General features: G+C 44.7%; 1 protein-coding gene across 3 annotated transcripts; it reads left to right on the top strand.

The window, feature by feature from the left end:
* The first annotated feature begins 65910 nt into the window (after nt 1-65910).
* Nucleotides 65911-118508, top strand: sema3b (sema domain, immunoglobulin domain (Ig), short basic domain, secreted, (semaphorin) 3B). Of its 3 annotated transcripts, none has more exons than XM_010895850.5 (18): nt 65911-66690; nt 99497-99830; nt 101174-101331; nt 101993-102055; nt 106001-106120; nt 106308-106401; nt 107254-107373; nt 107777-107919; nt 108284-108398; nt 108486-108555; nt 109356-109500; nt 109698-109917; nt 110231-110322; nt 111852-111893; nt 112093-112250; nt 112759-112814; nt 114998-115137; nt 115270-118508. In XM_010895850.5, the coding sequence occupies exons 2-18, from the start codon at nt 99653-99655 to the stop codon at nt 115762-115764; spliced, it is 2409 nt and encodes an 802-aa protein (XP_010894152.1). In that variant the 5' UTR covers nt 65911-66690; nt 99497-99652; the 3' UTR covers nt 115765-118508. The 3 variants fall into 3 exon arrangements, with proteins under 3 accessions (XP_010894152.1, XP_034151871.1, XP_010894153.1); XM_034295980.1 differs by lacking the exon at nt 65911-66690 and adding an exon at nt 82569-82588; XM_010895851.4 differs by lacking the exon at nt 65911-66690 and adding an exon at nt 94445-95059.
* The last annotated feature ends 25671 nt before the right edge of the window (nt 118509-144179 follow it).

Here is a 144179-nt window from a genome sequence, read left to right as displayed (position 1 = left end):
CAGGAAATGAGCTGCACTTTATTGACGGTAACAATATAACTTTGTATTTGTATATAGCTCTTGTTTGGAATGCTCACATTTCGGATGAGACCAAACGGGTGGTTTGCTGCATGGATATATCACACCAACCAACAAAAACTGAATAATGCCTTTGCGTCGTCAGGAAGCGTTCCTGTGAAACATTTTTGAAAACCTTTTAGAATCCATTACCAGATGAACCCCCAGGAAGGGGGTTCTACTAGATACCAGTACTAGATACCAGCTCCCTAACAAATTGACCATTTATGCCACGTTTCCACATGCTTTACCCCGGCACTAGGGTCAGACCGGTGATTTATGTTAATGTTGGCTCCATCCTGTTACCACTATACATTTGGTACCAAGGACTTAAGGAGGGGCTCAGGTGGGGGGAGTAAATTATGAACGCGATTTAGTTTTCCGGTTACGTAAAATAAAAGGTGATATTTTTCAGGAAAAATAAACAATAACGCCATGCTCAGTATGTTTACAATACGGCGTTTGAACCTGAGTAATAAAACTAATTTCTTCTTCAAACTCCTGCGACCGGCTCCTTCTCCATCTACACAAGTAACTAAGCCAGTTTATTCATTATTTAGTTTGATACGTATTTTGTCAAAACTATCTACCTTTAATAGAAGGATTTGGGAGAATTCTGAGGTATTTTTATTTTGTAAAAGGGTTTGCAGCCAACGTCTCGGTCTCAGCGCTCCGTTTTTATATTGAGTCAGTGGTATAGTACCACATTCGGTCGTTCCAACTCTTTCCGTTCTGAGTCTTTGGTTCCCTGTACTGTTGCTCATTTTATTTACTTTATCCGGGATCTGTTTGTTAGATCGGACGAAAACCATTACAAGAAGTTTAAAGAATAAGCAAACAATACACAATGCTATTCAAAAAGCACAACATGCAGCGTTTTTTATTGAGGCAATGGCATCGTACCACCTTCGGTCGTTCCAACTCTTTCCGTTCTGAGTATTTGCTTCCCTGTACTATTGCAGTATATTAACTTTACTTTATCAAGGATCTATTTGTTAGATCAGATGAAAACCATTACGAGAAGCCTACAGCAAACGATGCACATCGCCATTCGAAGAGAACAACATGCCACGTTTTCAACCCACGTCACGCTTCAATCCTAAAGTCCGGGCCTTGGCAAGTGAGCCGGGCTAGTGGAAGTCTGGACTTCAGGGTAAAACACCAGTGTTTGGCACCAGTGGAAACGCGGCATTAGTGTCTGAAAGTTTTAGATAGCCTAGCTGCCAACATTTTACTCTAATTATTTTATTTCAGTTTACTCAAAAGTATACATTTTTGTTGCAGTTTTATCCTAACCTTGTTGTGTCATAGATGAGGGAGCATGATTATACTGGATGTTCTCAGTCTCCATGTTTATTCATGAGCTCTTAAGACTGCACCGTTTTACTGTGCTCTTAGATCTCTACATCACTCAGAGGTGTTGAGCAACGGAAAGCCCTCTGCTCAACCAACCTCTGCCTTTAGTAGCATCCTCATTTAATCTGCATTGTGCCACACTCTTCCTCTTCTTTCCTCGGGCTCCTGTTTTAGGGGATAGTTTCTCTCTCGTTTCCAGCCGAGCCATGGGTGCACACTGCTGGCTCCACCAGGAAGCCCCTGAACTGCTCAGTCCTGCTACGACTCTGTCCCAGTGTAACAGCCATCCTCTCAGTGCTCAGCCAATCACGTCCCCAACCTGACCATGAATGCTTTTCATGTTCCTAAATGTCCACGAGCCATACTAGTGCTGTTAGCATCCTATACCTTCATCTATAATCCATCTCTCCCCTCTCCTAATCAGTACCCTGCGTGTGTTGTCTTTAGTTGGGATGCATCTCCTCCCTGATCCCCGGAGACCTGGAGGGAGCTGCAGTGAGCATGGTGCTCTGAGATCCAGGCAGGCTGTCCGCCCAGCCCATACATTTCTGCACTCACAGCATCCTCCAAGCTGCTGTCCTCAGCTAATGGGGTATGTTCTGAATTCATAAAACATTTCTGCGCCAATGTGTGTGTGTGTGTTGTGTTGTGTGCGCATGTAAGCAGCAGAGCTCCGTTCTGAAGCTGGCTCCTTTACTGAACATTCTTGCTTCCAGTAAGTAGAGGGACAGACAGACCTGTAGTCCAACAATACAACTTTTCCAGGCTCGCTAACCACAACTTAACACAACTTAACATACCTACTATAGAGATAGGAGCTCTCTATGGGCCACCTCCAAACTGGAAACTGCTAATAAACAGCAGCACTATACTACTCTCAAACATCTGCCAGTCTCCCCACATCTAGACAGATGAATACTACCTAGACTGCAACTGTCTGATGGTGTATTTCTCTAATAGTATCTACTCTTACAGATCTCCTGCTCTTATGCTCACCACCTTGAGTATTGTAAATGTAGCCTACTGTATGTTGACACAATAAGTTGATTTAGTGTATTACAAATGTAAAGTAGGTTGACACATTAAATGGACATTTAGTCAAAAAATCATATTTATCAAAAAATTCACTAACCAAAAGTTAGTCCAGAATGGACATAGTCTTTTTCCAAAAATGATTGAGCTCTGTCCACGGCTATAATTAGCGTTCTTGGCATCGTTCAAATTCATGAATGGAAACTGTTTGTCCCACTACAGCAAAGCTGCATTGCAAGCAGAAAACTACTCCAAAACACTTCAAACTACATTTATAGGGTGACCAGATGTCCCGGTTTGCCTGGGATTGTCCCGGTTTCAAGCTGGGTGCCTGGGTCCCGACAAATATCTGTAAAACACTAAAATGTCCCGGTTTCCGACATTCACTACCAAATTGTCCCGGGTTTTCACCAGAATTAAAATAATAATACTTTAATGTTTCTACATATGACTGCGTAGAACCGTGTAGCAAAGCAACAATTCTCATCAAATCTCAAAGCGCTCCCCGCTCCACCAACCACAAGCATGCAACGCACAATGACCAACATGCTTGCATAAGTGGATACATGTGCGCATGCATTAACACAAGGGTTACACAAGGGTCCCGGTTTGGGGGGACCAGCACGAGCGAATTAGTTCCTACAGCCACTCACCCAGCTTGTGTGCTTCGGCGATGACATCATTGGGGTGGGAGTGAACTTTAACCTCCAGAAGCTACGCGAGGTGAGAGTTTCTCTAGCTGGCCTTATTGTGAATATCGTCAGTGGACTTCACTTCAATTTTAGTTCTATCATTGTAGAAAATGCCGCAATTGTGTTTTGTTTGCAAAGAAACATTACAAGGGTTCTGGGAGGGGAGACTTGGTGTTTCACTCGTTGCCATACCTTAATCCAGACATGTAACACTTCATTCTACCATTGTCATACGATTAAGTTAGATATACAGGTATACTAACTCTTGTAAAAGCGTATACATATACATTATATATACATATGCATATACATTTGTTGTCTACCATTGTCTGATTAGCTTTGTTGACATCAGTTGAATAGAAAAGTTTAGCTTTGAGCTAAAGCCTCTGAGTCAACGTTTGTGCACCAAAAACAATAGACCAGAGGGTAGGTTTACATTCAAAGTGTTTAGCAGATTAGCTCAGTTCAGATACACATGATTGAATGAATAGAAATGCTCATCATACTATAGATCAGGAATGGGCAACTGGTGGCCCGTGGGCCGCATATGGCCTCCACCACCTTTTTTGTGCAGCCCTCAGATGAATTTAGAAAAAAGTAAAATAATTAATACACAAAAACGATTATTAAAAAGACAGATATATTCATGTTTGACCTTAAATTTGTTGTAAAGTTAGTATTGGAACCAAAATCTTTGCTGGCAAAAAAACATGAAATAGACTTGAAACAATTTTTTGCATATTTACACTTCATGGTCTCAGAAAGATGTTGTGATGTCTTTCTAAGTGTAGCTGAGAGTGTGCTGATGTTTGAGCCACAAAACACTTGATGAGACCTATTACAGAAGTCTCTGTGCAAGACAAAATATCAAAGTAGTGAAAACAGCCAGAAAAAAATATAGCGTTCAAAGGGATCACACGTTTAACAACACCGCAGCGAAAGGCCTGAATCCCGGGAGAGATGAGCAGAGCGGGATATAAGTTAACTAGCATCAGACATAGAGTACATTTAAGAGATTTGTTAATAATTACATACAATACATGGACGTGTGTGTGTTCCAAGTTAATCCCCCTGATGACCAGTACATAAATTCTGTGTCCCCCAACACCATCCAAGTTGCCCATCCCTGCAATAGATGCAAAAGCAGTGCATTTTGGGTATACAATCATGTTATGAAACTTAGAAACATAGCTGGCCAAAATACGTTAATCTGATAAATGCCTGCCTGATCGGCTATGTCCAGCAAAGTATACAGTGGGGCAAACAAGTATTTGATACACTGCCGATTTTGCAGGTTTTCCTACTTAGAAAGCATGTAGAGGTCTGAAATTTTTATCATAGGTACACTTCAACTGTGAGAGACGGAATTTAAAAAAAATCCAGAAAATCACATTGTATGATTTAAAATAATTAATTTGCATTTTATTGCATGACATAAGTATATGATCAACTACCAACCAGTAAGAATTCCGGCTCTCACAGACCTGTTAGTTTTTCTTTAAGAAGCCCTCCTGTTCTCCACTCATTACCTGTATTAACTGCACCTGTTTGAACTCGTTGCCTGTATTAAAGACACCTGTCCACACACTCAATCAAACAGACTGCAACCTCTCCAAAATGGCCAAGACCAGAGAGCTGTGTAAGGACATCAGGGATAAAATTGTAGACCTGCACAAGGCTGGGATGGGCTACAGGACAATAGGCAAGCAGCTTGGTGAGAAGGCAACAACTGTTGGCGCAATTATTAGAAAATGGAACAAGTTCAAGATGACGGTCAATCTCCCTCGGTCTGGGAGGGATGGATGGATGGGGCCATGTATCGCGAGATCCTTCCCTCAGTAAGAGCATTGAAGATGGGTCATGGCCGGGTCATGACAACGACCCGAAACACACAGCCAGGGCAACTAAGGAGTGGCTCTGTAAGAAGCATCTCAAGGTCCTGGAGTGGCCTAGCCAGTCTCCAGACCTGAACCCAATAGAAAATCTTTGGAGGGAGCTGAAAGTCCGTTTAAGCCCAGCAACAACCCTGAAACCTGAAGGATCTGGAGAAGGTCTGTGTGGAGGAGTGGACCAAAATCCCTGCTGCAGTGTGTGCACACCTGGTCAAGAACTACAGGAAACATATGATCTCTGTAATTGCAAACAAAGGTTACTGTACCAAATTTTAAGTTCTGCTTTTCTGATGTATCAAATAATTATGTCATGCAATAAAATGCAAATTAATTACTTAAAAATCATACAATGTAATTTTCTGGATTTTTGTTTTAGATTCCGTCACTCACAGTTGAAGAGTACCTATGATAAAGATTACTTCTACATGCTTTGTAAGTGGGAAAACCTGCAAAATCTGCAAAATACTTTTTCTCCCCACTTTAGCAACCTAGATTACTGCTTGAGTCAAAACAGAAAGGTAGCACTTTTGCCTATAAACTGATCTTCTGATCAAAAGTCATTGGGTATGGAGACGACAACTACAGTTGACAAGAGACATTCTAAAACATCCTCAGCAAATTAATTACAAATTAACAACTAGGCGTTTGTCTTGCTAGGTTGGACATATACTTCGATGCTAAATGTAGTTTTTAGTGTGCCAAATGGTTTTTTCTTTTTAAGCATAAGAATATAAAGCACTTTTAATTGCCCTGTGTATAGAATATGCTTTCCAAATAAATAGCTGTGCCTTATAAACTTGTTTGCTAATGGTAGTGACTTACTATTTTGAGAGCTATTGTGCTGGGGTACATGAGGGATGTACTACTAACTTTTCTCAGTTTCCTCCAATTTTAAATTTTAGAAGGAGATGAGGTCCTGGTCCACACCGGCGGATTACCTGGTTTGGGGGGACCGTTGCTGTTCCTGTCCTTGTCCACCTGGTCATACTTCTGACCTAGTCTAAAATCGAATATACTCTGGATTTAGCCAAGAGAAATTTATTTATTATTCCAATTGGACTCTTAATATCTCACCCGGCACAGCCAGAAGAGGACTGGTCACCCCTCTGAGCCTGGGTCCTCTCTAGGTTTCTTCCTAAAATTCGACCTTCTTAGGGAGTTTTTCCTAGCCACTGAAATTCAACACTGCTGTTGTTTGCTCCTTGGGGTTTAAGGCCGGGTGTCTCTGTAAAGCACTTTGTGACAACTGCTGTTGTAAAAAGTGCTTTATAAATAAATTTTGATTGATTGAGAGCTGGCCATTGTGTCCCTCTGGCCTACAACATCTTCTCCAGTCCATTTTTGGAATGTAAAAATAAAATTCTCCAGCACCCTAGGAGTTAACTGGTTCACCATCTCCCCCATCGTCAGCTGCTGTTCTAGACTATAGTTGGTCAATTCATCCTCTGTGTATTCTAGTTCGAACAAGTATGGTTCTGTCCTCCGGAAAAAGTCTTCTTCCAGGTCGTATTTATGTATTTTCCTTTGTCTCTCAAACAAGTAAACATTGACGTATTGAATAATGGATGGTAGGAAGAAATTAATATGTCTATTCTGGACTAACTTTTGGTAAGTGAATTTTTAGATAAATAGGATTTTTATATGAACCATCCCTTTAAGTAGATTTTGTGTGTTAAATGTAAATTATGTTGTCACACTAAAAAGATTTAGTGTATTATAAATGCACAGTATGTTGACACATTAAGTTGATTTAGTGTATTTTAATGTACAGCATGTTGGCACATTACCTTTATTTAGTGGATTATAAATGTACAGTAGGTTGACACATTGATTTAATATATTCTATATATATATATATATATATATATATATATATATATATATATATATGTTGACCTCTAATACATCACACCAAATATCATTTTGAGCATGTGTTAATGAACTAATTGAATAAAGGTGATTGATTTTGAACAATGGGAGACTGGGCCATCAGGTTACATCCAACTCATTTGCGCCGCGCATATGCCTGGCCTAAAACTGTCCACAAGTCAGTCAAGAACCTTCACTTCATCTGACACACTGATACACTCTGGGCCGGTTCTAGGCATAAGCGAACCTAAGTGGTCGCTTAGGGGCCCCCAACCGCTAGAGGCCACTAGTGGAGGGGCCCCCAAATAAAATTTTACAATGAGTCCCCAAAAGGCTAGAGCCCTGGATGCACGAGTCATCCAGCATCCTCTGGGGGCGGCATGCTGCCTGAACATCTGTCTGCAGCGTGGTCCTAACAGATTTGACCTCAGAGTTGTTGTGTGTTAATGGACACAGTCCTGATGGGTGTGTGTTTGTGTGGGCAGGGTTTTGGGGGGCACTTCATTAAAAAGCTGACAATGTGCTGGATTGATTGATAGGACGGTTTGGGTGCATTGGGCCCCTGAGCTAATTGGTTTGGCTGATTGAGCTCTTGATGAAATGCAAGTGATGGGGACGGAGGGGGATGGTGAGCAGATCAACAGGACTCAACCTGAACCCAACCTGTCTGTGGACCCCACCTCCCCCATCCCTGCTCTGAACTTGCAAGACCCCTGTGGATCTTGGGTTCTCTTTCTGTGTTTGTTTTCCATCGCTTTATGACATTTGATTGGTTTGTTGACAGGAGTGGGGGATGTCTGTGGGGTACGGGGTAGCAGCGGGAGTACTGAGACCCCCCACTCATGGCTTCTGTTTCAGACAAACTCTGGCTTCTGTTTCTGGCCAAATCTGGCTTCTTTCAGACCAACCCTGGCTTTCGTTTCAGACAAACTCTGGCTTCATTTTCTGCGTCTGTAGCAACTGTCTTGGACACACTTATGTTGTTAAGAGAGCTGGATATGTGTGTGTGTGTGTGTGTGTGTGTTTGTCAGTTATGCTGAAAGTGTTTGAAATAATGATCTCCCTTTTCATAAGCCTCTACTCCACATGGCCAGATCCTGAATGAAAACAAACCAGGTGAACAGTGTTTATTTGCCTTTGCTACTTATTTGCTTCTGGTTGGCAAGGCCAATTCTCTGCCAAGCTGCTCCACTTCCTTCATTATTTAGTTCAGAAGTAAGGTGGAGGATCCTGAGTGTTCATTATTTTCACATTAGGAAAAAGCAACATGTTGTAATTTTCTGACATTCTGAGAAAGTCACGGAGAAGGGGAAGCAAAAGAATGGCAGCGAGTAGGCCTAGAGCTGGACAGAATGACAAAAGGATATCCATATTATGATTAATTGCCTAAACTAATGCGTACCAATTATTAGGACAACCTGTTTCTAACATTATTGGCAGATTACCTGTTGAAACTACTCGTTTGATTGTTGTAGCCGTCAATGAATTGACTTATTACCAGTAAACCATATTAGCATGTTTCAAACATAACATTTGTCCTTTATAGGTTTACCTACTTATCTTGCAAAATCTGCCAAAATCCTTGGTCCTGGTCTAGTGAGAAGGTTTACCATGGATTGCTGGGTATTTACCTTCTGTCTATCCTTCCCTTTTCCCCTCACATTTCACTTCCGTTTCCTCTTCCCTTCCACTTCTCCTTGCCCTTCACCTCCTCCTCCCCTTGCCTTCCTTGCTTTGTCCTTCTTTTAGGTAGGTGCCGGTGGTTGCAGTTCTGACAGATGGCCCATGAAGTGCTATGAGGGAGCAGGCCACCCTGCCAGCTGGGGAAGGAGGTCCTGTAACACCAGTCTGGAGGCATTTCAGAAAGGAGGTCGTTTATCATCAGTCAGGTGTCAAAAACACCTATCATAGAGTTGTATGAGTAGACACACACATTTGGACGGACACACCTCTACACCCCACATCATTACCCTTCACTCCGACGTCAGGAAAACCGTCATTGCTGCAGTCCACATATGGTCTGATTTTACGATGATTCAATTTCCAGATGCAGGCTCCTATTTCCTGCTTCCACTGCAAGACGTTAGATGTTTAGATGTTTCCAATTATAATAGAGCAAGAATATTTTTACTAGATTTATACAAAATACAGAACTAGCCATAATCTACATCATTCTTCATTTAGACAGACTTTTTAATCCAGTCTGTTATTTCAACTTCTGTTATCGCTCATGGTACTTCTCTGTTCTTTCTTCAGTTCACCAAATGACCCCCCCAAACCCTTGCAGTGTCCTTTAGTCTCCCATCCCTCTGTGTCCTTAGGCTCTTTGTCCTGTGGACCCTTGGTCTGGAAATAATAGAATTCCTAATGGTTCACCCACAACCCACCATTAACCTTCTACTAATTCTATTTTTTCCCCGCCACTGGTTGACCAAATGTTTCACTCCGTCATTTACCCACAGAGCCCAGGACTGGTGAGCAGTGTTCCTTCCTGTACTCAGAGGAATTTCTGTGATAGAATGAGAGATGATGAGTTCTATGTCCTAACATATCAGGAGCGGTGGCCCATCTCCCAGAACATTCCTCAGGTTCAGAGCTGTCCCTGCTGGCAGGCTGGCTGCACACTCCTGACGCTTATTTATTTACATTCCAATTTTAGTCATTTAGCAGACGCTCTTAACCAGAGAGAATTACAGTTAGACATTTATCTTAACACAGCTAGGTGGGACAACAACACAGCCCAGTAATAGTAACTAATACACTTTACTCAAGGAAGCACCTATCAGAAAAGTTAGTGCTAGAATATTTGCCTCCTAGCACTGAATTTCACAGTCAATACAAAGAATAGTACGGCATCCATATTAGGAAGTCAGTTCTAATACAAAACCCCATTGGAGGTCAGAGAAAACGTCTTCAATTGTCAGTTGTCACTCTAACGAAAAGGCCTCAGACAAACTCAAACCCGGACATCCTAATATGGAAGCTATAGCCTGGCTTATGTCCTTCTGACTCAGCTCTGGGTCAACCTGTGGATGTTCCAGTCTCCTATCTAATCTGTCTCCAATGTGAGACTTGAGTCTTTCCTCAGTTACGCTGTGTGTTAAAAACACACTAGTATTGTTCAGGCGGTGACACACCCTTACGCAGATGGTTTTTAAACTGAGGAGACACAGACACGCTAATACGCTAAAATAGAGCGAAGGCCAATATAGTAATGCAGGCTCATGTGCCACGCATACCACACTCCACTCTGCTGCCATGCACTGGGAGTAATGATGCAAATGGGAAATTGCACAGCGGCCTTGGAGTACAACATCACAGGGAAGTGTTTTGAATTATCTTTGCCAGACTAGGGTGCTTTGTTGTGGTTTCAGGGTCATAAGGACCGTGTGTGTGTGTGTGTCTCTTTCAGATCTGTCTGAGTTTGTGTGTGTGTTTAATAGGTTTGTCTAAGTTGATGTGTGTAAGTGTATAGGATGGCCCTGAGTAGCTAAATGATAGAGTGTGTGTGCATGCGTGCATGAAGGGACATTCCAGTAGCGATGGCCAGCCAACACAATCAACCCTCTGGACTGATAACAGTCAAAAGAACCACAATAACTGGAGGTGGTCAAACCCCAGCAGTTAATGGGAAATTACTGACCGTCTTTCCTCTCGCCCCTCCCCAGAATGAGCAAGAGAGTAGATGGGCTGTGGAGGATTGCGTGTCTGCCGTGGATTTCTGCTTCTGCAAGTGCACAGTCAGCGCTGATGATGTGCTAAGGTGTCTCGAGAATGTATAGACTTTCCACACACATGCACGCATGCACACACACACACACACACACACACAAGCACATACACACACACACACACAACTGCATAATGCAGGCTATGTGAAGCACATCTAAACTCATTTACTCCAACCCATAGTGCTTGGGATTCTGAACTTCAAGAACTTAACGTCCTCACAGACTCTACATACCAAACAACTAATAAGCAATCCCAAACCATATTGAGCAATCCTTCGAATTCCAGATGTTTTTCAAAACGCCTGTCTTTTCCTGGAAATGAAGTCTCAGGAATCCCATGTTTTTCCATGCCTGCCGTCAGCAGTTTTCCCCGGTGTTTCACCTCCTTCGGTCTCACTGTCCGCACTACTCATGTCCCTCCCCGTGGAAGAGTCGAGACGTTTCTACTTCTCAGACACGGAGCTGTCTGAAAACACATCGCGGCCCCGTCAGTCACATGCACACCGCTCTGTCACGGTTGACTCTGAAGCCATTAATTACTGTGACGGGTTCAGACGACGGGGCGTGTCTCCAAAGGAGACGGTCTCATCTGAGATCTAAGACCAATAGCGATTATACGCGACACAGCTGTTGTGCAGCGGAGCGCCAGACTGTCATTACATGGCAGAGTGGGTGTGGATGGTTGTCTTTGGTTGGTGTCATTGTGCACTGCCGTCGAGTGTGGAGGAAGCCTGGCGCGCGCATTTGTAAGGCAAAGAGTTGAGCTGTGGTCGAGAGGCCTGTGTGCCCAGATGTGTCTCTCGGTTTCCCTCTGGAGTGATCTGAAGAGGGAGGGAGGAGCAGGGACATGGAGGGGTCTTCAGAAAGAGGGAGGCGCAGGGACATGGAGAGGTTTTCTGAAGCTTTTCAGGAAAGACAACTGACCGAAGTGTTCGAGAGAGAGTGAGAAGGTAGAGATCAGAAGAGAAGTAACCCATTCTATGTGAGGACAGATTGTATGAGGGGTTGCCTACATTTTCATTCTCTCTTCCTCGCCTCTCTAGCTCATTTTTATCTCTCTCTCCCTGTGGCCTTGCAACGACCGCAGACAGAATAACACTGAGATATGATCCAGTAGACAGCACCAGAATAACACTGAGATATGATCCAGTAGACAGCACCAGAATAACACTGAGATATGATCCAGTAGACAGCACCAGAATAACAGAGATATGATCCAGTAGACAGCACCAGAATAACACTGAGATATGATCCAGTAGACAGCACCAGAATAACACTGAGATATGATCCAGTAGACAGCACCAGAATAACAGAGATATGATCCAGTAGACAGCACCAGAATAACACTGAGATATGATCCAGTAGACAGCACCAGAATAACAGAGATATGATCCAGTAGACAGCACCAGAATAACACTGAGATATGATCCAGTAGACAACACCAGAATAACAATGAGATATGATCCAGTAGACAGCACCAGAATAACAGAGATATGATCCAGTAGACAGCACCAGAATAACAGAGATACGATCCAGTAGACAACACCAGAATAACAATGAGATATGATCCAGTAGACAGCACCAGAATAACACTGAGAGATGATCCAGTATACAGCACCAGAATAACACTGAGAGATGATCCAGTATACAGCACCAGAATAACACTGAGATATGATCCAGTAGACAGCACCAGAATAACACTGAGATATGATCCAGTATACAGCACCAGAATAACACTGAGATATGATCCAGTAGACAGCACCAGAATAACACTGAGATACGATCCAGTAGACAGCACCATAATAACAATGAGATATGATCCAGTAGACTGTGTCATGGTGCGGTGAGCAGCAGCGCCACCGTGCCATAATTTCTCAAGTTCCCATATCTCACGAACACATCCCGGACTGTCACATGTTTCCAATCTTCCACACCAGGTCCCGATCTAGCTAATTTGTATGTGTATGTATGTTTCCCCTCTGCTCCCCACATTGTGGCTCATTGTTCTTGTCGTGTGTGTTGCCGTTGTTGTAAGTGCTTGTGCCATTTCATATTGTTGTTTTTTGCTGCTTTAGTCAGCCCTTTGCTTAGTGTGTTTTGTGCTTGGTGTTTGTTTATTTCTTGTCAATTAAAGAATCCACACGGACTACCCCTGCCTGCACCTGGTTCCTTGTCCAAGCAACACATCACTACACCACCTGTTGTGACAGAATGAGCCACCGGAACTGGAACCAGCAGGCAGCCCCTCCAGAGAGGATGTATACCTGGAGGGGCGATTGGGGGTCTGACTCCCTCTCATCGGACGATGATGAAGCGGTCTATGAGAGAGTGGAGGAGGATCCCCTTGGGGAGCAGTGCTGGGGGTTGCCCCAAGACGGGTTCGGGGTGCCGCTGTGGGGCATGGACCAGTACGGAGTGGTCAAGCCCCTCACCAAAGAACAAGGGGAGCTGGTGAAGGGTCTCCTGCAGGATTTGCAGGAGGCAGGAAGGACAGGACGCAGGCGAGGCCGGAGGAAGAAGAGGGCGAGGTGCCCAACGCTCGGTCCGAGGTCCCCCCAGGAACATTTTAGGGGGGGGCTGAGTGGGTGCCCGAGGGAAGTCCCGACGGCGCCCCCTCTATGTCTGGTGCCTCCTCGACCACATGCAGGCTGGCCAGGCTGTAGGCTGGCCATTAGGCACGCACCGCTTCCTGCTCCATGGCCTTCCGCTGCCCCTGTCCCTGCGCCACGGCGCCGATCGCCACCTGCTGCATTGGAGCAGCAGCCAGCACCTCCTACCTGCCAGCAGCGGCAGTCAGCGCCCCCTGCTCTCTTGGAGCGGCAGCCAGCGCCCCCTACCTGCCAGCAGCGGCAGTCAGCACAACCCTGCTACCTTGGAGCGGCATCCCGTGCCTCCTATTTGCCAGGAGCGGCATCCCGTGCCTCCCGAGTTTGAGGAGGAGTGGCCTCTGCCGCCTGAGCAGGCCGAGGAGGAGTGGCCTCTGCCGCCTGAGCAGGCCGAGGAGGAGTGGCCTCTGCCGCCTGAGCAGGCCGAGGAGGAGTGGCCTCTGCCGCCTGAGCTTGCCGAGGAGGAGTGGCCTCTGCCGCCTGAGCTTGCCGAGGAGGAGTGGCCTCTGCCGCCTGAGCTTGCCGAGGAGGAGTGGCCTCTGCCGCCTGAGCTTGCCGAGGAGGAGTGGCCTCTGCCGCCTGAGCTTGCCGAGGAGGAGTGGCCTCTGCCGCCTGAGCTTGCCGAGGAGGAGTGGCCTCTGCCGCCTGAGCTTGCCGAGGAGGAGTGGCCTCTGCCGCCTGAGCTTGCCGAGGAGGAGTGGCCGCCGCCGCCTGAGCTTGCCGAGGAGGAGTGGCCGCCGCCGCCTGAGCTTGCCGAGGAGGAGTGGCCGCCGCCGCCTGAGCTTGCCGAGGAGGAGTGGCCGCCGCTGCCTGAGCTTGCCGAGGAGGAGTGGCCGCCGCCGCCTGAGCTTGCCGAGGAGGAGTGGCCGCCGCCGCCTGAGCTTGCCGAGGAGGAGTGGCCGCCGCCGCCTGAGCTTGCCGAGGAGGAGTGGCCGCCGCCGCCTGAGCTTGCCGAGGAGGAGTGGCCGCCGCCGCCTGAGCTTGCCGAGGAGGAGTGGCCGCCGCCGCCTGAGCTTGCCGAGGAGGAGTGGCCGCCACCGCCCTCTCCTGTCCCGGCCGCCCCGGCGCCCTCTCCTGTCCCGGCCCCTCCTTTGGCTCTTCCGGCTACCGACCCACCGTCGGCTCTTCCGGCTACCGACCCACCGTCGGCTCTTCCGGCTACCGACCCACCGTCGGCTCTTCCGGGCTACCGACCCACCGTCGGCTCTTCCGGGCTACCGACCCACCGTCGGCTCTTCCGGGCTACCGACCCACCGTCGGCTCTTCCGGGCTACCGACCCACCGTCGGCTCTCCCGGGCTCTGACCCTCCTCCGGCTACCGACCCTCCGCCGGCTCTCCCGGCCTCTGACCCTCCGCCGGCTACCGACCCTCCGTCGGCTCTCCCGGCTCCTGACCCTCCGCCGGCTCTCCCGGCCTCTGACCCTCCACCGGCTACCGACCCTCCGTCGGCTCTCCCGGCTCCTGACCCTCCGCCGGCTCCTGATCTTCCGCCGGTTCTGCCTCCCCAGCCTGTCCCGACGGCTCCGCCGCCCTGGTTAGTCTCGGCTGTTCCGCCCCCTCGGCGGGTTTGTGCCGAGGGGGGTTCTGCGCTACCCCGCCCCCCCTCGGGCTGGGGTTCGTCTTGGCCCGTCCGGTGGCCGGCCCTTTGGGGGGGGGGGGGTACTGTCATGGTGCGGTGAGCAGCAGCGCCACCGTGCCATAATTTCTCAAGTTCCCATATCTCACGAACACATCCCGGACTGCTCGGTGTTTGTTTATTTCTTGTCAATTAAAGAATCCACACCGACTACCCCTGCCTGCACCTGGTTCCTTGTTCAAGCATCACATCACTACACCACCTATTGTGACAGACTGCACCAGAATAACACTGAGCTATGATCCAGTAGACAGCACCAGAATAACATTGAGATACGATCCAGTAGACAGCACCAGAATAACACTGAGATACGATCCAGTAGACAGCACCAGAATAACACTGAGATATGATCCAGTAGACTGCACCAGAATAACACTGAGATATGATCCAGTAGACTGCACCAGAATAACACTGAGATATGATCCAGTAGACTGCACCAGAATAACAGAGATTTGACGTGCTGTTTGTGCTGTGTACTATTTTGAATCACTTCTATTTTTTTTTCATTGTTCCCCTTCATTTAGGGCCTGAGTTGGGGTCACCAGGAGGGTGCAATTAATTATCAGGTAATAACTATCCATGTTTTTCTCAGCATTTACATTTGTCATTTAGCCTTCCTCTAGAGAGACTTATGTGGGATTCAAATGCATGACCCTGGCATTGTGTGCACGATGCTCTACCAACTGACTTAAACCGGACTAAGAATCACTCTGTCACTCTATGATTCTCTATGTGTCTGGATCTCTGTGGTTGTGTGTGTGTGTGTGTGTGTGTGTGTGTGTGTGTGAGTTAAGACTCCCTGGCTTACTCTAATGCAGTGGGAATGTAAGTAGGGAGAGTTGAGAGGTGCTACAGCAACATGCTGATAGGGATCTGTTACAGGTAATGCAGGTAATCCTCTATCACACATCTAACATCGATAAACCCCACATCATCAGCTACCACACAAAAACACACTTTTCTTTCGCACAGTGACAAGCCCACACACACCAACTTAAACACACAACAACAAATACACCTTGAGCTAGCTAGCTCATGTAATCTCAGGGTAACAGAGAGCTTTCTTGGACAAACATCAAGAATTTGACCCAGTTGTGATGAGAAATGACAAAGAAAGCTGGTCTTCATCATAGCAGCTTCTCCTTTAACCTGTTCTTCTCCGCCTCCTTCTCTCTCTGCTATCCATCTTATTTCTCTGCTCAGAACTAGCTAAGTAATCTTCAAAATAACACAACAAGACAGGTGGATGTACTTTATCTTCCAATTGCTGTGTACAAGTTTTCATAATATTTAGTTTTGGATTTGCATCAAAGCAGGTGGTTAGAATGTCTGTTTGTCAAATAAATCTGTGATTTTGTGTCTTCAGAAAGTATCCTATTCAGACCCCTTCACTTGTGTTATATACTTATTTTGTAATTGGTTAAATATATATTATAGAAAGTTTGGAAAACACCCATTTACTTAAGTGTATATTTGCCATCTAACCCAAATCTACACAGAATACCCCATCATTAAAAAGCAAAAACAGGGTGTCTTTCTGGCATTTTATTTTGGAAATTTCTGCCAATTTATTGAAAATGAAAAACGTAAATATCTCATACAACGATAAGACCCGTCGAGGCATGGACTCCACTAGACCTCTTAAGGTGTAATGTGGTATATGGCACCAAGACAGCAGATCCTTTAAGTCCTGTAAATTGTGAGGTGGGGCCTCCATGGATTAGACTTGTTTGTCCAGCACATCCCACAGATGCTTGATTGGATTGAGACCTGGGGAATTTGGCCAAGTTAACACCTTTAACATGTTTTTTTGTTCCTCAAACACTTCCAGAACCTATTTTGCTTTCTGCTGAAAGGTGTCATCTGAGAATTCCTTGCCATGAAAGTGTGCACATGGTGTGCAACAATGCTCAGGTAGGTGGTGCGTGTCAAAATGACATGTAGCACTTACGAGTAGTAGATAAGGTAGGACCAGAATCTAGGTTCAGAGGAGCAGTTTGTAGATAAATAATAATACCCCAGACAGAAAAGTATGTTTAAATGCCGGCTTGTTTATATAAAAAAATTGAAAATTTAGAAGCAGATAGAAATGGTAAATGGTAAATAAAACAATTTACATACACAATTCACAACATGGACACTATTTACACTTAAATGCAATATATTTGAACCCTTCTTTTGAATGGAAAAGAAATTAAATACTATATTTCTTGTCTTCAGTTTGATTCAACCTATTTGGTTTCAAGAATGACTTTCAACTTTTAAGTTCCTCTTTAATTTGCCATTCCATCCATCCATCTTCTTCCGCTTATCCGGGGCCGGGTCGCGGGGGCAGCAGTCTAAGCAGGGATGCCCAGACCTCCCTCTCCCCAGACACTTCCTCTAGCTCTTCCGGGGGGACACCGAGGCGTTCCCAGGCCAGCCGGGAGACATAGTCCCTCCAGCGTGTCCTAGGTCTTCCCCGGGGTCTCTTCCCGGTGGGACGGGACCGGAACACCTTCCCAGGAAGGCGTTCCGGAGGCATCCGAAACAGATGCCCAAGCCACCTCAGCTGACCCCTCTCGATGTGGAGGAGCAGCGGCTCTACTCTGAGCTCCTCCCGGGTGACCGAGCTTCTCACCCTATCTCTAAGGGATCGCCCAGCCACCCTGCGGAGAAAGCTCATTTCGGCCGCCTGTATCCGGGATCTTGTCCTTTCGGTCATGACCCAAAGCTCATGACCATAGGTGAGAGTAGGAACGTAGATTGACTGGTAAATCGAGAGCTTCGCCTTGCGGCTCAGCTCTTTCTTCACCACGACAGACCGATACATCGACTGCATTACTGCAGAAGCTGCACCGATCCGTCTGTCAATCTCCCGTTCCATCCTTCCCTCACTCGTGAACAAGACCCCTAGATACTTAAACTCCTCCACTTGAGGCAGGCACTCTCCACCAACCTGAAGTGGGCAAGCCACCCTTTTCCGACTGAGGACCATGGCCTCGGATTTGGAGGTGCTGATTCTCATCCCCACCGCTTCACACTCGGCTGCAAACCGTCCCAGTGCATGCTGAAGGTCCTGGTTAGAAGGGGCCAACAAGACAACATCATCCGCAAAGAGCAGAGATGAAATTGTGTGGTCCCCAAACCTGACACCCCCCGGCCCCTGGCTGCGCCTAGAAATTCTGTCCATAAAAATTACGAACAGAACCGGCGACAAAGGGCAGCCCTGCCGGAGTCCAACATGCACTGGGAACAAGTCTGACTTACTGCCGGCAATGCGGACCAAGCTCCTGCTTCGGTCGTACAGGGACCTGACAGCCCTTAGCAAAGGACCCAGGACCCCATATTCCCGAAGCACCCTCCACAAGATGCCGCGAGGGACACAGTCGAATGCCTTCTCCAAATCCACAAAACACATGTGGATTGGTTGGGCAAACTCCCATGAACCCTCCAACACCCCGTAGAGGGTATAGAGCTGGTCCAGTGTTCCACGGCCCGGACGAAAACCACACTGTTCCTCCTGAATCCGAGGTTCTACTATCGGCCGTATTCTCCTCTCCAGAACCCTGGCATAGACTTTCCCGGGGAGGCTGAGAAGTGTGATCCCCCTATAGTTGGAACACACCCTCCGGTCCCCCATCTTAAAAAGAGGGACCACCACCCCGGTCTGCCATCCCAGAGGCACTGTCCCCGACCGCCACGCGATGTTGCACAGGCGTGTCAACCAAGACAGCCCCACAACATCCAGAGACTTGAGGTACTCAGGGCGGATCTCATCCACCCCCGGTGCCTTGCCACCGAGGAGTTTCTTGACCACCTCTGTGACTTCAGCCCGGGTGATGGACGAGTCCACCTCTGAGCCCTCATCCTCTGCTTCCTCAATGGAAGACGTGACAGCGGGATTGAGGAGATCCTCGAAGTACTCCTTCCACCGCCCGACGACATCCTCAGTTGAGGTCAACAGCTGCCCACCTCTACTGTAAACAGCGTTGGTAGGGCACTGTTTCCCTCTCCTGAGTCGCCGGATGGTTTGCCAGAATCTCTTCGAGGCCAGCCGATAGTCCTTCTCCATGGACTCACCGAACTCCTCCCAGGCCCGGGTTTTTGCCGCTGCAACCACCCGGGCTGCAGCCCGCTTGGCCTGCCGGTACCCGTCAGCTGCCTCAGGAGTCCCACAAGCCAACCAGGCCTGATAGGACTCCTTCTTCAGCTTGACGGCATCCCTTACTTCCGGTGTCCACCACCGGGTTCGGGGATTGCCGCCTCGACAGGCACCGGAGACCTTACGGCCACAGCTCCGAGCGGCCGCTTCGACAATGGCGGTGGAGAACATGGTCCACTCTGACTCAATATCTCCAGCCTCCCTCGGTATCCAGTCGAAGCTCTGCCGGAGGTGGGAGTTAAAGATCTCTCTGACAGGAGACTCGGCCAGACGTTCCCAGCAGACCCTTACAGTACGCTTGGGCCTGCCGAGTCTGTCCAGCTTCCTCCCCCGCCATCGGATCCAACTCACCACCAGGTGGTGATCAGTTGACAGCTCCGCCCCTCTCTTCACCCGAGTGTCCAAGACATGTGGCCGCAGGTCAGATGAGACGACAACAAAGTCGATCATCGACCTGCGGCCTAGGGTGTCCTGGTGCCACGTGCACTGATGGACACCCTTATGCATGAACATGGTGTTCGTTATGGACAAACTGTGACTAGCACAGAAGTCCAATAACTGAACACCACTCGGGTTCAGATCAGGGGGGCCGTTCCTCCCAATCACGCCCCTCCAGGTGTCACTGTCGTTGCCCACGTGGGCGTTGAAGTCCCCCAGTAGAACGATAGAGTCCCCAGTCGGAGCACTTTCCAGCACCCCTCCCAGAGACTCCAAGAAGGTCGGGTACTCTGCACTGCCGTTCGGCCCATAGGCACAAACAACAGTGAGAGACCTATCCCCGACCCGTAGGCGCAGGGAAACGACCCTCTCGTTCACCGGGGTAAACTCCAACACATGGCGGCAGAGCTGGGGAGCTATAAGCAAACCCACACCAGCCCGCCGCCTCTCACCATGGGCAACTCCAGAGTGGTGAAGAGTCCATCCTCTCTCAAGGAGTGTGGTTCCAGAGCCCAAGCCGTGCGTAGAGGTGATCCCGACTACCTCTAATCGGAACCTCTCAACCTCACGCACTAACTCAGGCTCCTTCCCCGCCAGCGAGGTGACATTCCACGTCCCTAGAGCTAGTTTCCGTGTCCAGAGATCGGGTTGTCTAGGCCCCTGCCTTCGACTGCCGCCCGATCCACTTCGCACCGGCCCCTTATGGTCCCTCCCGTGGGTGGTGAGCCCACGGGAAGGCGGCCCCACGTCGCCCGTTCGGGCTGAGCCCGGCCGGGCCCCATGGGGAAAGGCCCGGCCACCAGGCGCTCGCTTACGAGCCCCAACCCCGGGCCTGGCTCCAGGGTGGGGCCCCGGCTGCGCCATACCGGGCGACGTCACGGAACTCAAAGTCTTTATCATCATTAAGGGGGTTTTGAACCGCTAAATTTGCCATTTAGTTTCTATTATTTTGAGTTAACTCGATTTTCAGTACTCATTTTAGTCTCTGTTAGCCATAAATTCTTATTTCAACTTAGGCTATTTTTTCAACTTCTGTTATTTCCCTATTAACATGCTACGCCAGAGAGCTACTGAAGCTAAGCTCTTGCAATATCAACCCAATTTGCCAGTTTGGCACAACATAGGCTACATGGAAAATAAGACAAGTCATGTACAACCAAATAACATTTACAGTTGAAACAGAATGAAAAAACGATAGTGAATTATATTTAACACACACAGTTAAACCTTAATCAGTGTCTTTTCAATAAGTTCAAGATCTTGCTAGCGATCACGTTTTGCAGTCCACACAAATTCAGCGTGACGCAGAAGAAAAACCGTGGTCGGTTTACGGTGATTCCACTCTTACAGAGATTAAGTCCAACGATTCCACTAGCATCGAAGAATTGCTGCAGAACTAGAATTACCACAACCGGGGTGAATTAGTTGGTGTCCTTGCAAAGCACGCAGGTGAAACACACGGATGCAAAGTCATCGTCAATCGTGGATCTTCTAATAGGAGGCTCGCCATCTTTACCATCTGCTTGCAGCACAGCTTGGCTTCAAGCATTCGAACGTTCACAGTCTTTCGGTCAACTTTCGGTCAACTTGTTAAATGACAGCAAAATAAACAACAATCTACCTGTGTAAACAGAATGTGAGCAAAATATGAGCACTTAAAACCCTTGTTTTCTGGTACTCTTCTCTCGCTCACTCTAGCTAACGTCTTTCTCCAAGCGTTTTGCTTATGCACCCCGTTCTTCCCGCCACAGGAAGAGATACAGCCATTGTGATTGGCTGATACAACGGCAGTCTCTTAAAGCACCAGGACACTTTTTTTTAACATGACTAACTAATAGGATGCATTGCTACTAAACCTTGGATATAAATTTGTATCTTATTTAACCTGGTTGAATCATGAACTTTATAAACCAATATTATGAAAATTGTCTGCATATATTTATTTAATTATTAAATTTAATATTAACTTAAGCTATTTTAACCTGGGTTACATCCTCCCCCCTTAAATCTATGCAAGTCCCTTTGCATATAGTAATGGGTTACACTATTTCATGTTCCGGTAGAGGTGTTAAACTAGGCTCTACAAAAGATGTTGTGATAGCTGTACTCAAACTTTGAAATAAAGCTTGGACAGTCACTAGGGGGTTCCTTAACTCAGGATATGTCAGTTTTCTTGTCGGTTCTCTTTGTCTGGAAGATCTTCATACTTCTATCTCTGTCAATACTCTCTTCATTGTGCTCTGTTCGACTTCCCATAGGTTCAGATTCACTTTCTGCACAATCTCCATTGGGAACTCCAGGCTCATTTTCAGTTTCAGTTGTTTCAGGTTCCATTCCTTCTACAGGTCCACCTGCTCTTTGTTCAGGTAACCTCTCCTTTTCAGGTGGGTCACTTATGGTTATGGGTTCCACTTCAGGCAAGTGTTCTTCCTCCTGTAAGGATGAACTTCCAGATGAGACTTCACCAGATTCCTCCGGGAACACTGTTGGAAATTGCTGCAGTATCCGTACAGGTAGGCTCAACAGATGAATTGGATTGCCCTCTGGGAGGCATAGTCAAGTTGTATTCCTGAGTCGAGCTTGTGGATCCAGAGACTGGTTCACTAAAATAATATGACATAAATTCCCCTTCTTCATCAGATTCTGGTTCTCGCTCGTCAGGATCAGGTTGTGGATGTTGACGTGTACTTGGCCTTTGAGGTCTACTTGAAACCGCTGCAGGTTCTTCTTCAGGGGCTGGTAAGAACCCACATGGTAGCAGGAGGTCTCTGTGCAGTGTTCTGAGGGGACAGTCTTTGTTCTCTGGCTTAACAGTATAAACTGGAAGGTCTCCTTTCCGGTTAACAACGTCATGCACAGTTCCTTCCCACTTGTCAGCCAGCTTGTGTTTTCCTCTTAGGCACACATTTCTGACTAATTCATGATCACCCGCACCTAAGGTGGATTCGGTGACACGTCTGTCAAACCTGACTTTGTTCCTTTCTGCCGTTTTTTTTTACTGGCAAGTTGGTAACTCTCTTGAAGATGGGTTTTCAGAGCTCGTACATACTGGGAATGAGACTTCTGATTGCCATTGTTCATTGGGACATTGAAGGCAAGATCAATAGGCAACCAAGGCTGCCGCCCGAACATCAGTTCATACTGCGTGAACCCGGTTGTCTCATGTTTAGTGCAGTTATACGCATGCACTAATGGCTTCACAAAGTCTTGCCAGTGAGTTTTGTCTTTAGCTTCAAGTGTACCTAGCATGCTTAGAAGCGTCCTATTAAATCTCTCCACAGGGTTTCCCCTTGGATGATATGGTGTTGTTCTGATTTTTGTAATGCCTGCAAGATCACAGAGTTCTTTGATCATCTTAGACTCGAAGTCTGGTCCTTGATCGTTGTGTAAATTTTCAGGGAAACCATAATGTGTTATGAAGTTTTCCCACAGGCATTTGGCTACTGTCCGAGCCTTCTGATTAGGAGTAGGAATTGCCAATGCATACTTTGTGAAGAAATCATTGATCACAAGAACATCTTTTGTATTGTTTCAGTCTGACTCTATTGACAGAAAGTCCATGCAGACTAACTCAAGTGGTCTTGTCACTTGAATGTTAACTAGAGGCGCAGCCTTCTCAGGTTGTGTCTTCCGACAGACACAGCGGCTGCAACTCCTTATCTTCCTCTCAACATCAGTAGCCATTCTTGGCCAAAAGAATCTGGATCATGTGAGGTCAGGGGTACGAGCAAAACCGAAATGACCCATGTCATCGTGAAGACTCCTATTACCATATCTCTGAATTTTGCTGGTAAAACTATCTGATATTGAGTTTCTTCACTGACCTGCCTTTTCCTGTAGAGAATACCATCCTTCATCTCCAGCTTGCTCATCTCTCGCAGGAAGATGGGAAGGTCTGGCAGCTCTTTCCTAACGGCCGAAGGAGGGGTTTCCCCAGTTTCCATCAAACGGATGATTTCATAGATAGTAGGATCAGCTCTTTGATGTTGTTTCAAATCTCCCTCTGATATACTGGATATGACGGGAAAACCATCACAGTACTCAAAGCTGTCTGGGATAGCTTTAGCTGACATGGCAAGAGATGCAACCAAAGGGCTGATGGGACCATTCCCTTTTGTGCATACAGGAGGGCGGACTATATTTCTCGCAGACTGCAACAGTTTTGCAGGAGATGTGCGTGAATTCGTCAGACTCAGGTAGGTGGTGATGTATGAACAGGTTCAGCATGTGGACGTCGCGAGAGGCCATCTACATCGAGATTGCGTTTCCCTGCTCGGTACTGAAGCTGGAACCTGAAGGTGGAGAGGGCAGCAAACCAACGATAGCTTGTTGCATCCAACTTAGCGGTGGTAACCAGGTAAGTTAATGGGTTGCTGTCCGTGACCACTGTAAAAGGGACTCTGTATAGGTAATCAGCAAGCTTTTCCGTTACAGCCCATTTGAGTGCCAGGAATTCAAGTATGTGAGCTGGATAACGAGTTTCACTCTTTGATAATCCACGGCTGGCGTAAACTATAACTCGCATCGCTCCCTCCTGCTCCTGATACAGTGCTGCTCCTAATCCAGTTGTGCTTGCATCCGTGTGTAACACATGAGCTTGTCAATTATGGTCTCAAAAGTTTGTTGACAGCTGTCTGTCCATCGCCTTCCAAAAGGCTCTTTTGGCTTGAAGTACTGACCCCAATCCTCTTTTGATCTTTCACTCTTTCTAAGTGGCGGGTACCCGGCAGTGAGATCATTCAATGACTTGACAATCTTAGAGTAGCTCTGGATAAATCGCAGATAATACCCAACAAACCCTAAAAATTTGCGTAGTTCTTTAAGATTTCTTGGAGTAGGCCAGGTCTTTAGGGCCTCAATCATCTCTGGGTCGGTTTCAACACCATGCTGCGACACAATGTGTCCTAAGTACCCCAAAGACAGTTTTAACCCGTACTCCTTCAGACGATTAAAGACATGGAGAAGACGGGTTTCATGTTCTTCAAGAGTTTCTGAGAAGACTATGAAATGTGCTGGGGGCATTAGTTACGCCCTGGGGTATCCTGTTGAACTCCCAGAACCCCAAAGGACACGCAAAGGCTGTTTTTGACTTGTCAGCTTCCTCGACATCGATCTGATAGTAGCCTGACTTGAGGTCTAGGACAGAAAACCACTTTGAGCCTGTGAGTGCAGAGAAGGTCTCCTCCAGATTAGGCAGAGCATAGGCGTCTTTGATAGTCCACAGGTTTAACTTCCTGTAGTCGATACAGAGTCTTATATCTCCATTTTTCTTCCTAACCACAACTATAGGTGAAGCGAACAGTGACTCTGACTCCCGGATTATCCCTGCCTCACTCAGCTCTTGTAGGTGTCTCCGCACTGCCTCAAGATCTTGGGGACGTATGGGTCGAGGTCTATGCTTAAAGGGGGTCTCATCACTCAACTTGATTTGGTGCTTAACTTTGTCTGTTTGACCAAAATCCGAGTCGTGTAGAGCAAACACTTCTGGCATAGCACATAGCTTATCCTCTATCCTCTCTCTCAATTCAGCTCGAATTGGAGAGCCATCAAAGTTTAAGTTCAGCTTTACACTTTCAGAAGACTTTGGGAAACTACTTTGATGTGCAGCATCTGTTGGGTTTCGCTTATCCTGGATAACTTCCTGCAAGGCGTGTATTTCAGCAATAATACTCTTTGCTGGGACGATTATGTCATGCTTGCATTCATTGCACAACACTACTGGTAGTTTATTGGATGGATTGTCAGGTAGACTAAGTAAACAGCTTGTAACTAACATGCCTCCAGGCAAGGAAGACAATGAAGGGGAGTCAATTACAACCCATTGATCGGCAGTTTGGTTGTTAACATGAGCTTAACCTTCTATTACACGACTTTGACCAGCTGGGACAACTGTAGGATCTTTCCCTGATAGCCTCACTAGTCCTAAGCTACTGTTCTCTTTGTGCTTGTTTCTTTGCTGCATTATTTTCAGAACAACTCTGGAACCATATGGGAGTGATTGGAGATCTGTGTTTGTACTAGAGTAATCTTCATACACTAAGTCCAAGGTGTTAGTGCCAATCAAGAGTGTGGGCTGTGCATTAGACCGTGTGTTTGGGACAACTAATGCAGGCACAGTAATCTCAGAACCAAAACAGTTCTTGGGAAAGGTGATATCCACTTCTATGACCGTTTGCAGCCTCCACTTCCAACAGCTCCTCCAAGGGGTGAATTTCAAAGTTGGACAGGTTGTTCTTATAGAATGATTGTGACACTGTGGTCACTTGAGATCCTGAGTCAAGAAGGCAGTTACAGGTTTGCCCATCAATGCGTACACAAGCAGTGTATTTAGCTCTAATCAACCCCTTGGGTAGTTCCACATTATTGGATTTTGTGAGTGAAAACTTTTCTTTCCTATTGTGTTCAGTAACAGAGTTGGGACCATTGTCACTGTGTTTAGCTCTCATTTGTCCCACAATGAGAGCTGAGTTCATTTTAAAGATTGGGAAGAGGCTGAGTCATCTTGACTGTCCTACAAGGACTGTTTCTCTTTCAGTTGTGTCTTCTTTGCAGCTACTAATGATGGCTTTGGCTCATTAGAACATACAGATGCAATATGGCCATCCTCTCCGCATTGAACACAATACCAAGGTTTTGGTCTGTTACTAGGATGTTCAAATGCTTTGCTGTTTGTTGCACGCTTTACACTGAATTTTGTCACGTTGGTCTTTGTGTTTGGTGGTTTCTTTATTCTCATACTTGTTAGCTGGCTTTGAAGCTCCGTGACCTGTTTCTTCAAGTCAGCGACAACACCATGTGATGAAGATGCATGTGACTCTGCTTTCTGTGTCTTTAGTTGAGTCAATTGTCTCTGCAGCAGAGTGACTTGCTTCCTCAACTCAGTGATATCATTCCTCAATAATGGGTCAGTTTCAGGAGAGTTTACTGCCAAGAGATGTGCATTGGCTTTTTGCTTTGATGCACCAAGGTGCTTTTTCATTCGGTTTTCTTTTGCACTCTGTTTATCTTCCTCTACACAAAGCTGCAGTAGCAACTCAGGGAATGGAGGTTGGCTGTCTCTCTTACGTTCAAGCCGAAGGTCAGCTATCAGCACATTATCCCAGGACCCCCGACAAAACTGCCGCAGGAGATGCTTGTCAGCTTCATTCGCAGATGACCCACCTCTTCTTAGTGCTTTGGTGAGCACTGTCTGTAGCCTGTGTAAGTACTGGGAGGGTTTCTCTTTCCAAGTTTTGGAATGTGTTGAGGAACACGGCGAAAGGCTCATCTCCATCTTCTATTATTCCGAATGCTGAGTCTAATAGTTCAAGATAAGCTGTAGGCAATGCTTGTGGGCCTAAAGGTTTGACAACATTGGGGGCTGGTGACACTAAGCTGTCAAGAATCTTTCTTGAGCGGTGAAGGTCAGACAGAGCTTGGTCTTTAAGAATGAGCTCAACACTAGTTCGCCATGTTTCAAAGTCTACTTCATGACTGGGGCAAGGGAATCTGCCAGAAAACGCTCTAACGCTCTGAATAGCGCATTAATCGGTGACATTGGGGCGTCCCTTCTCACTATGTGTTCTACGATCATTCGCTGCACTTCTGGAGGGTTAGCATAACTCACAGCAGTAATAGGGGCTTCATTTACATTAATCTGGCTGAATGCTCTGGTCCCAGCAGCACGTTGGGGAATTTCTCCATGCTCCCTTGTCTTAACAGGAGAGGCTGCTTGTGGCCGCATCACTGGGGTTTGGGCTTGCTCATTCTGAATTTCTGCGTTGGATCTCCGGCTCATTATTGGGCTCCGCACTAGCAGCTACTGATTTACTGCATTCAGATAGTTGTTCTTGCAGGATCTTTTCAAAGGGTCTACCACTCAGTTTAGCGATACTTTGCAGTTCAGTTAAGAAGCTCTGGACTGCGCTACCAGTCACATTGGGAAAATATTCAGCTGCCAGGGATCTGATCTGGTAAGTCACTTCACTAGGACTCTCATAGCAATGTGGAAGCAAAGGCTCAAAGGCTTCCACTGCAGCTCCACCCTCATACTCCACAATAGCATGTCTGTGGTATGGAGATTTAGGGTCATCTACTCTGATTGTTCTCCGAACACACCCATCTGATCTGATTCTGTCTCAGTAAGTCCACTAACAATGACTGAGTTAGGCACTTTTACATTTTCTCTAGCTACAACTTCCATATTTTTTTCTATTTTACGTCTGGGTGGTCAAATTACCTTATTTCACTCGTTCAAGCTATTTTAACCTGGGTTACAGACATCCACATGAATGGCAGGACCCAAGGTTTCTCAGCAGAACATTGCCCAGAGCATGACACTACCTCTGCCCCTTCACACCCACCCGGCCATCCACGTGATGTAAAAGAAAATGTGATTCATCAGACCAGGCCACATTCCTCCATTGCTCCACGGTCCAGTTTTCAAATGAATCTTGTGTCCTTTTATCATCCTTGAGATGAATCTAGAACTGATTCAATCCACCTGTAGCAAATTCAATCCATTCATGTTTGATCAAGCTGTCTATAAAGTCCCGACTTTAAGGTCCCACTCTTCACAGTGCATGTCAGAATAAAAATCCAGCCATGGAACTATTCTTACACATCAGAGATTGTGTCGATACATATTTCTTGGGAAAGTTATACAAAGATTGCTTAAGCAATTAAACTTCCCAGGAGCCCAGTGGGCTACATCATCGTCAAATGGAAGAAATTTGTAACCACCAAGACTATTCCTAGAGTTGACCGTCTGGCCAAACTAAGGACGTAACCAAGAATCCAATGGACACAGGAGCTTTAGAAATTTTATGTAGAGATGTGAGAACATGTCAAAAGGACAACCACCTCTGCAGCACTCCATCAATCAGGCCTTTATGGTAGAGTGATTAGAGTAAAAGGCATATGACAAATGCCGCCTGAAGGAATCTGAGGGCATGAGGACATTTATTCTCTGGACATCTGAAGAATGCAGTTTACTGATGCTTCCCATCCAAATGGATCGAGCACAAGGAAGAATGGGAGAAAATGGGCATGAGAAAATGCCCAATTCCAGGTGTCCAAAGCTGTTATCGCTGCCAAAGTGAGCAAATGAGTCTGAATAGTTTCCGAAGGCGCTATATATGCTGTTCCTTGACGTTCGCAAGTAAAAACAGATCAAAATGCCAGTTTTCAGTTTAAGCATGTATCTACATATTTATGTATGTAGAATATACAGAGAGGTAGCACATTGACATCCACCACCACTGGTCAGTAGTGACACATTTGAGGATGTATATTATTCACAATAATACTAGGGAAGTACTAGAAAAAATTAATCAGATTTATAAAAAAAATTAAAAGGACTAACAGAATGTATACTATTTCAAGTCATAATTGTACTATCTTATTTAAATAGAATTATATATCGAAGTGCAATACAAATGCTACATTGGACCTGGCTGAGACTGTGCATTGCATACTTCTACATACGACCATACACATTATAACTGCAGGTATAGTGTATGAGACTCTCTTGAATTTTGGCCACCTTGTAGTTCAGCCTCTCGTCAGGCAGGTGCTGCTGTGCGTCAATTAGTTAAAGAGCATTGCTAAAAGGTTCCACTTTATTTGTTCCATCTGCATGATTGATAGCGGTTCTGTTTGGTCATGTTCACAGACCGCCATAGAGGCCTCTCTGTTTGGGAAGCATTGTGTTCACAGCACTGTCGACAGATGCACTAGGCATGATTGAAGACGAATGTTTCACTTTAGAGTCTGCGCGTGTGTTTGGAGTGTGTATGGTGTCTGTCTGTGTGTCTGTGTGTGTGTGTGCGTGTGGTAAAAGTTGCCACAGTACCAGAAGTCATTGTAATGTTTTTCCTATATAGAATAAAAGATGAGATTAGCTTTGTTGAATGGCAGTGTAACAGCAGTAGATGGAAAGTATTTGCTGTCATCAGTTTCTCTTATGTTTGGTATTTGTTGCATATCATGGACTGTGTTCATGTTGTGCTCGGTTTTTCTTTGTGTGTGTGCATGTGTGTGCGTGTATACAAGTTAGCCAAGGCATTCTGTGAAACAAGCAGCCAAGAAATAATAAAACACTTGATCTGAGTTGCAATGACACGTGGACAGATGGAGAGAGTGAGTGAACATCTGTTTAAATACGTGGTTACCTGCCCTGAATCTGTTTCTTTGGCCACGACAGATTGATTTGGAAACCAATCAGTAGACAAATGGATTATGCAGGTTGTTAAGGGGTGAAGGTGAATGGAGCTGACTGGGACTGTTAGTATCTCATTTTCCTCCTAAATGACTGAATGTCCTTGAGAAGCATCTCAGTGCTCTTGTCGTGTTTACCAGTCAGAGCTCTGGCTTGGTTAGGCCTCACTGTCTTCAGTCCTGCTGTGGATAATGAGACTTCTGCATTGGTTTTATGTTTTCTTAATGGCCCTTGATCTTTTATCTGATGGAATGTGACTGTCATTTTGAATCCGTTTCAATACAGCATGTATGAAATTGAGTGTTAGTGCTTCCTATCTGTGTGCAGTTGGGGGCTCTGTGTGTGTGTGTGTGTGTGTGTGTGTGGTTTGGGGACTTTGTTCCCACACTATGCTACTCCAAGCCATGCTACTATAAGCTATGGTACACTGAAAAATGCTGGTCTTAACTATGCTACTCCAAATCCACCATACTACTGCTAACGATACTAGTGTAAACTACGCTACTTTAAATCCACTATGCTACTCTAAACTATGCTAGTGTAAAGTATGCTACTGTAATTCCACTATGCTACTCTAAACTATGCTACTGTAAAGTATGCTACTGTAATTCCACTATGCTACTCTAAACTATGCTACTGTAAAGTATGCTACTGTAAATCCACTATGCTACTCTAAACTATGCTAGTGTAAATTGTGCTACTCTAAATCCACTGCTACTGAGAACATTTGAACCCCCCCCCCCCCCCCCGGCATTAACTTAAAACCATTAGTCACTCAAAATGCCAAAGAAAGTGTTAAGACTAAATTATCTGCATCAGTGTTTTGTCAACAAAAACCCTAGTGAAAACAAGCAGCTCCAAGAACATAAAAGAGCATCAGGATGCGTCGCTATCCAACCCTCATTCTTGGCTCCAAAAAGAGAAAACCTAAATAGAAATATACTGAAATTAACAGCTTTTCCGTTTTTAGAGCTCGAGAATAGTTTGAATGTAGTGTTTGATCTCCCTTATAAAAACAGGAGCTGGCCCCAGTGTATACTGTAGACAACCCCACACCTACCAAACCATCTCCACCAGACTACCTGGACACCTGGTTTCAAACTAGTGACCAATGAAGTGGGTATGTGGTACATTGTGAAAAGTACGATCAATTGTGTGCGACCCATGAGGCCTTGTTGAAAAGCTTTTGACTTTGTTGCATTTCTGCCAAATTTGTTGAATGACACCTGTCATTTATCTCCTCTGATGGTGTGGCAATTTTTCTTCTAAACTGTTACTAGTGTAACTAAATTAGATACTAGTAACAATAGAACTATTGAAGTACTAGATTACTAGTAGATACTGCAATGGATTACTAGTAACTAAAGAACAAGTACTTCTTACTTTAAAATAGTTATTAGTATGTCTTCAGGAATCCGTTATCCTGGCTTGCCATCATCGGTGTGTTTCGGTGATACAGGCTCATTTTGATCAGGCATCCTTCATGGCACCCTAAACCCTATAGAGAGCATTTTGTCTAGACCTGAATCACCCTACTCATTACATAGTACACTACTTCTGATGCAAGCCTTAGGATCCCTTGTGAAAAGTAGCTCACTGAAGGGGACCATTTTTGACTTAGCCAATAGCTTCCCTGTAGGGCTGAAGTGGTGGCATAGAAAAGGCCATTTAACCTAAATTACCCTGGAGAACTTTCCTTCGCTACGAAGAGTGTGGACTAGTCCCTGTAATTCACCCAGGATTAGGGCATCTGCTAAACAAAGACACTGTAATACTATAATAACACAATTTCGCAGAGCAAATTCCCTTAAGCTCCTCAAAATCCGCTTACTTCCCCGTCATACAGTTTGTGGAGCTTGTGATGGCCCCGTCCTCACCTTCCTTTACTCTACCATCCAGTGTTTCATTGGATCAGCCCATACTCAACAATCCTGCCCCTTCCGTGTGGACGAGAGGTGGGCATTCACAGAAAAAGGTCATGACCTTACATCCCATTGGTCAGCTCCAGCAAGGTAGAAAGCTACTGGCCTTCTGTTGAGTGGTGTGGTGTAGAAGCCATTCCTCTCATTCCTGCAGTCTTTTGGAAGGATTAGCACGATTGAAACACTAAGGATTAGTAAAACGTGACAGATTTTAACCAACAAATAATCTTTTATTTTCTGTGGACATGAATCTTTCCCTCTGCAGAAAGAAAGAATTGTAGTTAGAAAGAGGATGAGATAGACAGAGACAGAATGAGGAGTGTCAGACATGCATTGATTTGATGTGCCAGGTAACTTTTGGCAGTAACACTGGGGTGATGTGAATGGGCCAGGTTTTAGCTTGTGTGTTTTTGGGGTGGGCTTTACCAAGGAGAGGGACTTGTGATTTCAGACACAGAAAAACAGCTTTGCCTTTGTAACCATATGCGAGCACTAAAACACACACACACACACAAAGACAAAGACAGATGTAATATGTCAGAGAAACCAGTGCCAGGTTGTGTAGGGGTTCACTGGAAGTCTCTGACCTACAAGTGCACTGGCGATATGGCAGTTGGGTTTATTTATGCAGTAAAATAGTCACTCAGGTAAATAGCATTGGGGGCCTGATGTGATAGCGGAATGCCAGCTACCTGCGACTCTATTCATGATACAGCACAAACTTGCGTGTCTTCCTGCTTCCATCATTCCATCATTGCTGACTAAAAAAGGATTTACATATTTTCATTACAAATGTTTCTTTGATAAATTAAAATAATCAATTTAGAATATAAGTTTATAATTTTTGGCATATTTTCTTCATCAAAGGACCTATTGCCAGTAAAATCAAACTTGTTTGCCAGGCAGCAAGCAATTTCAGGTAACTTTAAAATAAATACTGGGATGAGTAGTTGCCATTTTGTATGCCTTCGTTTTTTGTTGAACAGGCATTTACTTGGATATATCCATGATAATAATACAGTTGATATGTAGAAATTGTCTTGTCTGCTCAGTGCACCATTCACACTGTTTGTTGGATATTGTGAAGCTGTGTTTGAAAAGTGAAATAATCTTCAGATGTCAGGCGGGCACACTGCTAGCTAACGGAAGCAGTACCAAACCAAATGCTGGCTGAGAAACAAGATCTAATGCGTTAGCGATTAAAGGAACAGTAACTGCACTTTGGACAGCAACATTAAAATTATGAAATTATTATGGAGACGCCTTCATTGTCAGGCATAGATATTCTCAGTGAGGTGTGGCTTAACATGAATATGCCTTACGAGTAAATTACATGCCATTAGATACGTTTCTTTCCAAAAACAATGTATGTTTAGAATAAAAGTGTTTTCCGATTAGTTTGTTAATTGCAACGGCAGGGAAGTAATTCTTTAAATGACCCAACCAAGCATATCCAAAAGGTTTGTGGGATTGTACACAATAAAATAAAGCAATTGTTAGGTTATGAGTGAAGCCAATTTGAACTTGGAGCAACAGAACGACATGGCTGCTTGCACCCCACAGGGGGTGCGGTCACGTTAAGTCATCGTGTGTTTCAAAGGGCGTGTCTGTGACAGTCAGCATAGCATGGGTTTGAAACGCATGGCTCAGAATTGGCCAACGTTGCCCAGGTTTGGGGGGTTAGAAGTCCAATATGGTTACCTTGCCTCACTCTAGTTTAGTGACACCATGTGGGGGCTTTGGGCACCTGTGAGCTTATTCAACATAGAAGGCCGGAGTGCACATAACTTCAGGCACATGACGATCCCAGTCTAGTCTTCCTGGTTGTGCAAGCAGTGTGATGGGAACCAGGGCAGCATTGGACATTCTTTGGAAGACGTGTCTCGACATCAAATGTCCTGCATCTGCCTGGAGTTGCTTCAGTGAAGCAGGGTCTTACTAACAATTTGGATGTCAAAAAGGTGGGGAGAAATTTGGCATGAAAGCTGATAGAAAAGTCTTGAATCTGACTCTGTTGATCATGTTAATCTCCCCTATCTGCTGTCTCCATGGTTCAGCACGTTAACACATTCCTAATTGTGTGTCTGTCATTCGCCTGTCAGTTTCCAGGATGACTTTTTCACTCATCTGTCACTCAGCTCAGTTTGTTTAGTTCTGAGGATCTCGTAAGTGTTTCAGACCATGCACTCCTATAGGCACAAGGCCAACTGCCTCTCACACCTTCTATTCTGTCTAGCCAAGGAAATTATAGATATATAAAAATGACATTTACTGCTACTCTGATAGTGATATGCACTATTGTTCAAAAGTTTGGGGTCATAATCATGACATTTTTTTGTCCTCTATAATGAAATTTTTATCAGGAATACAGTATTGTTCATGCTTATTGTAGCTGGAAACGGCTGATTTTTAAGGGAATATCTACACAGATGTACAGAGGTCTATTATCAGCAACCATCAATCCTGTGTTCCAATGGCAAGTTATGTTTGCTAATCTAGGTTTCACATTTTAAAAGTCTAATTGATCATTAGAAAAACATTTTGCAATTATGTTAGCTGATTGTGCTGATTAAAGAAGAAATACAACTGGCCTTCTTTTGACTAGAGGATCTGGGGCATCAGCAATTGTGGGTTCTATTACAGGCAGAATGGCCAGAAACAAAGAACTTCCTTCTGAAGCATGTTTGTATATTTTTGTTCTGAGAAATGAAGGCTATTCCATATAAGAAATTGCCAAGAAACTGAATATCTCTGAAAACACTGTGTACTACTCCCTTCACAGAACAGCACAAACTGGCTCTAACCAGAATAGAAAGAGGAGTGGGAGGCCCTGGTGCCCAACTAAGCAAGAGGACAAATACATTAGTGTTTAGATTGGGAAACAGATTCAGATTTCCTCCTACAGCCGGACAGTGACCCAAAGCGCAACAAACTATGCAATAATTATTTAGGGAAGAAGCAGTCAGCTAGTATTCTGTCTATAATGGAGTCAGTACAGTCACTTGATTTCAACCCTACTGAGCTGTTGATTTCAACCCTACTGAGCTGTGGTGGGAGCAGCTTGACTCTATGGTACGTAAGAAGTGCCCATCAAGCCAATCCAACTTGTGGGAGGGGCTTCAGGAAGCATGGGGTGAAATCTCTTCAGATTACCTCAACAAATTGACACCTAGAATGCCAAAGGTCTGCAAGGCTTTAATTGCTGCAAATGGAGGATTCTTTGACGACAGCAAAGGACACAATTTGAAAGACACAATTATTTAAATTAGAAATACATTATGTCTTGTAAATTATTTCCTGATCATTTTGCTTTATTTCTTGATGAAATTCATTTCCTGTATGCTTTCATGGAAAATATTTCCAAGTGACCCCAATCTTTGGAATGGTTGTGTATAGAATGTATTGCCATTCAACACTGTGGATTGTATTGCGATTCTATGTTCCAAACATATTGCTCACCATGTCTGATGTAGAGGGACAAGACAGGGCCAAGAGAAAACAAGTCAATTTGTTCCATAGCCTAACTGAAAGGAAAGCATGATGGCAACTTCCAGGGACAGCCTCGTAGCATCAACATTACAGAAATGTTGACAAAATGATACAATAAGATTCAATGAAACATAATCCTGATCCTTCATCACTAGTTTCTAACAGTTTAACATGTCTCCATGTTGAGAGACAATGCATCCCTGACCTCCTGAAGTGATCTGAACACAATCAGATCTGTAGACAATCACAGACCACAATGCAACATTTGTTGCGTCCTGACTTTTTCAATGCCATCTTCATATATTATAATGACAGAAATTGCATTTTAGTGTCCGGTGTAGACATGACCTTTGTCACTCAGATGAACAGTGTTTAGACATTTAAATGAAATGGAAATATTTACTCTTAGGTGCCTGGGGCTTCATGTTGTTAGGGACTGCATTCCATTTAAAATCTCTCTCCCAGAGTTGAGTCATAAAACCAAGGTGGTTTGAAAGAAAGAGGGAAATGAAGAGAAAAGGATGAAGAAGCCAGGGAGCAGAAGAGGGAACAAGGCATGAGAAGGATGAAAGAGTGAAAGAGAGATGGAGAATTGTCCTCAATGGTGGAATTTTGATGAATGTGTCAGAGAGTGTACACTAGTCAGAGCTGGGCTGTTAGTGTGTTTGTTCAGAGAACAGATACTCTGAACACACTTGAGGGCTACAGGCCTGTCTGGATACGTCCATGTTTAGTACCAGCTCAGCACAATGACCTCTCACCCATGACCCCTCACCTCTCAGGCTATGTCCCCTGGATAGGTTCAACTCTGTCTAAAACTCTATTTCCAAAATATGTCAACCCCCATTTTGTTGACACGTGCGGTAAGTGCATATTCCTTTCTGAACGTGATCTCTTGACGCATTACAATCATGTTGGCCCAGTGTCATGCATTGGTGGAGTTGGACAGTAAGCACACCCATTGATACCAAGCTCGCTCTAAAACCCTTCCACAGAAACTCTTGGCCTACTAAGTCTCTCCACCTGCTTCATCTCCCCCATCCCCCTTCTCCGGGTTCATAGGAAAAAGGTGCAGCCGGTCGCCCCCGGCGAGGTGAGCTCACGTAAACACCACCCTCCCCACCTCCTGTCCGTCACACGGCAAGCCCCCACCTGCCCGGGCGAACCTCCCGCTCCTTCCCCAGCGGACGCCTCGAGGACAACAAGGAGAAGGGAGGGGGCGGAGGCTACACATCAGTCTTCTCCTCCACGCTGAGATTGATAACCCTGACAGCAACAATCAATAAAGCCATGTGGGACTTGTGGTAATGGTGGACAGGTTGGTGTCCTCTTCCCCCTGATAAAATGACCCAGTCACAGGTGCCGTTTGATATCCATATTGCCCTAAGTGTACCATAGGGCAGATTGGCCGGGCCTCTGGAAATGAATCTACTGAGACTGTGTTTATGGACTACATCCTTAAATACGGTAACGTGATTCTAAAACCTTGAGGATTGGGAGGGTTAAGGCTGTGTGTGTTGGTGTGTTAGGCGGATGTTGATGTGGAAAGAATGGGACAGGAGCGGAGCAAGAACCAGGTCGGAAGATTGTTGTTGGCTCTGTGAGTGTGTCATCCATCCATCCTGGCAGCCTGCATTGGTATTGGAGAGGCCTGACAATCCATTCATGTCAGAACTGGCATGCAGCACTGCCAGGGTGAATAAACATCATGGAGAAATAGGAACATTCTGGCACACACTGTTGGAAGTTGCTGTGGATAAGAACGCCTGCTACATGACTGGAACATGTTAAATGTTGATAAGGAACCGTGTAACTGTTGTTAAAGCCCAACTTAAACAGATAAACCAATATGACCCTGCGTTCTTCCCTCTATCGCACTCTAGCATCCCTCATTCTTTCTTTCTCTGGCCCTTTTCACCATTTCTCACCCTGTTTGTCAGCTTTCTCGCCTCCTTTCACCTTGCCTTACCCTGTTTCTCCTCTCTATCGCCACCTTTCACCCTCTCCAACTCTTTTCCTCCTCTTTGGCGCCTCCTTTCACCCTCTCTTACCCTGTTTCTCCTCTCTCTCATCTCTTTTCACCCTCCATTATCCTGTTTCCCAATCCTATTTCTCCATCCCCCTCCGTATCTATGCCTCTCTCCCTCCCTCGTTCTTCCTGCTCGTCTCTCTCTGTCTCATTAAGTGGTATGGGCTGCTAGCCCGGGGGCAGAAGAGACAGGGAATACTCTACATTTCTGAGCCTGCGGAAGCTGCCAAGCCTGCCTGTAATCTGCCCCAGGCCGCAGGGAGGGAGGGAGGGAGGGAGAGAAGGAGTGAGGGAGGCCCAGGATTTACTAACAGGAGGGAGTGGAGCCAGTCAGATAACCCAAACTCCAATTCTTTGGGACTTATACCCCCTATCTTTCCCTGTCTTTCTTTCTCTGTCTCTCCTCCTTCTTGGCTTGTCCATCTCTCTCCCCACTTCGTCCTCTATTTCATTCTAGTCTTCCCAGTACAACTCACCTTTCTTCTCTCCCCCTGCTAAGAAACACAAGGGCACACTCATTCTAATATCATTGGACCTTCATACGCACGCACAGATGCACGGTGGCATGCACACATCACTGGTGTCGATGTCTTCTTGGTTTCACGTGCTGACCTGAGATGCCCTTAGTCTGCAACGGCAGTTTGTTGTCTCCGCTGCCAGCATGACAGTTTCCATGCCTGCTGTGCCCACTTACAGAGCTGATTACAGTACCACTGATGTGGTCATATCCACACAGAGCCAGAGCTTTCTGCAGCTTCTGCATTCTATTATGGGTGAGAGTGAGAGGAGAGACAAGCAGAGAGAGTGACAAAGGGAGAGTGGGACAGAGACAGAAAGAGACACTCACAATCTTGAATGTTATCAAATTCTGAATAGAGATATCAAAAGAGCAAAACACTTAATAAGGATCAATTCATTTAAAGGATATTAAAACAAATTCATTGTTTGGGAGGGGCTCATACAAGGGCTCATGAGAATAATGCCTTCAGTGCAACTGTAGCTAGCTAAGTGAAGATCTCAGAAAAATCACCAAATAAGATCAAAATCTTTACTGTACATCAGGAATGGGCAACTTGGATGGTGTTGGGGGCTACAGGGGGCCGCAAATTAACTTGGAACACACACACATCCATGTATTGTATGTAATTATTAACAAGTGTATTAAAAGTAAACTGGGTCTGATGGTAGTTAACGTATATATTTGTAAATATTGATCAATGTGCCGTTTTCCCGCTCTGCTCATCTCTCCTGGGATTCAGCACTTTCCCTGCCATGTTGTTAAACGCGTGAACCCTTTGAATGCTTTAGGTTTTTTTTGTCTGTTTTCATTACTTTGATATTTTGTCTTGAACAGAGACTTCTGTAATAGGTCTCATCAAGTGTTTTGTGGCTCAAACATCAGCACACTCTCAGCTACACTTAGAAAGACATCACAACATCTTTCTGAGACCATGAAATTACTGTTTTATATGTAAACATGCATAAAATGTGTCTATTTCATGTTTTGTTTCCAGCATAGATTTTGGTTCCAATACTAAATTTACAACAAATTTAAGGTCAAACACAAATATATATTTCTTTCTATAATAATTTTTGTGTATTTATCCTTTTACTTTTTTCATCTGGGGGCGCACAAAAAAAGTGGTGGAGGCCACATGCAGTTGCTGTACATTGTGTAATTCGACAAATCAACGGTCAGTGGAAACCAAAATCACCAACCGATTGAGGGCTGGATTCAAAATCACTCTGAAAGTAAACAATTGAAATCACAGGCTGTTCCAACTTGAGTGATTTTCATCACAGCAACTTATAATGTGACTCAGTAGTGTGTTTGGCCCCCATGTGCCTGTATGCACTCCTGACAACGTGTGGGCATGCTCCTAATGAGATGGCGGATGGTGTCCTGGGGGAACTCCTCCCAGACCTGGATCAGGGCATCAGTGAGCTCCTGGAAAGTCTGTGGTGCTATTTGGCGGCTGCGGATGCACTGATACATAACATCCCAGAGGTTCTCAATTGGATTCACGTCTGGGGAATGTGGCATTCAATGGCATTAATGCCTTCATCATCCAGGAACAGCATACACACTCTGGCCACATGAGGCCGGGCATTGTCCTGCACCAGGAGGAACCCAGGGCCCACTGCACCAGCATGAGGTCTGACGATGGGTCTGAGTATTTAATTCCGGTACCTAACAGCAGTCAGGGTACCGTTGGCAAGCACATGGAGGTCTGTGCAACTTTACAAGGACATGCCTCCCCAGATCATCACAGACCTACCACCAAACTGGTCATGCTGGATGATGTCACAGGCAGCATAATGTTCACCACAGCGTCTCCAGACTCTTTCATGTCTGTCACATGTGCGCAGTGTGAACCTGCTCTCATCTATGAAGAGGTGTTCTCTGGCCAGTGCCAATCAAGCTGCACTGTGCTGGGCTGTGAGTTCAGGTCACACTACAGGATGTCAGGCCCTCATGCCACCCTCATGGAGTCTGTTTCTGACAGTTTTGTCACAAACATGCACACCAGAAGCCTGCTGGAGGTTGTTTTGTAGGGCTCTGGCAGTGCTTCTCCTGTTCCTCCTCACACAAAAGAGTAGATACCAGTCCTGCTGCTGGGTTGATGCCCTTCTACTGTCCTGTCCAGCTCTCATCGTGTAACAGCCCGTCTCCTGGTATCTCTTCCATGCTCTTGAGGCTGTGCTGGGAGACACAGCAAACCTTTTTGAAATTCAACACTACTGTTGTTTGCTCCTTGGGGTTTAAAGCCGGGTGTCTCTGTTAAGCACTTTGTGACAACTGCTATTGTAAAAAGGGCTTTATAAATACATTTGATTGATTGATTGTGAAGACATGTATGGATGTGCCTAACATTTTCCTAGATAAATTCTCTTTATTGCGACCGAACTGCAAACTCGCTTTAAAAGATATAATGGGACTGGTAATGCTGAAAGATTTTTGTAAAGCGGTATGTAGCTCCTGCAATCTTCTGCTATAATATAAAAGAAGTGTGGTTGAGGTATAAAGAATTAAAGGTTGTGTGAGGGGAAAATCTAATTCTATACTCCAAACGTAAAGCGGTGGCACAGCACACTCAACCCCCTGATGTACCAAAAGATTTGCGCCTAACGAAATTCCTCGTCCTCCTTCTCGTTTTGACCTGAATATGCTACTGCGATAACTTTTGCATTTAGAACACAAATCTGATCCCCGATAACTGAAATCAGAGGAGAAACCACTAGTATCATGACCATTTTCACTTTCAATAAATTGCAGACTGTCAGCCATGCTTGATAAATTAATCTTTTACCATAGCCTGTAGGAAGGCACACCAAAACATAGATTTAAGCAGAGAGGTTCTAATGGCTTTATTGACTCAATGTTATTAACAGAAAACAGTTCTTCCAAAACAGAATAAAAATGCTCCTCCATCTTTTCTTTTCTGATATGTTGCAAACTAAAAACTTTCTAACTGATCTATCCAGTTCGAAGAAATAGTGAAACCACGCTAAGCCCACATACAAACTAGCCTGTGAGTGGAGGTTTTTGGAAAACTAACATCCAATAAAAATCTTGCCACTGAGAGTCAGTGGGGACTTTTTCACAGTCACGTTTCCAGACCTCCAAGGAGGCGTGACAGGATTAGAGGTGTGGCCTCACATGACTAGACTCAAGCCAAACATAGCTCTCAGTGCTGAGGCCTAAAGGCTCTAATTTTGTGTAATCTGACCATAGGTCTGATCTTCCAATTGGTTTCCATCTCCCAACATACGTTGATGTGAGTTTTATTCAACATTGTCTTTTTGCCACTCCCCCATAAAGACCACTGTTATGAAGCACCAGGCCTATTTGTTATGTACAACATGCACAGTGTCTCCCAGCTTTGCTGTGGAAGAATGTAAATCATATATAGTTGCCATGAAGTCACATGAAGTTATTAGTGCCCATTATCACCCGGATACTCAGTTTTTGAAGACAGCCTGTTCAAGACAGGTCCTCTGTAATACCCTAATTCTCTCCATTTCTTAATAATGGGTATACTGTTTTCCTGGGGACGGGGACTGGAAATATTATTATATCCTTCCCCTGGTTGGTGCTTTTGAAGAACCTTATTCTGGGATTTGCTTTGAACATTCCATTGTCTTCATGATTTAGTTTTTGTTAGGAATTGTACTACCCAACTGTGGGACCTCCCAGATTTGGGTGTACTGACCATAAAATCATGTGAAACACACAGGTATACTTGATTCAACCAATTATGTGACTTCTAAAGGCAAAGGGTTGCACAACATTCAGGTGTGTCATTGTGAGATCCAAACCCAGTTCCCTATCAATGCACCGGACACACACTCAGCATTCCACCCCTGAACGTAACTCCAGCGGCAGATCACAATCACCGGAATACCAAACACCTGTTTCCATTTACCCTCCTCTGTTGAGTTCCCCACCTGTTGTCTGTCCGTTGTGAGGTATTGATTGTTTTCTTTTGTACTGAACCAATTATTGTTATTTCTGATCACTCGTTGTTTTTGTCTAACTGTGTACCGACCCCTGGACCGTGTTCTCTTGACCTGAACGTTGTTAACCCTTGTTTTGTATTTTGTCTGCTACCAGCCGTTTGGCCATCCTGCCTGCCACCCTATACCTTTGCCTTTCTGCCTGCTCCTTTGCACCTCTGTTTGATTGAAGTGTGCGCTCTGCACTTTTGGATCGCAAACCTTTCTGCCTTTGCTTTGTCAATACAGTCATAGCAAAGGGGGTGAAAAGGTATGCAGTCAGTATTTATCTGTTTTATATTTTTAAGAAATGTAGAAAACAATGTGAAAATATTTTTTTTTAATGTTATGGATTGTTTTTGTGTTGATCGATGGCAAATACACCTGGCTAAATCCATTTCATTTTGTAACACAATAAAATGTGGAAAAGTGGTGAATAGTTTAGAGTCACTGTATTTCTGAAAATTTAAAGATGGTCTTGACAGATTTCTTGAACTTCGTGTTCCCTGGAGAAGGATTTTATTAAGAGATACATAGAATTGATTTTGCAACTAAATTTGTCCTGGCCTGTCACTAAAAAGAGACAGATTTGTTGATCATTGTTGTGTACAATTTTCATGGTATGTTGATTTTTTTTTGTGCATGTTTTATACTGGCTATTATCTTACAAACCTTTGCTTTGGCAATGCCAGCCATTCAACCCACTATTGAATTTTACTGACACAGAAAAAGGCAGATAGACAGAGAAACACACAGAGGCAGAAAGAAAAAGAATCAGTGACAGAGAGATGAAACTAGACCAAACAGAGAGAGACAGTGACACCGAGCTAGAGGGAGTGAGAGACAGTGACACCGAGCTAGAGGGAGTGAGAGACAGTGACACAGAGCTAGAGGGAGTGAGAGACAGTGACACCGAGCTAGAGGGAGTGAGAGACAGTGACACCGAGCTAGAGGGAGTGAGAGACAGTGACACAGAGCTAGAGGGAGTGAGAGACAGTGACACCGAGCTAGAGGGAGTGAGAGACAGTGACACCGAGCTAGAGGGAGTGAGAGACAGTGACACAGAGCCAGAGGGAGTGAGAGACAGTGACACAGAGCTAGAGGGTGTGAGAGACAGTGACACCGAGCTAGAGGGAGTGAGAGACAGTGACACCGAGCTAGAGGGAGTGAGAGACAGTGACACCGAGCTAGAGGGAGTGAGAGACAGTGACACAGAGCTAGAGGGAGTGAGAGACAGTGACACAGAGCTAGAGGGAGTGAGAGACAGTGACACCGAGCTAGAGGGAGTGAGAGACAGTGACACTGAGCTAGAGGGAGTGAGAGACAGTGACACAGAGCTAGAGGGAGTGAGAGACAGTGACACAGAGCCAGAGGGAGTGAGAGACAATGACACAGAGCCAGAGGGAGTGAGAGACAGTGACACAGAGCTAGAGGGTGTGAGAGACAGTGACACCGAGCTAGAGGGAGTGAGAGACAGTGACACCGAGCTAGAGGGAGTGAGAGACAGTGACACCGAGCTAGAGGGAGTGAGAGACAGTGACACAGAGCTAGAGGGAGTGAGAGACAGTGACACAGAGCTAGAGGGAGTGAGAGACAGTGACACAGAGCTAGAGGGAGTGAGAGACAGTGACACCGAGCTAGAGGGAGTGAGAGACAGTGACACAGAGCTAGAGGGAGTGAGAGACAGTGACACCGAGCTAGAGGGAGTGAGAGACAGTGACACAGAGCTAGAGGGAGTGAAAGACAGTGACACCGAGCTAGAGGGAGTGAGAGACAGTGACACCGAGCTAGAGGGAGTGAGAGACAGTGACACCGAGCTAGAGGGAGTGAGAGACAGTGACACAGAGCTAGAGGGAGTGAGAGACAGTGACACCGAGCTAGAGGGAGTGAGGCAAAAAACAGACAGAGAGAGAGAGAGACAGTGAAAGAGACAGAGAAACAAACACTGACAGACCCCACAGAGCCATGGATAGCAGAAACACATCTTATATCATGAGAAAGCAGAATACATTCGGATGCTAACTTGCCCTAAACATAGAGCATGCAGTGGCACAATACCTGACCTAAAATTAAGAAGAAAAAAAGGACAATATTTAATTTGAGAAAAGCCACAAGAGAATATAAGGCCATGTGCACTGGTAACGGAGATGCACGTACAACAAATGAGTGATCACATTAGATGTTAAATGTTTTCTCCCAGATCAAACTGAAACACTGAGGAACTCCCAAATCTGTTTGACTGAAAACATCTTTGTGCCATCACAGAAGCAAGATTTGATGAGACAAGGACAACCAGTATGGACAACATTGTCGGTATGTTCCAAAATGTACCAAAATGTTGCTAGGTATACCTGTCGTTGTGCAAGACACTATACCATAATCACTTCTGGGTTGCTCATCCCCTCGCATTTGCCCAACTCCCCAAGAATCTGCCAGGGGATATGCGTCTAACTCCACACATGCATGTCATATACCTTGGAAATGTGGGAAACAGGATAAGTAGCAGCACCCTCCCAATTATTATGTTATTGTCATTGCATTGTAAAAACTATTAATTCATTTGTTTTCCGTTGTCATTAATACTAGACTACCGTTTGAAATGCCCTTTCAAACATTGTAATGTTCACAATAGAATTTCAGTGTCACTGTCGTTGCCCACGTGGGCGTTGAAGTCCCCCAGTAGAACGATACCCCCAGTAGTCGGAGCACTTTCCAGCACCCCTCCCAGAGACTCCAAGAAGGTCGGGTACTCTGCACTGCCGTTCGGCCCATAGGCACAAACAACAGTGAGAGACCTATCCCCGACCTGTAGGCGCAGGGAAACGACTCTCTCGTTCACCGGGGTAAACTCCAACACATGGCGGCAGAGCTGGGGAGCTATAAGCAAACCCACACCAGCCCGCCGCCTCTCACCATGGGCAACTCCAGAGTGGTGAAGAGTCCATCCTCTCTCAAGGAGTGTGGTTCCAGAGCCCAAGCCGTGCGTAGAGGTGATCCCGACTACCTCTAATCGGAACCTCTCAACCTCATGCACGATCTCAGGCTCCTTCCCCGCCAGCGAGGTGACATTCCACGTCCCTAGAGCTAGTTTCCGTGTCCAGAGATCGGGTTGTCTAGGCCCCTGCCTTCGACTGCCGCCCGATCCACTTCGCACCGGCCCCTTACGGTCCCTCCCGTGGGTGGTGAGCCCACGGGAAGGCGGCCCCACGTCGCCCGTTCGGGCTGAGCCCGGCCGGGCCCCATGGGGAAAGGCCCGGCCACCAGGCGCTCGCTTACGAGCCCCAACCCCGGGCCTGGCTCCAGGGTGGGGCCCCGGCTGCGCCATACCGGGCGACGTCACAGAACTCAAAGTCTTTATCATCATTAAGGGGGTTTTGAACCGCTCTTAGTCTGACCCGTCGCCTAAGACCTGTATGCCTTGGGAGACCCTACCAGGGGCATATAGCCCCAGACAACATAGCTCCTAGGGTCACTCGGGTACTCAAACCCCTCCACCGCGTTAAGGTGGCAGTTCATGGAGGGGCTATTTTTTTTTATTACATATCCTATATGCCATTTGGCAAATTAAACACCTTTTCCATGACAACCAAGCTTTCTAAATGAAGATATAATAGAATTTTGAGATCGTCAGTTGTATTAATGAACAACTTAATGGGAAATGTAAATCATCCTGTATTTGTCCTTCATCCTCATCAGACAAATGTTTAATCTGCTTTCCTGTGATGTCAGTCACCCTTGATCGTGCTACCATAAGCTGTAGCTGACACACCTGGAAAATGTCATTCAGCAATGCAAGGCAGACTACTGAGAGAGCCAGCTAGTGTGAGAGGGAAGGCTGTGGAGGGCACGCAGACAGACAGACAGGCAAGCAGGTGCGATTGCTGCCAAGCTACATTCTGCCTTTGCAAATTGGAGATCTTGTCAGCCATCCTCGGTTCACTGCACTGGTGCATTCAGTATGAGTGTGGACCCCTGAGAAAAAGTTTCTCCTCAACAACACGACTGAAGAGAGAAAGGAGGAGAACCGTGTTTGTTTGGAAAGCGACGGAACCGGGGCAGAACCCCGGGAGAGAGATGACAAGAAAGGAGGGTGTCTGGAGAAAGGAGCGTGTCTGGAGAAGGGAGTGATGGAAATGGAAAGAAAAGAAAAAGGGTTGTAACAAAAGCAGGGGGTTGAGATGTGTGCTTTAGCGGTGTGTGTGTGTGTGTGTGTGTGTGGGGGGGGGTGTCGGGGGGTTATGGGGGGCAGTGTGTTAGACCCAGCTCATTCAGTACATTCAACCTCGGGCAGCTGAAAGGCACCAAATTCCTGGAATGGGATTGGCTATGGGAATGCCGTTGGAATGTGTGGACCCGGAATCTGACTGGGTGCCGAGACACAGTCCACTGCTTCACGTTAATGTCACAGACATCTGTGGACACACTATGCATTACACATACGCATTGTCACACTCCCCATGAGGACAAGGGCATGTTTAGGTCAGGCCAAAGTCCATTCCATCTCTGTATTGAGTACCACAACAGTAATGATCATTACTCTGCTAGTGTGTTGTAAGGGTGTGTGTGTGTGTGTGTGTGTGTGTGTGTGTGTTCAGGTTAGCCATATCTCCACCTCCTGCACAGGTTGTCTCTTTCACACACAACAGTTAACATTGAATAGGCGTGGTTAAGCATCCCGATGTGTGTGTCCACGTTCGAGGACTGTGTGATGGAATGTGGAATGTAAAAATAAAAGGAAATGTCAAAAAGGAAATGTGGTGATTGAATATATTAGCGGTTAAGAAGGCAGATATAGTCATGTATTCATGTGGTGATCATCATTTATTTATGTGTTCAAGGGCCTTCTCAAACCAGACGATGGAGAGCGAGATGTGATTGGATGAGATTATGTGTGTGAAAGAAGAGTCCAATGTGAACCGATGAAGGAGGTGAATAAAGGTGAGAGGCGTGGATGGAAGGCAGGAGCAAAGAGAAAATAGCTTGGCTTTGGGAGAGATTTGGACCAAGTGTAACTTCCTCAGGGTAGAGGTAAAATGGGATTATGGACTCAAAAAGTAATACAAGCACACACAAACACACACACATATGCTCCACACGTCCCAGACACAAACAGCTTTTCATTTCCCCCCTCCTTTATTTATTTAATCGTTAGATTGCCTGTCTGATGAAAGGGTCATGAACCGAAGAGGTGATGGGCATAACCAGGCCAATCCAACATGGATAACGCATGAGTTGGGGAGGTTTGGCAGTTCCCTGGAGGTAACACTGTCATAGGCTTAGACCTGTGCTCCCTTCTGCTCCCTCCACAGCATCACGCTCTGACTAACTGGATACATGCTTGACTCCTAGTCACAAAGCAACGACTTACATAGACTGGGATTATAAATAATAAGATCAAGATATTGTGGTGTGTGGGTGGGGTATCATGTTAATTTGGTGTGTGAGTGGTGTATCGTGTTACTGTGCTATGTGTGGGTGGTGTATCATGTTACTGTGGTGTGTGTGTGGTGTATCGTGTTACTGTGCTATGTGTGGGTGGTGTATCATGTTACTGTGGTGTGTGAGTGGTGTATCGTGTTACTGTGCTATGTGTGGGTGGTGTATCATGTTACTGTGGTGTGTGAGTGGTGTATCGTGTTACTGTGCTATGTGTGGGTGGTGTATCATGTTACTGTGGTGTGTGAGTGGTGTATCGTGTTACTGTGCTATGTGTGGGTGGTGTATCATGTTACTGTGGTGTGTGAGTGGTGTATCGTGTTATTTATGATGTATAGGTGTTGTATCATGTTACTGTGTTGTTTAGGTGGTATGTCATGGTACTGTAGTGTGAGGGTGGTTTATCATGTTACCATGTTGTGTGTGGTGATGTATCATGTTACTGTGGGGAGTGGGTGATGTATCATGTTACCGTGATGTGTGGGGTGATTAATCATGTTACTATGATGTGTGGGGTGATGTATCATGTTACTGTGGTGAGTGGGTGATGTATCATGTTACCATGATGTGTGGGGTGATGTATCATGTTACTGTGATGTGTGGGTTAATGTGGTGAGTGGGTGATGTATCATGTTACTGTGGTGAGTGGGTGATGTATCATGTTACTGTGGTGTGTGGGGTGATGTATCATGTTACTGTGGTGAGTGGGTGATGTATCATGTTACTGTGGTGAGTGGGTGATGTATCATGTTACTGTGGTGAGTGGGTGATGTATCATGTTACTGTGGAGAGTGGGTGGTGTATGCTGTTACTGTGATGTGTGGGTGATGTATCATGTTACCGTGATATGTGGGGTGATATATCATGTTATTGTGATGTGTGGGGTGATATATCATGTTACTGTGATGTGTGGGGTGATATATTATGTTACTGTGATGTGTGGGTGATGTATCATATTAATGTGGTGAGTGGGTGATGTATCATGTTACTGTGATGTGTGGGGTGATGTGATGTGTGGGGTGATATATCATGTTATTGTGATGTGTGGGGTGATATATCATGTTACTGTGATGTGTGGGGTGATATATTATGTTACTGTGATGTGTGGGTGATGTATCATATTAATGTGGTGAGTGGGTGATGTATCATGTTACTGTGGAGAGTGGGTGGTGTATCATTTTACTGTGGTGAGTGGGTGGTGTATCCCGTTACTGTGATAAGTGGGTGGTGTATCCTGTTATTGGGGTGTGTCTAGGGAGTGTATCATGTTACTGTGGTGAGTGGGTGGTGTATCATTTTACTGTGGTGAGTGGGTGGTGTATCCCGTTACTGTGATAAGTGGGTGGTGTATCCTGTTAATTTGGTGTGTGGGTGGTGTATCATGTTACTGTGGTGTGTGACTGGTGTATCATGTTACTGTGGTGTGTGACTGGTGTATCATGTTACTGAGGTGAGTGGGTGGTGTATCCTGTTAATATGGTGAGTGGGTGGTGTATCCTGTTAATATGGTGAGTGGGTGGTGTATCCTGTTAATATGGTGAGTGGGTGGTGTATCCTGTTAATATGGTGAGTGGGTGGTGTATCCTGTTAATATGGTGAGTGGGTGGTGTATCCTGTTAATATGGTGAGTGGGTGGTGTATCCTGTTAATATGGTGAGTGGGTGGTGTATCCTGTTAATATGGTGAGTGGGTGGTGTATCATGAGTAGAACATGTCATAGAATTGTCCACTTCCACTGGGCACTGCAGCCAGCAAGTTCAGACAATTGCACATAGACCATTAAACCGTGTCAGCAATGTTTGTCATGGTTCACTTTGTGTGTGTGTGTATAAAAGTGTGTGTGTGTAAATGTAAGGTACAATTCTACGCTTTCCTGGCTGATCTTAGGATGTTTGTGAGGGGGATTGATATGAGTGTGCCTCTGAGACTGCAGTTTGTAGCTCTGTGTTGTTTTGCCTTTATGTTGTGTGGCATGCTCTTTACCCCAGGCCAGCCACGCGCAGCCCAGGGAAATGTAATATCCTGCTGTTTGTTTGGCTTGATTAGTCACAGACCAGCCAGCTTGCTAATACTGAACACATGCCACCCATATATACAGCCATCACTGAGGAGAGAGAAGACAGGCTGCAGGGACGTCTTTTCTTGTTCACCTGAGGTGGCAGTAGTTGCCAAGGGGTTAGGAAGGAGTCAGACTAGGGTTAGCACAAAGGCTACAGCTAGCCCCTCATTCACTCTGAAATAATGGTTCTTAACTCTAGGCCTTGGGTCCAGAGTATTGCTAGTTTTCATTCTATCCCTCAAAACAGTGACTGACCAGGTAAATGCCATTAACTACCAGGCAGGAAAGAAAACGAGCAGTTGGACTGAATTGGACATCCAAGCACTGAGTAGACTGTAGTTCTACGGCAAGGTGTCGCCTTATATCTGACCACTGAAAGCTCAGACTCAGGCTTTGACAGCACCCACACACACACACACACACACACATACACACACACACATACACACACACCCACACACACACACTCTACTTCTGGAGGAAGGTAAGATATACAGATGATGTAAAGGCTAGTTCCTTTGACAATGGAAAGTGATACACACAATCACAAAAAATGAAAGTGACAACAATAAAAATGAAGAGAACTCTCTCCCCTACACACACACACACACACACACACTCTACTTGTGGGGGAAGGTAAGATATACAGATGATGTAAAGGCTAGTTCCTTTGGCAATGGAAAGTGATACACACAATCACAGAAAATGAAAGTGACAACAATGAAAATGAAGAGAACTCTCTCCCCTACACACACACACACACACACACACACACACATAAACACACACAAACACACACGCTCTACACGTGAAGGAAGGTAAGAAAGATGGAGGATGTAAAGAATGGTTCCTGCTGTTAATGGAGGGCCCAGGCACACATCTGCTTTACCAATGATGGTCAGACAGGCAAAGTGTTTAACTGCTTCAACTCAGAAAGAGACACCATACACAGCCACCACAGCTACAGAGGAAGGGAAGGAGACAGAAATAGGAGAGAAATGGGTGAAAGTGGAGGGGCAAAGGAATGATAAAAGAAGAGGGAGATTGTTAAAAACTAAAAAATAGGCCAAGTGGCCAAGAAGAGGAATATGTTAGGTTATGTGTGATGCTGAGTTCTATCAATACGGAGTATTGCATATCATTTGTTTCACCTTGTCGGCCATCTGGCCGGCAAGGGGTGGGTTCTTCCACCAAATAAGAACAGACATGTCTCCCTGGCCTCTGATAGGCTGGCAGACAGGAAGTGGAGCCAAGGAATTTGTCTGGGTGGAGGTTAGAGGCTCAGTGTTTAGCTGTTATAGACTTATTATTATGGAATAATGGAGTCTGGTCTGCCAGGAAAGACTAGGGCTGTGGATGAAGCTCTGAGAGCCTTTCCAGGTGTGTTTTTTTTAACTACACCTGGAAAGGGGTCTTTAACCTTTTCTAACAGGAAAGCTATTTAAAAAATGCTCCATATTGTTTGCTAAATATTCTTTCTTATAGTTTTGAATTTGCACATAATTCTCCTCTCCTGTGCAACTTCACCAGGTCCTTAATGTACAAAGAAAACAAAAATACCTATTAATATATATGTATTAATTATTCAACTTTAAAAGGCCATATACTCTAAACATTTTCACCTGGCACAGCCACTAGAGGACTGGTCTTAACCAGAGCCAGTCTTCTTTCTGGGTTTCTTTCTATGCAGAGTGTTTTTCTGAGACTCTCTGCTTATTTCGCTTGATCGTTGAGGGTTTTATGCTTGGTATCTGCACCTTGTTATAACAGCATTTTCTGACAATTACAAATATATCAGGAATTAATGAAATACATTTGAGTTATTGTAAAATGAAGGTAATAAGTAGAGTCCATAGCAATGATTCAATTACATTACACTATAGGTTATTAGGTTAGGTAGAAAACAACCAAAGTTCCCCTTTAATGATACATATCGTCCTTTATCTGTGTATCCAGTGAGAGAGGAATGTGAAGGTACATAGATGGTTCCATAACCTACTACCTCCATCCAGCTAATGTCAAACTATGCCAGTTAAGCCTACTAGGGAGGGTTTTGGTGAAGTTCAAAGTATTTTTGTCAAACCACAAGACAGTTATTAAACTGGCAACATGCAGAGACAAATGTGTGCACCTCACAGACAGATGGACAGACAGACGGGCAATATTACTGGAAATATATTGCCTGATATTTTGTTAGGATGGTAATTTTAATCCAATAATGTCTGAATAGGGTTGTGATAACATCAATGTGGCATTGATTAGATATGAACAGAAAACCTGCCAAGTCTGATATTTTTGAGGCTGGATTATGACAGTCTGCAGCGAAACACATGAAAAGTACATGTAGCCTCCTTGCAGTGTTTGTTTAGCGAGGTAGTAATAAGGGAGATGCGGGCTACGGGTATCCTGCTATGGAACTGTTGGAGACATCTGGATTACTGTGTTTGTTGTGAAAGGATAGTTGATGTGGGTTGTGTCAGTATATTTTCAGGGAAGAAACGTCCAGATGAAATAAGCAGTAGGCCCTCAACCAATGGCTGTGAGGTGGTGGTGGCAGAGGATGATGGGTTTTCTCTCTCCCTCTTCTCAGCGAGTGTATGATATTCAGCACCCATGAAGCTGGGGCTAATGAAGGGGGCTAGCTATGATGCTGGGGCTAATGAAGGGGCTAGCTATGAGGCTGGGGCTAATGAAGGGGGCTAGCTATGAAGCTGGGGCTAATGTAGGGGCTAGCAATGAAGCTGGGGCTAATGTGGGGGGCTAGCTATGAAGCTGGGGCTAATCAAGGGGGCTAGCGATGAAGCTGGGGCTAATGTAGGGGGCTAGCGATGAAGCTGGGGCTAATGAATGGGGCTAGTGATGAAGCTGGGGATAATGTAGGGGGCTAGTAATGAAGCTAGGGCTAATGAAGGGGCTAGTGATGAAGCTGGGGCTAATGTACGGGGCTAGCGATGAAGCTGGGGCTAATGAAGGGGGGTAGCTATGAAGTTGAGGCTAATGAAGGGGGCTAGTGATGAAGCTGGGGCTAATGAAGGGGGCTAGTGATGAAGCTGGGGTTAATGAAGGGGGCTAGCGATGAAGCTGGGGCTAATGAAGGGGGCTAGCGATAAAGCTGGGGCTAATGAAGGGGGCTGGTAATGAAGCTAGGGCTAATGAAGGGGCTAGTGATGAAGCTGGGGCTAATGAAGGGGGCTAGCTATGAAGCTGGGGCTAATGAAGGGGGCTAGCTATAAAGGTGGGGCTAATGTAGGGGCTAGCAATGAAGCTGTGGCTAATGAAGGGGGCTAGCTATGAAGTTGAGGCTAATGAAGGGGGCTAGTGATGAAGCTGGGGCTAATGAAAGGGGCTAGCTATGAAATTGGGGCTAATGAAGGGGGCTAGCGATGAAGCTGGGGCTAAAGAAGGGGGCTAGCGATGAAGCTGGGGCTAAAGAAGGGGGCTAGCGATGCAGCTGGGGTTAATGTAGGGGGCTAGCGATGAAGCTGGGGCTAATGAAGGGGGCTAGCAATTAAGCTAGGGCTAATGAAGGTGGCTAGTGATGAAGCTGGGGATAATGTACGGGGCTAGCGATGAAGCTGGGGCTAATGAAGGGGGCTAGCGATGAAGCTGGGGACTAAGGGGACTAAGACAGGGGGGATGTGGCTGGAAACACAGGCTAGAGCTGGGGCAAATGTTGGGGTTAAAAGTAAGGATGATGTTAAAGTTGATTGAATGTGTGTGGCTCTTTGCAAGGCTGTGTGTCGGTGTGAAGTATGCAGTGGTGAGTGGTGTGTGTTGGAGATACTGCAGCAGGTTAGAAACATGTCCCTCTGGAAGAGATTAGAAAAGCAGATCAAAGAGCAGAGTAGAAAGGAGCACACAGGGTAACTGAAAAAGAAAGAGCAAAAAATAGAAAGAGAATGATTAGGTGAAAGCAGGATGAGGGGGAGTGAAGTGAGAGAAAGTGGGGAGGGATAGATAGAGGAATAATAGATAGAGGGATGATTGATAAATGGATAGATTTGCGGCACATGATATTAGTGGGTGTACCCTTCATTTCAGGATTCTTGTAATGTAGGTGTATGGACAGAGGGTAACCTTGGGGAGGAAAGGGGGAGAGTGGGGGGAGGGGTTCAGGAGGTGCTCTTTGGGTGTCCCATGTCTGAAGTCGGGATTTGAGGTTAAGAAATAAAAGCAGCTTTAATCTTTAATTGCAGTGCTATGAAACACACACCAACACTGTTTTCAGAGAGGTGAGGCGGGAAAATGTGAGAGAAACCTTGAAGTAATAAATGCGAGGAGCGTAAAGAGCAGGGGTAACAGGTCCAAAAAAGAGAAGACTGATTGTAGTTGAATGAATCACTGTTCGTTTTAAAGTAATGTGGTGCATCTGGTGTGTACTGTTCATGGGCGGAGCGGATGACTCAGATATTACCAGTGATGTGAGTGGCTCCTTGATTGGGTTTGAAATGAACTCAAAGCATCGTGTGACTCTTCAGTGTTCCTTCTGTGACTCTTCTGTTTAGTGTTGCTATCAGTGGTTTCACCCTCTGACATGAGTCACCCGTTAAACAATAAAACATTAATTTACCAAGTGTGTGTGTTTTATAAGTGTATCCTCGGGATAAGTTGCTGTGCAGCCCAGTTGTGGTCCAGTTGAGTGGGTGCTCGGTTGCGGTCCATGGTTCTTCTGATCAGCAGGATGAAGCCATGCAGAATGAGGCTGTGACAGGACTGTGGGAGGAGGTGACGGTGGTGTTCCTCCAGGGAGTATGCAGTACTGGCTGAGTCAGGATGGACACAGTCACAAAGAGACCACATAACAGACACACCAAACCCTGTGTGTGTGTGTGTGTGTATGTGTGTGTGTGTGTGTGAGAGAGAGAGAAAGAGTGTCAGAGAGAGAAAAATGATGAGTATGTCCCTGTCATGAGCTCTAGTCCTACATACATACCCCAACAAGTCCTCACTAATTCACGTGAGAATCCGACGTTTCCATTCACTGCAGAAACCGGTGGGCAGGTGAAGTCTGTGGAGGGTATTTTCAACCATGCAAGGCCTCTGCACAAGGATGGTTCCTGGAAGAGATCATGGAAAAGGCTGACAGCTGATGTTTAGGACTTAATTCTAACTGGTTAAAATAAGCCATGCGTTTTGAGATGTAGTGGGACGATGGTGTACCAGTACAATGTAACCCATTTGAAAAGAAATAACACAAAAATGCATGAAAATACACACATTTCAAATGACCAAGTAGAATGAAGAATCTTAACCAGGCTTCCAGCGTTGCAGGAGCTCGGAGACAGTGTTATCCACAAACACAGACCTCCTCCCTGATACACAACGTGGGAGGAAGGTTAGCCAATCTGATTGTCTGCCTCCTCTTGGTGTTTGTTGTGTCCGGGGCTGATGTGGATTTATAGCGGTGTGACAGTCATCTCCTTTACTTAACTGCCTGGCCTTGCCCTCCCGTCATCCTCTACACGAATGGAATGATGTCATTCACATCCGTTTTGGCTTTTAAAGTGACTGAGTGCTGTAACTGAAGTGGGTTTAGAGGACTGTGTGTGTCTGTGTGTGTGTGGGGTGAAGTATGTTTACAGGTAGTTGTGTATGATTGCAGTATGGTAGGGGTAACATCCCTGTTTGACGGGAGTGGAGTGCTTTAAGCTGGTTAAGGATCTGCTGTGTCTTATCATTAGGGTTGACTAAATGTACTGAAGGATTTCCTGAAGGGATCTGTGTGTATTCCTATGGCATGTTGTTTTGGTTGTAAGTCACCTTACAGATGAGCTCTGAGTAAACCCCACAGGAAGAGAACATCCTCTTCTGATCATTTTTATATCACTCTCATTACAGCAGCTCCCATGCTGCACCTGTTCCCCACTCTTTAGCAGGTGTGTGTTTTATGACTTAAAGGGTGTGTGTGAGCATGTAGCACTAATTTTCTTGTCCTCTGGTGTGGTCCGGATCTGAGATCTGAGTGAAAGAAATGAAGAATTTGACCAGGGGCGTGTTTTCTCCATGTTTCCCGTCTGCCAGCGTATGAATATACTATGTTTCTTTATCAGTGTGGATCCGAATGAAATATTCAACTGTGTGTGTGTGTGTTTCTCAAAGTGTGTGTGTTCATGTGAGTGTAGAAGGAAGGGAGTTGTCTGGGATGTTGGCCAGCGTCACTAGTGTCGGCATGCTCATCTCCACAGAAGTAACCGTCTGTGACTGCACTGCTGTGTTCTCCCCTCGGCTGCTAGGCTGGGGGGCTTACATAAGCCTATTTACCGTTCCTAGGAGATCCCCCACCCAATCTTCCTCCTGTCCTCATATCCTCCTCATCTTCCTGGCATCCCACACACCCCTCCCTTATCCTTCTACCACTCCTACTCATCTGTAAGAAATCTCCATCCCTCCATCCATCCTTCCAACACAACACGTCTGTCTGTTCAGTCCCTCTGGCGCTCATCCCTAACCCCTTAGGAGGGTTCCTTATCCCTGTAACACATTCCCCCCTCCCCCAACACCCCAGCCTTTTCCCTACATTGTTCTCATGAGATGTGTTTTCAGTTCCTTCCTCTCAGGTTTGATGTAGTATGTACTATATATCAGGTATGATATAGTTATTATGTACTGTATATAATTTATGATATCGTTAGTATATACTGTATATCAGGTATGATATAGTTATTATGTACTGTTCATAATTTATGATATCATTAGTATATACTGTATATCAGGTATGATGTGGTTATTATGCACGGTACTGTATATTAGGTATGATGTGGTCATTATGTACTATATATCAGATATGATGTTGTTAGTATATACTGTGTATCATTTGTGGTGTAGTTAGTATGTACTATATGTCTGATTTGGGTAGTATGTACTGTATATTAGGTATGATGTAGTTATTATTTACTGTATATTAGGTATGATGTAGTTATTATTTACTGTATATTAGGTATGATGTAGTTATTATTTACTGCATATTAGGCATGATGTAATTATTATGTACTGTATAATAGGTATGATGTAGGTATTATTTACTGTATATTAGGTATGATGTAGTAATTATTTACTGTATATTAGGTATGATGTAGTTATTATTTACTGTATATTAGGTGTTATGTAGTAATTATTTACTGTATAATAGGTATTATGTAGTTATTATTTATTGTATATTAGGTATGATGTAGTTATTATGTTCTGTATAATAGGTATGATGTAGTTATTATTTACTGTATATTAGGAATGATGTAGTTATTATTTACTGTATATTAGGTATGATGTAGTTATTGTTTACTGTATATCTTCCTCCAGTCTGTGTGCCAAATCCCTGTTTTTCTTTTGCGTTATGCTGTTCCAGTCCTCCATCATCCCTGTTTTTCTTCTGTTATGCTGTTCCAGTCCTCCATCATCCCTGTTTTTCTTCCGTTATGCTGTTCCAGTCCTCCATCATCCCTGTTTTCTTCCATTATGCTGTTCCAGTCCTCCATCATCCCTGTTTTTCTTCCGTTATCCTGTTCCAGTCCTCCATCATCCCTGTTTTTCTTCCGTTATGCTGTTCCAGTCCTCCATCATCCCTGTTTTTCATCCATTATGCTGTTCCACTCCTCCATCATCCCTGTTTTTCTTCCGTTATGCTGTTCCAGTCCTCCATCATCCCTGTTTTTCTTCCATTATGCTGTTCCAGTCCTCCATCACCCCTGTTTTTCTTCCGTTATCCTGTTCCAGTCCTCCATCATCCCTGTTTTTCTTCCATTATGCTGTTCCAGTCCTCCATCATCCCTTTTTTTCTTCTGTTATGGTGTTTCTGTCCTCCATTCATCTTCATATCCAGTCCAGTCACCAAATGAAGGCCAGTTTAAGTGCTACTCTAGGACACTTAAACACTGATAAGTGATCAAGCCTTATAGTGCCCAGAGGAACCTTAAATGCAGTCGGACATGATGTGATTGCAGTCAGAAAAAACACACATGCAACCGTGGACAGATGCACATAGTCAAACACACACACACACACACACACACACAGAAACATTGTTATTCCCACAGACACATTGTGCCTGGTCTCACTTTTCCCACGGCCTGTCAGTGTGTTTGGTCTGGGAGCGGCAGGGCTTATCTCTGTTGTGTCACAACAGACCCATTTGTACTGGATGGGATTTGCAGCCTGTAGGTCTACTTTGCCACAGGGGCGGGGCCGGGCTGGGGCCTTGGGAGCAAAGGTCAACACTGCAGCACTCACACAATAAAGCCACACCACTGGAAACAATAAGGAGATACCACACACACTACACGCAAACCCTAAAGACGCTCTCACATAAAGGTCTTACTGTCCTCTAACATGCTGTTCACTGAGAGATGTAATGGAATTAGCCACTGGTGTTCCAGGAATATTTCACCTATCGCTTCATCTCTTCCCTGGAGATCAAGGATAGGCTAACATCAAGAGTTAGGGTTATAGTCTTATATATAGCATGGGAACCATGCTAATGTGTTGTTATTATATACTGCATGGGAACCATGCTAATGTGTAGTCTTATATACTACATGGGAACCATGCTAATGTGTAGTCTTATATACCACATGGGAACCATGCTAATCTGTTGTCTTATATACTGCATAGGAATCATGCTAATCTGTAGGCTTATATACTGCATAGGAATCATGCTAATGTGTAGTCTTATATACTGTAGGGCAAACATGCTAATGTTAATGTTAACACATGCTAATGTGTTGTCTTATATACTGCATGGGAACCATGCTAATGTGTAGTCCTATATACTGCATGGGAACCATGCTAATGTGTAGGCTTATATACTGTAGGGCAAACATGCTAATGTTAATGTTAACACATGCTAACGTGTGGTCTTATATACCGTAGGAAACCTCATTGTGCGCCAACAGAACAAACAATCACAATTCAGTTCAGTGTATACAACCACATAGTGGCATACAACACAATACCATAATTCCATCACTGTTTGAAAAAGCACTCACTCAAAAGTCAGATTTACAGAACAAACATTTAGTACACAAGTTCCAAACCTCTGTACACATCCAGAACATCTCCAGTAAAATATATTTTCAATGTTCTGATTGCGTTGAGAAACCACTGGGTTCCTCTAGAGCCAGGTAAAGCAAATCATTGTTTTGATTAGACAGTGCCATAGAGCCCCAAAACCTTGCACTGTTAATAGTTTCAAAAACTCAAATTCAACCCTAAGAAATTGTCACAGTGCAGTGAGGATCAGTGCCACCGTCCCGTACACCTCCAGTTCCCATCACTCCACAAACACATCCCGGACTTGTCTTCGTGTCACATGTCAACTATTCGCACCAGGTCCCAATCATCTTGTTAGTATGTGTTTAAATGTTTCCCCTCTGCTCCCCCATTTGTCCATCATTGTTGTTGCTGTCAGTGTGCTACATGTAACCGGTGAGTGTGGTTTGCGATTCAAGGATTCAGCCCTTTGTTTTCATTACGTTTGTCTTTGTATACTCGTGTTTGATTTCCATTAAAAACCCTTGCATCGAGTATAGTCGCCTGCGCCTGGTTTCTCCACCATCACCACTCGTTACAGAAATGTAAAGACCCACAAATAACAGCAACAGGACCAAGAGAGTTAGAGAATGATGGAATGGAAGAGACAGGCGTAGCAAGACGAGTGTAGGCAGACAGTGAGGTGAACATCAATGACAGACAGACAGCCAGTCAGGTTAACATCAGTGACAGACAGACAGCCAGTCAGGTTAACATCAATGACAGACAGACAGCCAGTCAGGTTAACATCAGTGACAGACAGACAGCCAGTCAGGTTAACATCAATGACAGACAGACAGCCAGTCAGGTTAACATCAGTGACAGACAGACAGCCAGTCAGGTTAACATCAGTGACAGACAGACAGCCAGTCAGGTGAACATCAATGACAGACAGACAGCCAGTTAGGTTAACATCAATGACAGACAGACAGCCAGTCAGGTTAGCATCAATGACAGACAGACAGCCAGTCAGGTTAAAATCAATGACAGACAGACAGCCAGTCAGGTTAACATCAATGACAGACAGACAGCCAGTCAGGTTAACATCAGTGTAGGAGTAGACAGTCAGTCAGGTTAACATCAATGACAGACAGACAGCCAGTCAGGTTAACATCAATGACAGACAGACAGCCAGTCAGGTTAACATCAATGACAGACAGACAGCCAGTCAGGTTAACATCAATGACAGACAGACAGCCAGTCAGGTTAACATCAATGACAGACAGACAGCCAGTCAGGTTAACATCAGTGTAGGAGTAGACAGTCCAGAGATAAACTCCTGAAGAGGAAAGATTACAGGAGAGTAGGGCTCCTACACAAGTAGAAGCTACTGTTAGAATGTTTTGAAGTTAGTGGTAGGCGAACAGTTGAGGTGTTGGTCGTGGTGTTAGGTATGAATGTCAAAGAAAGGGGAGTAGGACATGTAACAATATGTGGAGGATGAGACAACGGTCAACAGAAAGCAGTACAGAGGAGTGGAGTGGTGTGTCAGTTTAGCAGGTCAACAGGGAGAGCCAGCTAAGAAGGAGTTGGACTGATAAACCCTGGTCTGGCAGATTTCTGCCACTCTTGGTTAGTCCGGTCTAGGAAGCATTGCCCGGACCACTTCACAGGGAACGCTTTGTTCTTCTTCCCAGATCATTATGTTTTCCGTCTCCCATAGAGAATGATCTGGACTGCACGGCCTGGTCTGTGGTGGGCTCAAATGTCGGAATGTCAAGGGTTTCCCAGACACTCCTACTCCATGTATGCCCAGATTCATGTGGAAGAACAATCACATAATCTCATAGAAACACCCACAACCTCCCCCACAAACTCACGTACACACTCACTTGCATGCAAATACACATAAACACACACAGATATACATATATATCATGGCACCTGTCAGTAGGTGGGATATATTAGGCAGCAAGTGAACATTCTGTCCTCAAAGTTGATGTGTTAGAAGCAGAAAAAATGGGCAAGCATAAGGATCTGAGTGACTTTGACAAGGGCCCAATTGTGACGGTTAGACAACTGGGTCAGAGCATCTCCAAAACTGCATCCCTTGTGGGGTGTTCCCGGTCTTTAGTGGTCAGTACCTATCAAAAGTGGTCCAAGGAAGGAAAAGCGGTGAACTTCTGGGAAACCTTCGGTCCTGCCATTCATGTGGATGTTACTTTGACACGTACCACCTACCTGAGCATTGTTGCAGACCATGTCCAACATTTCATGGCAATGTTATTCTCTGATGGCATTGGCCTCTTTCAGCAGGAAAATGCGCCCTAACACAAAGCAAAAATGGTTCAGGGATGGTTTGAGGAACACAACAATGAGTTCAAGTTGTTGTCTTGGTCTCCAAATTCCACAGATCTCAATCCAATCAAGCTTTTGTGGGATGTGCTGGACAAACAAGTCCGATCCATGGAGGCCCTACCTCGCATCTTACAGGACTTAAAGGATTTGCTGCTATTATCTTTGTGCCAGATACCACAGCACACCTTCAGAGGTCTAGTAGAGTCCATGCCTCGATGGGTCAGGGCTCTTTTTATGACAAAAGGGGAACCTACACAATATTAGGCAGGTGGTCATAATGTAATGGCTGAATGTTATATGAACACTTGGATGGGCAAATGTGTCCAATCTTTTGACTGGTACTGTACATATTGTTTATATTTCTATTCGTACCTTTTATGAAAACACACAGATCTAGTGCAGAAAGAATCCACTGACCACCAGTATGGTTTCTCAGACATAGCCATGGACGGAACAAAGCTGTTAAACGCCTGAAGGGTCTTTGATGGCACTTACACAGCTAAACACAATCTGCCTGTAAACAAGTTTAGGGTGGAAACGTGAAACTGTAACGGAACACAGCATCCGGGATTCCACCGTCACAACTCAGCCTGGACCACAAGGTCAGCCTGAACCACAACATCACACAAGCATCTGTACTCACATTTCTGTTACATCCCAAGCAAAACTCTTCCCTATCGAGAATGACCATTAATGAATAGTGAACTACGGGGAACCTACACTCTGGTTAATGCTTTTGCTACAGAGTCAATGTCAGTTCTGTTGCATTGTGTTGTTGTAACAGTTACTGTGAATAGGATTGTATTGGTGTAACAGTTACTGTGACTAGGATTGTGTTGGTGTAACAGTTATCCCGGTGATGAGATTGTATTGGTGTAACAGTTACTGTGGATAGGATTGTGTTGGTGTAATAGTTACTGTGAATAAGATTGTGTTGGTGTAACAGTTATTCCGGTGATGAGATTGTATTGGTGTAACAGTTACTGTGAATAGGATTGTGTTGGTGTAACAGTTACTGTGACTAGGATTGTGTTGGTGTAACAGTTATCCCGGTGATGGGATTGTTTGGTGTTACAGTTACTCTGAATAGGATTGTGTTGTTGTAACAGTTACTGTGAATAGGATTGTGTTGGTGTAACAGTTATCCCGGTGATGGGATTGTATTGGTGTAACAGTTACTGTGGATAGGATTGTGTTGTTGTAACAGTTACTGTGAATAGGATTGTGTTGGTGTAACAGTTACTGTGAATAGGATTGTGTTGGTGTAACAGTTATCCCGGTGATGGGATTGTGTTGGTGTAATATTTACTGTGAATAGGATTGTGTTGTTGTAACAGTTATCCCGGTGATGGGATTGTGTTGGTGTAACAGTTACTTTGAATATAATTGTGTTGGTGTAACAGTTACTGTGAATAGGATTGTGTTGGTGTAACAATTACTATGAATATGATTGTGTTGGTGTAACAGATGCTGTGAATAGAATTGTGTTGGTGTAACAGTTATCACTTTGAATATAATTCTGTTGGTGTAAGAATTATCATTGTGAATAGAATTATTTTGGTGTAACAGTTATCACTGTGAATAAGATTATTTTGGTGTAACAGTTATCCCTGTGAATAGGATTCTGTTAGTGAAAGAGTGATCTCTATGAATAGGATTCTGTTGGTGAAAGAGTGATCTCTATGAATAGGATTATGTAGGTATAATAGTTATCAGTGTAAATATGATTATTTTTGTATAGTGGTTATCACTGTGAAATCTTTGGGAAGGAAATGGCGCCCAGAGTTATAGAGAGTAAATCTACCTCTTGTCTCCCCCGTGGTCGCCACATTAATCTTTAATGTGGAGTTGTCTCTGAAAGTGTGAGGCTGCTTCTCACTGGCCAGTCATGGGCCTTTGTAAGGGAAAGACGCCCAGGCTGGTCTTTGAAGTGTAAAATACAAGCCTTTTTAAGTTCAGACATTAAATATTTATATAGATGTTCCTGAAGATACTGTTTTGTTGGTTTCGAGAATGGTACTGTACTTACAGAAATGTCACCCCTTGTAGGGTCTTTACAGTTCCCTGGCTACCCAAACTCCTGGCTCTGGTCAACCGCCACACCACGCCTGAAAATGTCCATCTCCAAGACCCTTTGTTAATTGTAAAAACGTAATGATCTGATTGAACTCGCTCTGATTGGTCCAAGGAACCGTTGTGTTGGGCCAGTGTTAGAACACATGAGTAAAGCAACATTTAGAACATCTTTAGTTTTTTTGCCTTTGTTTAGTATTGCACTGATTGGTTAAAGATGACAGACAGGCAGACAGACAGGCAGAAGTCAATGCTGACAACAGACTTCTGGGTGGAGAGGCCCAAAGCAAACAGAGAAGGAGAAAGGGAGAGGGGGAGAGAGGTGGTCGAAAGAGATTGAAAGGAGGGTGGGAGTCGTTTGAGACTGGCTGCTTTGTGCAAAGGTCGGTGTGGGGAGCGGTAAGAGAACGTGTTGGGACGTCTGGGTAGAGATGTACTGGTTGTGTCTGCTCTAAAACACACACCGTAGTAGGCCTAAATAAATTCAACAATCATTTACAGGCAACACACACACGAAACATCTCACCAATCAATTCAGATAAATTAAGCATAATCTACAAAATCTGTAGGGAAGAAAACACATTAAAAATGCAAACGCAGAATATGTATCTCACATTACAATTAGTTATTCTGAAGAGAAAGGGAGACCATGATTGCTATTTGTGTGTGTGTGTGTGTGTGTGTGGTCACAATGGAAAAGTCTGTCCAGATGTTTACTTTTGCTGTGATTGTGTTGGTGACAACGGGGGTGGGACGTGTCCAAATGATAACGTCCGGGTTGTGACATCAGACTGCTCCCGACAGCTTATCGGCTCTGAGTCTGGTGTCGGATGTCATCAGTTTGCTTTGAACACACATGCATCACTCCCACATGTGCAATTACACACTAACCCCCCCCCCCCCCCCCCCCCCCAACACACACACACACAGAAGCATCTGGTAGATGGTGTAGGGACTCAACTCAGTACATAAACTTGACAGTGGAGGTTTTGTGCTTGTTTGACCTTTTCTGCTATTGACAATATCTTACATGATGGCTGCTAAATGCCCTGGTCTAAGTTGGGTTTGTGCACATCACTGTGCCAACAGCATGAGAAATAAGGGACATACAAGTGCCAGGACAAGTTCAGGCCTCAGTGTAGCTTCTCTATCTGCCTCAGTGTAGTCTCTCCATCAGCCTCAGATTATCCTCTCTATCTGCCTCTGTGTAGTCTCTCCATCAGCCTCAGATTATCCTCTCTATCTGCCTCAGTGTAGTCTCTCTATCAGCCTCAGATTATCCTCTCTATCTGCCTCAGTGTAGTCTCTCTATCAGCCTCAGATTATCCTCTCTATCTGCCTCAGTGTAGTCTCTCCATCAGCCTCAGATTATCCTCTCTATCTGCCTCAGTGTAGACTCTCCATCAGCCTCAGATTATCCTCTCTATCTGCCTCAGTGTAGTCTCTCCATCAGCCTCAGATTATCCTCTCTATCTGCCTCAGTGTAGTCTCTCCATCAGCCTCAGATTATCCTCTCTATCTGCCTCAGTATAGTCTCTCTATCAGCCTCAGATTAGCCTCTCTATCTGCCTTAGTGTAGACTCTCTATCTGCCTCAGTGTAACCTATATCTGCCTCAGATTAGCCTCTCTATCTGCCTCAGCGTAACCTCTGTATCAGCTTCAGTGTAACCTCTCTATCAGCCTCAGTCTAACCCCTGTATCACCTCAGTGTAACCTCTGTAACAGCCTCAGTGTAACCTCTGTATCAGCCTCAGTGTAACCTCTGTATCAGCCTTAATGTAACCTCTGTATCAGCCTCAATGTAACCTCTGTATCAGCCTCAGTGTAACCTCTGTATCAGCCTCAGTGTAATCTCTGTATCAGCCTCAATGTAACCTCTGTATCAGTCTCAGTGTAACCTCTGTATCAGCCTCAATGTAACCTCTGTATCAGCCTCTGTGTAACCTCTGTATCAGCCTCAGTGTAACCTCTGTATCAGTCTCAGTGTAACCTCTGTATCAGCCTCAGTGTAACCTCTGTCTCAGCCTAAATGTAACCTCTGTATCCGCCTCTGTGTAACCTCTGTATCAGCCTCAGTGTAACCTCTGTATCAGTCTCAGTGTAACCTCTGTATCAGCCTCAGTGTAACCTCTGTATCAGCCTCAGTGTAACCTCTGTATCAGTCTCAGTGTAACCTCTGTATCAGCCTCAGTGTAACCTCTGTATCACCCTCAGTGTAGCCTCTGTATCAGCCTCAGTGTAACCTCTGTATCAGCCTCAGTGTAACCTCTGTATCATCCTCAGTCTAGCATCTGTATCAGCCTCAGTGTAACCTCTGTATCAGCGTCAATGTAACCTCTGTATCAGCCTCAGTGTAACCTCTGTATCAGTCTCAGTGTAACCTCTGTATCAGCCTCAGTGTAACCTCCGTATCAGACTCAGTGTAACCTCTGTATCAGACTCAGTGTAACCTCTGCATCAGGCTCAGTGTAACCTCTGTATCAGTCTCAGTGTAATCTCTGTATCAGTCTCAGTGTAACCTCTGTATCAGCCTCAGTGTAGCCTCTGTATCAGCATCAGTGTAACCTCTGTATCAGCCTCAGTGTAGCCTCTGTATCAGCCTCAGTGTAACCTCTGTATCAGCCTCAGAGTAGCTGTGGCCCCTGGGAACTTGTGTGTCTGATAATGAGTGCTGCTGACTAGCCTATCTCATTGGTTCGATCCACACACACTACAGATGGGTGTCTGCATGGTGCCAGTAAGACGCCTGCCTGTCGGTGGTGTGTGTGTGTCCGCAGCAGGTGTGTGTGTGTGTGTTTGTGTCAGATTGGCTGGTGAACTGATACGGCCTCGCGCCCCAATGTCTGAGGAGAGATACGGTCAATGGAAAGTAGTACTGACTGACTGTTCTAATTGAAATGTTATGGAGTTACTGTTTGTTTATGAATGTATTTGCCTTTGATATGTGTGCATGTTCATTTCTGTATTCATATGTGTGTGTGTGTGTCTGTGTGTGTGTGTGTGTGTTTACCATGCGTTGCTATGTTTCCAAATTGGCTGTGAACAATAGGGTTAACAATTAACCTCATTAATGATTAGTGAGAAACAGAGATTCAGAAGCTTAACCTCCATCTTCTTTACTCAACTAGACTCCACCTCAGTAAGTTTCTTACCTTCACCCTAACTCTGAACCCTATCCTTAACCCTCGCTCTAATCTTAAACACGGCAACCTTTAGTTTAACTCTGAATCCAAACCATGAACTTAACCACACCCCTTAACCCTAACATTGACCTTGAGTCTTAGATTAACATCTCGAGCCGAAGAGAGACAACAGCATGCTGTTGCTCACCTCACCAGTCAGATAGAGAGAGGTCAACGAGCCACGCAATAACAAAATGTGGGTCCTGGGAAGAATGATGTAGCGAGGAAAGGAGAAAGACAGTGGAAGAGACTGTGCGGGGGAGGTAGAGACAGAGAGGAGGAAGTAGAAAGACTGAAGGAGAGAGAGAGAGAGGGTAATCGATTACAGTTTAGGGAATAAATGTACATGTACTTAGTGAATGAGAGGATTCTGATTCTGAAGGAAAGGAGAAGAGAGTGAAAGACTACATCTGGACCACTGAAGAGGGAGTGGCTTGGAAATAAGGAGGGTGTGTGGTGTAAGAGAGAGACAGAGAAAAGGAGAGAGAGAAAGAACGAGAGAGAAAGAGAGTGACCCATTGATAAGTGGGAGATTGAAAAAATATCAGTCAAAGAAAGAACCAAAAGGCAGAGAAGGAGAGAGGGGAGAATAGTGACTGTGAGAGCGAGAGAGAGGGAGAAAGAGAAGAGAAAGAAGAGAGAGAGCCCCAACGCGCTGTCCCACCCCTGACCGACTTGCCCTCCTCCTCCTCTGCCCTGAGAAGCAAGTCCCAGATCGAGAGAGGGAGAAAGAAAAAAATAAAGGAGTAGAGAGAAGCAGAGAGAGCACCCAGACCAGCACAGGACTCTGGAATTCAGAAGCGTTTGGAGTAACACACACCCGCCTGCACTATTTCTGTGGAAATTTCAATTGCTCACAGTGGGACTACCATTGAAAGAGAGTTGAGAAGGAAAAAGAAAGAGAAAGCAAGAAAGACTGTTCTTATTTACTGTGGACTTTAGTGCTTCACCATGGCACCTGTCACATTCAGGCAGACATGGACCTAAGAGTGCCACAGGACCAGGAGAGCCCAGATAGAGATCATACAAAGGTAAGACATTCCATTCCTTGATCTCTCTGTGACATAGTGATTGTTATTGGGGTGTGTTGTGTCTGTGCAATTTACTGTGTCTGTTATCTGAACATTAGTTTGAGTGTTTATCTATGTTCTGAGAGTAATGTTTGGGTGCCTGGTGCCTGCTATAAAACTAAACTGTTGTCTTGTTCGTAGCCAAGTGATATTTGTCAGTTGGAAATTGTAAAAAAGTGATGATTTTCATTAGGCGATTTCTCACTATATTGTTACTAGATTTTCCCAGTTGTCACCATATTGAAAGCTCCAGCTCCAACTCAACGTACTCACACTGTAATTTATAAATTGTAAAATATGTATTTTACTTTGGTTTGTAAAGAAAGGAAATAAGGTTACTTATTTGGAAATAAGGTTTTCATCAGACATTGCTGATATGCACAAAAATCTGGTCCTTCTGAAGTTAATAAAGCACAATCAGTAAAGCTCCCAGTTACCTACCCACATTTCCCACTATGTGAGTGACCAATGGGGATAATCACTCTTTACACTTAAAATCCAGTATCCCCCACTCCTCCCTCACCCAAGTCTTTCCGTCCTCACCCACACTTCTGTACTTCTGATATAATTCAGCCTTTTCTCTCTATTCTGCACATTTTTAATGAAGGGAGCGTATTCCTCTTTTTCTCTTTTGCTCACTCAAGTAGCGCAGAGTTTATTGAGAGAATCTGCCTCATTCACATTGCTGATACCTAAAACCGATTGATTTGATCTGTCAGTGTCTAGCATTTCCAGTAATCCTTGAGACCTTGGTCCCTTTAAATCAGCATGTTACTCAGACCACAACTGGAAACAGGACACTCCTGAGCCCTCCTAAACACCTGAGCTTAAATGTACCCCTATGTATGGCTGTGTCTTTATAGGGTATGGGGTTATTGTCAATATGTAGGTTTCAGTTGCGCTAGTGCTCATGCTCTCTATCTCTCTCTCATTGCGGATTCTGTGGGAGCGAAGGCCAGTGGCTACAGTGAGGTAGTGACTTTCACAGTGTGGTGAGACACGGTGTCTGTGTGCTTTGAGCTGGATGGGAATGTTACGTATCAGAGAGAGACAGAGAGAGAGAGAGAGAGAGACAGAGACAGAGAGAGAGAGAGTTGGAGAGAGAGAGAGAGTCAGAGAGAGAGAGAGCGAGAGAGAGAGAGACTGAGAGAGAGAGAGAGAGCGAGAGAGAGACACAGAGAGAGAGAGACAGAGAGACAGAGAGAGAGAGAAAGAGAGCGAGAGAGAGAGAGAGAGAGCAAGAAAGAGAGACAGAATAAAATAATGAAAGTTTCACAGTAGCAATGACAGTTGACTCTGTTTGATATATTTAATTATTTTTCAAACAAAGAGTGCGGCAGCTATCTTGAAATATTGACTTTATTTCAGGAGGCAACCAGAGGGAAACTTTTCTCTCATTCACATAAAAAGCTAAATTCTGTCATCATCAACTTTTCATCAGATTTAAAAAAAACAGTTACATCCAGTGGATAAAAATAAAAGCGGTTAGCAGTTATAAATATAAAAGCACAATGTATTCACTACTTATTAGGTTATGCATTGTCTGTGAGTTTTACTAGGATGGGGGGACAACATTTCCACCAAAGAATAATAATAAAATAAAAGCTGACCTTGGGTTAGGAGTTTGGTGTTAGAATTAAAAGGGCACTATGTGGAAACCTGCCTCCATGTTTACACGATTGAATTTAAAGGATTTAACGACCTGGCTAGTCCAGTGTGGTTTAGGGTGGGGGAGTAGGACTGTGAGTGTCTAAAGACAATGCAAATTGATAGATGGACTGGTGAGAAAGTTTAAATGTGGATTATCTCAGACAAACAAATTTGTAGAAAAATAAGATTGGAAACATTAACTTGAAAATACATCTGCAGGTCATTTTTGTTTGTATATATTGTATTTATTATACAATACATACATATGGCCCCTTTAGGGTTAGCAGCTAGGGTTTGCTTAAAGGGTTTTTGGGGTTATAATTTGGTTTAAGTTTAGGGACAAAGGTAAAATGTATGTTTACAGTGCATGTAAACTGTGTGCGTGTCTGCAGTAATGTGGGTGTGGACTGTATAGTCTTGTGTATGTGTGTTTCTATATTCGGTGCGGTCTCTCCAGTAGTAAGTCATGGGCTCTTTTCAGTACATGCTCTAGAATTGTCAACCGCAGAACAAAATCACTTGGATTTGAGAAAACTGAGCATTTGCTACTCTAGACCAGGAGTATTCCCTGACCTCGGCTCTGGACCAAGAAAAACTCTCCGCCCTCACATGCAACCATTTTGGCCTCACGGCAGATGAGTCAGTGTCACCCTTATACTGATAATTTGTCACCAGAGGTGAAACACCGGTCAGAAGAGCCAGTCAGATCTCAGGCCTAGAAGGTTCCGGTTAAGCGGCCCAGAACAGTGTTACATCACACAGCAATGAAGTCCACCTGACCCTGCAAGTCTGACAAGATGAGTATTAGACATAGTAGCTGATATCTGTGAGTGGGACGGGATTGTCTGCGATGTGTGTTGAAGGTCCCGGAGATCAAGGGCGCTGAATGAAGAGCCCTTTGGTAGGCTGGATTCCCTGCTTGTGTCTGACACTCACTCTCCCTTCTCCTCTCCTCCTCCCTGTTTCTCTCCTTCCCCTAATCTGCAGAGTTGTCTTTCACTGTGGCAGAACAGCATGCTTCAGCATGGACATCTTAAAGTGTGTGTTTTTGTGTGTGTTCATGTGTGCGGTTGTGGCTCAGGTGACAGGCAAGTACATCCATCAGCTCCGCCACGTAGCCAGTGAAGGAGTGGAGACTTGGGATTTCCAGTCAGAGAGGAGAATAGAACGAATCCCTCCCCCGCCTCCCCCCCTCCCTCCCTCCCCGCCGGCCCCCCGCTGACGTTTGCCTCGGGGGCTTAGAGGGAGGATTTGGCTGTTCCTCCGGGAGCCTGCCTGATAACCAGACTGACGGGCCTGCTGATACGCTGCTGAGCATGTGCAGTAAAGCGCCCCACACCGATCACTACTCACCTGACACACTCTGGTGACACTGAGAACACACTCGCATATACTAATAACACACACACACATATTGAGAAGACACAGAAGGTGTACATTTTGGTGTGCGACAACTGACAGTAAACCTCTCAGTGAGCTGGTGGCATGAACACTCTTGCTGTTCATGCCTGTTTTTTTTTCTGTGAGCCTCACATTATGCAGACAACTTTTTCCCACTCACTACCCCTAATGCACTTGGTTTAGGACAGTGAGACCCCATTCAGCATGATTCAGGCCACTTGATTCAGGCCGGATCAATAACACATGGTAAACCCCATCATTCCCCATCTTCTTCTTCTCCTGTTCTCATCCAAAGGTCCAGTTGTTGGTATTAAAAGTGGAACTGGTTGAAACCAGAGGCCTCAGCTGTGCCTGGTGAGCTTTAGGTCCAGACAGGAGACCAGGAGACAGAAGAGGTGCTGAAGGAAACAGAGAAAAGGTTCAAAGGAGAAAGGAGCAGAGCAGATCTCTTCCATTAATGCCCATCCCTCACTCAATTTCTCTGTTGAAGCGTCTGGTTTAGACACTGTCTGATCATAGCAAGTTAGAATTGAACGTGAAGGGAAGCTTATGACAGTACCTATGGCACAGCAACAACCAACTGATCCCCTTAATCCATCTCCATCTAGCAGAACCCTTAGAACCTCCCCCTACTTTGTGGATGTCAAAATAGGAGCCGCGGAGCGATTTAAAAAGAGTAATGCAATGTTCCCTTTGAGACTAGTAAGCCATGCGTTTCCACAACCAGTGTGCCAATAAGGACAATCATTTGGGGTGGGGAGGAAGGGCTACATTTTCAATTACTAATCTGCATCATAAAAGGTGGACCGGTTATCATGCCCGTTTTAGTCGGTTTGAAGTTAGCATGTCTTTTAAGCAAGTAAGCAATTTTTGCTTAAGAGCTGCTTTCTATATGATCATTTTGTAGAACAAGCACAGGTAGACTCCAAGCACTGAGCTGGTGGCACTTTCACCGAACAGTTATGTCAAACGCACCCGGCGCTGGAGCAGTAGATGACCATTTCAACCAGAAAAGAGACCCTCATTCCTTTTCAGTCTTTCTGTGAATCACTTTATGTTTAAGGATCATTGACAAATACATTTCAAACAAATTCATATTTCAGCGTCAGCCTTTAATAGACATTCACTCTAAGGTATACCAGAAAGCAGACATTTTGTCGGCTTCCAGGAATTGCTGTCAAAGTCTGGAGGTTGATAATATTGAAATGGGCCCAGCATTGACATAAATGTTTCTGGGTTATGTTGTGAGATATCCATGCTATGTCCTAAGTAAGACCTTACGTTTCTGGCCCAAACATGTCAGAATGACTGCACCAAACACAAGCATAATCATCATCCATTCCTAAGATATACATCTAGTCCTCAAGAATCAATAGGTGTATATTACTTAAATAAGGTAACATCAGAATCTCAGTGATTCATTTTAAATGTTTCATTCTTTGCAGGATGTAAATGACCTATGATTTTTAAAGCAAAATGTTACTTTAAATCGAGAAAAAATGTATTGATGCGCTTCCCCCAATCCAACCCCAAGCTTATTAACTGTTCCTCACAGTTAACAGGCTCTGTGGATAGTCAAGGTTTTTCTTATATAGTATTCTCTTGTCTTTCGTGTGTATTTTGCCACTGTGTGCTTTATAATACAAGAAAGCATTCAAAGTAGCTGTGTTTCTTTGGTTAATTCTTTCCAGTGTAATAAATCATCTATTTAAATTTTTCATGATTTGGCTTGGTCGCTTTCTCTCGTTGCCTCTGTGATTCTCCTATTGGCCCCAACCTTTCTAGTAACCTTCTGGCACTTTGGTTATTAGTTATGCTATTAGCCAGACCTAATCCGATGGCGACCATGCCTTACTGGGGTTTCTCAGTGTGTATATGGCGACGCTGGTGCGTAACGGGTGTGCGTAGACCAGGGCTGGGGAATAGATGGCCTTTATCTCCAGACTCTCTCCTTCCAGCCTGCTAATTGAGCCCACCACGGGAGGGCGGATCATGGCACATTTTTAATTTGTCTTTTCCTCCTAATAAAGGAGCACCCCGCTCCCCCTTCTCCATTACTATCTCCATCCTCCTCTCTGTCACAGTCAAACACACACTGAGTGTATGAACACACACAGACACACACACAGATACACAGACAGCCATTTATTTCAGAATAAGCCAAAACAGCAGCAGAAGGCTTAGTGTACCCAGCTGCAGCCAGCAGAAACAGACCCTCTGAAGGTGAACCCCATACTGAGAGAGGGTACTGTATGTGCGCGCGGGCGTCTGCGTTTGCGTGCATGTCTTTGTGTGTGGAGGCGGCTATTCGCTTTAAATCTGGCAGAAGAGACGGCTTTGTGGACAATGGAAAATGGGCAAAGCTATTGACAGAAATCACACTTTTATGTGGTTGGTTGTTGTAGTGTTGCTTTGTAATAACTAAGAGAGTTATACTGTTACAAAGGGCTTGTACCATACTTCATAGCTGTCTGTTGGCAAATTTCAAAATATTGTGAGGTGTGGCATTAAATACATTGGCATTTCTTAGGTTTAATCATTTGAAAACGTCTATTACACCCAGTCTAGCCTGAACCAGTTAATAGCCTACAACACTTTATCACAATGAACACGTTTTAATGAAACAAGAACACATTTTTTTTGTGTCAAGTCACTGATATCGAGGCAACTCATCTGTGTTGTATTCTCACACAGCTGTCCAAATTGTGATGGGTTGTTTGCAAACAAACTGCTCTTTCTGAACGGCTCATTTGGATGAAAGTTGGAAAGCAAATCACATTTCTGAAAGGAAATGTTCATTTGGCACATTTTTTGCATTAACAACAATTATTTTCAGATAAGTTGAAAAACAAAAGAACTAGCTCACGGAAAAACTCATCACAAAACAATCATCATATCCCACAGCAATTGGAAAGTAGTGAGGGATGCTTGGTTGCACAAAACACCTGTGTTAACATGTTGTAGGACTGGATTCGTTGTAGAATAAGCTAGGCAACTGAACTGTGATTCCAATAGTTGCCGAAAAGTCCACACCTTTCTTATTGGGTAAAGAAGTCCACGTTGGTGGAAGTGTTCCACCAGACCTTTCTTGAATTTGGGCGGAAGTGTCGGGGAATGAGAAAGACATGAAAAAACATCTTGTCACCTGAACACTCTGTCCCTGTGCTGTTGCCCTCAGCCTTCTGTCCAATAGACAACAACAAGACTTTCCTCGCCACATCAAGACACCTACTGTCTGGATGCTAAATAACCGTAATATAATGCACTCCAAAACTTAGCAACTACACATACTGTACTGAAATCTGTGTATATATTACATATTCATCACCTTTTATCCACACCACACATTACATATTTAATTGCACCTCAACTCATATTTTGTGCATTCAGTACCTCTGTGTTGTCTGCCATTAGTAGCACCGTTACACCGAACCCATTTCAGAGTGGATTCCTGGTGCCCCTTGGTAAACATGGTGGGTGGGTGAGACTGGGTTGAGTGAAGGCATGTCCCCTTGTTCCCGGTTGTGTGTGAACTGCAGTCTATGCTCCCTAGGGCAGAAAGCATGGCAGGTATGCGACTGGGTATTCGCAGATAGAAAGATAAAGGCTTTTCTCTCAATGGGGGGGCTGGGAAGGTAAGGGGTTCTGGATCTGTCCAGGGGGCCCCCGATTGTGACATGTCAAAGGAACAGTGAATGGGGACAGGGGGATCGAGGGGGGTTAAACACAGGGACTCTTTGTGTCCCTAACCGCCTGTTTGCTTAGCGGTCGTTCGACCCACTTCGACCAGAGACCAAGCTCATTAAACATGGCCCACAGGAGCGCCTGTGCGTGACCGTGTGCGTGACCGTGTGCGCGTGTGTGCGTGCTGAAATGTGCATTCCCTGGCTGATTAAAGGGAGAGGGAGCGTGTGTGTGCATGTGTGTTGGTGTCTGCAGCGGGTTGTGTGTGCGTGGTATGTGACTGCTGACGGATGCACTGGGGAGTGTTACACAGGACTGGGAGGAAGGAGGACGGAGGAGGAGGAGGTGGAACCGAGAGGAGAGAAGAGAGGACAGTGACAGATTGCTTGGATATGTGTTGTAGCAGGCCATTACAGCTGAGCTCATAGCATATCCCAGCTTCGCCTGCTTGTCAGGTCTTTGTGTGTCTCTGTTGCGGCGCTCGTTTCCCTGTGGTGATGAGGACGGACAGAGGGCTTGATGGTAATCTAGAGCGGAGGGAGCAGGCCCAAGTGACCTTTGCATTCTTCCTGGGTCGAACAAACATACACCCCCCCTCAAATCCCCTGCCCTCCACACCTTCACCTTTATAGTTCGACCTCCGCCCTGATAGCCCTTGAATTATCTAATGAGCACTTCCTGACTCCCACTGGAGGTCACTCTTAAATCAAAGGTATTGATAAGCATGACAGAAGATAAACCCTATGTGGCAAGAGGAAACATGGTCAAGTTCAGACTCGTCTGAGAACAGTCAGCTTCACACAGTCCATACCTGGAGACACCTCTTCAACACCACAAGGTCTCATTTGTACCCCTCAGTTCTGTCATTGACAATAACAAATATCTGGTTACTTCTGCTGTGACTATCCTATTTTACAACAATACCTTGTCTTCAGTTGTTTTGCAGACTGCTTCTTTGGTGACACCCTCAGGGAGGCAAGTCACAGCCAGGTGGGTTGGTCATTCATTACGGAGGCCCTAGAGCAATTAGGGTAAACTGCCTTGCTCAAGGACAGAACAACAAATTTGTTTGTTCTTTTCGGGACATTATCGATCCAGAAATTCCCAGTTAGTGACCCAGCGCTGTAAGCCACTAGGTTAGAATACCAGTCAGTTGTACGCATACACACTTTTCCACTCGTGTCAACACAGCACACTCCTAGACCTTAACTTACAAACTGACACATAATCATACAGGGACAAACAGAATAACTCTTCACTCAGAAAAGTTGCCTAGAATCCATGAATCTTGCTTGATAAACAGAGCAACTCCAAATACTTGTACCTCATTAGAGTTAAAGTGTTACAGATGTTTTATTTTTGTCAGAGTAAGGTTAATGTATCTGTATGTGTGCATCTCGTGTGTGTGAGATCTAGAAGTGCCCAACCCGTCCAGGTGAAAGCCTATCTCCTTCCCTCCTCCCTGGGGCCTATCCTCACCTGTCTATCCCTTTCACCTGCAGGGCACAGGGAGGAGGAGGGTTAACTCCGGGTTAAGGTCCTCATCATCATTCATCTGCTTAGCGTCTCATGTTTACCTTGGGACACATAAATCAGCTCTTATGAACCTTCTGCTGAGATTCACTCTGACACAGTAGAATGTTAGGAAAAGCATGGTAGGAGAAACCTACAGAAACATTTAACGGGATGGAAAGATAAACGGAACAGCTGTGAAAGAGGGACGGGAAGAGGGCGTTGACCCGCTGATTTTACGCCAGCCCCCCTCAGATCCATCCTGACATCAAAAAGTCATTAAGTGTTCTGCGTAATGTCGCTCGGCCGTCTCTGTGCATTAGCTAATGTGCCTCATAGCGCTGGGGAGCGCGGGCTGCGTCAGGGGCTGCGCGTGGCCCACACACACCCTCCACAGGCTCGGGTTTTCATGTCCGTGTTCCACGGCAGACAGGTTCTAAATAATGGAACACGCCTGGCAAGCTGGAGAGGAGGTTGAGCGAGGAGGAAGAGCGGTGCCGCCGTTTGAGCTGACACGCCCTTCTTAACGTCTGTGCAGAGACACGACGATGTCGTTCTGCCTTGTGAGAAGGAAATCGTGGCATGGTGGCCTTCAGTGTCTGAGTAGGCTCTTATCGGAGGGGGAACATACACCCCCGTCGTGGCGAGATGGAGGGAGACCACGTCTACGAGGGGTGACCCGACTCTGGGCGTCTGTGTGCGTCTGTCCTGGTCAGTGTGCCAGGACAGACGTATGTGTTCTCTATTGTGCTTCTATGCGAGTCAGTGTTTATGTCTTCTCGTGTATGAATGGAGGTCTGTGAGGTGTACAGGACTGTCACTGTGTCCGCGGACTGTTTAAACTATTGAGTATCGCGCATTCGTGGCATTTATTCATAGAGATTGGAGACAGCTGGACTCAGAGGCCCCTCTGTAACTCAATACACACCACACGTGTGTGTACATACACACACACACACACTCACACACACACATACACTCCACCTGAACAGAGATAGAGGCCTGTCACCTGGCTTTAACAGACCCAGCCCTGGGGCAGTTGGTTGTTGGGGAGTGGAAGAGTGGGCAGCTGGAGCCAGAGGAGGGATCTACATGCAGGGCAAGTTTGGATGCCTTATCCTAGCATGTGGCCCCAGACTGAGGGGAAACTGAGGAGCCAGGGAGGGCCAGTGAATGGCCAGGGAGGGCCAGGGAAGGCCAATGAAGGGCCAGGGAGGGCCAGGGATGGCCAATGAAATGCCAGGGAGGGCCAGGGATGGCCTGTGAAGTGCCAGGGAGGGCCAGGGAGGGCCAGGGGTGGCCAGTGAAGTGCCACGGAGGGCCAGGGGTGGCCAGTGAAGTGCCAGGGAAGGCCAGAAGTAGAGAACAAAGGCCAATGTGAAGCATTTTTCTGAAGGTGGGCATGAAGGACCCATTCTGCAGCCGGACACAGGGGGGTTAGACAGCTCAATTCCTTTGAAACTTTCATGAAAGATTTCATCCACACTAAGCCTTCTGTGCCTCTTTCTGACTTTGTCTCTCTCTCTGTTTCAAAGTGGAGTCAACGTTCTTACTGAACCCTTCAGCTACTGGTCTCCAAGTTGGGGTGTGTGTGCTGAATGTCTGTGTGTGCGCGTGTGTTTGTGACACCTGATACCCTCTAATCCGGTCGTTCTGAGCAGCCTTCTGGTTTAACCACTCCTGCTGTTTCTCTCCAAGCTGTCAGGCAGTGTGTCTGTCTGTGTGTGTGTGACGGTAAGGCGTACTGTGACTATGGCAGTCCCACACACAGAGAGTCTGATTACATTACCAGTTGGTAAGTCCTTATGCATAGTTTGTACACCCTTCTCTCTCTCAGTAATCACCTGTGTTGGAGGGGGTCAGTGATCCTCCGTGATGAAATGTCTTTTATCTTTACCACATGTTCTTTACTATGCTCTCTTCAAGTGGCAGTAAACCTTCAGCACCATGAAAGCCCTTCACTCCAATTTCAGGCTGTACTTTTGTGAGCAAACCCCAGATCTTTTCTAACGTGTGGCTTAAACGTTACTCCTGTGCTGAGACGTATGGATGTACCTCCGTTCCACTCCTCCATCCCTCCGCCGTTACCCCCGCCCTGGGTCCATCCAAGCTCACCAGCCACTCCGTGAGGTCTTTATGCAAACGGCCCTTGTAGGCACCGTGGGAAAGACTGTCAATAACCCTCTCCATTGACTTTCCTCCAGAAAAACTAACTTTTTCTCTACGCTGTTGGTTTTGAAGCCACGATGCTGTAATACGAATGTGTATGCCTGTGTGTGTCTCTGTATGTGTGTGCGTGTGTGCCTGTGTGTATTTATGTGTGTGTGTTTGTTTGTGTGTGTGTCTGTGTGTGTATGTGTGTGTTTGTGTGTATGTGTGTGTGTGTGTGTGTGTGTCTGTGTGTGTGTGTTTGTGTGTATGTGTGTGTGTCTGTGTGTGTGTGTGTGTGTATGTCTGTGTGTTTGTGTGTGTGTGTCTGTGTGTGTGTGTGTGTGTGTGTCTGTGTGTGTGTGTGTGTGTCTGTGTGTGTGTGTGTGTGTGTGTGTGTGTTTGTGTGTGTGTCTGTGTGTGTATGTGTGTGTGTTTGTGTGTATGTGTGTGTGTGTGTGTGTGTGTGTGTGTGTGTGTGTGTGTGTGTGTGTGTGTGTGTGTGTGTGTTTGTGTGTATGTGTGTGTGTCTGTGTGTGTGTGTGTCTGTGTATGAAATGTATGGAACATTAATTAACCCGGGGGACAATAATATGTATATTTTATCGGGAATGGCAAAACAGATTAGTTAAACTGTCCGCTTTATTTAACAAACATGAATCTGGAGGTTGAAAACTAGTTTTGAATTGAATAAAAGCATCTACTATACAGAAATGGTAATTCAATCTAAAACAATACAATCACTGTTAAAAAATATATATTTTTGTAGTTATGCCAAATATTTTATAAAAATGTGATCACTATTTGAAGCACTCTTCTTTCTAAATGAAATGATACTGAGTTAGTTATGGTTCCAATTTTATCCATCAAAGGGGGTAGAATCAATTTACAGTTGTGTTCAAAAGTTTGCATACCCTTAGAGAATTGATAATATACAGTTTGGGAAAAAATTAAGAGAACCTCCACCTTTTTCTGCTGTAATCACTGGAGGGTCAACTTTGCCTTGTGCTTGGGTTATCTGTGACCATAAAACTCCATTTTGGTCTCGCCACTCCAAATGACATTGTGCCAGAAGCTGTGAAGCGTGTTAAGGTGCTGTGGGGCATATTGTAACCAGGCTTTTTTGTGGCATTGATGCCGTAAAGGCTTCTTTCTGTGGTAAATTGCAAGTGGTAAATTCACCTTTAATTGCCATTTTCACCTTTGTGTGTCACCTTGTGTCTCTGTAACAAGGCCAAACATTCAAGGGTATGTAAACTTTTGATCAGGGCCATTTGGGTGATTTCTGTTATCATTATGATTTCAAAAGGAGCCAAACAACTATGTGCTATTAAATGGCTTCATATGATCACTATCTTTAAAATACATTTATTTTGCATGATCAGACACATTGGGGGCCTGGGGTGGCCCAGCGATCTAAAACACTGACTCCTGAACACATACATAGCCCTTTATAAGAATTGGGAGTGTAAAGACCAAATTGTTATTTTTGCTGTAAACTCAAGGCATTTCAAAATACGATTTAAACATGAATGAAGAATTTTGGGCCCCATGAAGAGACCCCCCCCATGGAATGTCACAACCCTGGGTAGTCAGGGTAGTCACTAATGATTCACACCACACTTAAACAAGTCATCATAATCTGATAGGAGCCTAAGTCTCCACAATTCACTTTAAATAAGCCAATCTTATTCATAGTTGAAGTTGAACTAGTTCTCTTCTAATTCTGTAATTTGGGAATGGTTTTCCTTCCATATCTGTGGGGCCCATTTTGGTTGTCTGTTTTTTCTGCAACTTAATTAGCCAGTCTACAAACAATTGTGTCTGTCTGTTGATTAGTGAGCTTCTCTTGCCATAGTCCTGGGTCCTCTGGCGAATACTTTTCTGCATTATTCCTTTCCTCTTCTGTCCTCCTCATCCTTCTCACTATCCTGAGAGCAACCTTCATTTTCCTTGCTCTCTTGCCTTTCATCATCCTCTATTATTTCTTCTTGCTCACTATCTGCTACAAGCACAGCTTCCTCATATTCCTCCATTCATTGATCGTGTTTTCACATGCATTGCGTGTTCATCTAAATAGCAATTGAAGTGAATGTTCCAATACTTATGGAGTGCACTATATACTGGCTTGTGAATGTGCGTTTGAATGTGTCCCACAGCTATTTTAGCAATCCTCTGCCCTGTCCTCTTTTGTAATAAAAAATCTAATTTTTTTTTATATATAACGCTTGACACACAGGCAGTAACCACAGCCGTATGGATATGACTGCACAATCCAAAAGTATAATCATCCCATCACAGTTGTACCACAGAACTGGAAGAGAACATTAGTCAAAAGAGAATAGAATTAATTATTCTGCCACCAATCAGAAAACAGGCATGGCACAAAATGACAAATATACTGTAAATCCTAAAATTTATTCATTTAATTTAAGGTCAAAGGAACTGACTGCTATGCTGTATAACATTCAAGTTAGTTGAGAACATATCATTGATCTCAGGGTTTAATTATATATGGGGTTGTGATGGGATGAGGGACAGCAACATAAATAAATTAATAAAGAAATAGTGGAGAGGTTTTAATTATATATTGTATATACTGCACATCAATAAAGCACATCACTTACCACACGCCAGACAACAGAACATTGCACTACACAACACTAAATCAAACTACACCCACCAGGGCTATATGAGTTCAACACGCCTCCAGATTTTATTTCCTAATAAAAAAATCTGTTCGAATCGAATTGATAAGACAAAAGCGGATTCATTCAGGTCAGTTAATTACAGTACAGTCTCGATTAAAAAGTCAATTAGCAGGGGGTAGATGTGATCACCTAATTAGCTCCGGTGTGTTTTGGTTCAGTGAGAGCGCATTCGCTGTATTGTTTTAAGGAGGGATAAGGAATCCTTCTCCAGTCCCGTGTGTCTGTCTTCCTGCCTGCCTGTCTGTCTATCTGTCTGGGACACCCAACTCTACTGGGAGGAAGGCTGGTTGGATAACTGTGTGTACGGGCATATTTGTCTGCGCGTGCGTTTGCCTCGCTATTCTCCCTATTCCAAACGTGGAGAGAGGCTGGGAGATAAATAACTTGTGGTTTTGTCTTCAGGTCTCAGATTCCATTATGGGCCCCCAGGTTCCGCCATGCTTGTCTGTCTTTGTGAGTCATTCACGTAGAGGGCATTGTTGTCTCAAAATCTGTATACAGATTCCATGGTGTATCTGATTGCCGTGAGACTAATGTGTATGTTGATGTGGTGCTCCTGACTGTTATAAAGTGGTGGTGGGGGTTTCAGGCAATGTGAGCTGCCCTTGCGATGGGGAACTGAAGGGTAGAATTAGTCGTCTGCTCAGTGGCAATTCTAGGATATTAGAAATGGGGGGGCCGTATGGGGGCAGGAACTCTCACAGAGGGGCCAGCATCTGCTAGGACGGTCCAGTGGCAGATTTGTGAGTAGGGATATGGTTTTTAAATGAACAAATATGACAAACCATCTGCCACCATTTGATTTCAATCTTTTTTAAATCACAAAACTGAAAGTAAAGATATTTTCTGTCCTAAGCATTTCTCCATTATAAAATATATCAGAGAATAGAATAAGGTCTTCTTAAATGAATGAAATTCAACACAAGACCTTTGCTGCTTTCTATTATTGATTATTTTATAAAGTGCTACAAGGACACAGAGGATTTAATCTAACTGATTATATATACACATGGAAGGAAAACCTGGTTTTTAGTTAAGTTTCTCTAATCAATATAGAGATCCACTTCTCTTTATATTAAGAGAAGGACAACAAAGGGTTGCCAATTCTTTAGGTGGGGAGACCAAAAGGCCAAAGGCCATCATAAAGGGCCATTGTAAACAAATGTTTTGTTCTGGTGAATGGGGCAGGGGAATTGACCCCCATAAAGATAAAAAATTCCCAGAAAAGCACTACTAGCTCTATTCAAATTAAAAGTAAAACTTCTAGCCTGATGAAATGTGAAAGATATAAAGAAGAACAACATCATTGCCAGCATTCATCACTATTATCTATAACTTCCTACACGGTGAAAATTAGACACAGTGTTAGAATTAGGGTAACTTTCAGGGGTAGCCTAGAAATTTCCAGTTATGGGGTGGCGGGGGGGGGGGTAACACCGAGGGGCGGATAAGGCCTATTGAAGTCAAATGTGTATTTTTCCACTCATTTGTCACCATTGTCACAGGCATGTGTATGCGTAAGAGCGTGTGTCAAATGCTTTAGTGCTTTTAGGGAGAGGTAAGCCCAAGATATCATCTGTTCCCCCTCACTTACCAAAGATTTATTAAGGACCCAACATCCTGCCCTACTATTGGCTGGCTCTGAGAACTCTATTAAATATGATTGGCTTTTGGCCAGAAACTCTTTCATCTTGGTTCAATGGATTGCACAGGTGACAGTGTGTTTGTGAGCAGAGAAGAGAACGAAGAGATGGGAGGAAGTGATTTGTGAGTATAGTTATTTCTCTTTCCTGTTCTTCGGGCCATCCTGTATGTCAGCCTCTGTGTGTCTATTTTCCTCAGTGCTTGTTTCTCAACTTTCTCTCTTTAAGCCTGCTCTGTGGATATTCCAACTTGACTGTCTGGTCATGAACTCCACTGCCCTTTCTCACAGAAAGCTTTTCTACCTCCATGTGAGTCTGTCCTCCAGGTGTTAAGACATGATTAATTGATGTGTTTACTCAGCTTTAGACAATCTACTGTCTGCTGCATCTGCCTCCCTAGACCAGAGCTTGAATATAAAAGAGCATCTCCCGGATGAGTTTTCCATGTTAGGCACAAGAGAGAGGAACCCTGTCATTGAGAACCATTATTAATCCCATGCTGAGTCCTGCAGTCCCGTGGTCGGCCCTGATAGAACGGGAAGCCAGCCATTTTCACTGTGGGTGGCTCCGTAGAGCTAACCCAGATCCCATCTACAGTACAACGCTCCCACAACTTTCCACAATGCTTTATCAACATCTCCGCTTCCCCAACCTCCAGTTGTATTTTATGGTTTTATAGTGTCTTTGTTAGCTTGTGGTCAGCGCTGTGTGTTTACATTACGCTTGCAACGGACATTTCTTACTGTCCTTTCCCTCCCCATAACTATTTCTGTTATCCTGTTAATCCAGCAGACGGCCTAGATCGGGGAAGGAGGGAAACGCGAGGAAGACTCAGTAACGGGAGGGAATGATTGTTGGAAAGAGAGGATTAAACACAAAGCGAAACACAGAGGCACAACGGGGGAATTCCATAAATGGAATCCGTGTGTCTGAGTGTCTGAGTGCCACAGTGGGGATGGTGTTATTACTGTTCCATACACAGAGGCCATGGTACATGACAATAGCTGATCTAGTACTGTAGCTGTGGGACTTCTCTCTGTGGTGCGACGGAAGACGGGATAACCGGACTCATTGCATTGGCGGAGATAAAATGGTATTGAAAAGTGACCGGTAGGTCAGGATTTCTTTGTTAGAATGCTTTCTGAATGTTTCATGGATGCTTGAGAGGTAAGAAATATACAGTTCTGGCTAAACAGAACACATGGTGTTTTTCATATAAAAAGGCATTGGGAATCAACACAGTCTGTAATGAGTTTGTAGTCTATCTGAGCCATGATAAGGGGAACAGGACGTGTGTGTTTGTGTCCCCTGGCTGTCCTAAGGTCCCCGCTACCTGCTGTGTCTTCATCCCACCGCCTTCATCACCCTCCGTCCCTGTATCCCTCTGTCCCTACTCTTACATCAGCTTCCTGCTTTTATCATCGCAAAGTTTTAACAGCTTTGTTTTTTCATCTGGCACGTCGGTCCAGAGCGGAGGAGACGGGGAAGGACTGGGCCAGGACCAGATGACAGGGGGATTGGCTTTGTGGATGGAACAAACAGCCTTTCACTGAGAACACTCCTCTAAACTAGCCTCTGCACTTGGCAGGGTACCTGTAACCTCAAGGAGGGGGAGGGAAGTAATGGGAGGGAGTGTGAGTTGGGAAAATGGAACAGAAAGAGTAGGCGTCACGGATATTTGAATTAAGGAGTTAATTGTATTTGAGAGCTTATACTCGATGTGCAGACTCTGAGTGTGTTATTAATGTTCTGTATGTCACATGTGGAGGTGGTGAAAGCGAAGCTGTTTTATTGGTCTTTATTTCAGGTTGGCATCACATGAGTAAACCTGTGGGTTTTGTACAAGTCGATATGAATTCCAGACATCTATATAATTTTTATTGTCTTGACTTGTTTCTGTGTGTGTGTGTGTGTGTGTGTGTGCATTCTCTTTGATTTTGGGCACTGATGACAGCTGTTATACTGATATAGGGTGAATTCCCGTGAGTTTTATTCCCTGGACTGGCTACAGTAAATCGCTCCTGTTGAACAGTGGACGACACCAGGACTGTGTTTGTGTGCCTCTGGATCTCATGTCTTAGATTGGACCTTAGATTTGGATTTCTGTGTGACATGCTAGTGCGTTTTAACATTCTTTGTCGCTGTGCTAATTGCTCACTGCCCTCTTTAATTTAGTTGTTCTGAGGTGGAGCAGGAGGTAGTTGTAGCATGGACGTGGGGGGTCGGGAGCCCTCCTTTCCCCCAGCCTGCTCTGTACCTCTTGGGCACCACATCCATCATCGGTCCTTGCCTCTGATTGCCTTCAATTACACTTTAATGGAGGGGATTTCTGTCCCAACGAGACAGCACTCTATACCCAGTGCACCTGAGCTCTCTTTCCCTCTGTGTGTGGGTGTCTGTAGAAGGGGTTTATAGCCCACATTAAAAAAACTCAAAATTGCCTTCAAAATGGAATTAAAAAGGTTCAAATCAAATAGCCTTTGCTACTGTCTGAAGACAGGCTGGAGCTTGCTTGCTTTTAGCGTGTTGAGAGTGAATCTGTCTATTTTGAACATGCCTGTCATGTCAATGAGCATTCAGTGGTGTGTTTCTAATGGTAAACCATATTATTGGCATTTTGCTATTACAGTGCCCTCCATAAGTATTGGAACAGTAAAGTCAAAATTGTTAATTATGTTGTACACTCAAGGCATATGAAAATACGATTAAAAGATAAATATAAGGCAAAAGTACTCAATGTCACCTTTTGTGTTCATGTCCATTTCAACTCCTATTTGTTTTACGACCTAAGATGAACAGCACTGTCAGAGTTCCGTCCAATTTTATGTGAGCATAGGTATCAGGTGTTTCCTGTTGCATTGACTGTTCACACTGACACAAGTTTTGTAATTTTGGCTGTTTTCCAAAATATATTTAGGTTACAGTTAAATAATGAATATGGGTTTAAGTGCAGCCTCTCAGCTTTAATTTGAGGGTATTCACATCCAAATTGGAGGAAGGGTTTAGGAATTACAGCTCTTTAATATGTAGCCCCTTCTTTTTCAAGGGACCAAAAGTAATTGGACAGTTGACTCAAAAGTTGTTTCATGGACAGTTGTGGGCTATTCCTTTGTTATTTTTTCATCAATTATGCAGGTAAAAGGTCTGGAGATTATTCCAGGTGTGGCATTTGCATTTGGAAGCTGTTGCTGTGAACCCACAACATGTGTTCTCAATGCAAGTGAAACAGGCCTTCCTTAAGCTGAAAAAAATGAAAATTAATCAGAGAGATAGCAGCAACATTAGGAGTGGACAAATCAACAGTTTGATGCATTCTGAGAAAAAAAGAACACGCTGGTGAGCTCTGCAACACAAAAAGGCCTGGACATCCATGGAAGACAACAGTGGTGGATGATCGTAGGATCCTTTCCATGGTAAAGCCCCTTCACAAAATCCAGTGAAGAACACTCTTCAGAAGGTAGGCATATCATTATCCGAGTCAACCATAAGGAGAAGGCTTCGAGTGAGCAAATACAGAGGGTTCACCACAAGGTGCAAACCATTCATATGCCTCAAGAATAGAAAGGCCAGATTAGACTTTGCCAAAAAACATCTGAAACAGTCAGCCAAGTTCTGGAACAGAATTCTTTGGACAGATGAAACTAAGATCAACCTGTACCAGAATGATTGGAAGAAATAGATATGGAGAAGGCTTGGAATGGCTCATGATCCGAAGCATACCACACATCTGTAAAACACAGTGGAGTCGGTGTGATGGCATGGGCATGCATGGCTTCCAATGGCACTGGGTCACAAGTGTTTGATGTGACAGAAGACAGAAGCAGCTGGATGAATTGAAGTGAATAGTATAGGGATATATTGTCTGCTCAGATTCAGCCAAATTCAGCAAAGTTGATTGGACGGCACTTCACTTTATAGATCGTCAATGACCCAAAAGATACTGCAAAAGAAATGCAGTAGTTTTTACTGTAAAAGAGCTGTGAATATGTAGTCCATTCTTTTCTTTGATTTTGCATTTGGATACTAAAAGTAAAGAGAAACTCAATTAGAACTATAGCACAAAAGTTGGGCATAGCCAAATAAAAAGTTTGGAATTTCCTGAAAAAGAAAGAAACCATTAGTGTCTTCAGCAACCAGCAATGTCCATGTGAGTAAAAAAAAAACACAGCAGTTAACGACATAAAAATTAACCAGAGCTGTGAAAAACAACCCTAAAATAAGTCAATGAAATCACCAACAACCTACTGTTCACACAAGATTTAGGCCGAGGAATTATAAAGGTTAGACTGCAAGATGCTAACCTCAAGAGGCAAGTCCAGATTAGAATTTACAAAAAAATACAGATATTTTCTCCACAGAAAACAGTAGAAAAGAAATTTGAATTGCAGATGATCTGAAGCATACCACCTAATCTCTGAAGCATTGTGGAGGTGTTGTCATGGCATGGGTATGCATGGCTGGATCTGGAATGATCTCACTCAACCTTATTGATCATGTAAAAAATTATAACAGCAGAATTAATTCAGAAAGGTACAGAAATAGTTCCAATACGTAAAACAAGTCGAAATACGTATGCATGCATGAAATTGGGGGATGAAAGTGCTGTTATTCTTTGTTGGTAAAACAAGTGTTAAAAGTGCTAGAAATATTCGTCTTTTAATTGGATTTTCATATGCCTTGTGAACAGAATTTTTTTTACATTTTGACTCTCTTGTCCCAATACTTATGGAGGGTATGGTGTCATTGGAATAGTTTTACTCGCAGGGCTGCCCAACCCCGTTCCTGGAATTCTAGTGCCATGGAGGTTTTATCTTCAACCCCATTTGCCAGTAACCTGCCTTAGCTTGATCTCCAGCTAAATTATTCCAATCAGGCGTGTAAAATAGGGTTGGAAAGAAACTCCACAGGATGGTAGATCTCCAGGAAAAGGGTAGGGCAGCCCTGTTTTACTGTGTTGTGTTGCTGCGGTCCAGTGTGGTGGCTCTATAGCTTTGTTAACCCAGCCCTTCTGAAATACAAGGTTTTAGAAAGCCCCTAGTCTGGATAGAATTGGGGTTTGTGTCACAGTAACATAAGCACAACAACCATGTCCTGCAGACTGTTGCTCCATCCAAATCTGCCTGTCGCTGTCTCAGATTTCCCAAGGGTAACCGGGCACACACATGGGGAGATTTCCCCGGGGGGGGTGGGGGGGGGGGGGGGGGGTGGCTTTGCTCTGGCTCTAGAGACCGGCGTTATTAATCTGCCTCTGAGTGATGCTGAAAGGACCCTGTCTGCCCAGATCAATGCCCACCAGAATGAGCGCCGTGCTGGCCTGCTCTGCGTTCGCCTGTCTAGTCTGGCCTTAACGAGACATCCTGCCTGACTGCATTGTGAGAAATGGGGTTAGCTAGGTTCATTAGGACCAGCCCGCTGCCTGTGGAGGCTCCTGTTATGCTGCCTGCCTGGATTTTCCCAGTGTTGCCCCACTGTGTCAGTTTAGCTGGGTTTTCACTACAGGTCCTCGTTATAGTTTGGTTGTGGGCTTCATGTTGTTTCTACAGGTGGGTGTCTGTATGTCATTCTGGATGTAGAGCAGCTGGTTATCCCATGTGCTTTGCTCATGGAATATCTTTCACATACTTCACATCGCTTCAGTCATTCTCTACGTTGTAACAGGGTGAGGCTGAAAAGGCCCAGTGTACTGGGGACTTAACCACACCAACCGGTGGGTGTTTGTGTGTATGTGGGTGTTTGTCTGTATGTGGGTGTGTCTGCGGCTGTTTGTGTATCTCTGGGTGTGTGGGTGTCTGTGCCTGCGGCTCTGTGTTTGTGTATCGGGGGCTGTGTGTTTGTGTATCTTTGGATGTGTGTTTGTGTATCCGTGGGTGTGTGTGTGTGTGTGTGTCTGCTCCTTGCTTCATGGCCACAGACTTTGAGTGAAAAAGAGATGGCAGGGAAAGGTCCGAAAGGTCCCAGATGGAATGGAAGAAAGGAAGGAAACAGCTACCACTAGAGGGAGGGAGAGGAAGTAATAAAGGGACAAAAGAGAGTGAGGGTGACAAAGAAAATACACAATGAAAGAAGAGTGCAATGTTCCATGCTCTTTAACTGTGTATGTGTGAGTGAGAAAGAGAAAGGAGAGACAAAAGAGAGAGCTTGAGGTCACAGAGCCGACTGCTCCCTCTCCCAGCCTGTCTGTTTCGGTGTGGGCCCCACACCTCCGGCCCATAATCCTGTGAGAAATGCAGCATGACCTCGTGGGAGAGAAAGAAAGAGTTAGCTGATGCTTGCCATATTAGCGTCATTTCACCTGGAGAGGCCTGCTAAGAGCGGATGTCAATCAAATCTAATCCCATCTCTGCAGGATCCCAGACCCGGAGGGTGGCTGTTGGGATGTGTCCTGTGTGTCTCTTTGTGTGTGTGTGTGTGAGCCTGCTTGACTGTGTTCCTTGAGAGTGTGTCTTGGGTGATTTCCCCAGGTTGTTCTCCATTTCCCGTCAGATGCCGTTCTCACCTGTTGCTCCAGGGCCCTGGGCTTCAGAGAGGAGAGCAGCCAGCTGGATATTTAACCATTAGTTTTGAGAATGAGGGAGGTCTTTGAACCACATTCCTGAAGCGACCGGCTACAATTCCCACCCCTGTCTGGGTGGAGGGGGTAGAGGTGAGCAGGGTTGGGGTTTGGTGGATGGCGTGTCGGGTGTGATACTAAGCCCCTGTCATGTTTAAAGGTGCTCCAATCCAATCGGTGAACCACTCTCTGTACCTGAGAGGGGTCGAATTAGGGGTCAGTCCGCCCCCTCACCTCAAGACCTTGATCACATCAAAGGGAGAGGGGGATTAGTGGTGAGGGAGGGGGCCCCAGGCTGGCCTTGTCCCCGAATCCCCAGGGTGGCTCCACTCTCTGGGGGAATTATCCCTGTGCTGGTGACTGGGACCCGCTAGGCTCTGGATGACCTCTTCTGCACCCCCCAGAGACCCACTCCATGGCAGAAAGTGGGAGGGAGAGGAGGAAGTAAAAGTCTAGAGGGAGTTAAATGTGAGAGATGAGGAAGTGATTAAATTGTAAAAATGTATATGGACATACACTACCGTTCAAAAGTTTCGGGTCATTTAGAAAAATATTTGTCTTTGAAAGATTACATCCAATTGGTCAAAAACTGTGTAGATATTGTTAAAATTGGAAATGACTATTGTAGCTGGAAGCGGATGATTTTCAATGGAGTATCTACATAGGCGTACAGAAGCCCATTATCAGCAACCATCACTCCTGTGTTCCAATGGCACGGTGTGTTTACTAATCTAAGTTTATCATTTTAAAAAGCTAATTGATTAGAAATTTTTTTTGCAATTATGTTAGCACCACTGAAAACTGTTTGGCTGATTAAAGAAGCAATAAAACTGACTAATTCTTTTGACTAATTGAATAGCTGGAGAATCAGTGTTTGTGGGTTCATTTATAGGCTCAAAAGGGCCAGAAACAATTTCTTCCGAAAGTCATCAGTCAATTCTTGTTCTGAGAAATGAAAGCTATTCCATGTGACAAACTGCCAAGAAACTGCAAAGAAAAGATGACACAACAATGTGAAATACTCATTGCAAACTGTCTCTAACCAGAATAGAAAGAGGATTTAGAGGCACCGGTGCACAACTGAGCAAGTGGACAAATACATTAGCATTTAGTTTGAGATACAGACACCTCACAGGTCCTGAACTGGCAGCTTCATTAAACAGTAGCCCCAAATACCAATCTCAATGTCAACGGTGAAGCTTTGTTTCTTTGTTTCTAACCATTTTGACACTGTAATTGAAACCACAAACGCTGATGCTCAAGATACTGAACTTGTCTGAAGAAGGCCAGTTTTTATTGCTTTTTTAATCAAAACAGTTTTCAGCAGTGCTAACATAATCGCAAAAGGGTTTTCTATCTCATCTCATCTTCATCCAGGTTTTCTAATGATCAATTATCCTTTCATCATAAATGATAAACATTAACTTGGATTAGCAAATGAAACATGCAATTGGATGGTTGCTGATAATGGGCCTGTACACCAATGTAGGTATTCCTTTAGAAATCTGCTGTTTGAAGCTGAAATAGTCATTTACAACACTAGCAATGTCTACAATGTATATCTGATCAATTTGATGTAATTTTAATGGACAAAAACATTTGCTTTTCTTTCAAAACAAGAACATTTCTTAGTGACCCCAAACTAGAACGGTAGTGTATATAGCCTAAATATCTCTTCATAACTGGAGCTCCGGGTTGTGATGTGACATAGGCACTTCCTATTCTCAGTAGCACACAGAACACAACACCTGTTTTATCCTTCAACCCTTCCTGGGAGGCAGTAACCTCATGTCATTTATTTTCTTTGCCCTGTGTCTGGCCCTAATAAAACAGACAGACATAAACGTCCTGAGTCATTTATGACCGGGCCTTTGGCCTCTCTGTCTTGTGGGGTATCCCGGTGTCAACCAATCAGTTTCGCTCTGTATTCTGGGCCGATGGGATATGGCCATTGTGATGAGATTAGAGCGAGGTGACACAGCTGGCGGAATGGCCACGGTCGCCACGGCACTAATTTTCCACTTAGTTCGAGAATTTGTTTTATGCCGTTTCACCCTGTCTACTGTGGTCATGGACATTAGCCACGGTTTAGCTAGCCACCCCTGGCAGCCATCTTTGAGAAATGAACCTTGAGGACAACCGGTGTCTTCTTCCATCTACGGTCCTTCTCTTGTTCCTCCACTCCTCTCTGCTCTCTCCCTGACCTGTGTAAGTAAGTGCACACTTAATTTCTATTACACGTGCCGCATTGCCTTCCCATCAGCATTTCAAAATGACGTTCTTCCTCCTACACCAGAAAACAGCAGTTTTGTCTCCTCATTATCTCCATTCATTCTTGAGCTTGGAAGCTGCCATTGGACTCAACACAACATGGGCTGCCAAGCAACTTTTATTGATTTGCATGGAAGCAAACTTAATGGTTCAGGGCAGATGGCAATGCCTGACGCCGATGGCTGTTGTGTAGCAGGATTCTTAGCCTGTTTATAAATAATGTAATTATTCTTCAATCGAAGCCAAAATCATGTGTTTTGTTTTTTATTCTGAAATTATATGAAATGTGAGATTTTCCAAACCTCCAAACAGATTTACAGACGCAGCCAAAAAAAACAATCACAACCTTGCTGTAACATATTAAAACTGAAGATGTGCATTTATTTGCAATTAGAAACAAAAATTTAAAGGCATGGACAAAATGATAGCCACCCCTCTAGAAAAATTCTAAATAATTAAGTTAGAGCAAGGGTTTCCTTTTGCACTGTTTTATTTATCTTACCTGTGGTAACTTGCAGGTATTTGTAGGCTGTACAATTCCTCTCATCAGGGTTTGAGAAAGAGAAAACATCCTGTGCAACTGTCAAAATCGTGAAGACCAAAAAACTGTTTGGAGATGCCAAAAACGAAATGATCTTCAAACACAGAGGTTGCAACAAGTTTACAAGTACATCTCCCAGGACCTTGGAATACCTGTTAGCACAATCTGTAGTGTTGTCAGTTAGTCTGGAATCCATGGAACTGTGATCAACTGCCCAGGATGTGGCAGCAACCAGATACTCAACCTCAGATATTATCGAAATTTGGTTTAAATGATTGACAAGCACGCTACATAAAGGTTAACAATCTACAAGCTGACCTGAAGAACAGTTTCAGCCCAGACCATCTACTGCACACTTAATTAAGAAAGATTAAATAATAGGAACCCCTCTAAAACCCCACTGCTGTGTGACACAAGAAATCCTGATTGAACTTCCCAAAAACCCATCTAACAAGCCAAAACCCTTCAGGGAATTTGGGGCTCTTTAACAAAGCATCTCAGTGCTATGATTACAGACAACAAAATGAAGAATTCAAAGAGAAAAACACCCTACCTAAAGTTAAATGTGGGGAAGGTTTGGTCATTTCCTGGGGTTGCTTTGCAGCCTCTGGTGCTGGGGCATTGAATCAACTGATTATCAAGATGTTTTGGAGCACAACGGTCAACCATATCATAAAGCACTTTGGTATGGCTAAAGAGGAAATGCTGGACAGTTCTGTGGTGGCCAGCGATGAGTCCAGATGAGTCTTAAGATGAGTCCATCTTAATTGCATAACAAACCTATGGCGAGTTAATGAGTGAAATCAGCAGCTGGGGGCAAAGCCGCCTCTCAGGCCTGAGGAGCGAAGAGTGTGTGAAGTGTCAGCAGAGAAGTGCAGAAAGCACGCTGAGGTTTACTGACGTCACACGCTAATATACATTAGTTGACCATCTTATTATGTATCCTAAAATGTATCCCATATCGCATGTGTGACAAAATCACACACACAACCACATTGCCAACCACTCCGTGGATTTCACAGGCATATGAACGTGGCTATTTAAGCACAGGCACGAGGAGGAAACTCCAGATACATGGCAGCAGCTGCTGTGCTTGTCATATAGCTGTTGTTATTGTAGGTAGCTAAACCACCAAACTCATATTCCTTGGCACATTCCTTACAGACTGACTATCTATGAGGAATGTGCCGTAGAGCTCTTGTTTACGTTGGTACATAAATGAACTGACCGTACTATCCTGTGACCTTTGGATTACTTCAGCGTGTTATACCTTGCATATGTAGTGTATTCTTGTGTGCGCTTTGTGTCATTTGTATTCCTTTCAAAGGACCAAGTCTAATGGCATTTTACTGTGACTGTTTACACAGACTTTATCCTGCGCACGTGACGCATAAACTCTGACTAATTATAGACATTATACATAATCACATTGGAAGTGAACCCCGTCCATTAGGAGCCTAACCACCTATCCAACCAAACACAACATGTCTCGTTCAGAGATGCTGTGTACTGAATGTAGAACGGTACAGAGCTGTGGTGCGTTGAACGCCGTGACCACATGAGGGGTTTGTTATGTACAGAGGGAGGGAAATGCTCTGTGTGCTGACTGACTTTCTGACTGGCTAAATGGCCGCCTGGAGGAGGAGTGTTGTTGTGTATTGTAGTGGTGTGACGCATCTCGGGCATGTGCGATGCTAGTGGGGGGATAGGGAGGATAATTAGTTAGGACAGGCATCTCCAAGGTACATGTCAATGTTCACACTCGCACAACTTCTAGAACAAGCTGTGTAACTTGGAATTACTTTCCGTTACTTTTCCATTATTTCAGAACAGATACAGTTAACCAATTTAACCAACGGTTAAGCCAAATTAATATAGACACAATAAATCACCCAGAGCAATAAGCACAGCACATAATACTAGCATATAGGTCAGGACTAAGGCGTCCATGTATAACTGCTAGCCTAGAGCTAATCGCTATAGGTCACAGAGAAGGACAATAGAATGAATGATTAGACAGGTTTATGATGTAGAGGGCAGAAGGTGCTCATTGAACTCAAGACAGCAGGAGGCCCACAAAGTCTAAAGTCCCCATCACCGGGAAGGGGTTGCTATGGCCACAGGGGGGTCAAGAGGGAACCTATTGGGTGGGGGACAGAGGAGCCAGGCAACAGAGGGGTGGATGGGGAGCATCTTTACGCCTGCTGTCCTGCCCCCTTTGTACCTCATAGTATCAGGGTCTCTGGGCTGCCTGGCAACTCCCATTGGCACTCGGCCAGGTCACCATGGCATGCATACACAGACAACTCAGAGATCAGCAGGCGTATGTCATCAGATGTTTTAAGCTAGAATGTACCTTGTGGGTGTGTGTGTGGGTGTGGGAGGGGACTCCCATCATCATGAAGAAGAGTTGACCATGTGTGTGTACAGTAACTGTCTTTTGTACTCCGTGGAATTTCATTATCTTCTCCCATATGTCCAATTAAATTTGTATACAGTCTGCAAGAATGTTCAACGTGTATTAATTAGGGTTGTAAGTTAAAACAAAAAGTTGGTACTTTGATTCGTTATAATAATTTCTCTAACGTTCGGTACGTTGTTAAAGTATCGCGTTTTTAAAATTATCTGCGTGTTATCAACCGCATGCCTGCTCATCTGTCTGGACTGCATGCTGACTGTACGCTGGCTCCCGTTCTCCTCAGAACAGAACACGCATGTAGAAACTTTGAAACTGTTATTTACTCCGCGCAAAAGAATATCAGTACAGGCTAGAAAATACAATGTAACAAGATTGTTATCGGCTTTTCTGGGCTTACTTTCTTCGCAAACTTAAAGCTTAAGTTAACATCAGTTCGGCCCTGGAACTTTAATAACTTTGATGGTGATTATATGTTAAACTTGAACAGCTTTATGTTGATTTAAAAGGTGATGGTCTCCAAAAAATAAAACATGAATTCGTTTCGTCCACATCTTTTAAAGACACAAAGTTATAAATTATTTTCTAATCAGAAAACGTAATCAGTACCAAAATAATAATTCCCGACTACTGATACGTTTGTCATCTGTATTCATATGAAACCAGCTGTAACGATGCCATTGCATAAGCACGCTTGTGGAGTGATAATGCATTCCCTTGTGAATAACCTTAGGTCTCAGAATTATTTACTCAGTTCAAGAGTTTTGCCACATTATTAACAATAATATACAATAGTATTATTTGTTAGGTAAAAATGAATGTCACGTTCAGTGGAAAATGTATTAATCATTTGTCTCTGAATTTGTTTACTTTAACTGTTAAAATGTACAGATCTAAAGGTACAAATGACATCAAAAGACGCTGAATAATTAAAGAAATGTCTATGAATGTATCCGTCTGGTATTGGTATAAAGTCAAAACGATGGTACCATGACAACCCTAGTGTGAATGGCGCACAAAATGTTGAGCACTACATGGCCAAGTTACCAAGTATTGAACTCCTCCTCTGTCTCTCTCACGTCTCCCACACACGCCACACCACAGCGGATCTTCCCTCCCCTCTCCCCTCCCCTCTTATGCTTACACCCTCCTTCCTCCCTCTTTCCCTCTCCCTCCTTCTCTGTGGGCTCTTGAATTAAGTCCATTATTCTTGTCCGGCTCTCTCTCTCAGTGCCTGTGCCACTGTTTCTCTGTGTAGTGGAGTGTAAAGTGGAGTGTGTGTGTAACAGTGGAGTTGTGTGCTTTTCTAAGTGGACTGCAGTGCTTGCTGGTGCAGCTGACTCCAGGAATACTGGGCCTGGCTTCGTCTCACCTCTTCACCCAGCAGCACTGCCTGCGTTGACTGGCTGACTCACTGGATTTCCCCAGCTTTTATGCTTCTGGCTTTTACTGTTTTCCACCTACCTCTGCCGCTGTAGATTCTACTGAAGGATTTTGATCCCAGCGCCGGGGTTTGTGTGGATTCAGTAAAGTATGTTGGAGAGTGAGTGTGGGGGTATGTGTTGATGTGTGGGAAGTTGCATATGCATCTGTGTGTGAATGAGTAAATGAGCATTTGAATGTGTGTATTAGTACAGAGAGACGGGAGAGACAGAGTTTTGTTGTCCTGGAATAGGTAGATGGACAACCTAGTGGACAGATATAGCACTAGGGAGGTATACATGGACGCTTCGCGCTTCGGACCATGACTGGGTCAGGTGGACGCTGAGAGGGAACGCAGTTGCCCTGGATACAGAAGGAGAGGTGAGTTCCTTTGTTGGTATTTATGGGTTTTGGACTTCCTCCAGTCAGACAGCTAAAGTCTGCTTCTTTCTCAGTGTGTCCAAACTGGGCCAAATGGCTGGGAACCAGGCACCATCCAGGCACCAGCTGAGAGACATCCAGCCTCTCTGCCTCTCTTCCTAGCCTCTCTCAGCCTCTCTCCCTCCCTTTCTCGATCTGTCTCACTATTTCTTTCTTTCTCTCTCTGTCTCTCTCAACAGCCTTCCAGGCACTTCTTATCCCAAATTCTCTCCATTCTCTCCCCCAGCTTCCACCCCCAACATCTCCCTCCTGCCTTTCTGTCCCTTCGGGGTGGATACACAGGAGCAAAAGCCAGCAGTCACCTGCCGTCAGGGTCTCTGTGTCTCTCTCCCTCCTCCTGAGCCTCTTTATGGTAGTGCTGCTGCATCTTTGTCCTTCCCCATTCTCTCTGTTCCTCTCCTGCTTATGTTGCCTCCTTCGCAGGAGGCTGAGGGTGTTGGTTGGAGGCCAGTCAAACTCTTTCCCCTCAAGAACAATCAGCTCCTTTCTCTTTCTTGCTCCTTTTCTGTGTAGCCCCCCCCCCCCGCCATAGCACAGGCAGCCGGGCTGAAATAGGCTTACGACCCGCTGAAACAGTAATTGGGTTCTCCTGACTCCCTCCTCTCTAGTGTATTGACTCCCAGGGCCACAGGTTCATATTTAAGTGTAATGATTTGGAAGTTGTACACCTCTGACCTCACTTTTTCAATCAACTCTAGCCTGAGGGAATGTCAGTGTACTTTCTATTTTGGGTGTTTGTGACAGTGCAGCATGTTCCTCTCCCTAATGAGTCTCTCTTTATTTCTGTTTCTTTTATTTTTTTAATTCACAGCTCTTGGCATGTGCTGCTTTTTGCTGCTTCGTGGCTATTGAAGCTGAAATGAATACAAGTGTCAGGCGGCCAATGGCTTTTATTAAGATGCATTATGGTGCGTGTGGGGAGAGCTCAGAGCTCAGGGCGGATGTGTTGTAGTGCTTCAAGGGGCCGACAAAAGTACCCTTCAACTGATAGAAGCTTAAGGAGACGTAGGGGACAATGGGACCCAGCCAGTCCTTTATATTTCAAGACAGGAGATGAAGCGTCTATCCGCTGCCCTGTCTCTGTCTATCTCTCTGTCTTTCCTCTCTCTATCTCTCTCTCTCTCTTTCAATTCAGTTGAAAGGACTTTGGCATGGGAATCATGTGTTTACATTGCCAAAGCAAGTGGGAAATAAGGAATATAATAAGTTACAAAACATTTTAGTATTGTCTTTGTTCAATTTAAATTCAGTTGTCATTTAAAGGGCTTATATGGCATTGGAAACATTTGTTTTAATGTGAAAAATAAGAAATATAATTTATAACAAAAGTGATAACAGAAATGTTAACATTACAAACAAAATGAAATATTAGATTTTTGGGAAATGTGATCCTTTAAAAATGTGTTTTGTGTTACAGTTTTGTATCAAAGTGCAAATGGTTTTGAGTATGAATTTTATTGGTTATGTCTACAAAGTCATTAGTGCTCCACGCGTTGCCCTCTTCTTATTGCACCAAGTCAGAATCCTTGTTAGTTTGCCTAATCATGCAGGGGTTTATAAATAGTTTTTTGAATTCAAATCCCATGTGGGTTTGTATGATCTGAGGAAAATATTTTTCTCAAATGTAGTCATAAATTTGGCAAGAAGTTAGAAAGCGTACACATATCTCGCTGATTCTGCACATAAGTGATATTTAACAGCTCTTTTTTGATTTTGATAATAAGTGGGTAAAGTCATAGTTCAGTCTTTGCCTGTGTTATTTAGGGTTTTGCGTTCTACGCTGAGAATACTTTTGCAAAATGATGCATGCATAGTCTGAGTGTTTGCCCATTTTCATCAGTGTAATGATTGGAGGATTTTAAACTAGATCCTCATTGGGATTTAAAGTTAGATAGTATTTTTCATGGCATAGAAGGCCCAAATTCTTGCCATGTCTCCCTTACATCCAGGCGTTGTTGAAACTACTTGTGGTGGTGATGTTTGGCCCGAAGTACAGCAACAGTCAAGAGTCCGTACACACTTACCCAATTCAAAAGGGAATTGTGTCCAAACTTTTGACTGGTACTGTGGGTGTGATTATTAGTTTATCTCTCTCTCCCTCTCCAACTGCCTCTCTCTCCTTTCTCTGTGTATAGTGGACTATGTGTACTGTAGTAAATGTGGTGCTTGTGGTTCCTGCTCTGTTCTGGGAGCTGTGAGTTTATGAGCCCTGCTGCCTTAACGCCTCAATAGACCAATTATTCACGCTCTGCTCGGCCAAGACTATACATTGATTCTTGCACTGATATAGCTTAGTAAGCTGGGACTCTGATATAGCATGGTGAGCTAGGACACTGATATATAGCATGGTGAGCTAGGACTCTGATATATAGCATGGTGAACTAGGACTCTGATATATAGCATGGTGAGCTAGGACTCTGATATATAGCATGGTGAGCTAGGACACTGATATATAGCATGGTGAGCTAGGACTCTGATATATAGCATGGTGAGCTAGAACACTGATATATAGCATGGTGAGCTAGGACACTGATATATAGCATGGTGAGCTAGGACACTGATATATAGCATGGTGAGCTAGGAAACTGATATATAGCATGGTGAGCTAGGACACTGATATATAGCGTGGTGAGCTAGGACACTGATATATAGCATGGTGAGCTAGGACACTGATGAGCACATGGTGAGCTGAGATTCATTCAGAATAGTTAGCTGGGACTCTGATGTAGTACGATCTCCTGATATAGGCTGAGATATAGCATGGTTGTGTATTGTGATGGTCAGTATGGTTTTTAAAATTCATGACTGCAGCAAAATGAACCCCCGTCAGGCGGTATACATAGTACTGCAGCTGTTTGTGTGTGTGTGCGGGCGCATTGTGCGGAGTCTGCGTGTGTATATGTATGCTTGTTTCTGCATTTGCAGGGTCTGTGGCCTTGAAGGCTTGCTGAGTGGATAATAGGGACTCATTATGAACGGTGTTCTGCCTCCAAACCTCCCATCCTCATCTACTGCTGTAAAGCTCACACATACTCCCAGCTCCACCTTATGGACCGGGATGATTCTGTGGATACATAACATGCGTCTGGCAGGTTCCATTGCTGTCTGTTCTGGGACCACACCCCCGCTGTACTCCCAAAGCACAAATGTCAGCCCAACCTGACGCCGTCCTGGCTTGCAGGTAAAGCTATAAACAAAGGGACAGTGATTTGGGGCATAATTCTGGTCCACATTAGTCTATCATTACTTCAATATGTCCTGGCTGCTGGTGACTAGCTGGAGGAAACTGGATATGGGGAAGAGCAAGGGATGACTGGGGGCACCAGCTACCCATTTCCTCAGGCCCATGGGCCTCTCAGACCCTCCACCACACAAATCTTGCAGAGGTATGAGAAAGGAGGGATAGAGCAGGAGAGAGAGAAAGAAAGAAGGGGAAAACAGAGAAGGGGAGGGTGAGACAGACTAAGAATGGACCGTGATAGAGAGAGAGAGAGAGAGAGAGAGAGTGACAGCGAGAGGGAGAGAGCAAGCAAGAGACAGAGCCAAAGAGCCAAAGAGGGCGAGAGACCAACATCGAAAGGGGGTGAGAGAGTGAGAGAGAGTACTTACTATATTGCTTAAGGTGTGCCAACACGCGAGTTTACTGAGGTACAGTAATAATGAAATAGCTGAGAGGCTTTATTGTTGTGGTTGTCAGCGGACAGGGTCCAAAGTAGCACAAGATTTTGATTGTATTTGTGTATACTTTTTTGTGCGCATGGGTGTGTGCATGCCTGAGTGTGTGTGTGTTAGAGAGTTTGTGTTGGTGTGTACCGTATGTTTGTCCATTTGACAACGTGTGCTGTACAGTATTGAGCCACACACAAACACACACAACCCGTAACTCCCTCAATCACTTCGACCAGTCCTTTCATTTCCAGTGCACTTCATTAGCACTAATGAAAAGTAACGCTCCGTAAACGGATCTGCCAGTTTGGACAGCAGAGACACAGGGAGGAATGAAAAGACAAGACGCCATCCCAGCCTTCGTTGGAACTGCTCCACAGGGAGGGCGCTTGTGTGGGGGTTTGGACTGGGCAATGGCACTGGGCCACTTGGCATATCTTCCAAAGGGCCTTCAGCCCTGCCAGCTCCCCCTGCATCCACCTCACTCCCCCCACCCCCATAAAGGTGACCTGGCGCGGATGTTAGATGGGCCTGGGACGTAGTCCAGCAGGTCTTTACTGAGGCTACCGTTTACAGGAGTGGACCTGGGAATGAGCCATTACCCTCCCTGTCTAAATGTCATCCAGGTGCTTGAGGGAAGGGAGAGGTTGTAGAGTTGTGCACAGCCCAGCCTGCTTTGTCACGAGTGCTTCTGTTCTTGGTTATTTTTAGGTTGCAGTTCCACTGTGAGGAGCTGTCCCGTCAGAGCTGAAAGTGCACGCGGAAGACATCCAAAGGGGGGGGGGAACGCCGCACTACGCCGTCCGAGACCAAAGCGATAACATCCCGACCTCAGCCTCAGGCTAGTGCAGACCCCGGGACGACAGGATGATGACGGTGATGATGGTGGGGATGATGGCAACGTGTAGCTCCCTGCTCCTCCTGGGGCTGATGGCCTCCCACGTCTCATCCAGCGGAATCCCCAAGACCAGCGCCTCTTCCCCGCCCACATCTTCCTCACACACCTCCACCTCTTCCTCCCCTCGCATGAAGCTCTCCTACAAAGGTAAGGTTAAACACCGCTGTGTGTTAAAGTCTACCTCTATATCTGGAGTTTGTGTGTGTGTGTGTGTGTGTGTGTGTGTGTGTGTGTGCATCTGATCCAGTCTGGCAGGCAACATCAAATTAAGTGAACAGCAGCCATAACTTTGACAGTATCCCCCTGTGTGCCCCCTTCTCATGCTGTGCTCCATTAAATATAATATTATTATACCTCTGAACAGGAGCCAGCAACGCTAGTGTGGTTGCTGTTGTCCGGGTTGAAACGGGGCTGTGTTCCGTCCCGTGACTTGTGTCAATGAAAGCCCAATGTCGGACAAACCCACACAGCCTGAGCCCTTTTCCGTCCTGCTCAGAACACAGGCCCACGGTGCCCTGAGAGGGAGAAGCTGTAAGACTATCTAGAAAGTAGCTGCTGTATCAGTAAACCTAGTTCTACATAGTGAGACAGATCCTGTTAGGAGCATGTGCCAAGAAACCATGGGATATCCCTGTCTCCACGGTTACAGTGGAACACTCATGTTCCCCAGTGAGAGAGACCAGGGAGACGAGATGAAAGGAAAGGATAGGGGTGGAAAGAGGAATCTTCATTCTTCTAAATGTTCTTAGTCTCTGTCAGCCCTGCTGAGATGGCTGATTTTAAAGCTGCAACAGAGACCATTCTGACTAGTAAAACCACTGCCCTGGACTGACCTTGGCAGTGGAGCTAAACAATCACATGTAACTGTATAGCATTGGCCTTGTAAAATAATTCTACTTAAGGATCACAATAGGTATCATTTATCAACTTAACTGTAGCAAATGTACGTATTTAGCCTTATGAAACACATACATTTCATGGCCTTTTGGAGTTGGAACTGTTACAGTTGTGATGTATTACTTTGTTTAGAAGTGTTGTATTTACTGTTGTCATGTATTACCTTGTGTTTCAGTAGTGTTGTGTGTTGTGTTTACTGTTGTCATGTATTACCTTGTGTTTCAGTAGTGTTGTGTGCTGTGTTTGCTTTTGTGACGTTTTACCTTGTGTTTCAGTAGTGTTGTGTGTTGTGTTTACTGTTGTGATGTTTTACCTTGTGTTTCAGTAGTGTTGTGTGTTGTGTTTACTGTTGTGATGTCTTACTTTGTGTTTCAGTAGTGTTGTGTGTTGTGTTTACTGTTGTGATGTCTTACTTTGTGTTTCAGTAGTGTTGTGTGTTGTGTTTACTGTTGTGATGTCTTACTTTGTGTTTCAGTAGTGTTGTGTGCTGTGTTTACTGTTGTGACGTTTTACCTTGTGTTTTAGTAGTGTTGTGTGTTTGCTGTTGGGACGTTTTACCTTGTGTTTCAGTAGTGTTGTGTGTTGTGTTTCAGAGCTGCAGCAGTTTCATGGCGTTCGGCGGTACGAGCTGGATCGGTCGTGCTGTTTCAGCGCCCTGTTATTGGACGAGGAAAGGGGGCGGCTTTTTGTAGGCTCACGCAACTTCCTGTTGTCACTCAGCCTGGACAACATTGCAAAGCAGGAGCACAAGGTCAGTTGGCAGTAATTTGGGATTCAATCTGTCAACACTTCTCTAGTGCACACACACCCACTGACAGCAAGCGCTGAGAAATACTTTGATACCTGATGCTCCCCATTAGTTGACAGTAAAAGTCTTTTGACTGATTATTTTCCTGGCGATTCGCTATAATAGTTTTGGACAAGGTGACTACAAATAGACCTGCACTTGACCAACTGAGTGCAATTGAACAGTACAGACTCAACCACAACCTGTGCGCTAGCTTATAAAACACACCCTATACAGTACCCTATAACCTAACACTTACTCTTCAACCTCAGTCTTCACATGCTTGGTTTCTTCTTTCTACGTGAAATGTGAGTTTTGATTGTTTGGGTCTATTGGTTTTAGTTTGCCGTAATGTGATTTACAATGTGTTTTCACTCTGTGACATGTGGCTTCCCTCCTGTCGTTAAAGCTGTTTTTGCTCGTGGTCGCACGCTATTTTACGACGCTACTTGTGGATTCTCAGCTCCACTTTGGCGGCGGAGAGAAGGAGGAGAGAAAGGGTTGCCTTCCTCCCCCTGAAATGTCCCTGTGGATGCCATGCAGGCCTTTCTCTGCTTGGATTTGGGACATACTCTACCTCCATCATATTGCCTACACTGACCCTGACCTCTGACCTGTGTTACAGATCTACTGGCCGGCCCCGGTAGATTGGAGGGAGGAGTGTAACTGGGCAGGAAAGGACATCAATGTGAGTAACTGCCTATATTAATAATTTCCTTTATTTAAGTCCTGTTAATTGAAAACTGTGTCTGACCGAGGGAGACACGCCATTTCCTGTGACTCTGAAAAAGTAGGACTTCGGTAAACACTAAACACACTGCAACGTTCCGTATGTCCACTCACCTGAAGCTGCGCTCTGTTTCGACGTCTCCTCCCATTCTCCTCCCATTTCCTCACAAGTAGAGTTACTCTCTGCAGTATGCTGTGTGCTGTTAAAGTAATGTAAAGGGTTGGATGACTGGGCTGTTTGTATTGGATGGTCTGTGTGTGTATGTGTGTGTGTGTGCTATTTTCCGGTCTTCTCCATTGTCAGGCCCTGCTCCCTGGGAGCTGAGCACTCCTTTCTCTGGCTTCCTGGGAGCTGAGCGCTCCTTTCTCTGGCTCCCTGGGAGCTGAGCGCTCCTTCCTCAGGCTCCCCAGGCAGGGTGGGTTCTCAGGCTACCCAGACCACCCAACTGTCCACTTTACACACTCATCCATCTCCCTCAGTCAAAGCTAACTGCATGTCAGTGTTCATGTGTGAATTCACATACATGCATGTTCTTGGTGGTGTGCACATGAACGTAGCGATGTATGGGATCTGTGTGTGTGTGTGTGTGTCTGCAGAACAGAAAACCCTCATCAGTATGATTACACAGCTGTAAGAGACAGACAATGGCCTCGATTCATACTGCACAACTGGCTTCTGTTTTACCTATAGTGTGTGTTTGTGTGTGTGTGTATGAGTAAGAGAGCAGCACTGAGGTGAGGAAAACAGAGAATGGGTGAAGAAGTGGGATCTTACTAAGATAAATAGAAATGGTTCATTTTATTTATTTCTAAGGTCCTGGGTCTTTATTTGTTGTAGGAGAAAAGGCGGCCTGGAGTACAAACTGTGTCTGTGCGTGTGTTTGTTTGTGTGTAGTCCTGATATCACCTGAGCTACACACACACACACACACATGCACACACGCACACACACAAAGTGACCTCATTCTTGACCCTAATTATAGTGTAGTGTGTGTCGCTGTAGGGAGCGGCCTAAAACAGGGTAGGGAGGGAAAAAAAGAGTTACTGTGAACTTTGAAACGTTTTTCCCTCGCTCCACGTCTCTCTCTCTCCCTTTCTCTCTCTCTCCCTCTCTCCCTCTCTCCCTCTCTCTCTCTCTCCCTCTCTCCCTCTCTCCTCCCCTTCTATTCCCTCCACTTTCTCTACTTCTCTCATCTGGCCTCTTATCTTTCTCTTTGTCCAGCATCCTAGTCAATTCCCAGAGAAAGACACTTGTTTCATTTTACCTCAGACACCATAAGGGTCTTTGTCCCTCTGTGTCATTTCGTAGAGACAGAACAGGGTCTGTTTTACAGGGTGTGTCCTCTCAGCCCAATGCAACCTGGTCACCCGCGAGCTCAGCTCATTAAGTCTTAAGTAATACTTTACTAATTTCACACAGTCAGCAAGCAGATGACATTGTACAAAGAAAGTTCCATGTATCTGGATGGCTGGCGCTTTCCACCAGATCGGTTACCCTGCAGTCCCCGTCCAACACTTCTGTTTGGTTTGATTTATTCGGAAAGTAGAAAGGACGCCATGTGGCCTCGGTGACAGGTGGAATGGCAACATAATTAGTCAGCTGAACTGTCTGGGTGTATGCTTTGTTATTGGGATTTTATCATGTGTTCCTTCTACTGTGAAGTGGTTTCACCTCAGTGTGGAGCATCCTGACACGGTCCACCTTGGTTATTAACTGTATTGAAGGAGTTTCCTGGATGGCTTCTCCCTTCTGCTCCTCAAAGAGCACTATTGTTCTGTCAGAGAGTCACTCTCTTAACAGCAAGCAGCCAAGCATACTGCAGAAAGAGAGAGAGCAGGAGAGAAATAGAAAAGAAGGGGTGAGAGAAAGAGAAAGGATACGATGAAAACAGAGCAACATTTCCTGCCCTCCATAGAGGTGATGGCCTTGTGGCCACAGGCCTTGTGCTCAATGAGAAGAGATGACTGAGAAGAGGGGGAGCTTTGTGGAATTCTGCCTCATTTACAAGACTGAATTTGAACAATAACACAACTTTGTCTTCGCCTCTTCCCTTACAGAACGAAACCTGAATAGTAGAAGGTGGTCCAGGGTGGTTTAGAGTGGGAGGATGGTACTGCAAGTGTCTGAAGTCAGTATGAGGACATTACAAGTCAATGCAAAGTGATTGATGGACTAGCGAGGACATTTAAAATGGGGAATAGCTCAGGCACTCTGAACAATTTTGTAGAAAGAAATATTAGAAATATTAACATTAACCATAGATGTCTACTGGTCAATAATGATTGTATTTATGCTAATAGTACAGTTATGACAGATTTGTCACTGGGTCTTTAATGAAAGGGGTATTGTGGGGTCCGGTGAGTTTGTAGGGGGTAGAGGGAGACGCAAGCTGAGTAGACAGCTCTGTCACTGTGACAGGGCTAACCCAACCAAGGGTCAAAACAGCGTGTAGACAACTGGCACTGTTGGTCAAACCAAAATGACGTATGAACTGTGGTTTAGCATGAAACATATCATGCAGGCTTACCCTTCAGTGTAATGCATTTGAATCCACCCATGCACATACATGATTCATACAGTCATACGCATGTTTTTCAATGTGTCATATTCAGTGAGGAGATCTGGGCTGCTCTTTGTTATGTCCTGCACAGCATCTCATGATAAACCCCCACCCAGATAAACATAGAGAGATCACGGAGAGCAGAAATAGAAAGATGAATCAAAGAGGATGTGGGCAGACTTATAAGTATCCACATAGTGTTGTGTCAGATCTCTCTATTAACCTCTTAGCTTTTCCCAGGGGTCCAGAAGGATGAAGGGGGAAATCTGACCCTGGAACAGATAGTGTGTGTCTGTGTGATTCAGTAGCTGGTGTCTGGGGAGAACTCCACACGCTGGAACAAGTGACCTGCTCAGAGAAGCAGATAAAGAGAGAGAGGGGGCAAGGATCGACTGGGGGGGAGGGCTGGAGCGAGGGAGTGAGGGAGGAGGGAGAAAGAGCTGTGAGAGAAATAGGTGAAGTAGAAGGGGTGGAAGGAGGAAGAGAGGATGTAGGGACGGGTGGATGACCAAGAGCATCATTCCGACATGGAAGCAGAGAACAGAACAGCTGGTGCCTCACTGTGGGGCTGACAGGAGTGGAGGGCTGTTGTGTCTATATGAGAGGAAAGGCTTTGGTGAGTCCGGTAGGGTAAACACTGGTCATATAAAACTGAATCCGTCACAGCCTGTGGAGGTTAATCATTAACTAAGGTCCCATTGTGCCATGTCCTGCCTCCCTGCTCCCTGGCCCTGGCCCTGGGCCTGCGGAGTCTGGGATTCAGCTGGATTCTGTTATTCCTAGGGGTCAAAGGGCAACAAGAGCAGGATGTTACGGTAGGTCCTCGTTGTGTTTGCATCCACAGACCTTCTAGGAACATTGGTGTGCATGACTGAGTGACCATTATGAGGGCGACAGGCGGAGAAGGGGATTCACTATGCCTGGGCTCCCCCACCATGATCCCTTCCGCTACTTTGTAGGTCTCCTCCCTCTCCTCTCTCCTCTTCAACACAATCCTCCACTTCTCTCTTTCTTCTCCTCTTTGACCTTCTCCTCCCCTTCTCTCTCTCCTCTCGTCTCCCCTTTGACCTTCCCCACCTTTCCTCTCCTCTGGCGTCACTGAGGACCGGTTCCACTGATGACCAAGAATACCATATAATTCAAGCAACGTAGCGAGGGACAGAAATGAACGAGGAAACCCAGTGGAGGAGACAGGAGACGAGAACCCAGGGCGCTGTGAAGAGCGTGTCCCTCAATGCATCGCGACAGCGTCGAACAAAACGGACTGGTTGTTCTGTCGCGCTGGTAATGGGAGGGTGACGATGGTGTTGTTGAACGGCTGTTTTTGTGTGTTTGCGTTGCAGACAGACTGTGTGAACTACGTCAAACTAGTTCACCACTATAACCGAACCCATCTGTACGCCTGTGGAACTGGGGCTTTCCACCCCACATGCGCCTTCGTCGAGGTGGGACAGAAGATGGAGGTAAGACACACACAGATACAAATGGCGCGCACGAACACTTCTGGCTTATCAGACCTCTTCATGTTCCCTTGTCTATGTCACACCAGTAGACAGCTATCTGAGGCGAGCTCCTATTTCTCTGTCTAAGATGGCTCACCCCTCTTTCCGCTTCTGTCTGTCTCTCACCTGTCTCTCTCTCGCCCTCCAGGACCATGTGTTCAGGATTGACCCATCTAAGGTGGAGGATGGGAAAGGGAAGAGTCCCTATGATCCCCGGCACCCTGCAGCGTCAGTGCTGATAGGTGAGCCTGCAGCCTCTCTGTCAGCCACTCAGGTGGAGTGGGTGGAAGGTAGCCTTTATCTGATGCAGGGTCAAATGCTTCTCATCCTCCTAATGGTTTAGAATAGGACATGACTGACATAATCTGATCCCAGATCTGTGCTTAAGGATACATTAACTCTCATGGAGATAGAAAGAGGTCTCATCTGCGTGTCCGGGCCACTGCAACATCTGTTTCAGCGTGGGTGGAGCTATGAAGGCCATCTCCATGATGAAGCACTCAATTTAGGCTCGAATTCATTGGCTGATCGCCCAGTGACCCATTTGGGCTAGTGATCACGTGACGTAATTACATCTGACATTTTGGTCATTAACCTGATGCTCTTATCCAGAGTCAATTACATACATTATTGATTTAGTACCTACACTGCTAGACCATTAATTTACTTTTGAAGTTGAGGGATGATTAGGTGGCCATCGTGATATATGGGCCAGAATGAAAATGTAGCCAAGATTCTGGGTTAACACCCCTACTTTTACAATAAGCAGAATGGGGTCTTAATTGACCGCAGAGTCAAGCCTCCCGTTTTAAGGATTCCTCTGAAAAACTGAACCCTACCCAAGGGAATGTTCCCTCCATTGCTTTTTTTGCATTGGGATTGGAGACCAGAGGGACGAGTACCCCCTACTGGATCTCCCACACCATCTCCAACAGCATGTGGTCTCCCATCCAGGGACCAACCTGTCTCGCTACTCTAAAAACACAGATATTTGGCACCCTTTGGTGGTTAAAGATGGCACTGCAGTCATTTATGCAGATACTAAGGTGTGGCATAGCAACGTCATGTTGTGCCCCTCTTCGCCCGTCTCCAAGGTGACGAGCTGTATGCAGGCGTGGCCACTGACCTCATGGGTAGAGACTTCACCATCTTCCGCAGTCTTGGGGGACGGCCATCCATCCGCACTGAGCAACATGACTCACGCTGGCTCAACGGTAAGGCTGTGTTGGTGTGTGTGTACTAATGTAAGTATACATCGCTGACGATCATTTTCTTTGAGACACCCAGAAAATACCTTGCCCCCATCCCTTATTGTGTAATTATAAACTGAGCCGTTAAAACCCTGAAGTCAGATTTTCTAAAAGCCATGGTGGCTTTTTAAATCAACAAGATTTTTTTCATACTTTTCTGATACTGGTACTGTGTTGGTAAGAGGATAGCATTAAGATACCTCTGTAAATTTGGTATATGGTCAATATACCACGGCTACAAGCTGTTCTTATACACAGTGCAATGTCGAGTGTCTGGGTATAGATAGCCCTGGGTATAGATAGGCCATGACTACCACACATCATTACTGCTAAAATTAAACAATGTTTATATGTGGTTCCCCTCCAGAGCCTAAGTTTGTGGGTTCATTCTGGGTGCCAGAGAGTGAGAACCCAGATGATGACAAGATCTTCTTCTTCTTCCGGGAGACGGCAGTGGAGGCCCAGGGTCTGGGGAAGACCACCTACTCCCGTATCGGACAGCTCTGTAGGGTGAGACACCCCTCCTGCTAAACTGAACCATTATGTACACTGTGGATAATACTATAATATAATTTACACTATAGATAATACTATTACATACACTGGTAACCCTTTTCTTCAGGCTATGGCGTGAACATGCTAACATGCTCGGGTCAGTGACACTACTTGATGTGTATATCTATACTACAGTCAGAGCCGGTTCTAGGCATAAGCAACATAAGCAGTTGCTTAGGACCCCCAAATGCTAGGGGGCCCCCTACCTCTAGGCATGGCTAGGGGATGGGGCCCTGAATCAAATTTTGCTTGTGGCCCCCAAAGGGCTACAGCCGGCCCTGACTGCAATGACACTGTGATGTCTGTTTGTTTACTGCAGAATGATATGGGTGGCCAGCGTAGTCTTGTCAACAAGTGGACCACCTTCCTGAAGACTCGTCTCATCTGTTCTGTCCCGGGTAGTGATGGCAGTGACACCTACTTCGACGAGCTCCGTATGTAGCCGTTAGACTGTGCCTTCATTACCCGATCATAGCTATCACTACAGGAGATCCACAATCTGACCTGGGTTCTTCCCACAGGGGATGTGTTCCTGCTGCAGACCAGGGACAGAAAGAACCCTCTGGTCTACACTGTCTTTTCTACCTCAAGGTCAGAGGTCAAACCCGGGAATATGTACTCATATAAATGTGTGTGTGCTTATACTGTATAATGCAAGTGTGAATGTGTTGTGTGTGTGCTTTTAAATTAGTTAGTGTATTTACAGATGGGATGTAATATATTTTTTGTTAACTGTAGTTACTGACTGGGATGTAGTGTTTTACTGTAGTTACTGAGGGGATGTAGTGTTTTACTGTAGTTACTGACTGGGATGTATTGTTTTATTGTAGTTACTGACTGGGATGTAGTGTTTTACTGTAGTTACTGAGGGGATGTAGTGTTTAACTGTAGTTACTGACTGGGATGTGGTATTTTACTGTAGTTACTGACTGGGATGTAGTGTTTAACTGTATTTACTGACTGGGATGCAGTTTTCTACTATAGTTAATGATTGGGATGTAGTGTTTTGCTGTAGTTACTGATTGAGATGTAGTGTCTTACTGTAATTAATGACTGGGATGTAATGTTTACTGTAGCTACTGACTGGGATGTAGTGTTTTACTGTAGTCAATTATTGGGATGTAGTGTTTTACTGTAGTAAATGATTGGGATGTAGTATTTTACTGTAGTTACAGACTGGGATGTAGGGTTTTACTGTAGTAAATGATTGGGTTGTAGTGTTTTACTGTAGTAAATTATTGGGATGTAGTGTTTTTCTGTAGTAAATTTTTGGGATGTAGTGTTTTACTGTTGTAAATGATTGGGATGTAGTGTATGATACCTTGGTTACTGACCACGACTGTGTGTAGTAAGCTCATGCACTAACTTTGCGTCTCCCTGCCTCCTAGCAGCAGCGTATTCAAGGGATCAGCCGTGTGTATCTACACAATGAATGACATCCGCCGGGCTTTCTTGGGGCCTTTTGCTCACAAAGAGGGGCCGAACTACCAGTGGGTCCCCTTCCAGGGCAAAGTCCCATACCCACGGCCTGGCATGGTATATAGCCTACAGCAATTCACCAGCAACTTACTGACTCAGAAATTCTAACATCAGCAAAAACAAATCCCAATTGAACTATTTAACTCTAATTCAAATCACCTGTGTGTTAGCTGTTCTGTCGACGTTAAAACCCTGTGCTGAGCCTGTCTTAACATTCAATGACCTCTCTGGGCTTTTACTGTGTGACCAATCAGTGCCCCAGCAAGACGTTTGGCAGCTTCGAGTCCACCAAGGGCTTCCCTGACGACGTGATCCAGTTTGCGCGTCACCACCCTCTGATGTTTAACCCTGTGTACCCCCTGAACCGGCGGCCTGTTTTCCTGAGGACCAACGTAGACTACAGCTTCACCCAGATTGCTGTCGACAGGGTGGGCGCCGCAGACGGGCAGTATGATGTCATGTTCATTGGCACAGGTACCTCACTTCCTGTCACAGCTAGCCCTGAACTTCATGTTTAGTCAGGTCTGTTTCTCACAGCTCCTTTGCAGTTATCGTCTAGCCAAACCTTCAATTTCACACTTCTGTAAGAACTTCTGACCATTACTGTGTAATTGACATTACCATGGAGAACAGGGGGTTGGAATGTCACCTAAAATGACTGGTACATAGGCTAGAACCACACTGTACTGTACACTGTACTGGTGCACAGATTCTGTGCTGTACTATAATATTGAGTAGTAAGTATAGATGGTGTAATACTGTCTAAAATGATTTTGATCTGTTGTAGACAAAGGAACGGTGCTGAAGGTGATCTCTGTACCGAAAGAGAGCTGGAACAACATGGAGGACCTGCTACTGGAGGAGCTGGAGGTGTTCAAGGTGAGGGGACCTCACCATCATGCTGCTGGCATACAGGTCCAGAAATAATTGGACATTGACACAAGTTCTGTTATTTTGGCTGTTTACCAAAATATATTAAAGTTGCAGTTAAATAATAATATAGGCTTAAAGTGCAGTCTCTCAGCTGTAATTTGAATGTATTCAAATGTATCCAAATTGGAGGAAGGGTTTAGGAATTACATCTCTTTATTTAGCCCCCAAAAGTAATTGGACAATTGACACAAATGCTGTTTCATGGACACGTAAGGGCTATTCCTTTGTTACTTCTTCATCAATTAAGCAGGTAAAAGGTATTTTGATTCCAGGTGTGGCATTTGCATTTGGAAGCTGTTGCTGTGAACCCACAACATGCGTTCAAAGGAGCTCTTAATGCAAGTAATACAGGCCATCCTTAGGCTGCAAACATTTTAAAAAATCACCAGAGAGATAGCAGGAACATTAGGAGTGGCCAAATCAACAGTTTGGTACATTCTGAGAAAAAAAGAACGCACTGGTGAGTTTGGCAACACAAAAAGGCCTGGACGTCCAGGGAAGACAACAGTGGTGGATGATCATAGGATCCTTTCCATGATAAAGAAAAATCCCTTCACAACATCCAACCAAGTGAAGAACACTCTCCAGGAGGTAGGCATAACATTATCCAAGTCTACCATGAAGAGAAGACCTCACAAGAGCAAATATAGAGGGTTCACCACAAGTTGCAAACCATTCATAAGCCTCAAGAATAGAAAGGCTAGATTAGGCAATGCCAAAAAACATCTATAAACGCCAGCCCAGTTCTGGAACAACATTCTTTGGACAGATTAAACTAAGATCAATCTGTTCCAGAATGATGGGGAGAATAAAGTATGGAGAAGGCTTGGAACGGCTCATAATCTGAAGCATACAGTACCACATAATCTGTAAAACACGGTGGAGGCAATGTGATGGCATGGGCATGTATGGCTTCCAATGGCACTGGGTCACTGGTATATATTGATAATGTGATAGAAGCAGCCACTACGAAAGCAACCCAGGACTTTTTTAAGGCAAAGAAGTGGAATATTCTGCAATGGCCTAGTCACTCACCTAATCTCAACCCGATCGAGCATGCCTTTCACTAGCTGAAGACAAAACTTAAGGCAGAAAGACCCACGAACAAACAACAACTGAAGAAAGTTGCAGTAAAGGCCTGGCAAAAATCACAAACGAGGAAACCCAGAGTTTGGTTGCAACAAAGTATTAAAATTACAATTTTATTCATGATTGTGTTAATTTGTCCAATTAATTTGTCCTGAAATAAGGGGACTGTGTATGAAAATGGTTGCAATTCCTAAACATTTCATACAATATTTCTGTTTCCACCCCTTGAATAAAAGCTGAAAGTCTGCACTGCAATTGCATCTATGAAAATTGTGTTAGTGTCCAAATATTTTCGGACCTAATTGTATACGTTTAAAACATATGCAAGCACATGTTCATCTTTCTGGATAATATTGGTATCCATAACAGCGTATTCTCCTCTGCAGGATGCGTCATCCATTATCAACATGCAGATCTCCTCAAAGCGGGTGAGTTTATCATGTCAGGAAGTGGATAGATCCAGGGCTAAAATGAAAAGCTAAACAAGAATGTGTGAGGAGAACCAACATCAGGATCCGGATTGGGACCAGCGTATTCACTCTCCGGGCTATAACTCCGGACTATATTTTCAATCCCAAGTAATTTGACTGCATGTCACTAACATTGCTCCCCTGTCTCTGTCTACAGCAACAGCTCTATGTGGGTTCAGACACGGGGCTGGCTCAGGTTCCTCTGCACCGCTGCAGTATCTATGGGAAGGCCTGTGCTGAGTGCTGCCTGGCCAGAGACCCGTACTGTGCCTGGGACGGTACCTCCTGCACCCGCTACCTACCCAATACCAAACGGTAAAGAACATGGGAACAGTAATGTCAAGAGGAATGTTTTCCCAGTCAATCCATCATGCATGCTATCACGTATGGTTGCTTTATAGCTATCAAAACAACAGTTTGGGGAAAAATTCTCATAGCCCTATCAAGTTTAGCCAACAAGCAGGATTTGCAATTTGACCCTGCTCTTTTATGACTACTTGTCACCCACTTGACCCCTTTTGAAAGAAAGAAATCTTGGGACTTGTAGGAATGTGCTCATAGGGTCAAATCTAGATGCAGGCAACATTTTGAACTTTGGACTACTGAAACGATTTAAACCACTGAATGACCCTAAACAACTGTATCCATTATATTCAGTCAACTGCAACTTTACTCACTGTACATACCCCCATCTGAACACTTACTTTGTCAGGATGTGCGTGACTATGTGTGTGTGTGTCAGGGGTGGGGGGGTTGTGCACAATAGAGTAAACAAATGATCAACACTGTCAGTTACACATTGTACCATGTTCTGGTTCTCCAGGCGTTTCCGGCGTCAGGACGTGAGGAACGGGGATCCAAACACCCTGTGTTCCGGAGGTAAGACTCTTTCAGTCAGCTCTCACTCTGGAACTTGGGCATTTACATGAATCATGCTGATGTGAGTAGGAGATTCAGAGAACATTTTAGTTACGCTCTCTGATTCCCAGACTGGTTATGTTGTGCCCATGCATAGAGGACAGGCTGACTGGCCAGAGCCACATCCTGACCTCTGTCACCCCTGAAGCCCAGACTACAGTAGAGCATTCTGTTACTTCTAATGGAATTAATACAGACAAGAATTATTAGACAAGTTACACAAATGGCTTGACACTGTGATTATGTCATGTCTCGCTCATTGAGAGTGTTGCACAAGATAGGGAAAGGTCAGTGTGATTATCTCAGAGCTGGGTTGGATTTCTGTGACTGTCTGAGTGACCGGGGACAAACACGGGTCACTCTAACCACTGCAAATGCATGATCACACCAGCCACCACCCATACATGATCACACTAACCACCACACATACATGATCACACTAACCACCACACATACAGGATCACACTAACCACCACACATACAGGATCACACTAACCACCACACATACAGGATCACACTAACCACCACACATACATGATCACACTAACCACCACCCATACATGATCACACTAACCACCACACATACAGGATCACACTAACCACCACCCATACATGATCACACTAACCACCACACATACAGGATCACACTAACCACCACCCATACATGATCACACTAACCACCACACATACAGGATCACACTAACCACCACACATACAGGATCACACTAACCACCACCCATACATGATCACACTAACCACCACACATACAGGATCACACTAACCACCACCCATACATGATCACACTAACCACCACACATACATGATCACACCAGCCACCACCCATACATGATCACACTAACCACCACACATACATGATCACACTAACCACCACACATACAGGATCACACTAACCACAACACATACATGATCACACTAACCACCACACATACAGGATCACACTAACCACCACACATACAGGATCACACTAACCACCACACATACAGGATCACACTAACCACCACCCATACATGATCACACTAACCACCACACATACAGGATCACACTAACCACCACCCATACATGATCACACTAACCACCACACATACAGGATCACACTAACCACCACACATACATGATCACACTAACCACCACACATACAGGATCACACCAGCCACCACCCATACATGATCACACTAACCACCACACATACAGGATCACACTAACCACCACACATACATGATCACACTAACCACCACACATACAGGATCACACTAACCACAGCACATACATGATCACACTAACCACAACACCTACATGATCACACTAACCACAGCACATACATGATCACACTAACCACAACACCTACATGATCACACTAACCACAGCACATACATGATCACACTAATCACAACACATACATAATCACACTAACCACAACACATACATAATCACACTAACCACCACACATACATGATCACACCAGCCACCACCTATACATGATCACACTAACCACAACACATACATGATCACACTAACCACAACACATACATAATCACACTAACCACCACACATACATAATCACACTAACCACAACGCATACATAATCAGGCTAACCACCACACATGCATAATCACACTAACCAAAACACATACATAATCACACTAACCACAACACATACATGATCACACCAGCCACAGCACATACATGATCACACTAACCACAACACATACATGATCACACTAACCACAGCACATACATGATCACACTAACCACAACACATACATGATCACACTAATCACAACACATACATAATCACACTAACCACCACACATGCATAATCACACTAACCACAACACATACATAATCACACAAACCACCACACATACATAATCACAGTAACAGCAACACATACATAATCACACTAACCACCACACATACATAATCACACTATCCACAACATTAATACATAATCACACTAACCACCACACATACATAATCACACTAACCACACCAATAATACATAATACATCATTGCACAGTCACAGGGTTTCACTGACCATGCTTACTCTACTTGAAACATCAACCTGCTGCCTGAAGACTACACTGAGTGTGACATTACCTGCCAATTTTATCTCCCCCTGTAGACCACCACAAGCACCGTGTGGCAGAGCGGAAGCTGTACGGGGTGGAAGGTAGCAGCACCTTCCTGGAGTGTATCCCCAAATCCCTACAGGCCAGAGTGACCTGGACCTTCCAGAAACATCCACATAACCCCCGGGAACAGGTAACAGGCACGACCAAAGTTAAATAATATACGGTTGAGCGGTCGCTCACAGTAACTGTTTCAACACTATTCCTGTTGACATTCCAGCCCTCGTCTTAAGCTGTGTTTCTCTGTACCTGTGATGTCCTCCAGTTGCGTCTGGACGACCGCGTGCTGCAGACGGAGCGAGGGCTGCTGATGCGAAGGGTTCTGAAGCGCGACGCCGGCCTATACCAGTGCCACTCTATGGAGCACGGGTTCACCCAGACCCTGCTAGGCATCACCTTGGAGGTGGTGCCTTCCACCTCCCCCTCCCTGCCCGCCGACTCTCCCCTTCGACTGGACCCGCGAAGTGGCGGCACCGCCCTGCCCTCCAACAATCAGAAGCTGTGGTACCGTGACTTCATGCAGCTGGTGGACCACCCCAACCTGAGCACTGTGGACCAGATCTGTGAGCAGGTGTGGGAGCGCAAGAACGCCCAGTCGGACAAGAGCTTCCAGGCTTCCCCTCCCAAACCGGCCCACGGCCCCCTGGTCCGGCCCCCTGCTAAGAACTGGAAGCATCTGCAGGACACTCGCAAGGGGAGGAACCGCCGCACCCATGACGGGAAACCCTCCCCTCGAGCACCCCGTAGTGCAGTGGAGTAAAGCCCGGCAGAGAGAAGAGTGGGAGAAGAAAAGACTGGTACTGAAAGAGAGATGGTGAAAGAGGGGAGGAAAGAGAGGAGGAAAAGAGTGAGACTGATAGAGACCATGGACTTCTGGAGGTGGTCAACCAAACACACACACACACACATAGAGCACCTCCTTTGTGAATATTTCCTTTCCATCACCCCACTATCTACTGCCCCATGATGCTTCATTCTACCGTGACCCCCTGACCCCGACCCCTTGCTTGTATTGGCCCTTATTATTACTACCTGTCATCATTCTATCTGCCTTAGCTTTTAATCAGTCTGTAGGCACTCTCCTGGAGAACTTACCACTGCAAACGCACGGAACCCACTGGAATACCCACATTTAATCTGCCAACTGGAATACAACAGACTTCTAACTTGAATATTAGAATGGGAAAACATGCAGAAACGTACAACCTGAAATTACTATAACTTTGACGATGAAACGGATGACAGATTCTGGGACAGACAAAAAACAATAAAATCCAGACGGAATCCTGAAAACGTCCAAATGCACATTGACGAACGGAAATATAATCACATTTCACGTTTTTACAGACAGCTTAGTTTTGAACATGTGCTTTGAGATAGGCTTTAACCTACTTATTTCTTTGCTTATTTTTTTTCAAATCACTACAGAAAATAGTAAGCACTAACATCATTCCAGTGTATAGAAAGAGTTCTCAATATGAGGTGAGATTCTGATGCAGAGAGAGCGATAGTGTACAAGAGTAATACCATAGTTCCATTGTGATTTTTGTTTTACAAAATGGCTGACACAGTAGAGGAAGGGCAAGATATTTTACATCTGCGCTATTCAACTCTGGTCCTGAAAGCCCAGAAAACATCCACCGTTCAACCTGTCCTTCTAAAAAGGGACTGATTTAGGCTTGAGACACCAGGTGAGCTCACACTAGGAGTGGAGTTGAATAGACCTATTTTACATCTATGTTTATCGGGTGACGAGAAAGATGTTTTTCGTCTTTTATTTGGACTTTTATTTAAATGATTTGTATGTGTTTTCTGACTTTAATGACGTGTGAGATGGTACAGGGGACAGACTGGGCAACGTCAGTGGGGGGTGCTCTGCCAACCAATAGGGGACTCTGAAAACCACAACCCCATTTTGACTTTGAGATAAAAGCATGATATTTATGTATGAATACATCTTGATTTTTATTATAAACGGTAACTACTTTGTTCTTTTACACTGCGTAGTGAGGGGTGGCTGGGTGTTTGTGTGCGTTTGTGAGAGAGAGTGACTGTGTGTGTGTGTGTGTGTGTGTGTGTGTGTGTGTGTAGTTAGCAAGAAAGTAGAAGTCTTTCAGTTAAAAATTCCCTGCTATTAAATATTTCCATTACACCCTAAGCACATGAACAATAATTATTCAAAATGACAGTTTTAGTTGAATTCAGAAACAATAATCAGGCACAATAAAGTAAGTAGAGACATTAAGGATTTACCTCCTTCCCTGTTGCCTCTGTGTTTTAACTATACGGTACCTTGTATTGACTTGTGTTCGCTACACCCATTGTTTGTCCTCTGTGAAACGATGTGAGTAGATCGCCCCCTTGTGTTGTTTCTCTGTAAAGTCCTGGCCGGGTCCACAGACCCTCTGTGGTACCACTCCTTCATTGATAGTCTGTGGTGAAAGAAATGGCTTTGTAAAATAAAACCTGCTTTTACGTTTTCTCATTTTACCAGTGGAATCTACAAGAGATTTAGATGTATGGAATCCTGTCTTATTTATTACTGCTTTATAAAGATGTAATTATTAACTCTTGAATGACCGAGGCCAATAAGTTAAGTAGGCTGTAGTTTTGTGCTCTTTAATTGCATGACCAAGGTTAGTGGCTAGGCGGTTGAAATAGAGACTTAGGCTGTGAGCCTAAAAGGCACACTACTCCCTATAGTGCACTTGTTTTGACCCTAGAGACAAAAGGTACTTGGAGGATCCTTTAGAGGTTCTTCATTGTAACTGTGGGGGAACCTTTAGAAGTTCCTCAAAAGAAATATAAATGGGTATTTCAAATAACTCCTCCCCAAAGAACCATTTCGAAGAACCCACCCCCAAAAGAATCCACCCCAAAAGTATTTTTCAAAGATTATTCAAGAATCAATTTATATGGACTTTAGAAGAACCCTTTCAAAGAGTCCATCTCTTATGCAATTTCAATGTGAAGAAACCCTAAAAGAAACTCCAGGAACCTTTTGTTTTAGATTGTAGTGCACTTTTAAAGGGGATAGAGTGTGATTCAGGACGCAGATTTTGAGAAGAGAAACTGACTTGAGAAAGCACAACGTTCAATATGGTTATCCCTTGTATTTATGTGTGCAGATAAGCTAATATGTTGTGGTGGATTTTTCCTTTTCATGTAAAGAGTTACAGTTGTACCATTATACATTATCCAATGGCCGATCCTTTCTATTCCAGGCTCTGTGACGTACCCCAACACTACAACTGGGAGGAAAAGTGTGTGTGTGTGCGCGTGTCTGTGTGTGCGCGTGTCTGTGCGTGTGCATGTGCGTGCGTGTGTGTACGTTTTGGAAAGGATAGCTTTGTACATATTGGCTAACGTGTAGTGGTGGTCTGTGGAGACGGTTCGAAGTTAGATGGCCAAAGTTGACAAGGTGCACTGTATTACTTCCAGAGCTCATTGTGGATTGTTGTCCAAATGTTTTTGATTAACACAATAAAATACCCATTTGCTTTACATACGAGTTGTTTATTTTTAAAACGAAAGACTGTCATTTTCTGTTTTGTTTCACACTACTACTACTACATATTTTTAGCGCCGACTTGGTGCTTTTTGCCTTGGAAAGATGCAATTCATATTTTGTACACAAGGTGGTATCACTGTACAAGCATAGGCAGGGATTAGACATTTTAGACTACAAACTGTGTACAATCCGTGCCTTCCTTTCCTCCAAGCCTTTACAGCCAGGCCCTCCACTGCCAGTTAACATCTTCATTTCACTGGCCCCTTGACATTCTCCGTCAGAGGCTGCTGCTGTGTGGAAGGGAGACAGTGGAGCAGCCTTTCCTCTTCCCCAACCATTTGTACTCACATTTTACGTCAAAATATAATTATGACCCCGAGGTCACTGCTTTTCCCCACTTTTCCCAGTTTGGAAGGATAATGCCCAGGTGACACACACACTCAACCATGTAGTCATAAACACACAAGGAAATTAAATTGGGGACGTATTACTCAAACTGGCAACCCATTAGCTCAGAGTAACGGTGGGTCAGTATGTATGTTCTCACACGCTGGGGGGTCTGCTGGATTCTAGAACCTCCAGGTCTAATTGAGGACTCACGCAGCTTGTTTTACAGGGGTACAGAAGGGCAACTCCAGAGAGTTCTCAGGGTTGAACCCAGCATTCATTTGCCAGCAATAGATTAGTGTCCACATTGCGGTCTTACCCCAAATCTAACCCTAGCCTAACCCTAACCTAAACCCTAGCCTGAACCCCAACATTTACTCTAACCTTAACTCTTGATATTCTACATGTCCACATCCCAACTTAACCCAAATGCTGATTATAGCCTCTATTTTAAATATATTTTTATTTTTACTTTTATTTTTATATAAACAGTGGGAAATACAGAGCAGAGACTTGAAGAAAGGGCTTCGGATGCAGCAGCTTGGACCGCTGGACAATCTTGTCATTCAAACAAAGACATTCAAATGGAGAAACTTTAACCCAAACCACCTAATTTGTTTTCCTAGTCAATCCACCAAGACACTATTTCTTATAACGTATTTGAATGCAAAGTTGCAACATACTTTAGTTTTACCTCCATGCCGCTAATTCCCATAAACCAACAGCCACTAGCTGACTGTACCTGACGTTTTGCTCATTCAGTCCTTTTTTCTGTGATGAAATACAGTGCACTGGCTAGCTTAGGGGTAGGCAAACGAAGCCTGTTGATTTAAATATTAGATAAAGACCAATAAATGTTTTAATATCCAAGCCAAAAAAGCTATATAATTATAGTACACAAAATAGAACTTAACATTTTAGTACACTTATACAACACACAGTATACTCAGAATATATGTGTATTATATAAGGTATTTCAAATGTATTATTTAAAAAATATATACAATAGGAGTGTATTGTGTCATGTGTGAGGAGGAGACTGCCTGGGTTTTGGGCTCCTGGTGTGCTCCTCTCTCAATTGAGTACAATGGTGGGATGTTTAACAGTGTTAAAAAAACTAAAATTTTATCAATATTGAAGTAATTTCCTGAGCTTTTTGTTTTTACTCTTTTTTCTAGGGAGTGGAGAAAAAAAACAGTTGGCCACATTAGTTGCCCCTGACAGGTGTGACATTAATCAGCGGGACATGGTGATGGTTCAACTTTACAAGCTGTTTCTTCCCCGCCCATCAAAGTAAACATCATTTTACAATTGTTACTACCGGCTGAATCGTGTTACCATCTTTAGTTATCTCTTACCCATGACGTTGCTGAGTCCACTCAGATAGAGATATGATTGTTTTAGAAAGGCAAACAAACCAATGAAGCCCTTGGGTAACACTATTTTGAGATGCTCTGCAGATAATCCACTACCTATCAGTACCCGTTCAACTATCTACTAACCTACTAACCCTTACCCTAACCTCAATCTTTATCCTAACCTTAACCCTTACCCTAACCTCAATCTTTATCCTAACCTTAACCCTTACCCTAACCTCAATCTTTATCCTAACCTTAACCCTTACCCTAACCTCAATCTTTATCCTAACCTTAACCCTTACCCTAACCTCAATCTTTATCCTAACCTTAACCCTTACCCTAACCTCAATCTTTATCCTAACCTTAACCCTTACCCTAACCTCAATCTTTATCCAAACCTTAACCCTTACCCTAACCTCAATCTTTATCCTAACCTTAACCCTTACCCTAACCTCAATCTTTATCCTAACCTTAACCCTTACCCTAACCTCAATCTTTATCCTAACCTTAACCCTTACCCTAACCTCAATCTTTATCCTAACCTTAACCCTTACCCTAACCTCAATCTTTATCCTAACCTTAACCCTTACCCTAACCTCAATCTTTATCCTAACCTTAACCCTTACCCTAAACCTTATTTGAAACCTAACACTGACCATAACCTTAAATGGAAAATAGTGTAACCAACACTTTAAATGGAATATATTGTAACCAGCCCTTTAAATGGAAAATGTTAGTTGAGCAATACAGACAGTGAGAGCAATAGAGTGAAAGTAAGACACTGAGACAGAAAGAGACCGACAGACCGACCAAAAGTACGAGAAAATTAAAAGGGGGCAATCAGTGGAACATAAACATTGTGTTCATCTATATAGTTGTTCTCCCTTGTCTTGTTTTTTCATAATTACTATTTGCACATTTTTACAATTCAGTACACAGCTTAAAATGAAATACAAAACGCCTTTGTTGAACTTTTCCAGTTCTTATTTATTACAAATTACGTATTTCTTCTACTTGCTGTGGCAAAGTAAACAAACGTTTTCCATGCCAAAGTAAACAAATGTCTCCCATGCCAATGAAGCCCTAAGTTGAAATTTGATAGCAAGGGGATGGAAATAGAAAGAGAGATGGATAGAAAAACAGAAAGAGAGTGAGAAAGAACGGGAGCTATGCAGAGACAGAGGAGAATGAGTCAAATCCCTTCTAGCTCCAGCTGTCATGGCAGACCCAGGATAAACCTAACATCACTGTCTTTCAATGATTTAATCGTTGTGTTTTAGTGCCTGGGGACAGGCCAGGTGTCTTCATTCATTGTGCCATTCTCAGTGTAGCTTACATAGCTTATTTACTGTCAAGCAGAACATCTAGATGTTTGACCCCAGAAGATTGGAATAAGCAATGTATTTAAAGAAACAGACTCAAAATAGTAGTAAAAGTGTAATGTTCATAACATGGGTGGTTAGTCCATTTCCATTGCTCCATTCATTTACCAAAACACAGGGACACGGACAGTTTTTAGTGCAGTGTCAACCTGGATCAAACTGCTCACAGACCTGTCTCATAAAGTCCCAGAAAGCTTTATTATCCTGTCAACTTGGTCAACCTGGATGTACGAACCTGATGAAACCTAAACAGGAAAAACCCTGGAAAGTCTCACGCTCTCCCTGTCATTCATTCACTCTTGTATTATAATAACTACTTAACGACACAAACACACTCACACACACTTGCCTCACTACACACCCGGCAAAACACAGAGGGAGCGACAGGGTCTAATGATTAATGGTTCTAATTAGCAGTAATTACCTCCCTCTCGTTGAAGCCCTGGGGAGAGGTGTTGACATAAAGGAGACAGGGTTTTAGTGTCAGGCGACTCTCACTCTTTGGGCCGCGAGTGGCGCTGACAGACCTCGGCCGCCACCGCTGCAACGCTGCACAACCCAAACACGCTGCGGCAGAATGTGTTTCTTCAGAAAACAAACAGACAAGGTGGGCAGAAAGCGAGGGAGGACCTGGAGGAGACGAGAGGACAATGAGTGGAGTGTGTGGAGGAAGGAGAGACGCTGAGGGAAGCTGAGGGTGCTTACACAGCCGTCGTCTGCTGTGGCGTTTTAACGCAGAACGGATGTGAACCCCGTCATAAACGATCACTTTAAATGAGTCTGTATCGTTAAAGCCTTGACAACAACGTCTTAAAAAAAGATCCAGTTGGATGAGAGGACGGAGAGATGGTTGTTGCTGAGGTGTCATCCAGGTGACTGTGTCTATGTGGTATCGGTTTCGCCAGGACCACAGTGCTATTCAAAAAGACACCATGGATTTGATTCCATCAGACCTAGATTACAATATTTACCAGTCTCCATGTGGTCTCTCCTTTAATGGAACTATAGCAAGAGTGGCTAGACTAAACTGGCCCCCACTTTTAGAGTGTCAGTCTCAACCCATTGCATCATGTCCAGTGATGTGCATTCTGAAGTAGAAATACATGCTGTTGCATTTTGCTCCACTGAAACAGTTCAATAAACAGAGCAAGAGAGCGTGTTTGAGTTACCGTAATAAAGGGCACAGGAAGATACGGCTGAAATGGACAATGCTTAATGCAGGCTCCACACCCAGAGGAAGGAAGTGGAGAACGTGACGCTCTGAACGGGACACATCCTGTGACTACAATAAAGGACAGCTGAGCGAGCTGTGACAAAACATGGGAAAACTGCCTGACTCATTGACTGAAGTGAATTATTTTATTTTTTTAATGAAATAGCTAGTTAGTCACATTGCCTGTTTTAGTAGTCATCTCACTCCATAACACCTTACCTGGCTTTCAGGACACTTTGGTCTGACTTTGGTCATTAGTGCTGAGAAGGCACACACACACACACACACACAATACACACACACACACACACACACAGAGGATCCTATTGTGGTCGTTACCTTTCTCCAGACAGCAGGTGCCCAGTTACCTAAACCGGAATGTAACAGGAAGTGTGTGTGATGATAAACAACCTGTTGTATAATGGACTTCCTGTAAGAGCATTTTGTTTATCTCCTTCACTATCAAATGAACCAGCAGGTGTTGAGGTCGTTGGGTTTTTTTCAGAACCCTCTCCCAGACTCAAGAACTATTTAACAGTATTCAGATAAAGAGCATTTACAGTAAGAGATCTGGGACATTCCCCTTGTTGGAGCAGAAAATGTGCAAGTCCATAACCTATAAGAATTCTCCTCTGTCAGACTGCAGTGTCATTTCCCGGAAATTCCCGGGAAAAGACATGATTTCTACAAATGTTATGTTTTGGTTTAAGTGTGGAACTTACTGGCAGAATTAGTCACTGGCACCAGAAAACAATAGCTGATGTAGTGTCCCATTTTAATCAGGGAACAGCTGAAGCATAAATAATAATTTTAAAGTTATAACGTTATTGACGACAGTGAGGAATGTTATCGACAACTGTGATATTGGGTAAGAACTTGCTTAGAATTGGATTAGGATGGTGCAGTTAATGCACCATTAAAAACTCCCATTTAGTCATGTGAACTGAGCATGACAATGACTATATGACTCCAGTTTGTCTCCACTGGGTGCTAGACTAATTAAAGTGGACTAATGATTTATAACGACAGCTAACCACAGACTGATAACCATACAAAACACTGAACAGCATCAAGGTTTGGATCAAATTCAAATCACTCTAAAACCCAGAGCCGGTGGAGGAGTTGTCCACAGCAAACCCAGTTTTCTCTTCCCTAACTTGTGATGCAATGTAAAAGAATTCCCTCGCTTTCCCCAGAGAGTTGTGGGGCCAAACCAGTCTCTGACCCCCCCCCATGCTACCTCCCTCCTCTATTCCTCCACTGGCCTGCCCCGTGGAGAATCAGCTTAATGTGTCACAGTGAAGCCTCCACTCACTCCAACAGACCTGTCAGTCTGATGAGCTCAGGCCTATACTTGTCAGATACTGGCTCCCCCATTCATCTATCCCTCCCACTCTTCCACACAGGACTAATAATGATCCCGGGAAAGGGAGGACGCGGCCCTAGACCCGGGCATACCGTAACTCAGGCCCGGGATCAAGGATGGAATGATGGATGGTCGGAGGGATGTCCTCGTTGGGACTTGTAATTTAGTGATAAGTCCCAGTGACTGAATGACGCATTTCTCTACAGACATATATTTTGGACACGACTAAGTACAGCTGTGTTAGTCTTGAACTTATTTTCTGAGTCCTAATAAGGGAAAATGTGGAGTTATTTTAAGAGGGTCAAAACATGCATCAATTAGCCATTTGATTTTGATATTTAAGACACAAATAAAAAACACAAAGATAAACTTAGAGATGCAGCATTGCTGTTACAGTGAATCCTGAATAAGTTCTCTACAGCTTAACCTTTTTGTTTTTAAGTTTCTCATTATTTTAAGAGACTTATAAATGCAGCAGCATTTTTCAAGAAAAACAAATTCTCTGATTTATTGATAGGCAAAGCATCTCATTTTCAGAAGGTGGATGATTTTATTCCTTTCATTTATTATCGTGTGTTGGCAGTGACATCTAGCATCTAGGATTTAGGTTTATGTGAGTTGGTGAGTTAGGCTACTCTTTAAAATAATAAAGCTTTTTATTTAGAAAATAATATAGCAAATTAAACGTACTTTGTATTCCTACAACAGAAGAAAACAAAAACAGAGTAACAAATGGAAACTTGAATTATTAAATAGATAGGCTACTTTGACTTCACAGCGAATCCTGACAATGTTCTCTACAGCTTAAGAAATAAATACTAATCTTTAAGTTCATCTCAAAATTACAAAGATTAACTTAAAGACGCAACATCCAAGAAAATAAAAAACACCTTACGGTTCAGTGCTTCCATACTATAGAACAAGCATGTTTAAAATGGGATACTCTGGTGTTGACACAGATCGCATTTACCTATCAAGCACGCTGCAACGTGCGTCAGATTGAATCTCAGCCAACAATAAGTGGCACGATTTTAGTGCAGTGGATGTCTCATTGTCTCACTCTCTCATTCCAGCCGATAGATTGTAGTTTTTCCTTTAATTAAATTCCTTCTGAATCTATCCTGCGCCATTTTGTCACTTACGACTGTTTAACGATGCACGTAGCCTTAAGATGGACTTTGTTAAGGACTTAACACCTGTATTCCACCGGTATGTCGCTCTTTATTAAGTGCATCTTAAGTACTACGTTATGGCCGTTTTTATGGAATTAGGCCATCTTTAGGATTTGGAATGAAATAGGCCGTGAGTATGTTTCGATATATAGCTAGCTATTACATTTGGATAGAGCTTAATTACATATCAGAAGCATATGATATTGCTGGCTATGATCAATAGGAAAATATAAACAAAAAAATGCAGTGATTTTTTGCGTGGGGGAAACTACACTTCAGCCAATCAAAATCACTTCTCTGGAAATCGATCATGTGACATCCAATTATCAGTTCCTCTGGTAGCTGTATAGTAGGCTATATAGAATATATGACGCTTAAGACACATAGCAATCAACACATCATTGGTTAATTGGGAATATAAAGCAAAGTGGGAAAAATCCATTGGAATTGTTTGGAATGAAAATGGAACGCAAGAGAAAACAAGCGTTCAGAGCTGAAGAAATCAGAGGTAGAGAGGCACCAGCACCTATCCATTCAAAGACAGTACCACTACGATGCTGGGTTTCACATGCCTGAAAGGTTAATTTTGAACACTTTTTCTAAAGGGATAGTTCATCCAAAATTCATATTTTTCTGAAATGTCACTTACCAATATGTTTCAGAAGGCCCATAAACAATCCATTATTTCTCTGTCCCAGTCTGTAATTAGCATTAGTAGCATCATCCAAATTCATGAATGTAAACGTTTCGTACCGCTATCGCAAAGCTGCACTGGAAGCAGAAAGGTACTCCAAAACACTTCAAACTACATTCAGTAATCTGTTGCGTTGGCATAGATTATTTTAAACTGTACACTGACGTAAGGCCCGTAGCCATGGAGTCAACATTGGGGGGGACCAAATCTGCCAGGGGTTTGAGGGTCCCCCCATGTAAAACATTCAAAAATGTTTAAAACATTTATAAGACTCTCAACCATCAATATTCACACAATCTGATATCACCGTGTTGGTGTTGTTCCTACAACATCATAATTAATGTTCCAGGAACATCATTGCCGCTGACATGTATTTAGTTGGTTACCCCAGTCCAAATACAGAATATTCCCCTGCTCCCCACCCTTTGACCTAACCTCAGAGAAACCTGTGCCTAAACCTAACCTCAGTGGGGCCTGTGCCTAAACCTAGCCTCAGTGGGGCCTGTGCCTAAACCTAGCCTCAGTTGTGCCAACATTAAGTATGATTTTGTTGAAACAACACCAACATGGCGATATCAGAACGCTCATCAATATTTGCCCCTTTTTCCGCTCACCTCCATGTCATCTGCTCTCCCTGGCCTGTTGGCATCCTGAATGGCAATGATTATTATATCAATAAACATTGACTCAACTCTTGTACTACTGTATACTTGTATCATCTGACTGGTATTCATTTTCCTCACTGATCTTAGCTTACTTTTCTTTTCTGCCCAAAAACTGATAAATGTCACTGCCACCCTTCCACATGCTCATGATGACACTCACTGTGATTTAAAGTTGACTAATAAAACTGCTTGTACTTTATTCAAACAAACAATAATGCTATTTATCATAAGCAAATACAACTATTCAGTATACTCTACGGATCAGCAATGAATGAAAACGACTACTGTACTGCATAAATTACATATGCAGAGCAACATAAATGATTGACACTTAGACATCACGTGAGCTTTCTGACAAATCTAACAAAATCATTAACGTAAGACATTAACGTTAGAGTGAATGTGCGGCTAATTAGCTTTCCAGGTAACTTAGCTGTGCTACGTAACATTAGTGACTGTTGATTGATTAGCAATTGCAAATCGGCCCTTTTTCACCCAATTTTTTTAAAATTTACTCTTGATGCAATTACTGGCACTTTTTATCAAACTATCATTATTTCCACAATTACAGTTCCAGCACTAAATTACGTGTTGATGTTAAAACTATAACAATCGACAGGTAGATAGCCTGTGTAATACTCATATTACATTCTAGTTTTCCACTTGTTAATACATTTGAAAGTATGATTGAAAGTAATGAGATAGAGAGACAGTAGTGTTCAGCATTTATTGAACCTACCAACAGCACTTACAGCAAGTGTTGCCAGGTTAAGCAAACATTTCCAGACAATGACTGCTCCAAACCAGCCCAAAATGCCAGAAAACTAGCCCATCTTTTGTTGGTGCAGAACATTGACTATTTTACAAGTGACCCCCACCCCGGGAATTTTGAGCATATTTCCATATTTTTACTCTAATTATGGCCTTGCACTGACGAAACAGCCGGCGGAATTTGCTGAATTCAAACTGGCACTATGAACGATTTCCTATAGCCACCACGCACCGCAGCTCCTGTTCTTCGGCAGTGATGTCATTGAGGTGAGCATGAACCTTAACCTCAACAAGCAAATTTAGGTTGCTTCGTCCAAGGGGCAAACTCTGAGGCTGAAAAATTAAGTCTATCCGGAAGTAGCAAAAACTGCAATTCATCGAATGGCCACTTGAGGCTGGCTGCAAAAGGGAGCAATCTCCATAAATCTCTATGGCAAAATGCCCAACTTTACAGCCAAAAATGGTTTTGGTGTATATTGCCTACTTCCCCCATTGTGACAACTGCGGGGGGTGAATTTCTTTATAACTCATCCGTTAAAATTATATTAAATCTTATAATTAGGGGACGTGAGCTATTGAGTGGCAGGTGTGGTGCTGACGCTGTCACTTGTGTCACTCCTAGCGGTTTGTCCTTTCTGGTATTGCCTCAGCTAACTCCAGTCACTGGACGACTCGTAACCAAACAGTCTTTGCTCATAACTTAAGTTATGTGAAAATCTAATACCTAATCTGCAAGTTTTTTACAGTCTATTGTCTCGACAATATCTAAAGTTGCGAAATTACCACATTTATAAATAAAGTTTAAACGCTGAAGCATTTTATGCATTTAAGTTTTGTTGTATAGTTTCAGGTTAACTTGCCTCAAATGTAAGTTTGTAACGTTATGGTGACTGGCTACCAACCGCCGGCTAGCAACCACTACCAACGCAGAGTAGCATACTGGTAGCATTTAACCTAGTTTCTTAGCCTTTGCTAACTTGGTAAAGTTGCGCTAGGTGGGCGTTGTTTCAGCAACCAGGCCCCTCAGCTGCACCCCCACCTCGTCCATTTTTGAGCTTCAAAACGGATATTCAGACACCTATGGGTGACGTCACGGTTACTACGTCCATCATTTTATACAGTCTATGGCTTCGCTTAGCTTTTTAAAATCGCTGCTAGTTTACACCTAGGTATGTTATTGCTCTATTTTTCCTTTATATATTAATTCTTAATTCTTTATATATTTCTTCATTAAAGTTGTGTGCCATGTCACAAGAATATAATCAGGATTTCCTTTGTTCAATGTCTTCCTTCTGCTTGGTCCTACCCAGTGAGCAATCGCTGGCGCGCCGCCGGCGTTTTGCTGCTGGCGGGCCGACGGCGGCTATAATGTCGTAAAGCCAGCGGGCCACCAGCTTTTGCCAGCTTTTTTTTTCCTGGTGGGACGGGACCGGAACACCTTACCAGGAAGGTGTTCCGGAGGCATCCGAAACAGATGCCCAAGCCACTTCAGCTGACCCCTCTCGATGTGAAGGAGCAGCGGCTCTACTCTGAGCTCCTCCCGGGTGACCAAGCTTCTCACCTCTAAGGGATCGCCCAGCCACCCTGCGGAGAAAGCTCATTTCGGCCACCTGTATCCAGGATCTTGTCCTTTCGGTCATGACCCAAAGCTCATGACCATAGGTGAGAGTAGGGAACGTAGATTGACCGGTAAATCGAGAGCTTCACCTTGCGGCTCAGCTCTTTCTTCACCACGACAGACCGATACATTGACCGCATTACTGCAGAAGCTGCACCGATCCCCCTAGATACTTAAACTCCTCCACTTGAGGCAGGCACTCTCCACCAACCTGAAGTGGGCAAGCCACCCTTACTCGACTGAGAACCATGGCCTCGGATTTGGAGGTACTGATTCTCATCCCCACCGCTTCACACTCGGCTGCAAACCGTCCCAGTGTATGCTGAAGGTCCTGGTTTGAAGGGGCCAACACGACAACATCATCCGCAAAGAGCAGAGACGAAATCGTGTGGTCCCCAAACCTGACACCCTCCGGCCCCCGGCTGCACCTAGAAATTCTGTCCATAAAAATTACAAACAGAACCGGCGACAAAGGGCAGCCCTGCCGGAGTCCAACATGCACTGGGAACAAGTCTGACTTACTGCCGGCAATGCGGACCAAGCTCCTGCTTCGGTTGTACAGGGACCTGACAGCCCTTTGCAAAGGACCCAGGACCCCATATTCCCGAAGCACTCTCCACAGGATGCCGCGAGGGACACAGTCGAATGCCTTCTCCAAATCCACAAAACACATGTGGATTGGTTGGGCAAACTCCCATGAACCCTCCAACACCCAGTAGAGGGTACAGAGCTGGTCCAGTGTTCCACGGCCCTGACGAAAACCACACTGTTCCTCCTGAATCCGAGGTTCTACTATCGGCCGTGTTCTCCTCTCCAGAACCCTGGCATAGACTGAGGCTGAGAGGCTGAGAAGTGTGATCCCCCTATAGTTGGAACACACCCTCCGTTCCCCCTTCTTAAAAAGAGGGACCACCACCCCGGTCTGCCATCCCAGAGGCACTGTCCCCGACCGCCACGCGATGTTGCACAGGCGTGTCAACCAAGACAGCCCCACAACATCCAGAGACTTGAGGTACTCAGGGCGGATCTCATCCACCCCCGGGTGCCTTGCCACCGAGGAGTTTCTTGACTACCTCTGTGACTTCCGCCCGGGTGATGGACGAGTCCACCTCTGAGCCCTCATCCTCTGCTTCCTCAATGGAAGACGTGACGGCGGGATTGAGGAGATCCTCGAGGTACTCCGTCCACCACCCGACGACATCCCCAGTTGAGGTCAACAGCTGCCCACCTCTACTGTAAACAGCGTTGGTAGGGCACTGTTTCCCTTTCCTGAGGCTCCGGACGGTTTGCCAGAATCTCTTCGAGGCCAGCCGATAGTCCTTCTCCATGGCTTCACCGAACTCCTCCCAGGCCCGAGTTTTTGCCTCCACAACCACCCGGGCTGCAGTCCACTTGGTCTGCCGGTACCCGTCATATCAACATATTTGCTTAAATTACCCCTAGAAACGTGTACATGCTAATTAGCAACATAGCATAACTAATGTACGACTACAATTCCCTAATTATACATCTCTACGTAATTTCTAACCTTCGCTAAAGTTGACCAACGCGATCATTCCGAAATCCTTGTGCTGTTGTGTTGAAATGAAATGTTACATATTTTCTGTCCTCTTTCTATGCTAGTCAATGCCATTAGCGAGCTAGCAGCACAGTAACAAATACATTTTTTTTTTAATAAAAATTACTAATAGTTAGCTTAGTTTGTCGACGTTACTGTCAATTTCAGACCATATGTCATTTAAATGGATGAGCACTAAAAGGGCATAAGACCACTGCAAGTGTGGACATTAGCAGAGATGCAGCAATAGTGAGGGTTAGAAGTTAACAAGATACAAGACAAAAACCACAGAATTGATATATTATCAATAAACATATCATCCAGGATACTACCTTGGACACCATTATAATTTCTAATGCTGTCATTATTTACATTCTGAATATCATTTTCTGTTTACACATCTAGCTTGTATTGTATGATCAGATCATATTAGTTTTGTGATATTGTGTTAAATTGCCAAACTCATAAATCTGGCCAAGCAGCTGCACTGGCTATTTTTGAGCTGCACAACATCAGATGTACATGTGTCAAAAGAACTCCCTTAGATGAACCTTGACTTCACCATACAGATTACTTTATTCACAGCTCACAACTCCAATACCATGACAAGTGATACAAAAATACATTGTATTACCAAAGGGTCCTAGACTAGAACAATACAACAATTCATAAGGCCCATGTTCCACCTTCCACAACTGCCATCCTTTTATGTTCCCTGGTCAATGTGGGCATGACAGATTTCCAAATGTGGCTACCCTTCCATGTGTTAATAAGGCATGCAAATGGCAAACTATGCACTCTACACTCAATACTGTATGATCTACACTGAAACCAAGCATAAAGGGGATACACTACAATCTATCAAATGAGAAACACCACAAAACCAATGGTTTTTCACATAGTATGGGTTAGGTCAGTAAACCAACCCCCACACCTTTAGTTTGGGGATATAACCCAGAGTGGAGTTCTCTCTTGCATTTTCCTCACTCCTGCCAGCATCTTCAATCTCCGGAGAACTTTTATCTTTGATACTTGTACTGTAATTGTAATACTTTCTTTATATATTAAATTCATTGGTTACATTAATTAATTTACTATTTTGAATTAATCTTAAATGGGTCAAAATCCAGTTCCTATAGGTCCAACCTTTGCTTTACTCTATCCTGCCGACCCTTTGAAAGGGTCACTGTTTAGTTGTTGGGATAACGCAGGAAGTAAACAAACAGACATGGAATGTGATTGGAAAAATTCATCAACTTCTAACAATGTGCCGTCTGTGGAGATGTACATGGCTGATGACTATAACCCTCTGTCCAGAGAACCCACAGAGAAGGATCTTCAGTGGTTGATGAATTGTCTCTATGGCAGGTTTACAGACATGTCAGGATTCCTTGGATCTGAGCCAGAACAACTGGTACCCTCCCTGTCTGTACCAGACATTGTTAGAAACCAAGGGAACCTGGGACCTGTAGGCAACCTGGCTGGCATGGTGATGTCTTTAGAGCAGCAGGAGGCTATGGCTGGCAACAGTGGGACAGCGCACCAACCCCTTATTGCAAATCATATGGAGTGGATTTGTATTAATCCACAATTGAGGATTTCTGTTAGGGCGAAACAAATTACTTCACTGCTAAAAAGGGTCCTTGGCTCACAAGTGCTGTCTGTCTGTAAACTGGGCCACAAACAAATGGCTACTGGAAAGGATATGTCAGAGCTGAAAGAAAGACTACTACTATACTACTATTACTACTATAGCATATGTTAATTGTAATAATAGCCTGGTAAAATACATCAACAAAATAACATCAGTTTTGCCAGTAGTCCTGAACTAAAATAACTTCCCTGGAATGTATAGTGCCAGCTGTAGTGGTATGCATTATTTCATCGGTGTGCTAGTTATCTTTCTGGTTGTTATCCGATTTCTTGACACAGTGAGTTAACAGGCACACACAGGAAATAATGCATACAAGCATAGCTAATGTTTGCGCAACTAATTTTGGGTACTTAAGTTTTCCAAAACTCAAAACATGATAGCACACTAGCATGTTTATGTTTACATACATGGCCTGGCGGAAAACCTAATTCCATACTGTACATGAATATCTTGTAAATAATAAAGTTACCTAACGTTTTATGACAAATTATACAAAATGCTGTTTGCAGCTAACAGAATTTATAGTACTGTATCTTAACATATGGCTTGAGACACCTCTCCCTCCACGAGGTAGAAAAAAGATACAAAATAAACTTGTGCTCAGCCAATCAATTATTAAAACGAGAAACTTCAAAGGTTGATTTGGGGAAACGTGTACGGTTTTCCAGCTACCACAGGCTGCACTTGGTGATGACGTCGAACGTAAGTATAGTACTTTGAGATAGCCACATTAGCGGCTAATTAGCTTCTGTAATTTTTGCAAATATATTGATATGTCACCTTCTCTTACATATGTTTACTCAGTTATCAAAATAGTGAGGTGGTGTAATCCTAAGCGAAACAGAACTTATTTGAACTAGATCTAAAAATCCACTATAGGAAAAAATTATGGGGAAAATGCCAAAACAACCAGATACAAGCCAGTTTAGCATTTTGCCGCTAGGTTTTATGGGGATTATGAGTCATACTATTTCAGTCAATGCAGCTTTGCGATAGGGGTACGTATGTCATGAATTTGTATGATGCTAATGATGCTAATTACTGACTGAGATAGTCCTGAATAATGAATTGTTTTAAAAATAACTCTCTGTTTGAAGGACCAACTGGGATGGGAACTGTCACCGAAATATTACTATCCGTTATTATGTATGTTTTTCTTCATCCTCAGTTGACCTATTGCATTCAATTACACGTACATCCACTCATGCACATACTATATAATTTGTCAAAATAAATTGGTCTAAATCAAAACTGTTTTTATAATTTTTATTTGTTCTATTGCCTTAATATTCACTGTGATCACTTGCCCGCATATTGACGGAGGTGCTGTTCGACATGATCCGTTATGATAGACTAACCTAACGAGTGATCCGAAACACTTGTTAATTAACAAGCGATGTTACGTGCCACTCAAATAACATGCCACTCGGGAAACGCACTGATAAGACAACGAGGCACTTCCATCCATCTTAACATAATTTTAGTGCTTTGGGATACCGGGCCCTGGTCTCTCCCATCAGCAGCTGGGCTGTGTTACACTCAGACAGACTGTCAGACCTGGGACTTCTGTCCCCGTCTCCTGCCTCCAGGAACGCACGGCTGACAGGTTTAAGGCAGGTTGAGACTAGAGACTGAAATCTGATCCAGGAACAGACTCCTCAACTCTTCTTGTGTCTGATTCAGGAGGACACTTCTAAGACCTCGGAGACCGGAAGGTTGTCAAAGACTGTTGAGCTGTTTGAAATATGTTCCTTGGATCTCAGTGTTTTCCCCTGGCACATTAATTACACTATAGATGGACTCAACAGTTTGTTACATCCAAGAGTTGAAGTGATAATTAGTAGTGTTTTAAAATCTCCCCAATGAAGCTCTCCAATATGGTAAATGTTGTCAAGCGCAACATTTGATCATGAGTTGTTGCAAGTCTATGTGCTGGTATTTCTAGACCTTAATAAAACACCATGTTGACAACAACAATATACAGGATGTGTTGAGTACGCTGTGTACATTTTTTCTTCTTCCTGGATAGTAAGTTATTTCCTCATTGCTTATGCCTTAGAAGTATAGAAAATGGCTATTATTCCCCACAAACTTTGCTTTTGTGACCAGGACAGTGATATTTTAAAATGTACCTATTTTCCAAAACATTCCAGATATATTCAGTGCTGAGTAAACTTGGAGTAACGTCTAGAACTTGCCAGTAATATAAATAGTAGTATAAATACAGGGGCCTTAAGCCCACCAGTTCAATCTAGTTCCAGCCGCCTAAGTGGATACATACGATGAGTGTGGCTGGGAGGTCATAAGAGACTTGACAGACTTGACAAAATGGTGGCATTCCTGATGGGTCTCCAAAGCGGTTTTAACAAGTTTCCCTGCTATCTTTGCCTTTGAGACAGCAGGCACACCAAGGTGCACTACAACAGGCAGGACTGGCCACAGCAGACAGAGTTCTCTGTGGGGAGGAACACCATCAAGTGGGAGCCATTGGTGGACCCCTGGAAGGTGCTGGGGTGAATTGTCTCTCAGTTTTACATTTTAGAAGGAGATGAGGTCCAGGTCCACACCTGCGGCTTACCTGGTTTGGGGGGCCCGTTGCTGTCCCTGTCCTTGTCCACTTGGTCATACTTCTGACCTAGTCTAAAATCAAATAGACTCTGGATTTAGCCCAGAGAAATGTATTTATTATTCCAATTGGACACTTAATATCTCACCCGGCACAGCCAGAAGAGGACTGGTCACCCCTCTGAGCCTGGGTCCTCTCTAGGTTTCTTCCTAAAATTCGACCTTCTTAGGGAGTTTTTCCTAGCCACTGAAATTCAACAATACTGTTGTTTGCTCCTTGGGGCTTAAGGCCAGGTGTCTCTGTAAACCACTTTGTGACAACTGCTGTTATAAAAAGGGCTTTATAAATAAATTTGATTGATTGATTGATTGACTGATGCCACCACTGCACATCAAATTGGGCCTCATGAAACAATTTGTCAGAGCTCTAGATAAAGAGTCAGCAGCCTTCAAGTACATTCAAGACTTCTTCAGTATCCTGTCTGAGGCAAAGGTCAAAGCCGGTGTCTTCGTCAAACCACAGATAAAGACCCTAGAGTGCAATTAATTCTCCAAGAGGCTCACTAGTAAGGAGAAAGTGGCTAGGAACAGCTTTGTCGCAGTGGTTTGGGGCTTCCTGGGCAATCACAAGGCTGAAAACTATGTGGAGCTGGTTGAGACTCTGGTTAGGAACTATGGCACAATGGGCTGTAGGATGTCAGATTTTTCTATTACTGTAGTATCGATTAATTGATTGTTTTTTTCTGACTTTATGTGAACGAAAAGACACAATCGCCCGTTTTCTCATTGGAAATAGGTCAGTTTCAATATATCACAGTCCTGGACACAAAAGCAAAGTTAGTGGGGAATAATAGCAATTTTCTCTACTTTTGAGGCATAAGCATTTATGAAATAACACTTACTATCCAATGGAACAAAGGTGTTACATAGTGGTATAAATCATCAACCAGCCATTACATATATTTACGTGGTGTTTGATGATGTTTTGGGTGTGTTTAGTGTACAGGACTTTGGGTTCATTTAAAGTTTGTTATGTGGGATGCTGAAAAAGGTAACGGTTTTGGAAGTAGCCGCTGAAACTGGAAGTCAAGATGTTGTTATTCTGTTGGAGACTATCTCAGCCCATAAGTCATTTCACTGCCTGTTGTTAATATGTTGACAATTGGCACCGAGTGGTCCGGTGTAAACTGATGCAACATCTTCACTGCATCCACATTTGGAAATCCCTCAGTTACCAGAAAATAACTTGTCTATAAGTTATGTCTTTATGTTCAAACAGTCTAACTATCTCCACCCTGGTTTCCTCAACAGATGGAAAACATTGAACAAGAACCACCTGTTTAAGCTAGGGCCTGGTGGCAGCTAGTGGGCTGTGAATGTAACTGGTGGGCAACAGTGATTTGTAACCAGCTAAAGACTTTAAGTGAAACGGCCACAGCAGCTGGGGTTCTAATTACCCCTAATGCATGACTGAAGGGGGGTTTATGGGAAAAGCTGCTGCCCTTTGGACTGACCCATTAAGTCCCTCTGGCAACCTTGTACCACTCTAGCCTTTTCTTCCCCGCTGGCAAAGAACGGCAGCAGAAGTGACGAAGGCGTTTAGCAGGTCTAGGACACAGCACGGTGGCTGTGCTCAGGATGTCGACTCATTTGGGCGGTTGGGTTGAGGTTGCGTTTACGAGACCCTGCCAGTTGCAACACCCACAAGAAACTCTGTCGTCTCTAAGCTGTTATGCAGATGTTATCGTGGCAATTACACGGCAATTACATGCATGAGCACCTTAATTGACAAGGGTAAAATCCAGGGTTTGCCAACTTTTAGTTCACTTGAGCATAAAACGTGCCGGAACCTTTTGCAATATGTCGATTTGCACTCAAATGGTGTGTGGCTGTACACTCAGATGTGTTTAAAGATATAAATTATTTGGCATTTTAATGATTTATTTAACAGGAAAGTTGGAAAAGAGAGAGCCTTTCCTGAAAGAGCAGTGGGCCAGATTCAAACCTGTGCTGCAGCAGTACAGTTGTGCTCAAAAGTTGGCGTACCCTTGGGGAATTGGTAATATACACTCACCTAAAGGATTATTAGGAACACCTGTTCAATTTCTCATTAATGCAATTATCTAATCAACCAATCACATGGCAGTTGCTTCAATGCATTTAGGGGTGTGGTCCTGGTCAAGACAATCTCCTGAACTCCAAACTGAATGTCAGTATGGGAAAGAAAGGTGATTTAAGCAATTTTGAGAGTGGCATGGTTATTGGTGCCAGACGGGCTGGTCCGAGTATTTCACAATCTGCTCAGTTACTGGGATTTTCACGCACAACCATTTCTAGGGTTTACAAAGAATGGTGTGAAAAGGGAAAAACATCCAGTATGCGGCAATCCTGTGGGTGAAAATGCCTTGTTAATGCTAGAGGTCAGAGGAGAATGGGCCGACTGATTCAAGCTAATAGAAGAGCAACTTTGACTGAAATAACCACTCGTTACAACCGAGGTATGCAGCAAAGCATTTGTGAAGCCACAACATGCACAACCTTGAGGCGGATGGGCTACAACAGCAGAAGACCCCACTCATACCACTCATCTCCACTACAAATAGGAAAAAGAGGCTACAATTTGCACGAGCTCACCAAAATTGGACAGTGGAAGACTGGAAGAATGTTGCCTGGTCTGATGAGTCTCGATTTCTGTTGAGACATTCAGATGGTCGAGTCAGAATTTGGTGTAAACAGAATGAGAACATGGATCCATCATGCCTTGTTACCACTGTGCAGGCTGGTGGTGGTGATGTAATGGTGTGGGGGATGTTTTCTTGGCCCCTTAGTGCCAATTGGGCATCGTTTAAATGCCACGGCTTACCTGAGCATTGTTTCTGACCATGTCCATCCCTTTATGACCACCATGTACCCATCCTCTGATGGCTACTTCCAGCAGGATAATGCACCATGTCACAAAGCTCGAATCATTTCAAATTGGTTTCTTGAACATGACAATGAGTTCACTGTACTGAAATGGCCCCCACGGTCACCAGATCTCAACCCAATAGAGCATCTTTGGGATGTGGTGGAACGGGAGCTTTGTGCCCTGGATGTGCACCCCACAAATCTCCATCAACTGCAAGATGCTATCCTATCAATATGGGCCCACATTTTAAAGAATGCTTTCAGCACCTTGTTGAATCAATGCCACGTAGAATTAAGGCAGTTCTGAAGGCGAAAGGGGGTCAAACACAGTATTAGTATGGTGTTTCTAATAATCCTTTAGGTGAGTGTATGATCACTATCCTTCAATAAAAGACAGTTTTATGCAGGGTCAGTAATATTTTCAAAATCAATGCCAAAATTTCACAATTTCTGCCAGGGTATGCAAACTTATGAGCACAACTGTACATGTGCACTGGAGGCAGCAGTTTAGATCGCTGGACCCCCTAGGACACATCACTCGGAAATGGGAAGACAAATGGTTTATCACTAAAGTCTTATTTCTGGACACTTTGATGGGACCTATTTATGTTCTCACAGCCACTTGACCAGCTCTACTTTGCAAGCCCTGTTTATTCACACAGAAAAATGGGCCTTTTCGTCAATCTAAACCAAACCTATTTATCCCAGGCTTTAAACCTCTTATATGATCATGGCGATGTTAGTCAGTGATGGCATTTTAACTGATTTGATGTGACTTCATTAGCCTGCTTCAGATAGAGCCAACATAATATTAAGCATGGCATTGCCAGATGACAAATTGAGCCAATGGAGTGCAGATCTCAGAGCATAGCTCCAGACAACTAAGTACTGGAAAGACACACACACATGGATGGATGAAAGCAGTCTGGTCTGTTTGTCTGTGTGATACAGGATCCCTGGCTCTGATTAGGACTTTCTTTTCCAACTGACAAAGCAAAACCCACCACTATCAATGGACCTGTCATGGTGCGGTGAGCAGCAGCGCCACCGTGCCATGTTTTCACAAGTTCCCATATCTTACGAACACATCCCGGACTGTCACATGTTTCCAATCTTCCACACCAGGTCCCAATCTAGCTCGTTTGTATGTGTATATATGTTTCCCCTCTGCTCCCCACATTGTGGATCATTGTTGCGGTCGCTGTCATTGTTGCTGTTTGTTAGTTAATCGGTGAGTGTTGTTTAATGTACTGTTTGAATGTTTATTGTTAAGACGCATGTTGCGCACTTTGATTTCATTCAGTCATTAGTATTGTTTTCCGTTCGTGTTTGGTTTGTTTGTTGTTTAATAAAACCAACGAACGTGATATCTGCCTGCGCCTGGTTCCCTCCAACACTACACCAAGACGAGTCGTTACAGAATGATCCACCAAACCTGGAACCAGCAGGCAGTCCCTCCAGAGAGGGTATATACCTGGAGGGGCGATTGGGGGTCTGACTCCCTCTCCTCAGATGACGACGAAGCTGTCTATGAGAGAGTGGAGGAGGATCCCCTTGGGGAGCAGTGCTGGGGGTTGCCCCAAGACGGGTTCGGGGTGCCACTGTGGGGCATGGACCAGTATGGAGTGGTCAAGCCCCTCACCAAAGAGCAAGGGGAGCTGGTGAAGGGTCTCCTGCAGGACATGCAGGAGGCAGGAAGGCCAGGACGTAGGCGAGGCCGGAGGAAGAAGAGGGCGACGTGCCCAACGCCCGGTCCGAGGTCCCCCCAGGAAAATTTTAGGGGGGGGCTGAGAGGGTGCCCGAGGGAAGTCCCGACGGCGCCCCCTCTATGTCCGGTGCCTCCTCGACCCGGTGCAGGCTGGCCAGGCTGTAGGCTGGCAATTAGGCACACACCGCTTCCTGCTCTGCGGCCTTCCGCCGCCCCTGTCCCTGCGCCACGGCGCCGATTGCCCCCTGCTGCATCGGAGCAGCAGCCAGCGCCTCCTACCTGCCAGCAGCGGCAGTCAGCGCCCCCTGCTGCATTGGAGCAGCAGCCAGCGCCTCCTACCTGCCAGCAGCGGCAGTCAGCGCCCCCTGCTGCATTGGAGCAGCAGCCAGCGCCTCCTACCTGCCAGCAGCGGCAGTCAGCGCCCCCTGCTGCATTGGAGCAGCAGCCAGCGCCTCCTTCCTGCCAGTGGCAGCAGCCTGCACCGCCTGAGGCCGAGGAGGAGTGGCCTGCACCGCCTGAGGCCGAGGAGGAGTGGCCTGCACCGCCTGAGGCCGAGGAGGAGTGGCCTGCACCGCCTGAGGCCGAGGAGGAGTGGCCTGCACCGCCTGAGGCCGAGGAGGAGTGGCCTGCACCGCCTGAGGCCGAGGAGGAGTGGCCTGCACCGCCTGAGCTTGCCGGGGTTTGGCTGCCACCGCCCCTTCCTGTCCCGGCCGCCCCGGCGCCCCTTCCTGTCCCGGCCGCCCCGGCGCCCCTTCCTGTCCCGGCCGCCCCGGCGCCCCTTCCTGTCCCGGCCGCCCCGGCGCCCCTTCCTGTCCCGGCCGCCCCGGCGCCCCTTCCTGTCCCGGCCGCCCCGGCGCCCCTTCCTGTCCCGGCCGCCCCGGCGCCCCTTCCTGTCCCGGCCGCCCCGGCGCCCCTTCCTGTCCCGGCCGCCCCGGCGCCCCTTCCTGTCCCGGCCGCCCCGGCGCCCCTTCCTGTCCCGGCAGCCCCGGCGCCCCTTCCTGTCCCGGCAGCCCCGGTCCCTCCTTCGGCTCTTCCGGCTACCGACCCACCGTCGGCTCTTCCGGCTACCGACCCACCGTCGGCTCTTCCGGCTACCGACCCACCGTCGGCTCTTCCGGCTACCGACCCACCGTCGGCTCTTCCGGCTACCGACCCACCGTCGGCTCTTCCGGCTACCGACCCACCGTCGGCTCTTCCGGCTACCGACCCTCCGTCGGCTCTCCCGGCCTCTGACCCTCCGCCGGCTACCGACCCTCCTTCGGCTCTTCCGGCTACCGACCCTCCTTCGGCTCTTCCGGCTACCGACCCTCCTTCGGCTCTTCCGGCTACCGACCCTCCTTCGGCTCTCCCGGCTACCGACCCTCCTTCGGCTCTCCCGGCTACCGACCCTCCTTCGGCTCTCCCGGCTACCGACCCTCCGTCGGCTCTCCCGGCTACCGACCCTCCGTCGGCTCTCCCGGCTACCGACCCTCCGTCGGCTCTCCCGGCTACCGACCCTCCGTCGGCTCTCCCGGCTACCGACCCTCCGTCGGCTCTCCCGGCTACCGACCCTCCGTCGGCTCTCCCGGCTACCGACCCTCCGTCGGCTCTCCCGGCCCCTGACCCTCCGCCGGCTACCGACCCTCCGTCGGCTCTCCCGGCCCCTGACCCTCCGCCGGCTCCTGTTCTTCAGCCGGTTCTGCCTCCCCGGCCTGTCCCGACGGCTCCGCCACCCTGGTTAGTCGCGGCTGTTCCGCCCCCTCGGCGGGTTTGTGCCGATGGGGGTACTGTGCTGCCCCGCCCCCCCTCCCTTGGGCTGGGGTTCGTCTTGGCCCGTCATGGTGCGGTGAGCAGCAGCGCCACCGTGCCATGTTTTCACAAGTTCCCATATCTCACGAACACATCCCGGACTGTCACATGTTTCCAATCTTCCACACCAGGTCCCAATCTAGCTCGTTTGTATGTGTATATATGTTTCCCCTCTGCTCCCCACATTGTGGATCATTGTTGCTGTCGCTGTCATTGTTGCTGTTTGTTAGTTAATCGGTGAGTGTTGTTTAATGTACTGTTTGAATGTTTATTGTTAAGACGCATGTTGCGCACTTTGATTTCATTCAGTCATTAGTATTGTTTTCCGTTCGTGTTTGGTTTGTTTGTTGTTTAATAAAACCAACGAACGTGATATCTGCCTGCGCCTGGTTCCCTCCAACACTACACCAAGACGAGTCGTTACAGGACCATAACAGTCACACACACATACAAGCACACACAAACACAGTGCCTCAGAAAAAGAGCACATACAAAGAGTTTTGGAATTAGGAAAATTATCCACAGGGGTTTATGTAAAAAAAACTTTTATTATTTGTTAAATAGTATACACGTACAGTTCACCGCATGCAGGAAGGCTTCATTAAATAAGATATAAATACAGCAAACATTTAAATGAGGCTCTTCCTTGTTAGAGAGGAACCACACATACTGTTTTATAAACATTCGGAAGTTTCACTTGGGCTTCATTCAAACCTGCCATAGTAATGTTCACATGTTGTCTTGGTTTACTTTATTTATCTTCATCCCATGCCTAGACTACTAATTCTGAAAAGTCAAGTCAAATCTGTAAAGGGGGTCGCCCTGGTAATAGCATTCAGTTTTCAATAAATTACCCAAGACAGGCTGTGAGTTCATTTTGCAACTGGAAAATGAGCTAATGCGCTATTACTGAATTGCGGTTTTGATTGAATTTAACTTGCCCTTGACATTTTCTACACAAAGTATCTAATTTAAAGGAAACAGGCACAAATAATTGTACATTTATTAGCTACAAAGTTTTTCATTGTTTTATTAACATTCACTGTACTACTGACTTCCTTAACAACGCTCCCTCCCCCTCATCCGCTACTGTATCATGTGAGCTGAGTATCCTCACATTTTACACAAGGCCATGTTGGTGCCATTTTCAATGAGAATAACACCTGCTACAGTATAGTGGATTACTCAAAACTGACCTACTGTAACCTACTCACCTCATAAACGATCAAGAAACAACTGCTCAAAATATACGTTTCTCTCGTGTTCATAATTAATCAAAACCAATTACCTAAAAGAGATGTTATGGTTCTGAAAGACTAAGCCTAGGGAATTTGGCCTATTACACTGTCCCTATTCTCATCTAACTGAACTAAGCTCTGCAACACTCTCCCTTCCACCACTTTCTGGTTGGTCCAGAAGATATGATCAGAAACAATATTTGCAGAGAAAGCAACAGGACTAAAGGCTCATAATTGCTTTTACTTTTCTCAAACTAAGAATATAAATGGAAGACTGAGTGATGCTTTTGTAACATACTGAAATTGCTGCAAAAGCGGGAAGCAATGTGTCACGTTTGGAAATAGTGTCTTAACACAAATGGATCGAGAGGAATTGTGTTCACTGGCACTTAAAGCTGCTCTTTTCTTCAGTGGCCATATTCACAAATCTTCCCTTTGCCTCTGTCACATCCTCCACAGGCCAGCTAACAGCTTACAGCCACTGGACCAATGGGTTAATAACCTCTGCCTCCTTTTGCTGCCAGCTCAAACCAAACAAGGAGGATCTCATAACTTCTCCTTGACACCCCCTCGCCCACATTAACCCAATGTATTCAATATCCCCCCACTATCCATTGTAAAAACCCACCCATACTCTCTATGAACCCAGATTCACCAACCCATTCCTTATTTAGAAGTCGGCCCAATCTCATCCCCTCAGCTTTTCTCTTCCTCCACCCCCTTTTACTACAGCCAGTGCCCTTAGAAGGAAAGCTTACAGTGAAGTCTGAGAAAAAACATTGCATTTTAACAACAGAGATAGAGAAGTCATGGCTAATCCTATACTTAAATAAAGAGCCAGTGTTTATAATTTACCAGGAGAACATTCAGCCACAACCCATATTAACCTTACATTTTCCTTCCTTTGTCAGGAGTGAGCAGAATGCACTCTACAGCCAAAGGAATGATGGGTACTGGAGATAGGTGATAAAACAACAAAAAGGCCTTTTCTCTGTTGAATCATCAACAGTCGTCTCATGACAAATTCCAGTTATAGCAAATGTCTTGTGTGTTGCAATGGCTTGGTGTGATGTGTGACTGTACTAATTGGTAAAGATTAGGAAGATAAAGGTGTATAAAATAAAGAACACAGTTTGAGAGTTATTTTACCAATTTAAGGTTATCCAAATGTACACATTTGTAATGTTTTTGGTAAATGTAAGTTTATTTATATAATGTTTTTGTATAAATAAAATGTCAAAATTATTGGAACCTTTGTTTTCAGTACTTTATTCACTTCCTCTTGCCAGGATAACGACACAGAACCATTTCCTATAATTCTTTTTATGAGATTGGGGAAAACAATGGCAGGGATCTGACTATTCCTCAACACAGAATTTCTCCAGGTCCTTGAGATCCTTCTGTCTGCGCATTTGAACTGCCCTCTACAAATTCAAACCAGAGGTTTTGAATGCATTTGAATTACGGACTCTGCGATGGCCACTGCAAAAGATTGATTCTGTTTTAAATATTCAATTTCTTTGTGGATTTTGACATGCTGATTGATGTAATTTAATTGAAGTAAGATCTGCTTTCAAATATATTTTAGCCTCCTGGCAACTTTTTGGCTATTACATCCTG

Source organism: Esox lucius, chromosome 12, assembly GCF_011004845.1.
Source record: "Esox lucius isolate fEsoLuc1 chromosome 12, fEsoLuc1.pri, whole genome shotgun sequence".
In the NCBI taxonomy this organism is placed as follows: Eukaryota; Metazoa; Chordata; class Actinopteri; order Esociformes; family Esocidae; genus Esox; species Esox lucius.
The sequence above is the reverse complement of the archived record's forward strand: the minus strand, read 5'-3'. Positions and strand labels throughout refer to the sequence as shown.

Excerpts from the sequence above, each read along its gene's own strand:
- sema3b (XM_010895850.5), top strand. The coding sequence starts at position 99,653 with ATGATGACGGTGATGATGGTGGGGATGATGGCAACGTGTAGCTCCCTG. Across the intron at positions 106,402-107,253 it reads TGCAGCGTCAGTGCTGATAG|GTGACGAGCTGTATGCAGGC; the intron begins GTGAGCCTGCAG and ends CCCGTCTCCAAG. Across the intron at positions 107,374-107,776 it reads TGACTCACGCTGGCTCAACG|AGCCTAAGTTTGTGGGTTCA; the intron begins GTAAGGCTGTGT and ends GTTCCCCTCCAG.